Below are 144179 nucleotides of genomic sequence, written 5' to 3'. Positions count from 1 at the left end.
TAGACTGAATTTGAATCTACTAAAAATTGACAAAATACTCCAAGCTCTAGAGCAGTGGTTCTCAACTCCAGTCCTCAGGACCCACTAACAGGCCAGATTTTTAGTATTACCTTGGGGAGATGCCGACTAGAGTACTGCAATCATTGAGCAGCAAATTATATCACCTGTGATGTATTTCAATTATCTTGCAAACCTGGCCTGTTAGTGGGTCCTGAGGAATGGAGTTGAGAACCATTGCTCTAGATGGTCCTGCAGGCTAGAACGTTACCTAGCAGCAGTGTCCCTACGTAGCTATCAGCAGGATATAACTTGAGGAAATGCATGCCATAAAGATTGATAGTACCCTCAAGAGGGATCTGGGGCGCATGCCTACTAAAAAACATAGCGTGACCTAGGCCAAGTCATCGTCTACTAGAAAGTGCTGGCGAAACTAGACTATACTGTAGGAATATGTAGACTAGCGTCTGCTAAGTCCAGAAAAGGCAACCAGCGTCCCCTCCTCACCCACCGCCCCCCCCCCCCCCCACCCGATCAGGTCTATTCAGAGTGACCAACTGACGAAAATATATTCCGTCCTGGTCTCATCTCCATGCATCACTCTCATTTTTCTTTTATCTTTTTTTAAAAAAAAAAAAAATCTTCAGTGCTTTTGAGGCTTGCGGCAGCTTTAGATAAAAATACCCCAAGCTTCAACACAGGCAAATTAGACAAGGATGTGCATGTACTCACAGTGAGGGCAGCAGAGACCCATTTTACACACAGTGTAGTGGCCGCAGAGGGAAAAGGTAAAAGGGTCCCGACAGCTCCATAGTGATCACAGGAAGCCCGGCCGGCACCCTCCACCGACCGCTCCCTGCCCCCACGCTGGAGCATGCAAAACCACCATCTCTAGCGGACTACAAGAGTCAGCAAGCCGGTTAGAGGGAAAAATATAGCAAAAAAATCGCCAGCCAGCTTTATTATCGTCATTTATACTGTAACAATAACCAGGAAAGAACCTCCACTGGAATATGGCATCTGTGGCAATGTTTAACTGTCAAGTAATGGTTACAGTATGAAATGCAGCAATTTATACTGCAATGTAACTTACCCCAGCACCAAGGGGAACCCACCATCGAGGAAGATTTACAGCCTACAAGAGGGGGTCTTCTTGCCCAGGAGAGGCTTAACCTGGAAAGGCCAAAAGGAAAGGTAAACTTTTTTTTTTTTTTTTTAAAAGGTGTCTGGAGCGAGGACAAAAAAAGAACAGTTTCCTATGGGAGACAGACGCACTTTAAAGGCTAGTTAGAGGTTGTCCTAGAGGGGCGGAGCTGACCCATAGTGAGCTGACATGAGGAGGTCCAAGAAAAATGATTTACAATCAAACACCACAGTATATAGCCTATTTACATTCATGTTTTGACCCCATTCACACAGAACAAATATACAAGCGTTTTCACGGGGCAAATGTCTATGCAAGTTTTTTATAAATGAACTCCTAAGGCTGGCCATACATGTTCAATTCTCTTGTACAATTTTTCTTTAGATTTACCAAAAACCATATATGAGGTCAAACAAACTAAAAAACTTTCAATTGTATCCAATTAGGCAGGCCCGTGCACTACATAGTTTAAGGTAAATCTATAGAAAAGTTGTACACGAAAATTGAACATGTATGGCCAGCCTAAGTAGGAGACTACAAATTATTTCAATATCTGTTTCAAGTGCTTAAATTATCAATTGTAGATATCGTAATATCTGCAATAATCGTATAGAATTAACATTTATATGTATTTTATCTTTCTATTAGGTTAATATAATCTGTACATTTAATATTTTAGTTTGCAGCTCTGTTGATATGGTCGGACCTCTATGCACCAAAAAGCTGTTTCGGGTTACAAACTGCATCAAGCACGCACTGACTGCAGTTCACCCATGGACACGTTACTACGCAGGCTGGGATGCCAAATTCATACTAGTGCCTCTCTCGTACCTCCCCACAGCAGTTTTGGATTTTCTACTAATCATGGGACAGCCTAAACCAGCCCAGGGGATCTGATCTTACATTTACAGTAAGATTACGTAGATAATTCCAGCTATCTTAAACCAGTCTAAATAAAAAAGGAAGAGGATATCAGAATTATATTTAACATGGGCCAACTAAAAATAGACATACTTTTTATGGACTGGCAGCATATTTCACACTGTGCCACCAAGAACTGGGCAATACACTTTCTACAGAATCATGGACTTCTAAGATATTGGGCTACTTTCCAGTATGTTTTACAAAACACACCCCAGTATTCCTGGTATATTTCATGTGATTACTTATTGGATCTATTAAATAATTATTTGGAAACTTTCACTGAACATAAGTCTAATTGTAGAGTACACTGTTTTCATTAAACATTAATTTTGCAATGTGTTTGTGTGTTCTTTGTTTGTACTTATTGAACTTTGCTTTATTTCGGTTGTGCAATTAAAAACTGAACTGGCTATCAGCAAAGAAACATTGCCAAAAAGAGTTAAATGTGAGTGAATACAGATTATACACTAAGAAATAATTGCTGGGCCTGAAGAGTGTGCAAATGAGGTCATGGGCACCAACAATTTCAGCTACACCCACTGATGCAAGAGCTGCAATTTCTCAGTAAATGGAGAGCCACAGCCTATCATATTGTATATAATTGTGAACGTTTTATTAGCAGATAATTACTATGTAATATCAAGTCTCAAACAGATTGAGGTGATGTGTGTGTCTGCTGGAGGGAGGAGGTGGGTAGGGGCAAGAGAGATGAAACAATAGGGCTATATGCTATCTTTTATTTTCAACCCCTGGTTTATGAATATTTATTAGACTGCAGCCAATGCCTGGGAGCAGGCATCCAAAAGGTGGTTGGGGAGGTGATAAGTGGATAGGCCTGAGCAGAGTGTTCTTCCTCTGCTAGGAAGTATCCAGTTCTTCTGGGGCTGCTGCCCCTGGGAAGCAGCTAGGGAGAGAAAAGAGTTGCATTCTAGGCCCAAGCAGGTGCTGGGCTGATGGCCTGGAGAAGATTGCGAAAGGATTTTTGGCTGGAGGGCACTGTTCTAAAGTCCTGGTCTGGAAAAAGATCTTTTATCTCCCTCACTAAGGAACTGCCTGTAGGAGCTGGGTGGCAGTCGGCTCCTGGGACATTGTGAGTATGACTTAGGCCTTATGTACACTGGACATTTGAAAACCTCTTCTGGACGCTGTAACCCGACAGCTAGTGAACTAACTTAAAAAATGTCTGTTTGACCTCTTTTACATGCCACGTTTAGAGGAGTTCATCGGCGTTTTCGTTTAGAATTCCAAATCAATCTCTCTCCCTTTCCCTCTCTCGTTTTTCCCTAAACGCCTAAAAAAATTTCTACTGCGTTTAGACATGTTTGCAAGCTGTTAGAGGCATTTATCATTTCAAATGACTATAAACTTCCATGCTGAACGCATTTTTTTTGCTTTCAAGAAAATGCCTCTAAAAGACTATAAAAAACTCAGTGAACATGGACAGATAAGAAAACAGAGGAGAGTTCAGGGGCTGCTGAAAAAAAACGCCCAACTGCTCCTAAACGTCCGTTTATCAGCAGCAGTATACATGAGGCCTTACTGTGGGACATTAACCACTTGCCGACTGCCCGCCGGCTTTTTACAGTGGCAGGGAGGCTCGGTTGCGCCCAGTCACATAGTACTACACACTGTCCCCTTTAACACTACACCCCCCTTCCTGTATACACTGCTCCACTTCCTGCACACACTGCCTACCTTTTTCCCCTGCACAATTCCCCCCCCATAACACTTCACCTCCCCTTCCTATATGCAGTGCCCCACTTCCTGCACAGACTGCCTACCTATTTCCCCTGCACATACTGCCCCTCTAACGCTATATCCCCCTTCCTGTACACACTGCCATTCTTTAACGCTACACCCCCTTCCTGCACATACTGTGCCCGTTAACCCTACAGACCCTTTCCTGTACAGGAAGGGGGCAGGAGAAGAAAAGCAGTGCCGCCTCAGTGTAGATTAAAAGGTTATTTATTACATAAAAACAATGTAGTAACTCACACAGAGGAAATAGTTGATCAGCAAATAGGGATGGTTCATCTGCAACACTGTGGGGATGTTAGGGAAGTACACTGTGGTGGCCGTGGTCCTGGCTGTGCCGGTGGAGTCCGACACTTCCTGTGTTTCTGGCAGCGTTCAGTATCCAGGCTTGCATCCAATAGTCGCAGGGGGTGCTCGCGTTTGGAACATGCGTGCTCCTTCTTCAGACAATGTTTATATGTACCTTTCCTGTACACACTGCCCCCATTTAATGCTACACCCTGTTGCTGCACACACTGCCCCCCTTTATCGCTGCACCCCCTTCCTGCACACACTGTACCCTTTAACTGTACACTTCTCTTCCTATAAACACTGACCCCTTTAACCCTACACCTCCTTCCTGCATACACTGCAGCCCTTCCTGCACACACTGTGTCCTTTAACCCTACACTCCCCTTCCTATACACACTGCCGCCCTTTAACGCTACACCCCCCTCCGCCCTTCCTGTGTACACTGTCCTAATTCCTGCACACACTGCCTACCTATTTCCCCTGCACATACTGCCCCCTATAATGCTAAACCCCCTTTCCTGTATACACTGCCCCACTTCCTGCACTGACTGCCTATCTATTTCACCTGCACATACTGCCCCCTTAAATGCTACACCCCCTTCCTGCACACACTGTATTCTTTAACCCTACAACCCCCTTCCTGCACACACTACCTCCCTTTAATTCCACAGGCCCTTCCTGCACACACTGCCCCTCCTTAACTCTACACCCCTTTCCTGCACACACTGCCCCCCTTTAATGCTACACCCCCTTCCTGCACACACTGCCCCTCTTCCTGCACACACTGTTCCCTGTAACTCTACACCCCTCTTCCTGTACACACTGCCCCCATTTCTGCACACACTGTGCCCTTGAACTGTACATCTCCCTTCCTGTACACACTGACCCCTTTAACCCTACACCCCCCTTGCTATATATACTGCGCCCTTTAACCCTACACCCCCTTCCTTTACACACTGCCCCCTTCCTGCACACACTGCACCCCTTTAACCAGTTGCAGACCATTCGCCGCAGTTTTAGTGCGGCAAGGTGGCTCGGCTGTGCAAATCGATGTATCTGTACATCGGTCGTGCAGGGGTAGGGGGCGCGCCAGCTGTCCCTGCGGTGATCAAATTCACTTCAGAACTGATCAGTCATCAGGTCCAGGCCAATGATTTATGACCTGGACCTGGTGATCGGTTATGACCAATGTCAGAACCTCCTGTGCCTGTGTAATGTAAACAAAGGCACAGGAAATTATGCAATCTCCTCTCCTGGAGCCCTTTTTCGTTCCAATGTGAGAGGAGAGAGCATCAACTGTGAGTACACAAGCACTACACTGACACCAGTACACATAGGCACATATTTAACCCCCTGATCACCCCCCCCCCCCCAGTTAACCCTTTCAATCCCTGTCACAGAGTCACTATATACAGGTAATTTACTGATCACTGTTTTAGTATCACTGGTGACACCAGTTACTGTGAGCAGCAGTTAGTGGTTAGGGATGATCGAACGGTTCGGGTCGACCATCGGTTCGACCCGAACATTGGCTGTTCGAGGTTCTGCCGAATTTAGAACTTTTTGCTGAAAAGTTCGGAATTCGGCAACCAGAACCGACCAAAATGCAATGGTTCAGGAAATGGGCTTTAAAAGCCCGTGATTGGACCAGAACCATTAGTAAAAGCCAATTGAGGTGGCAGGAGAATGCTAGGAATGTGATTGGAGTGACTAGGGGGACCATAGGCCAATCATTAGTGAATACGCCCCCCAGTATATAAGATAGCCCCCGCCAAATTCCTAGCATTGTTATACAGGGACATGGAAGAGAGTGGAAGCAGTTCTGTGACTTTTGCTACAAAGTGTCATTTAGCAATTTTTAGTGTGAGGAAAGGGATATCTAGTGTATTTAGGGTGCTATTTTCCACTATAGTTAGATTTAATTATTCAGTTTCTGTAGGGAAAGTGTTAAGTGTAAGGGGACCGTAGTGTAGTGTAGGGTTAACTGACTGTGACTGCTATGGCAGGGTGACAAAACCCTTCCATAGCAGGGTGACCGCTATAGAGAAAAGATCGTTTCTCTTGTGTCACATTCAGTGCACTAATATGGCTTCGCTCCTGTCAGCATTCTTTTTGCTGCAGGCGTTGATAGTGCTTTTTTGAGGACATGTTTGGAGTCAGGCATGACATCTGAACTTGTGTATAGGGGTATATATACACACACATGTATGTATATATACACCTGCACATATATAGGTGTTAAAGGAGCAGAACACTATACTTTCGCTAATGAAATAATTAACACTAATATGGCTCCGCTCCTAACACACCTACAGTCCGGTCCATAAATATTGGGACATCAACACAATTCTAATACTTTTGGCTGTATACACCACCACAATGGATTTAAAATGAAACAAACAAAGTGTGCTCTAACTGCATATTTTCAGCTTTAATTTGAGGGTATTTACATCCAAATCAGGTGAAAGGTGTAGGAATTACAACAGTTTGTATATGTGCCTCACACTTTTAAGGGACCAAAAGTAATGGGACAGTTGGCTGCTCAGCTGTTCCATGGTCAGGTGTGTGTTATTCCCTCATTACCCCATTTACAAGGATCAGATAAAAGGTTCAGAGTTAATTTCAAGTGTGCTATTTGCATTTGGAATCTGTTGCTGTCAACTCTCAATATGAGATCCAAAGAGCTGTCACTATCAGTGAAGCAAGCAATCATTAGGCTGAAAAAAACAAAACAAACCCATCAGACAGATAGCAAAAACATTAGGTGTGGCCAAATCAACTGTTTGGAAGATCCTTAAAAAGAAAGAACGCACCAATGAGCTCAGCAACACCAAAAGACCCGGAAAACCACGGAAAACAACTGTGGTGGATGACTGAAGAATTCTTTCCCTGGTAAAGAAAACTCCCTTCACAACAGTTGGCCAGATCAAGAACACTCTCCAGGAGGTAGGTGTATGTGTGTCAAAGTCAACAATCAAGAGAAGACTTCACCAGAGTGAATACAGAGGGTTCACCACAAGATGTAAACCATTGGTGAGCCTTAAAAACAGGAAGACCAGATTAGAGTTTGCCAAACAACATCTAAAAAAGCCTTCACAGTTCTGGAACAACATCCTATGGACAGATGAGACCAAGATCAACTTGTACCAGAGTGATGGGAAGAGAAGAGTATGGAGAAGGAAAGGAACTGCTCATGATCGAAAGCATACCACCTCATCAGTGAAGCATGGTGTTGGTAGTGTCATGCGTGGGCATGCATGGCTGCCAATGCAACTGGTTCTCTTGTATTTGTTGATGATGTGAGTGCTGACAAAAGCAGCAGGATGAATTCTGAAGTGTTTCGGGGAATATTATCTGCTCATATTCAGCCAAATGCTTCAAAAACTCATTGGACGGCGCTTCACAGTGCAGATGGACAATGACCCGAAGCATACTGCGAAAGCAACCAAAGAGATTTTTAAGGGAAAGAAGTGGAATGTTATGAAATGGCTAAGTCAATCACCTGACCTGAATCCGATTGAGCATGCATTTCACTTGCTGAAGACAAAACTGAAGGGAAAATGCCCCAAGAACAAGCAGGAACTGAAGACAGTTGCAGTAGTGGCCTGGCACCAGGGATGAAACCCAGTGTCTGGTGATGTCTATGCGTTCCAGACTTCAGGCTGTAATTGACTGCAAAGGTTTTGCAACCAAGTATTAAAAAGTGAAAGTTTGATTTATGATTGTTAATTTGTTCCATTACTTTTGGTCCCTTAAAAAGTGGGAGGCACATATACAAACTGTTGTAATTCCTACACCGTTCACCTGATTTGGATGTAAATACCCTCAAATTAAAGCTGAAAGTCTGCAGTTAAAGCACATCTTGTTTGTTCCATTTCAAATCCATTGTGGTGGTGTATAGAGCCAAAAAGATTAGAACTGTGTCGATGTCCCAATATTTATGGACCCGACTGTATATATGTGGAAGTGTAAAATACATATAAGTGTGTGTGTATATATATATATACCCCTATACAGAAGTTCAGATGTTTTGCCTGCCTCCAAAGAACCCAAAAAAATGCCTGCAAGAACAAACCTGGGCATTTTTTTTTTTTTTGGCGCTGGCATTTTTTTGGGTTCTTTGGAGGCAGGCAAAACATCTGAACTTCTGTATAGGGGTATATATATATATACACTCACACTTATATGTATTTTACACTTACACATATATAGGTTAAGAGCGGAGCCATATTAGTGTTAATTATTTAATTAGCGCAAGTATAGTGTTCTTTCACACCTATATATGTGTATAGGTATATATACATATAAGTGTGTGTGTATATATACCCCTATACAGAAGTTCAGATGTTTTGCCTGCCTCCAAAGAACCCAAAAAATTGCCAAAAAAATGCCAGCGCCAAAAAAAAAATGCCCAGGTTTGTTCTTGCAAGCGTTTTTTTGGGCATTTTTTTTGGGTTCTTTGGAGGCAGGCATGACATCTGAACTTCTGTATAGGGGTATATATACACACCTGCACATATATAGGTGTGAAAGGAGCAGAACACTATACTTGCGCTAATGAAATAATTAACACTAATATGGCTCCGCTCCTAACACACCTATATATGTGTAAGTGTAAAATACATATAAGTGTGTGTGTATATATATACCCCTATACAGAAGTTCAGATGTTTTGCCTCCCTCCAAAGAACCCAAAAAAATGCCAAAAAAAAATGCCAACGCCAAAAAAAAATGCCCAGGTTTGTTCTTGCAGGCATTTGTTTGGGCATTTTTTTGGATTCTTTGAAGGCAGGCAAAACATCTGAACTTCTGTATAGGGGTATATATATATATATATATATATATATATATATATATATATACACACACACTTACACATATATAGGTGTAATAGGAGCGGAGCCATATTGGTGCAAATTATTTCATTAGCAAAAGTATAGTGTTCTGCTACTTTCACACCTATATATGTTTATGGGTATATACATATAAGTATGTGTGTATATATACCCCTACACAGAAGTTCTGATGTTTTGCCTGCCTCCAATAACCCCCAAAAAATGCCCAAAAAAATGCTTGATACTAAACCGGCAAGGTGTGAAAAGAGCGGAGCCATATCCCTGTTCTATAAGTGACAAAATACAAACAATCTTTTTTTTTATGGTTCTGGACATGCTACAGAGCTGAAACTTCACAGGTACACTTTTTAGACCCCCCAGACACTAAATCCAAATCGAATTCTTTATTTTTTTTTTAATTTTTTCAGTAATTGGCTCTCTATCAAAAATTACAATTTTTAAGAACTTTTTTTTGTGTGATTCATAGTCCCTGGGGCATGACCCAGAACCTAGGCACTTTTTAGGGGCATTTATTGGGTTTTAGGGCTTCAAAATTGTGGTTTTTGATTACCGAAGTTTGGGTCCCATTGATTTCAATGGGGTTCTGAAATCCGGGCCGAACTTTATGGAAGTTCGGATGTTCTGGCCGAACCGAACTTTTGAAAAGTTCGATCATCCCTATATAGTGGTAGTTAGTGTCTGTCCCAGATAGGTTTAGGGTACCCGCCATATATGCCCTAATAAAGATTTAACCCCCTGATCACCCCTAGTTCACCCCTTTCACTGCTTTGTTACAGTGTCACTATTATAGTGTACACATCTTTTTTTTCTAATCACTGTATTAGTGTCACAGGTGACGTCAGTTAGCGTTAACGTTAGTTAGCATCAATCCAGGATAGCGTCAGATTGCCCGGCACGTATTTTAGTGTGTAAGTGATACACGCACACACACTAAACACCTCCATTACTAGTATACTGTAGTTTTTGATCAAGTCCGAACTATACTAATGTCCCCAATATTATAGTATAGTGTTCCCAAAGCGGCGTTAGCAGGATCAGCCCTGATACCTGCCAGCACCTGCATTTAGCCCCTCCGCCCAGCCCCCCAGAAGTGCAGTATCATCAGATTACTGTCACTTCCAATACACAGCACACAAAACCGCGGCGTTCACAGAGTCAGGCCTGATCTCTGCTAGCGCTAGCAGTTACATTTTTTGGTAGCAGTTCTAACAGTTCTTGACAACCATGTGCCTTTTTTACCTGTGAGTCACCCTAGGTATCTATAAATTTATTGGCCAAAATGTCCAAACAGAGGTACACTAGTGAAGAGGCCTACACGATGCTGAACATGACAGATGAGAGCGATGGGGAAGCCCCACTGTCAGAATCAGGCTCAATATTCGAACCTTTAGAGAGCAGCGGCACCCGACAGGTAGCTCTGATGATGGAGTAGTGGTCCCTGTTAAGGTCAGGCGTACCCCAACCCCATTCTTCTGTTGCTGAGGTGCAACAACCGCATGGTTCTCGTATGCAGCAAAGTGTCCCCACTAGTGCCAATCAACCTTCTGGTGAACTGGCAAGCATCATCGGCCTAGTAAATCCTGGTCGTAGACAAACCAGCACTGCAGTAACATGTGACAGGGTGGGTCCCATAAGTGCAGTTCAAGCTGGTGCGGTGGCAATTGTAATTAGTGTCCCACAGCCACCAAGAATTCAAAGACAGGCCTGTAGAGCTCATAGTGTCCTTTCTGATACACTTGCAAATCCTGATTGGGAACCCAACACTTCTGCAACGGCCATACTTCCCCCATTTACTAGCCAACCTGGAATTCAGGTGGGAACAGCCGAGTTTGCTCCCCTTGGTTTTTATGAGCTGCTTTTCATGGAAGATCTGTATAGCTCTATTGTGGACCTTTCTGGGCCTATCCCTCATCATGGGCATTACTAATAAGGGTGAATTGTGGTCATATTAATCCACTGACCCAATTTATCATATGCCCGTGTTCTCTGCTGTCATGGCCAGGACTAGATACACGCAAATCTTGCAACTCATGCATTTCAATGACAATGAACTCCGTCATCCTTGGGGTGATCCTGGATATGACCAGCTTCACAAAATTCGGGCCCTCCTAAATCACTTTAACCAAAAATTTGCAGCCTTGTATATGCCCTAACCAGCTGTCTGAAAACAAGGCAGCCAGAAAATGTAATCAGGGACTCCTCCATGCAAACAGTTTCTCCCCAGCAAGCATGCCAGATATGGGGTCAAGATGTAGAAGCTCTGTGACAGGGCAACAGGCTATACATGCAGTTTCCGGATTTACGAGGGAAAAGATAGCAATGTGGAGCCCCCCCAGACTGCCCAGACTACATAGGGAGCAGCAGCAAGATCGTTTGGGACTTGGTGTCACCCTTATTCGGAAAGGGGTACCATTTATATGTGGACAATTATTACATTGGCGCATTTGGCACCATGTGACCTAATCTCTGGGTCTTCCCCCAACGGCTTGTAGATTCCCAACTTAGACAGGGGGAGAGAGCCTGCTTGAAGTGTAACAAAGTGCTTGCAGTGAAGTGGAGAGAAACACGGAATGTTTTCGTTCTGTCTTCCATTCACAAAGATAGGATGGTCCAAATTATAATAGGGACTGGTGTTGTTGAGAAAATCCTCTGTGTCCACGAATGGGATGGACTTCAACCACCAGATGATGTATATAGGGTATATGGTTCCTGCGCTATCGTGGATTCTCTCCCAACCACCCTAATGCTGCATCACAGAGACTGATACTATGAAACAGTTACAGATATTGATTTTAGGGGGGGGGGGGGGGGGGTTGTGATGCGCTTCAGGGTGTTTTGAATATATAAAGTGCTTATGTGTGATATTCACCTAATAATCAATTATCTACATAAATTAATTTCTATAATCCTTTTGCATATGTTTCATTCCGACATTCATAAATACATCCTTGGTTGATATAAATATAAATATAAAATGCTTGTATAAATATCTTATTCAAATAGTATAGTGCTTCTTATAAGTGCTTCTTGTAAAAATTGCTCTGTGCATCCAGTGCTAATATAAATAAAATATAAATATAAATCTAAACTTCAACGGTAAAAAACCTATATATCACATATGTGCAAACAGCAAATACACGTAGCAATTAGTGTCCAATCCAAATAGTGCACCAAAACAGTTCTCAATATTAACTGGCTTCACCAGATAGCTTGATATACAGAAAAGGTAATAAATAACGGTGATTGGATCGTGCAATTTCTATTCCTCCACCTTGTGCCGTGATTCCACTTCTAGGTGTGCTATATTCTCACCTCAAAACAGAGGATAATACGCCTGTATTATTTAGCCTGGGTAGATGGTTGTTCCTCTTCCTCCTTTATTCCAGCGTGGTGTCTGGAAGCCGCAATCTCCTCCCAGGGATCCGTTTGTTCCTTCCCAATCTTGTAATGACTATGGGGACCTTTTAGTGCCTTCCCTTGAGTGCGATCTCTTAGATGTATGTCACCTCCTTAGGGCTCATTAAAGTGATGGGGCCATTATTGTGCAGTATTCCAATATTTTATTAAATAAAAAATAGCAGACTTACATTTAAACTTGCTCATGCCGGTATCCGATAACCGCTGTGGGAGCTCTGTCCCGTACCGCACATCACTTCCGGGTTTGTACGCGTTACATCACGGAGTCACGTGACTTCCTCAGAGATTCCCTATATATATATACATATATATATATATATATATATATATATATATATATATTTTTTTTTTTTTTTTTTTTTTCATTTTTCAAACACCTGTGAAAAAAAAAAATGAAATATTCAATGGGCTCAACATGCCTCTCAGGAAATTCCTTGGGGTGTCTTCTTTCTTAAAAGGGGACATTTGGGGGGGGGGGGTTGTACTGCCCTGCCATTTTAGCATTTCAAGGACTGGGATAAGCAATTAGAAAGTAAAAGCTGCGTAAATTCCAGCATATACACCAAAGTTTGAAGACGCTATAACATTTGCGCAAACCAATAAATGTACACTTATTGAGCTTTTTTTTCATCAAAGACATATAGCTAAATACATTTTGGCCTAAATGTATGACAAAAATTTAGTTTATTGGATATCTTTTATAAGAAAAAATAGAAAATCTAATTTTTTTTTCAAAATTTTCGGTCTTTTAGAGTTCATATCGCAAAAAATAAAAACCGCAAAGGTGATCAAATAGCTCCAAAAGAAAGCTCTATTTGTAAGGAAAAAAAAGGACATAATTTTATTTGGGTACAGCATTGCATGACTGCGCATTTACCAGTTAAAGTCACGCAGTGCCACATTGCTAAAAATGGCACGGTCATTAAGGGGGTAAAATCTTCCGGTCGTTAAGTGGGTAGCGCTACACCCCTTTCCTGCACACACTGCCTCCCTTTAATGCTATACCCCCTTCCTGCACACACTATGGCCTTTAACCCTACACCCTTCTTACTGTACATACTGCCCCCCTTCCTCTGGTTCTTGCAATGCAGGATGGTGATGGATTGGCATAGGGGCCCCAGCTGGTGCAGCATGTCCAAAAGACCTAAAAAAGGAGGTCAGACAGCAATTCGTGTTAAGAACTTCATGGCAGGATATGCTCTCTGAAGCACCATCAGTAATGTCTGCAACCAAAGGTAAACAGACAAAGAAAGTAAAAACTAATGATATAATATTATTGCCAGAAAACTTTCAAAGAAGAGAGTTCCAACAAACCAATGCAGTAAGAGGAGAGCCCTCCAGTCAAAACTGAATGTGACGTTGCTATAAAAAAAAAAAAAAAACTATACTTCCACCTGTAAACAATATGCACTTGCCAGATCAAAAGACATCAAGGAGGAAAAGGTCATTTAGGGGTCTAAGTATAAGACGTTTGGTGTGTGGATGTGACAAGCATCTGCACATTTAGAACGAAAATCACCCTAATTTCTCTAATATATGTAGTTCCTATATCATTAGTACCAACTAGTGGTCAGGTCATAGCACAATTACCACACACTGCACACCAGAGGCGGATCTCTAATTAGGCAAATTAGGCGGTCGCCGAAGGCCTCGCACTCACAGGGGCCTCGCGGCCGCCTAATATGCCGAGTTACAGAGCCGCCTCTGAGGCTGGCAGCAGGGATCTCCCTGCCATCAGTACAGTCCCGTGACTCCGAGTCCCGGCCAGTCTGTAAGCAGGAGAATCTGCTACGATTCAGGGCTGTGATCAGGAGCAGCTCACCGCGGAATGGGAGCTCACTGACATCTCCTGATCACAGCCAAATACTGGAGCCGCAGTGCTGACACTTCTCCCTCACAGTCCACAGACGGGGGAGGAAAGAGAGCTGCTTCTGCTCCTCCTCCCGACCTCTCCACCTGTGCTTGCCCCGCCCACACTCCCCGACAGTTTTCATCTCAGAAGATGAGGTATGGGCGGGAAGAATTTGCAGACCAGGAACAAGAAGAGGAAAGATGGTGCCTGCATCCTGATCCCTCCATCCCTCCATCCCTTCCAGTGAGTACTCTGATCTAAGGGGCACCCTTCCTCCATCTCTTTCCATTCCTTTCTTTCTCCCTCCCCTCCTTTCTTTCTTTTCTGTCTGTCCCCCTGTCTGTCCATCCGTCTGTCTGTCCATCTGTCCCCCTGTCTGTCCATCTGTCCCCCTGTCTGTCTGTCTGTCCACCTGTCCCCCTGTCTGTTTGTCCACCTGTCCCCCTGTCTTTTTGTCCACCTGTCCCCCTGTCTGTCTGTCCATCTGTCCCCCTGTCTGTCCATCTGTCCCCCTGTCTGTCCATCTGTCCCCCTGTCTGTCCACCTGTCCCCCTGTCTGTCCATCCGTCTGTCCATCTGTCCCCCTGTCTGTCCTTCTGTCCCCCTGTCCGTCCCCCTGTCTGTCTGTCCCCCCGTCTGTCCGTCTGTCTGTCCCCCCGTCTGTCCATCCGTCTGTCCGTCCCCCTGTCTGTCCATCTGTCCCCCTGTCTGTCTGTCCCCCCGTCTGTCCGTCCGTCTGTCCCCCTGACTGTCCATCCGTCTGTCCATCCATCTGTCCCCCTGACTGTCCCCCCGTCTGTCCGTCCCCCTGACTGTCCGTCCGTCTGTCCCCCTGACTGTCCGTCCGTCTGTCCCCCTGACTGTCCGTCCGTCTGTCCCCCTGTCTGTCCGTCCGTCTGTCCCCCTGTCTGTCTGTCCCCGTCTGTCCCCCTGTCTGCCCGTCCGTCCCCCTGTCTGTCCCCCTGTCTGTCCGTCCGTCTGTCCGTCCGTCTGTCCGTCCGTCTGTCCCCCTGTCTGTCCGTCCGTCAGTCCCCCTGTATGTCCCCCCGTCTTGTCCCCCTGTCCGTCCCCCCGTCTTGTCCCCCTGTCCGTCCCCCCGTCTTGTCCCACTGTCCGTCCCCCCGTCTTGTCCCACTGTCCGTCCCCCCGTCCGTCTGTCCCCCCGTCCGTCTGTCCCCCCATCCGTCTGTCTGTCCCTCTGTCCGTCTGTCCCCCTGTCCGTCCGTCCCCCTGTCTGTCTGTCCCCGTCTGTCCCCCTGACTGTCCGTCTGTCCCCCTGACTGTCCGTGTTTCCCCCTTACTGTCCGTCCGTCTGTCCCCCCTGTCTGTCCGTCTGTCCCCCCTGTCTGCCCGTCCGTCTGTCCCCCCTGTCTGTCCGTCCATCTGTCCCCCCTGTCTGTCCGTCCATCTGTCCCCCCTGTCTGTCCGTCCGTCTGTCCCCCCTGTCTGTCCGTCCGTCTGTCCTCCCGTCCGTCCGTCTGTCTGTCCCCCTGTCTGTCCGTCCGTCCGTCTGTCCCCCCCCCCCTGTCCATCCGTCCGTCTGTCTGTCCCCCTGTCTGTCCGTCCGTCTGTCCCCCTGTCCGTCCGTCCGTCTGTCTCCCTGTCGGTCCATCCCCCTGTCCGTCCGTCCGTCTGTCCCCCTGTCCGTCCGTCCGTCTGTCCCCCTGTCCGTCCGTCCGTCTGTCCCCCTGACTGTCCGTCCGTCTGTCCCCCTGTCCGTCCGTCCGTCCCCCTGTCCGTCCCCCATCCGTCCGTCTGTCTGTCCCCCTGACCGTCCGTCCGTCTGTCCCCCTGACCGTCCGTCCGTCTGTCCCCCTGACCGTCCGTCCGTCTGTCCCCCTGACCGTCCGTCCGTCTGTCCCCCTGTCTGTCCGTCCGTCTGTCCCCCTGTCTGTCCGTCCGTCTGTCCCCCTGTCCGTCCGTCTGTCCCCCTGTCCGTCCGTCTGTCCCCCCTGTCTGTCCGTCCGTCTGTCCCCCTGTCTGTCCGTCCCCCTGTCTGTCTGTCCCCGTCTGTCCCCCTGTCTGCCCGTCCGTTCCCCTGTCTGTCTGTCTTTCCCCCTCATGCAAGCACAAATCCTTCTTCTTTTTTTTTATTACTATACAGACCAGGATCCCTCAATTTCACTCCAGTTCTCCTCTACCCATCCCTCATCATCTACCCACTCCCCCCTTTTACCCCCTCCTCCTTCTCCCCTACCCCATGGTTCCCAGTCCCATCCCTCTCCTATTCATCCCATGTGATTTCCACAGTACACATCCCACCCACACAAGCAGCAGTAATTAGATGCTCGGCCTTGGGGTTCTTCCTTAACCTCTGCGAAGGGGGTGAGTGGGGCCTCATGTCTAAATTCTGCCTAAGGCCTCACAAAGCCTAGAGCCGCCTCTGCTGCACACAGAAGGCAGAGACACTCAATCCTATTCAAATTCTCAATAATAAATCTTAATCAAGTTATGTGTAGTGAATAAGAGATTAAAAAATGTATGAACTCATAATTAGGGATGATCGAACGGTTCGGTTCGACCCGAACATTGGCTGTTCAAGGTTCGGCCGAATTCCAAACTTTTTGCTGAAAAAGTTGGGAATTCGGCAACCAGAACCGACCAAAATGCAATGGGACAGGAAATGGGCTTTAAAAGCCCCTGATTGGACCATAACCATCAGTAAAAGCCAATTGAGGGGGCAGGAGAATGCTAGGAATGTGATTGGAGTGACTAGGGGGTCCAGAGGCCAATTATTAGTGAATACACCCCCCAGTATATAAGATAGCCCCCGCCAAATTCCTAGCATTGCAATACAGGGACGTGGAAGAGAGTGGAAGCAGTTCTGTTACTTCTGCTACAAAGTGTCATTTAGCAATTTTTAGTGTGAGGAAAGGGATATCTAGTGTAGTTAGGGTACTATTTTCCACTATAGTTAGATTTAATAATCTAGTTTCTGTAGGGAAAGTGTTAAGTGTAAGGGGACCGTAGTGTAGGGTTAACTGACTGACTGCTATGGCAGGGTGACCAAACCCTTCCATGTCAGGGTGACCGCTATAGAGAAAAGATTGTTTCTCTTAGGGCACTTATAGAACAGCGATATGGCTTCTCGCCTGTCACCCTGCTTTTTGCTGCAGGCGTTTATAGGGCTTTTTTGAGGACATGTTTGGAGTCAGGCATGACATCTGAACTTCTGTGTAGGGGTATATATACATACACCCATGTATGTATATATATACACATACACATATATAGGTGTGAAAGTAGCAGAAACCTATGCTTGCGCTAATGAAATAATTAACACCCATATGGCTTCTCTGCTATCACACCTATATGTGTGTATGTGTATAAATACATACAAGTGTGTGTGTGTATATACCCCTACACAGAAGTTCAGATGTTTTGCCTACCTCCAAAGACCCCAAAAAAATGCCCAAAAAAATGCCTGCTGCAAAAACACACCTGGGCGTTTTTGTAGCTGGCGTATTTTTTGGGCATTTTTTGGGCATCTTTGGAGGCAGGCATAACATCTGTACTTCTGTGTAGGGGTATATATACACACACACACACATGTATGTATATATACACATATATAGGTGGGAAAGTAGCAGAAACCTATGCTTGCGCTAATTAAATAATTAACACCCATATGGCTTCTCTGCTATAACACCTATATATGTGTATGTGTATAAATACATATAAGTGTGTGTGTATATATACCCATATACAGAAGTTCAGATGTTTTGCCTGCCTCCAAAGACCCACAAAAAATGCCCAAAAAAATGCCTGCGCCAAAAAAAATGCCCAGTTGTGTTGTTGCAGGCGTTTTTTTTGGGCATTTTTTGTGGGTCTTTGGAGGCAGGCAAAACATCTGAACTTCTGTATAGGGGTATATATACACACACACTTATATGTATTTATACACATACACACATATAGGTGTGATAGGAGAGAAGCCGTATGGGTGTTAATTATTTCATTAGCGCAAGCATAGGTTTCTGCTATTTTCACACCTATATATGTGTATGTGTATATATACATACATACATACATACATACATGTGTATGTACGGCTTCTCTCCTATCACACCTATATGTGTGTATGTGTATAAATACATATAAGTGTGTGTGTATATATACCCCTACACAGAAGTTCTGATGTTATGCCTGCCTCCAAAGTCCCCCAAAAAATGCCCAAAAAAATGCTTGCTACAAAACCAGCAAGGTGTGAAAATAGCGGAGCCATATCCCTGTTCTATATTAATTCTAATACAAACAAACTTTTTTTTCTGGTTCTCGATATGCTACAGAGCTGAAACTTCACAGGTACACTTTTTAAACCCCTAGACACTAAATCCAAAGAAATCTAATTTTTTCAATAATTTTTTCAATAATTGTCTCTCTATCAAAAATGACAATTTTTAAGAACTTTTTTTTGTGTGATTAACAGTCCCTGGGGCATGACCCAGAACCCTAGGCTCCTTTTAGGGGCATTTATTGGGTTTTAGGGCTTCAAAATTGTGTTTTTTGATTACCGAAGTTCGGGTCCCATTGATTTCAATGGGGTTCTGAAATCCGGGCCGAACTTCGGGAAATTCGGGTGTTCTGGTCGAACCGAACTTTTGAAAAGTTCGATCATCCCTACTCATAATTATCACTGCTGCCACCTTAAATGTAAAGTATAACTAAACCATCTCTATTTGTCCTGTATACCTTTATCATGGAAATGTAAAGTAAAAGAAAATCCTAAATTTTGCGTTGTCTCCAGAAAAGTAATGGAGGGGAAATGTTCCAATGGGGACACTAGTTATGGTGACCTGGGGGTCCCCAATGAATTCCCTTAATTTGCAGGGCTTTTCTCTCACTTCCTTTTTAGCTATGGGACAAGAAGTGCAGGTAAATCTCCACAAATGGGACACAGATGGCGAAAAAAAATCTAATAGGGGTTATAACCCTCCCTTGCGCTATCCACAATGCAAAAAAAAAAATAGAAAATGTACTATCAACTACTTGCCATAATTTTCCTTTCCTGATGGACTCCATTGCAGCATATGTTTGGGTAGCCCCGCCCTCACTCCTACCCCATAGGACCCCACTCCCATAAATTTTCAGGCTGAGCCAGAGGCCATGTTCCGTAACTGGCCTACTCAGGAGGGAACTCCAGCTGCCATGGAGTCCATCAGGAAAGTAAAATTACGGTAAGTATTGGATAGTAAGTTTTTAGTTTCCTGACATACTTCCATGGCAGCATACGGTTGAGAACTAACTAAGATTTTATGAAGTGTTCCAATAGTAAGATACAACAGCGTCAGCGTGCCGAGTATGTGTGTGACTGGTGCCACGTCACTTCCGTGCCCATCGGGTGAGACATCCTTTACTAGTCATGCTGACTCTGTTCTATCTTACTATTGGAACACTTCATTCAATCTTAGATGGCCTGTTTTTTACTCTATCTTAAGTGTCATTTTTTATGGGGAGTGGAAAAAATAGTTTTCTGGTAACAGTATTACACTATTAGTTTTCTTTTCTCTTCATTGGAACTGCCTGGGTAACCCCTTAAAGGGGGAACAGCCGAGATACAGAGACTGGATGATAAATCGTGGAAACCTAAAAGCGCTATTGCTTATCAGTAATAGGATTGGCATGAGGATTCAATGAGTGCAAAGAAGTGCTGGGTAATGGTCACTTGGCACGTGGTAAAGTGGCATGAAATATTTGGAAGAGTTTTGAGTACATTTTTGGATTGAAATAATTGGGACTTTCGGACACCTTATCACTGTTGGAGAGAACTGTTTACACATTAATTTGCACTTTATGTTTATTGGGTTTTTTGGACTTATATGGAATGTATATATATTTATAAGACAAGAAGGTAATCTTTCACAGCGCTACCTCATATCGTAGCAGTGATTACAGAGCTCGGTGTTTTGTATGGTATTCACTTAAAGTAGAACTATAGGCAAAAAACGTTTTTCCTGACAGACTTCCATTAAAGTATACGTTTGGGTAGCCACGCCCTCGCTCCTACCCCATAGAACCCCACTCCCATAAATTTTCAGGCTGAGCCAGAGGCCGCGTTCCATAATTTGCCTACTCATGACTCTGGGAGGGAACTCCTGCTGCCATGGAGTCCATCAGGAAAGGAAGATTACGGCAAGTATTTGATAGTAAATTGTCAGTCTCCTGACAGACTTCCATGGCAGCATATGTTTGGGAACTAACTAGCTCAAAAGACAAGGGTGGGATGTCAGAAAAGTAGGGTTTCAATCATAGCCAACAGAAACCTTATGGATAGATATTAACAGCATATGGAAGTTAGCTACACCCCACTATGAGCCAGAACAGCTTTAATGGAAGACATTTCATCCTCCCACAATTATTCCTGGCGCCCATTCACAAAAAACCCACAAAGCCTACACACTCCTGGATGAGTGTGGTGACTGCTTCTGTAGGCTCTGTAGGCCTAATGGCTTGCTGGAATGACCCATCCAGCAAAAATTCTGGATGACATCTCCACCCCACTGATTCTGCTAGAGAGAGTGACAAATATGTCCTAAAACTCTGAGCAAAGTTGTAGAGAGAGCTCTTGAGAGCATGCTTGAAGTATCCCAATATCCATGGCATGGAACCAGTTATTCTTGGTGGTCCTGCATATGGGAGGAACAAATGCCAAACCCACCTCAGATTGCCACCCAGTATGGATATAAACACTACCTGTACTGGGCAAAAAGCCACAAGGGTCCCTCTCGGCACAAGGCCCAGATCTCCTGACTGAGGAAAAAGAACCCATAGAAAGGGTGCCTTCATGACAGACTTCATTCAAAACTGGACTGAAAGAGATTCCATCTGCAGCAGCAAGCTGTCAAGGGGCCTTAAAGGCCCTGATTCTGGCCAAGCTTCCTTCTGAGGATGTAGCCCTTGAGAGATTGACATCATGGCTCAATCCTTACTCCAACTGGACTGGAGGGGATCCCACCTGGAGCTGTAAGAAACCAAAGGATCCTTCCTAGCCTAAAGCTTTGATCTTGGGAAACTTCTTGGTTGAAGAGATAGCCCTTAGAGTGCATGTCTTCATACCCGAGTCTTTACTCATTCCAGACTGCAAAAAGATCTCATCTGGAGCCGGCAGGGAAGTCCAGAGAACATAGTAAACCCCACCTAGAGAGTCTTGGCTGTACTTCAAATCTCAGATACAGCCCCTATCAAAGTATTGGATGAATAAGGGATAGTCTACCCATGAGACATTGGATATGACAGGGGCTGCAGAGATCTCCCTCTAAAAGAGCTTTAGGATCTTGAAGATCTGACCGGGCTGTGTGGCTGTGAGTGTTGTGCGTCTGACCGGGCTGTGCGGCTGTGGGTGTTGTGCGACTGACCGGGCTGTGCGGCTGTGAGTGTTGTGCGACTGACCGGGCTGTGAGATTGTGAGTGTTGTGCAACTGAGTGTCAAGTGAGTGGAGCGGAATACCAGAGGGTGAGAAGGTAGCGTTAGGAAGCCAGGAAATAGCCACATAGGATAGACTTAAATCGCTGAATCCCCATTAGATTAGATTAGTAGGTACAATGCCCGGCGGGTGTGGAGATGCGACTCGGTGTACATCTTGTGATATGTATGCGTTCCTCAGACATGTGATCGAGGGCGAATACAAATGCGCAAAATGTAAGCACGTTGCTTCCCTGGAAGCTCAGGTCCTGAATCTAGGGAAGCAGCTGGCAACACTGAGACGAATGTCCATACCGGAGGAGAGCCAGGATCGTACCAGTCAGGTGCAGACAGGGGTCTGCACAGAGGTGGGCGGAGTATTGGAGGTGCAGGCATCAGAGCAGAGTAGAGGGGTGACAGTTAGGAGGGGTAGAAGGGGACAAGGCAAGGAGGCTGATCCTGGGCTGGAGCACCCCAATAGATACGCCCCGTTGTGTGATGTTGGGGAAACTGGTCAGGGACCAGCATTGCTGGAACAGAGGGACGCCCCTAGCTGCCAGGGGAAGAACTCCTCCAGTGAGGCCGGGAGAAAGGGAAAAGAAAGACAGGTGCTGGTGGTAGGGGACTCAATTATTAGAAGGACAGATAGTGTAATCTGTGACAAAGACCGTGTGCACCGAACAGTCTGTTGTTTGCCGGGCGCTCGGGTTCGGCACATCGCGGATCGGGTGAACAGATTATTGGGTGGGGCTGGGGAAGACCCAGCTGTCATGGTACACGTGGGTACCAATGACATAGGCAGAGGAAGATGGAGAGTCCTAAACAATTTCAGGGACTTAGGCGCTAAGTTGAGGACTAGGACCTCCAAGGTAGTATTTTCCGAAATACTACCTGTACCTCGAGCCACACCAGAGAGGCAGCGGGAGATTAGGGAAGTTAACGAGTGGCTGAGGAGCTGGTGTAGTAAGGAGGGTATCGGGTTCCTGGAGAACTGGGCCGACTTCTCAGTCAGTCACCGACTCTTTGGTAGGGACGGATTGCACCTAAATGGGGTGGGTGCAGCCATACTGGGTGAGAGGATGGCCAAAAAGTTAGAGGGGCTTTTAAACTAGGGAATGGGGGGGAGGGTACAGATGTAGAATTAGCCAGTGGAAAGCAAGTTTCAGAGGGCAGAAATGGGGGCATTAGCGGTAGGGTGTTCGGAGCTCCTAAACCCAGGGTGGGTACGGGGAAAAATCAAGAGAGCAGCCTAAAAACATCAAATGAGGATAAATGTAACCGATCAAAATTACGAGGCTTGTATACCAATGCCAGAAGCCTGGCCAACAAGATAGGGGAGCTGGAGCTGGACCAACTGAGACTTGGTTTGACAGCTCTCATGACTGGATGGCGACCATTCAGGGGTATTCCCTTTATCGCAGGGATAGAGAGGGTAAAAAAGGGGGAGGGGTATGTCTGTATATTAAGAACAGTATACAGGTAAATATGAGGGATGATATTAATAATGGAGCTATGGACGAGGCAGAATCCCTATGGGTAGAGCTTCAAAGGGGAGGCACGGTGGGGAAGGTAATATTGGGCGTATGCTATAGGCCCCCCAACCAGAGGGAGGAGGGTGAGGCAGACCTCATGTTACAGATAGGATTGGCAGCAAGGATGGGAAATGTCATTATAACGGGGGACTTTAATTATCCGGATGTAGACTGGGCAGAAGGAACCGCGCACTCAGCCAAGGCTCGGCAGTTCTTAAATGTTTTGCAGGACAATTTCATGGGTCAGATGGTGAATGCACCGACAAGAAAAAAATGCGGTACTTGACCTACTGATTACCAACAATACAGACCTGCTCACGGATATAGAAATACGGGACAACTTAGGGAACAGTGACCATAGGTCAATTGGTTTCAGTATTAATTACAGTAATAGGAAACACAAGGGTAATATAAGGACACTGAATTTCAAAAGAGCCAATTTCCCTAAACTGCGCTCGTCGCTAGAAAATATCAAATGGGATAGAACCCTGGGAACAAAGAACACGGAGGAAAAATGGGAGTGCTTCAAGAGCATACTTAACAAGGGGGTGGGCCAGTGCATTCCACAGGGAAATAAATTTAAAAGAGCAAAACTAAACCCTGGGTGGCTAAACTCCAACATAAAAATGTATATTAGAGCTAAAGAAAAGGCCTTCAAAAAATACAAGACTGAGGGGTCATTGGCAGCATTTAAGCACTACAAAGAGTGTAATAAGAAATGTAAAGACGAAATCAGGGCGGCTAAAATAGAACACGAGAGACATATAGCGGAGGAGAGTAAAAAGAACCCCAAGAAGTTCTTTAAGTATATAAACAGTAGGAAAGCAAGGCCAGAGCACATTGGCCCCATAAAAGATGATAAAGGAAAAATGGCCACTGAGGACAGAGAAAAGGCGGAAGTGTTAAATAATTTATTTTCTTCAGTCTTCACAAAGGAATCGGGGGGCTACACGAACCTTGCTTGTAAGGCCGAACTAAATAATACACCTCAGGAAGTGCCGCCATGGCTAACAGAGGATAGACTTAGAGCTAAACTAGAGAAACTTAACATAAATAAATCCCCGGGACCGGATGGCTTGCACCCGAGGGTTCTTAATGAGCTCAGCCAGGTGATTGCCAGACCATTATTCTTGATCTTTAAGGATAGTTTACAGACGGGTATGGTGCCAGCTGATTGGAAAAAAGCCAACGTGGTACCAATATTTAAAAAGGGGCCGAGATATATCACGGGTAACTATAGGCCAGTCAGCCTAACATCAGTAGTCTGCAAAATTTTGGAGGGGATGTTAAGGGACCACATACAAGACTTTAGTAATGAAAACAGTATTATAAAGTAGTAATCAGCATGGATTCATGAAAAATCGTTCGTGCCAAACCAATCTATTAACCTTCTACGATGAAGTGAGCTGCCACCTAGATAAAGGAAAGCCTGTGGATGTGGTGTATCTGGACTTTGCAAAGGCCTTTGACACTGTTCCCCACAAATGCTTACTGTAAAAAACTAAGGAAGGTAGGTATGGACCATAAGGTGAGTACCTGGATAGAGAACTGGCTCCAGGGGAGAGTACAGAGGGTGGTGATTAATGGGGAGTACTCGGATTGGGCGGGTGTGGAAAGTGGGGTCCCCCAGGGTTCTGTCCTGGGACCAATCCTGTTTAATTTATTCATAAATGATCTGGAGGAGGGGATATCGAGTACAATCCCAGTATTTGCAGATGATACTAAATTAGGCATGCCAATATCTTCTATGCAGGATGTGGAAACCTTGCAAGCGGACCTGAACAAAATAACGGGGTGGGCAACTACATGGCAGATGAGATTTGATGTTGAAAAATGTAAAGTAATGCACTTGGGGGCCAGAAACCAGAAAGCAAGCTACTCACTAGGGGGGGAACCTCTGGGTGAGTCTAGGATGGAAAAGGAATTGGGGGTACTGGTAGACAACAGGCTTGGCAGTGGCATGCAATGCCAGGCCGCCGCAAGCAAAGCCAACAGAATACTGGGTTGTATAAAAAAGGGGATTCACTCCAGAAATAAAGAGATTATTCTCCTGCTCTACAAGACTCTGGTCCGGTCACATCTGGAGTATGCTGTCCAGTTCTGGGCACCGGTCCTCAGGAAGGATGTGCTGGAACTGGAGAAAGTCCAGAGAAGGGCAACAAAAATAATTAGGGGAATGGAGGACATCAGCTATGAGGAAAGACTACAAGCACTGAACCTATTCTCTCTGGAGAAGAGACGATTGAGGGGGGATATGATATCAATGTACAAATACTGTACTGGCGACCCGAGCATAAGGAACAAACTATTTAGAGAAAGGAGATACAATAAGACACGTGGCCACTCACTAAAACTTGAGGAAAGGCGGTTTAACCTTAAAGTGCCTAAGGGGTTCTTCACTGTAAGAGCGGTAAGAATGTGGAATTCTCTTCCACAAGCAGTCATATCAGCAGGGAGCATTGATAGTTTCAAAAAACGATTAGATGGACACCTTAAAGACCACAACATACAGGGGTATACAATGTACGGTTAAAAGCAAACACACACACACACATCATAGGTTGAACTGGATGGACTGATGTCTTTTTTTCAACCTCACTAACTATGTAACTATGTAACTATGAAGTCCAGAATGCACCTGACCAGAGGACTGAAGCAAAGAAAACAAAGCAGTCCAAATTGAACAAGCTCCATTTAAATTATTTTATAGCATTTATAGATATTATCTTAGAGAAAAAAAAGCCAAGCCTGATCAGTCTTTTCTTGCCAGGATGAGAAACTGGAACAGATGAACAAGGGTGGAATAATGCTCTCTACGACATCAAAGGCAGGAACCAAGGCCTGTTTGGCCAACAGGGATTTACTGCAAAAATTGCCAGGGTCTTTAGCAACAAACCCCCCAAAAAAAACTGTATATGGATCCAACTGGAAGCATATGGCTTGTGAGACCTTTCCTGTTCTGACACAGTATCTTCACCCAGAGCTTGGCCCAGGCCCCTAGGGAAAAGCTTTACATCTTGTAACAGTAAGGAAATGCTACCAGATCTAACTCTGAAATCTTGTCCAGAGATAAAATCCACTTAGAGGGACCTGGAAGTAAGAACCACCTATTTCCCAATTGGGCCACTGAGTATGGATTATTTTTAGAAATTCTAAGTAGACTCAAAAGAGAATATAAGAAAGATTCTACTTTACCCAGATCATAGTCATCTCTTCTCAGTGGACTGACTGTGCAGCTTCTGACCTGCCCCCTGATGTAGGACACCACTGTAATGTTGTTCAGCCTCAATGGAGACTAAAAAGCCTGTTGTCAGGTGACAAAAGTCGAAGGGAACATAAAAGAGCCGGCCATTAAACCAGAATGTTCAAACTAACTTCCCAAACTAAGTTCCCAAGTTCTGCTGGCAAAACAACTTCCAGGGGAGTTCCACTGGCAATAACTCAGCAGCACAAAAGATTTATTACTGTGCCAGAACCCAAGGCTTCATCTGTCTGTTTGTAAGACATGAATCACTGGGATTTTTGCATGATCAACATTGAAGAAAAAAACCCTTTCAGGACAGAAGGCCATTTCCAGTGAGCACACCTCAATATAGGGATGGGAAAGACCATGGTCCTGATCATCAGGTATTGAGACGCTGACAGTTGAAGTGAGAAAAGCCAGGATTACCCAGCATCCTACCACTAGTAGCAAAAACTATGTATCCTGAACTGTGATTGATTAAGCTCTCAGATACACAAGGATTTGCGTAGGAGTCACATGGCCCTTTTTGAAAGACTAACCAGCCAATCTCTTGTAGGGATTTGAGAACTTCCTCTGTATACTTGACAGGAATCCCTGTTTAGAGGAGGAGTGAATCGAGAACCCAACCAGCAGACATGTATGCTGCATGACATCTTAAGACATGTAGAAACAGAGGTATGTCAGAAGACAGCTTTGGGAGTTTGAAATAGGCATCCCTCTGAGCAACAATAGTACTCCTCCTCAAATCCCATCTGCTGGAATTGGAATTGCCATCTCTAGAGATGGTAAGAACCACATTGGCTAGCAGAACTTGCTTATTGTTAGTGGAGCAAAGGATTCCTCTTGGCACAGTCAGAGGCTTGACTGATTGACCCACATGGCTGGAAGTGCTTGACCTGAGGGTCCAACTGTCTGAGACCAAAGCTGTATCTTCTTGTCAGAAGAAGAGAAACCAGGTACCCATTGGATATGTATGGGTGGTACAAATATGGAAAAGACCAGTAAGCAACCTCTCCCCCAGAAGTGGAGCTCTTGCTGACTACGTGGTTGAGGATTCTTTCTCTCTTCAATTCCTTCTGGACTCCAGGTCAGAACTGCAGGAGCAAACCCCTTGGAGTTAAACACTGATTCTTGAATCGCTGTCCTCTTTCATTCAGCAGACATGTACCCTGAAGCAGGAGTCCAGACTAAACACAGCTCTTAGCTGTCAAATGATGCTAGCCCTTGAAGGGGACTGTTTAGACTCTCACAATGCAGACAAGATTGTCTCACTTGTAGAATTATTCCCAGCTATTTTGCTATCACATAAAGCTAGTCCTTTAAGAGGACTTCTAAAATCTCGCAATGCAGACAAGATTGTCCCACTTGTAGAAATTTCCCCAGCTATTTGCTGTAAAATGAAGCTAGCCCTTTAAGGGGACTGTTTAGACTCTTGCAATGCAGACAAGATTGTTCTACTTGTAGAATCATCTCCAGCTATTTGCTGTCAAAATAAAGCTAGCCCTTGAAGGGGACAGTTTAAACTCTTGCAATGCGGACCAGATTGTCCCACTTGTCATAATTATTCTATAGGATAGAATATTCTTCATCCCACCTTCCATTGCATTGCAACAGAGGCAATGGGTAAGGCAGGCTGCTAGGCCGCACCTGCAGACAGATATTTCCCTTAGGGACAAGTCCAACACATAGCTACCACCAGGAGACGCTACACCCCCCAAGGACACACCCAGTCATCATGATTGAGTATACCCCTGAAGGACACAGCATCCTCCAATGACAACTGCATGTATACGGCTAAGCTTTTGAAGGCCACATCAACCAAACAGGTGACTCCTTATGCTTGAAAACCTCTTCCTCATGAGTGCCTTAATCTGACATCCTGCAGTGCAGGTAGAAGTGTCCTGGTTGGGGTTTAAACTTGAGCAACCCAGTACTGCAAGTTGACCACTAAGACATTCTGCTGCTCTGTCCTTCTGTTTAATTTGCACACCTCTTCAAGAATGAGCTTCTAGCTTAAACATCATAGGAAAAAAGGCAATGCACTCCCTTGGAAATGCTAGAATATTTGGATTGCAGGCATCTATGCCATTTTAGGCATCCTAGCAGCCTTGCAAAAGGAGGTACAAAAACCTGCACAAAGATCTTCCTCATCCGAATATTCCTTTTAGGAATGGTTTGAAGAGGAGTAAATTGGCCAATTGACCGGTCCTGCAAGAAAAAGCTTGACATTGTCAGAGTAGAGAATCCTTGCACAGGGAGAGTTGTAACAGACTCCTTTAGAGTGTCTTGACTACCCGTGGTAACCTGTTGATTGTTGTCATTTTGCTCCCTGGATGCCTGAACAAGGCAGGAAATTCATACAGGGTTTTACCAGCCTGTGCATGAGCAGCAAAGGCCCAGTTTATGGTGTGCATAATACATGTAGATCTGGAGACAGTTTATAGCAAGTGTCCATTAGTCAGCTTTCCATACACCAGCTTTATGAGGCCTGCAGAAGGGCTGACAATCCAGAAACAGTATCCGTAAGGAAGACACTGCCCCCCTCCAGCTATAACCTTCATAGAGCAGTCAAGGCATAGGGGTATTGGGCTGCAGAGGCATAAGGACTTGTTGCAGAAATAAACAAATCTCAGTAAGTTTAAAGGAGAACTCCACATTGTTAGGAAAATAAATATTATAACATGTACAATTGCTACTCAAGCCATGCAGTCATTTTTTTAAATAACCTTCCCAATTCAAACTGCAGCTGCTGGATTTTCCTAAGCTGTCCAGAGAGACAAAGTAACAGTTGTTTGTTTGATAGGTGAGAGAAAACCTCTAAAGGTCCATTCACACAAGCAGTCTGCTCAGCAGGCAGATGACAGGTCCTTCTCCGCTCACTGTACAGAGCAGAGACAGACAGAGTCCTGTTCTCCCCTATAGGAAAATCGGGTGAAAACGGACTGCATGTCCGTTTTCACCTGATCTTATCCGATCCTCCAGACGGATGGAAAATAGGGTAAATTTCCATCTGCATTTGGCGGATGTCCACGGACATGTCACTGCTGACATCCGCCACTCCATAGGGGTGAATGGAGGGTCAAATATACAGTATATTGTATATATGATTATAGTCTCTGGAACAAAAAGTGTGGGATGTGGGAAATTTAAATTAAAGGCTGGATAAATGGTTTAGTGGAAAACAGCACTTTCGGCAATTAAATATATTTTCTGAATGTAAAGAAATTCATGTTCAGTCCTTTTCAAACTCCTATGTTCCCACTGACCTGTTGCATTACACAAATAGGATGTCTGTAATGTAATATTTATTAAAGCCAGTCTGCACATGCCCTGATAAAAAGTCAAGTGCGATCCAAACACATTTTGGCATGCTTTCACCTTCCCTTTTTCACACAGTTCTATGCTGCAGTGACACTAACACCAAGGGTAACCTGCTAACCCAGGAAACCAGTATAACCAGGTAGGTTGCTACTACATTATGGAGCATAGGGCATGTAAAGAATTTTGTTCTAGCCTATTTGTGACATTACACAGTAAAAGGTGTTATGTTGGTAATATTATTTCACATGGTTTGAGACACTTGCACTTTTATAAAAGAAAGTAGACAGTTTTTCTATGTGCTTTAACTTCGGTTATTTACAGGAACATGGCCACTTTAATTGTACCAGGAAAATCATTGTATAATTTAACACATTCTATGCTCAGTTTTAGGGGTTTTAGGCTATTTGCACAGATGATAAAAACAGTGTATTAAAATAAGTCACAGCCAAAGTTCAATCAACTTAGTATGCTATGTATGCAGAAAAAAAGTTGATATTCCAATTTACCATGTTATTAAGAGTATAACATTCAAATTCTATGCACATAGAATATTTTCTGCTGGACATGTGTCCACAATATCAATACACATGGATACATTATCATAATTTAGGATAAGGTATTTTTTTAATGATCTTATTGTAAAATAATTGACATGGACAAATAGTTTACTTGTAACCCGATTCACAGGGTTTCACTTTTTAAAGTTTGTGCACACGGGTCTCTAAGCCCTTGCAATGAAATCCCCAGCATTTTCTGCCTCCTTGCCCAGGCAGCCCTGGTTCTGCATATAGCCACCCATAGACATGAATGGCTGTGCATGGCTGTACTCCAGGTACGTGTGTAAACACGAGATAAAGCTATTTTTTTAAATGCTCATACCCTATATGTCCCGGCCCCATTCAGCTATCGCTTAGCAAATTTACTGTCAGTGACTGAAAGTATAAGCCACAGCTATAACACATTGACAATGTAAAATTATACAGTATCTCACAAAAGTGAGTACACCCCTCACATTTTTGTAAATATTTTATTATATATTTTCATGTGACAACACTGAAGAAATGTCACTTTGCTACAATGTAAAGTAGTGAGTGTACAGCTTTTATAACTGTGTCAATTTGCTGTCCCCTCAAAATAACTCAACACACAGTCATTAATGTCTAAACCGCTGGCAACAACAGTGAGTACACCCCTAAGTTAAAATGTCCAAATTGGGCCCAAAGTGTCAATATTTTGCATGGCCACCATTATTTTCCAGCACTACCTTAGCCCTCTTGGGCATGGCGTTCACCAGAGCTTCACAGGTTGCCACTGGAGTGCTCTTCCACTCCTCCATGACGACATCACCGAGCTGGTGTATGTTAGCTTGCACTCCTCCGCCTTCCATTTGAGGATGCCCCATAGATGCTCAATGGGGTTTAGGTCTGGAGACATGCTTGGCCAGTCCATCACCTTTTACCCTCAGCTTTTTTAGCAAGACAGTGGTCGTCTTTGAGGTCTGTTTCGGGAAGTTATCACGTTGGAATACTGCCCTGGGCCCAGTCTCTGAAAGGAGGGTATCATGCTCTGCTTCAGTAAGTCACAGTACATGTTGGCATTCATGGTTCCCTCAATGAACTGTAGCTTCCCAGTTCCAGCAGCACTCATGCAGCCCCAGACCATGATACTTCCACCATAATGCTTGACTGTAGGCAAGACACACCTGGCTTTGTACTCCTCACCTGGTTGCCGCAACACAGGCTTAACACCATCTGAACCAAATAAGTTTATCTTGGTCTCATCAGACCACGGTACATGGTTCCAGTATTCCATGTCCTTAGTCAGCTTGTCTTTAGCAAACTGTTTTCGGGCTTTCTTGTGCATTATCTTTAGAAGAGGCTACCTTCTGGGACGACAGTCATGCAGACCAATTTTATGCAGTGTGCGGCGTTTGGTCTGAGCACTGACAAGCTGACCCCCCATCCCTTTTAACCTCTGCAGCAATGCTGGCAGCACTCATACATCTATTTCCCTAAGACAACTTCTGGATATGACGCTGAGCATATGCACTTAACTTCTTTGGTCAACCATGGCGAGGCCTGTTCTGAGTGGAACCTGTCCTGTTAAACTGCTGTATGGCCTTGGCCACTGTGCTGCAGCTCAGTTTCAGGGTCTTGGCAATCTTCTTGTAGCTTAGGCCATCTTTATGTAGAGCAACCATTCTTTTTTCAGATTCTCAAAGAGTTCTTTGCCATGAGGTGCCATGTTGAGCTTCCAGTATGAGAGAGTGAGAGCAATAACACCAAATTTAACACACCTGCTCCTCATTCACACCTGAGACCTTGTAACACTAATGAGTCACATGACACCAAGGTGGGTAAATGGCCAATTGGGCCCAATTTGGACATTTTTACTTAGGGGTGTACTCACGTTTGTTGCCAGCAGTTTAGACATTAATGGCTGTGTGCTGCGTTATTTTGAGGGGACAGCAGATTTACACTGTTATAAAGGCTGTACACTCACTACTTTACATTGTAGCAAAGTTTGATTTCTTCAGTGTCGTCACATTAAAAGATATAATAAAAATATTCACAAAAATGTGAGGGATGTACTTACTTTGTGAGATACTGTATACATCCCTTCAATATCTACCAGCACATCTATTTCACGAAATACCAGGGAGCGATGTATCAGTACACCTACCCCACTGGAAATGGAGGAGTGATAGGACCAGCCCACCCAGGCATTTTTATGGGACATTATGGGACGAGTGCCCCATAATGCACTGCATGATCACAGTGCATTAAGAGGTTGTGATTGGCCAAAGCATGCACCTGACCTGTATGCTTTGGCCAATCACAGCACAATGTCCTGTCAGAGCCATGATTGGCCAAAGGCAGGGTGCGAAGAGCCCCTGCGCTCCAGCTTGCATTCCACCACTGCAAGCCTGTGGACTTCCGGTTCCGGTTTATACTCGGATGCCAGCCGGCTAACCGCGAATCTGCTAAGGGACCTAGGTTTGTGATACACGGGATGACACTACTCTGCCGTGCCATTTATGGGACATATACAGGAGTTTACGATATGTGGAAAATGGGACTGGAGTAAGACGAGGTCTGGGATTTCCCGGCAGAGGTAATAGAAGGGTCGAGTGCGGAAGAAGGGTAAAATATCCCAAGACACCCTAGCCTGAAAACTCTGATACCTTGAGCTGCCTGTATATTTATCCACTTATATCGTACTGTGGCGAGCAATTACAGTGTTTATATGCCTGGTATCACTATCTGACCATCAGGATCATTATACTTACCATTTAAGGAGTCCGGCCCCCTGTTAGACAGCCAGGGAACTCTGTAAGTGAAGAAAGTGTCAGCGCTGCTTAAATGTGCATTTGTGTATCCATATACTAATAAATTAAGTCAATAAACCTTGTGCAATAAATATGATACAATTAAATCAATAATTCATCAATGATAAATAAATTACAAAAAATATTAAATAAATAATTAGTCCATCAATAAATTATGAATATAATGTGCTCAGTGCTTCTTCCTTTTCAAGAAAAAGTGCTTGGTACTTTGTGCTCATAATCTTCATCACAAAAAAGTGCCAAAAAGTGCTTGCAATCCGTGCTCCCCTCGGTTCCCCACTCACCAGAAATGGTATATACAGCGCATGTAACCACACTTGAAAAGACCAAGGGAGACTGCAAATCCTCTTGCTGCACACACTGCAACTACCAATTGTAGGGAAAGGTGGCTCTCGTTATCTTAGATGCCCTTATGGATACTCCCAGCCATGTGAGAAATTAAATCTCCATAGTGAAGTACCATTAAAACGTATATTTTATTTGAAATAACATTGAAATCACAAAAAAGTGGCAAAAAGTGCTTGCAATCCGTGCTCCCCTTTTGGTTCATCACTCACCAGAAATGGTATATAAAGCGCCTGTAACCACACTTGAAAAGTCCAAGGGAGACTGCAAATCCTCTTGCTGCACACACTGCAACTACCAATTGTAGGGAAAGGTGGCTCTCGTTCTCTTAGATGACCTTATGGATATTCCCCAGCCATGTGAGAAAAGAAATCTCCATAGTGAAGTACCATTAAAACTTATATTTTATTTGAAATAACATTACACTTACAAACAGATGGATAACAAATCGCCTTGTATTAGTATTCCATGGAGGTGGGCGCCGCTTCCGTGTCCTGCGTTCCAACCACCGGAAGTGACGTGCGTCGTACGTGCGGGCAACGGCTTGACGTTTCGATCCACCAATCGGATCTTTTTCAAAAGCTGGAAGGGAAGAAAACTCTGTGCCTAATGGCCTATTAAGATTTGATTACCAATTGACTGGTTAACTTACATCCTTATGCCTCGTACACATGCATCGATAGTTGGCCGTGAATTTTCGGCCAACGTCCGGTCGGCCGATTTTTGGCTTGTTAGTATGATGCTTTCGACAAACGACTCCGACTTTTCGGCCGAATAAAATCTGGTGTGCAGGCTATAAAATTTTTGTTGGCCGTCACCACAACGGCCGATTTTCCGTCAGTCAGTACAGATTTCTGCAGACAAAAATCTGATGAGCAAGACTGGGCATGCTCAGAGATGAAAAAACACACGGAAAGTAAACCATCACATGAGATCACTTCTGAAGTCGATTTTTGTTGGCCGAGAAAATTCGTGTGCAGTCTAGAGCACATTTCAACCAACACAACAACACTGGACAAAAGTCGGCCGATAATCGTTGCGTGTGTACGAGGCATTACTTTAGCCACATTCAACAGGTGGAATTCAGTCTCTTAGGAAAATAACAGTACTGACATCAATTAGACTGTGCCCAGGCTATCAGATTCAGTAATTATGATGACACCTTTCTGCACATGGTTTCTGTTTGTGACTCTCATTTTGTGGAGCTTTTCTTGAAAGAGGGGGTTACCCCTGAGCTGAAATACACCGGAAGCTTCTTAACTGATCTACTTATTTTGTGATTGCAAGGTGCATTAGTGGAGTGCAAGAGAGTGTGAGTGGGGCCCTTTTTATGTGCTCACCTAGACAATGTTGTCTGTGTGGTTTCCACTGGGTGTCTGGGTGGTATTTTTCACATCAATTTTGTAATTTATACCTTTTATTAGTACTTCAATAAATTCTTTGCATTTTACACCATTGATGGTTCTCCTTTACAAATATTCTTCCTGATTTCCTCCTCAGCGGGGGATCTCATGGACTATTTTTCTGTGTGGTTCCTGCCTTTGAGCCTAGTTGTGGAGGTACCCAGTCCAGTGGGACGAAGCAGTGATATTCTTTATTAGTACCCCCATTCCCCTTGTGAATAAGGGTATGAATGGGTAGAGGACTCCTTGTAGTTTTATCCTCCATTCTTTCATGCCTTTAGCCAATCATGGCTTAGGGGCTAAGTCCACGCCCCACACTATATAAGGCTGCTGCTTACACCGCAGCCATGTACAGTGTGTGACAATAGAGATTAGGCAGGTAGTTAGTGGATAGTGTGTTCAGTTAGATAAGTGCAGTCAGTGTAGTGTACAGGCATACTCCACTTTTAAAATGTATGGATATGTTGTAGTCCTTGGTCCCCTCTCTGTGCTCCCCAAGTTTGGAGTCCCTGTCACTTATGGTTCGGGAGCAGTGCTGTCAAGCTGACCAATATTTCCAATGGATGCCAATGAGCACTGAAAGCTGAAAATTGGTCTGGGCAGGAAGGGGGTAAAAGTGCCCTATATTTAAGTGGTTAAGGGGAACCCTATGACAAAATTAAAAAAAATGGCATATAAAATAGAAAAAGAAAACCATACCAGATCCTTATCCGAGCATGCAGCCTGGCAGGCCAGGAAAGAGGGGGGGGGGACGAGCGAGCACCCCCCCCCCCGGACAATACCATACCACATTAGGGAGGGTACTTTGATGTTGATGTGGACAAGGGCCTCTTCCCGACAACCCTGGGCTGTGGTTGTGGGGGTCTGCGGGTGTGGGGCTTATCGGACCCCCAGATCCCTCCCCCTATGTGAATGGGTATCGGGTACATCGTACCTGTACCCATTCACCAAAAAAAGTGTAAAAAAGTAAAAACCACAGAACACAGTTTTTGACAAGTCCTTTATTAACCACTTCCGGACCACCTGCCGCATATATACTGAGTCATTTTGTGCATAAAATTTCAGGGGCACGTGTGCCGCCGGAGCACTGCTCTCGCTGTGATTGGACACAGCGGGAGCCAATCAGCTGGACCGGCTGCTGGGATGGCCACCAGGAATGACAGAACAAGGCAGACTGCGGTTCTGTCGGGGAGGAAATGAGAGATCTTGTGTTTCAGCTAAGTTAAAAAACTTTTTTGCAATAACACATGTCCCCCAGGGCAATACCCAGGTCCCCATCAGGGTCAGACTGGCCTACTGGGAAACTGGGAAATTTCCCAGTAGGCTGACAAGTCCCCCTGCCCTGGGGCTGGTGGAAAATCAATGGCACCTGTAAAAAAAATGACTGCGGCCGGACCGACATGTACACTGTGCATGCGCCGCGGCCGCTCGGGAGAGCCCGTACACGCTCGGCTATTCTCGGGCAGACGGCGCATGTGAGGTGACGTGATGGTGCCGGGCGGTGCCATTTTTAAATGTAAGGCACCTCACCAAAGGGTAAATGAGACCCCTCTGCAGCACTTGCATCTCCTCAGGAGATGAAGTGCTAGGGGCATGGTACAGGAGCACTGCATCCTCTCTACTATGCCTGCAGCACTGCCTCCCCTGTACTATGCCCGCAGCACTGCCTCTCCTGTACCATGCCCGCAGCACTGCCTCTCCTGGACCATGCCCACAGCCCTGCATCTCCTGTACCATGTCCACAGCCCTGCATCAGCTGTTCCATGCCCGCAACACTGCATCTCCTGTACTATGCCCGCAGCACTGCCTATCCTGTACCATGCCCGCAGCCCCGCCTCTCCTGTACCATGCCTGCAGCCCTGCACCTTCTGTACCATACCTGCAGCCCTGCACCTCCTGTACCATGCCCGCAGCCCTGCATCTCCTGAACACTATATTAATCATCCTGTGTGATTTTTTTTTTTTTTTTTAAAACCTTTATATGATTTGACTAATACATTTGGAAATATATATTTTTTTTTAAACCCATGTTTTGAATTTATATTCCTGAGTGTCATTCTAAAAAAGCCCTCCCCACCCCCCCCCCTCGCCCAAAAAAACGAAGAAGAAAAGAAAGATTAAATAAAAAAAAAAAACGATTTTTCGCCCACTAGGGGCGCCGGGCTTAGTGATTTGTATGGGGGGGGTTTGCCTCCCACGTGAGGCAGACAGAGGCGCCGATTGGCGGCCTTCTGGGGGTCATCGGGGCGCAGAGCAATGCGCCCGACACTCCCCACTTTCCTGGACTCCTGGCTGTGATTGGTCCAGACTCCAGCCTGGACCAATCACAGGAGGACATCCTGTGAACGTGATGCGTGGGGGCGGTGCACCGCCCCGGCATCATGTCGTAATCACCTTCCGTTCCCGGAACTTCCCGCCCGACTGAGAGAGAGGAGAGCGCGTGATGACTCGACTACTGAGGCGAACTCCGTGGAAGAAAAGCTGCAGTCCGCACTCCGCAGGCAGAAGAAGAAGTTTACAGTACAGCCGGAGTGACCACCTGACCTGACAGACAGTGGAGTGACACTCGGAGTCCGACGCTGCTGTGAGAGAAGAACGCAGAGCCAGCCTAGAGACGCTACTCCCGCAGGCAGCAGCAGTGAGACTGAGCCGGTAAGTGATGCCTCGGGGGGGGGGGAACGGGCCGGCCTGCATACTGTCACAGTCTGGTGCTTTGAAGGGGGCACGCACGCACGCTGGTCTCTCTCTGCATTGATGGGGGGGGGGGGGGGGCCGCCGTGTTACATGCCTGTGACATGCCTGTACCTGTGTACTATACCATCTGTGCCATGCCTATTCCATCACCTGTGCCATGCCTGTACATCTGTGCCATGCCTATTCCATCACCTGTACCATGACCTTACCATCACCTGTGCCATGCCTATTCCATCACCTGTGCCATGCCTGCGCCATCTGTGCCATGCCTATTCCATCACCTGTGCCATGCCAGTACCATCTGTGCCATGCCTATTCCATCACCTGTGCCATGCCTATACCATCATCTGTACCATGCCTATTCCATCACCTGTGTCATGCCTGTACCATCTGTGCCATGCCTATTTCATCACCTGTGCCATGACCTTACCATCACCTGTGCCATGCCTATTCCATCACCTGTGCCATGCCTGTACCATCTGTGCCATGCCTATTCCATCACCTGTGCCATGCCTGTACCATCTGTGCCATGCCTATTTCATCACCTGTGCCATGACCTTACAATCACCTGTGCCATGCCTATTCCATCACCTGTGCCATGCCTATTCCATCACCTGTGCCATGCCTGTACCATCTGTGCCATGCCTATTCCATCACCTGTGCCATGCCTATTCCCTCACCTGTGCCATGCCTGTACCATCTGTGCCATGCCTATTCCATTACCTGTGCCATGCCTATACCATCATTTGTGCCATGCCTATTCCATCACCTGTGCCATGCCTGTACCATCTGTGCCATGCCTATTCCATCACCTGTGCCATGACCTTACCATCACCTGTGCCATGCCTATTCCATCACCTGTGCCATGCCTGTACCATCTGTGCCATGCCTATTCCATCACCTGTGCCATGACCTTACCATCACCTGTGCCATGCCTATTCCATCACCTGTGCCATGCCTATTCCATCACCTGTGCCATGCCTGTACCATCTGTGCCATGCCTATTCCATCACCTGTGCTATGCCTGTACCATCTGTGCCATGCCTATTCCATCACCTGTGCCATGACCTTACCATCACCTGTGCCATGCCTATACCATCATCTGTGCCATGCCTATTCCATCACCTGTGCCATGCCTATTCCATCACCTGTGCCATGCCTATTCCATCACCTGTGCCCTGCCTGTACCATCACCTGTGCCATGCCTGTACCATCACCTGTGCCATGCCTATACCATCTGTGCCATGCCTATTTCATCACCTGTGCCATGACCTTACCATCACCTGTGCCATGCCTATTCCATCACCTGTGCCATGCCTGTACCATCCGTGCCATGCCTATTCCATCACCTGTGCCATGCCTATACCATCTGTGCCATGCCTATTCCATCACCTGTGCCATGCCTGTACCATCTGTGCCATGCCTATTCCATCACCTGTGCCATGCCTATTCCATCACATGTGCCATGCCTGTACCATCTGTGCCATGACTATTCCATCACCTGTGCCATGCCTATTCCATCACCTGTGCCATGCCTATACCATCACCTGTGCCATACCTATTCCATCACCTGTGCCATGCCTATACCATCATCTGTGCCATGCCTGTACCATCACCTGTGCATGCCTATACTATCTGTGCCATGCCTGTACCATGACCTCAAAGTCACGCAATTTTTTACCGTGTTTTTTGCCGCGAAGCAATACCTATTACATTTTTCATTTTGACTTTCACCCCCTTCCTGCCCAGGCCAATTTTCAGCTTTTAGCGCTGTTGCATTTCGAATGACAATTGCGCGGTCATGCAACACTGTAACTAAACTAAATTTATGTCATTTTTTTCCCCACAAATAGAGCTTTCTTTTGGTGGTATTTTATCACCGCAAGGCAGAAAAGTTAAAAAAAAAAAAAACGTTTTTTTGTTTATGTTATAAAATTTTGTAAATAGAGACATTTTTTCCTGCACTGATGAGGCCGCACTGATGAGGAGGCACTGATGGGGTGGCACTGATAGGGTGGCACTAATATGCAGCATTGATAGGCAGGACTGATATGCAGCACTGATGGGCACTGATATGTGGCATTGATAGGTAGCACTGATATGCAGCATTGGTGAGCACTGATAGGCGGCACTGATGGGCACTGATAGGCGGCACTGATGGGCACTGATAGGCAAGCACTGATGGGCACTGATAGGTGGCATTGATGGGCACTGATAGATTGCAATGAAGAACACTGGTGGACAGCACTGATAGATGCAATCATGAGCAGCTCTGATGGTTAGGGCACTGAAAGGGTCCCTGGTGGCCATGGGTGGGCATCCCTGGTGGTCAGGGGTGGGCATCCCTGGAGGCCATGGGTGGGCAATCCCTGGTGGCTCTATTGGCACCCCCCAAGGGTCTGCACTGGTAATCAATGCTCTGATTACCAGCACAGACCCCCCCCTGTCAGGAGAGCCGCAGATCGGCTCTCCTCTACTCGCGCCTGTCAGGCACGAAATGAGGAAAGCTGATCAAAGGCACTTCCTATTTACTATGTGACCAGCTGTTATTGGACACAGCTGCTCACATGGTAAAGAGCCTACGTCATTAGGCTCTTTACCGAGATCGGAGATGCAATGAGTCATAGTGGCACACCACAGCACCGATTGCCGTTCTGATAGTACAACCACTTTTCCGCCATCAATCTGCTCCTCCCCAACTGAAGTGGTCTTTTTTCTGTTGGTAATGCTCCAGGTCACCTGTTGATTGCAGTTGGTAAGTACTTTGGTTGCTGCATGTACGTATATCCCCCCTACCGCACCGCCCTTCCAAGTTCTGCGTCTCCAGGAGTAGGAAGACCCAAAATGTTGGATGTAAACCTTTCTGAAACTGAGCCATGGACAATGCTGCTTAAACAGCATGAATATTCTACAGGCATGTGTAGCACAATTCCCAGCCGTTTTGCTGGATATGGGTCCGCCTGGGTTACCGCTAGCAACAACAGCACATTTAAGCATGTTTCTCCAAGTGTGAGCACTGAGACAATGACCAGTTCAGTATCTTTGGGTTTTTGCATTTATTTTGTAACTTGGATAGGAGAAGAGATGAGTGAGATACTCCTTGTACTGAACTATGCACAATTTGGCGGGGACACTTGGAAAACGCTAGGAAGGATGTGCTGGAATTGGAAAGAGTGCAGAGAAGGGCAACAAAAATAATTAGGGGAATGGAGGACATCAGCTATGAGGAAAGACTACAAGCACTGAACCTATTCTCTCTGGAGAAGAGACGATTGAGGGAGGATATGATATCAATGTACAAATACTGTACTGGCGACACTAGCATAAGGAACAAACTATTCAGAGAAAGGAGATACAATAAGACACGTGGCCACTCACTAAAACTAGAGGAAAGGCGGTTTAACCTTAAAATGCTTAAGGGGTTCTTCACTGTAAGAGCGGTAAGGATGTGGAACTCTCTTCCACAAGCAGTCGTATCAGCAGGGAGCATTGATAGTTTCAAAAAACTATTAGATGGGCACCTTAGAGACCACAACATACAGGAGTATACAATGTACGGTTAAAAGCAAACACACACTCACATCATGGGTTGAACTGGATGGACTGATATCTTTTTTCAACCTCACTAACTATGTAACTATGTAGCTATTTGGCGCTGACTTGACGCTGGCTGAATGCCCATCAACGATGACTCAACGCTGGTTAACGCTGGCTGGATGCCTGTTAACGCTGAACTGACTTGTGACTGCTTTCTGACTAAAAAAGTAATCTTTGAGCGCCCTTAAGCACTCTTGCTGAGGTAGCTACTTGTATACTGCTGCACTGCTGAACATTTCAGGGTCCACACCGGCACCCCCTTTCTCTCTATTATCTTCAGGGCTTAGACACTGGCACCCCCTTTCCTAAGCCTCCTCCACTGGTTAGCTGGCTCCCGGATCCCTTTGACCTTCTAGAGTGGCACCCTTTCCTAGGCAGACCCCTGGGCAGTTTCGAGTACTCACGACACTTTTTTTCCTGGAAACTTCTGCCCAGCAGCTCCACTCGGTCAGCAACAATCTGGATCCCTTTCTGCAGCCCAGCTCAACCTCCGGTCCTCTAGGCCGACTGCACAGGACACCCTCACTTGCTCTGACAGGAGGAGAGACAGCCGTCAGCCTCCTCCTGGGACTCTGCTTCCCGCCAAAGACCCCCTGTCACATGCTCCCCTCAGGCTTATATCCAATCCCAGGGTGCATTGCGGCAAACTCCGCCCACTGAGACAGCTATAAGCCCTGGTGCGCTATTGGCCAGGTTTCCTCCACTGTCTAATAAGAGCCCTCATTGGATACAGTGGGGAGACTCCCCAAACTCAACAGACCACACCTGGAAACATATGACAGCCTAACTGAATGATCAGGCCCCCCTGATAAGCAGACAGGGCCAATATATACTTTTCCTAGCACCTACCTAGAAGGGTGCTACACATGGTATTAGTGAGTGCTGCAATGTCACCATTTGCCTCTACCTTGGGGTTTTTCCTGTCTTGTATAGGCAGCTGCTCTCCTGGCTTTGTTCTCAGTCTGAGAGCGGCGGTGGATGATGTCACAGAGGGCAGGGAGATAGGGCTGCGTGGGATAGTGACTGCCAGTCACCAAGCAACAGCATTAGCAGTCTTAGAGTCGGCAGAGGTACTGGCTTCTCTCCCTCTTTCTGCAGTCCTGACAATTTTTCTCTTGTGAGGTAAAGACTTGTTGCTGTTTGCTCCCCTGCTGTGCTGTGTTCCTGGGGGGATTGATAGTCTGAATGTTTTTTTTTCTCAGATTCTGTGTGTCCTGTCTGCCTCTGGAAGAGCTGCCTGACCTCACCTACTACTGCTTGTAAAGTAAGTGGATCAAAGCAGATGGGTCTTAAAAGGGACAGTGAAGAATGGGAGAGATCTGATTAGAAGATCAATTTACAGTAAAAGTTTTCTATGCTTTATCCAATGAAGCTGGCTAATGCATGTTTAAGCAACGCACTTCCAGGAGTGGATGGGACCCTCCAGTGTTTGGTATGCAAATGTCTTTGCCTGTCAATACCTTTAGGGATCCTATAGATTGAAAAGTGGACCAAGAGCAGCCATCTTTTTGCTCAAGTCAGTCAAATTTCAGAAGGGAAGGGTTCAGGAGGCCAAATCATATAGGCCAGGCTGCAAATTTACCAGATCACAGTGAAAGGGGCTTAAAGTTCCTTTTTACATGGAATCAAATTCAGAGCAGGCTGCTAAACATCTGGTAAGTCTTTTGAACATGTGCCCAACCAGACTCTTCCAGTGGGAGCCAGGATAACCTCCATTTGGAGGGTTTGGGTGACAAACATTAAAGACAGGTGGGAGTGCAATAGGGAATTGGACTACTGAATCCTTTAATTCAAGATCAACAGATCTCAGGAAGAAAAAAATGATTGAAAGATAACGTATAAGTATTTTATTGCAACAAGTCCATAGTGCTGGTGCCACCAGAAGAACAGAATCTGGGGGTTTCTCTCATTCTTTCTTGTACCCAAGGCATCAGGAGCTTCCCTTCTGTCTGGGTTTGAAGAAATCGAATGGATACATACACACCAAAAGTTTCAAGATGTAGTCCGTGCAGACAGTCATGACGGTAGTTCAGCATGAAGACCAGTTAGTGTCAATCTACCTGGCTAACTTATACTTCCATGTACCGATCAGTGCATAACACCAGAGACATCTGAGATTTTCAGTGACCTGATGTCACTTCTTGTTTCTTGCTCAGGTGTTTGCCTTTTTGAGAATCGGCACTGCACCAAGAATCTGTTCGAACATTTTGTTGGCAGTGGTGGCGGTAATTCGTCTTTGGAAATAAGGCTCTACCACTTGTTTGATGACGTTTTGATTGTCACACATGTAAGTCAGGAGCTGGTAAAGCATCATAACCTTGTCCTAGAAGTCCTTTTCAAAGTTCAGTCCACTAGTGAACAAACAAGGAAAGCAGTTAACCCCTTCTCAATCTATAACAGATCTTGGAGTAGTATTTCATGCCCGAACAAGTCAAGTGGTTTTTCAAAACTGAAAAATTTCTGAAATGAAAATCTGCATATAGAGAGTCATGGAGACAGCATTTATGTTAGCAAGGGATTGCATTGTCCACATTGGGACCTTTTACAGCAGCCATTCTAGTTGTGCATTGGGCCAGGTGGCACAAGCGGGCATTTTATTTGCCTTCCTCAGTCAACGGGATGAGCTGTCTATGGATCAGAAAGTTTTTGTGTCTGCATGAATTAGCAAGAACTGGAGTTTTGGACATCACCAGTGTGCCTCTTTTGGGGTGTGCCTTTCAGTCCAGGAGATGGAATAATTCTAGTGTCGGATTCCAGTCTGTCTCCATTCTGAGGAGACAGGTGCAAGGCCATTGGAACCTGTTGGAAAGCAGTTTTTTTTCTAGCATTGCAAGCCTTTCAGGATATTTCTCCAAGGGGCCCAAGTGAAGTTGATGATTGACAACAAAACAGCAGTAGCCTACATTGCCCATCAAGGGGACACCAAGAGTCTTTCCCTGTTACCTTTCGCAACAGAAGCTTTTTGCTGGGCGGAGAGCAGCTTACAGGCAGTTAATGGCAGTCTACTTGCCGGGAAAGCAGGATCCACTAAAGGCCGAGGAGGCCTTGGTTTTCATTGCTCCTTCAGATGTCATCACTACCAATCCCATTTCCAGTCAAACAAATCTTTTATGCCAACGTCAACATCTATTGAATTGGCTGAACTAGAGGTGCAAGGATTCTCATTCGAGGTGGTTCAGACCTTGGTCAAGATCATGAACGCTACATACTGTATCAGAGAATATAAAGGAAGTTTGTTCTGTTTGCTTAGCAGAGGTTTTCTCTCCTGTGTCCCCAGCTCTAGCCAATATTCTGGACATTTTTACGAATAGCACTAGAGGTTGGTCTGGCATACAATTCCATTAAAGTACAGATCTCTGCCTTTATCCTCTTTGTCAGGCTGCAGATGGGTGGAAGAGCCATTGACCAGATGCTTCATGCAGGCAGTAATCAAAATACAACCACCAAGGAAATCCTTCTTCCCTTCATGGGACTTTAGGATTGGTTCTGAAAGCACGAGTACAGTCATCCTTTGCTCCAACAGCTTAATTTCTGATGCGGTTCCTAGTGGTAGAACTGCAGTACTTTCTCTGACAGCAGTTGCCTCAGACAGAAGGATGTTGGAGATTGCAGCACTTTCCTGTAAAGATCCATTTTGTGACTTTTTACCAGAAATAGTGATACTACATCCATCTCCAAAGCTCGATTCTAAAGTTGTATCCAGTTTCCAGGAAAACAGGTAGCAGTCCCTCTGAGTATTCGTACGAGAGTACACAGCAGGAAGACTTACTTACATATGGACAAGTTGCTAACAGTGTACATGCAAAGTTCAAAAGACATGAGGAAAGTGGACAATCTTTTCATTTTGCCATCAGGTTCTCATGAGTCATCTTCTATTAGTTTATCAGAGTTATTAGAATGGCATGCAGGAAGTAGGCCTTTCTACTCAGAAACAGGTGCAAGCTCCTTTGATCTGAGGGGCAGTGATGGGAATAATGGCGTTATAATTAAATAGCGTTACCTACCTTGCACCCCGTACAACGCATTCCTGAACCTTGCACCCTGTACAATGCATTCCTGAACCTTGCACCCCATACAACGATTTCCTGAACCTTGCACCCCATACAACGCATTCCTGAACCTTGCACCCCGTACAGCGAATTCCTGAACCTTGCACCCCGTAAAACGCATTACTGAACCTTGCACCCTGTACAACACATTCCTAAACCTTGCACTCTGCACAACACATTCCTAACGCAATAGTTACTTTCCCTGGTAATTAGTTTCTTTTTTAATGATATAACTAACTCAGTTACTTTTTGTGAGAAGTAACTAGTAACTATAACTAATTACTTTTTTTAAGAGACATGCCCAACACTGCTGAGGGGTGGCAGGCTTTGGGGCAGTTAAGCCAGGATTTCGGTGGAAGATATATGTGAGACAGCTAGCTCTTCATTTGACTTTACAAGCTGCAAGGTTTTAGACAAGACATCATTTTGTTTTTGTCTTTAGCAGCTTTTCTTTGATTGTCAATGTTTCTTTTCATGTGTTCTCTCCCACCCATTATTCAGCTAGTTATATCCCATTGTGTGCTGAGTGACATGAGGTAGGGCCAGGAAAAAAACTGAAAATTGTTATCGGATAATTGTCATAATTTTCCTTCCCTGGCCTATTCTCACATCAGCACAGGCCTCCCTCCCTAGTGGCCTGTCGCATGCTAGGTTATTGAAAACTTCAGTTGGGGAGGGGCTGTCTTTTATTAAGCTAGGAAGAGGTGGTCCTGTGGGTTCCAGACGAGGCGTTAACCCATTGTGTGCTGACGTGAGGATAGGCAAGGAACGGAAAATGACGGTAAGTATCTGATCATTTTCCGTTATATTCATCAGTTTAACAAACCCTTTTTGCTTTTACTTACAATTACAGGTTTTCCACCTTCCAGGTGAGTGATGCACTGGTGATGTAGCCCTGGCCTCACAGCTGAATCCTGGGAAGGCTACATCCCCAGTACTTTCCTAGGAAACCTTGCCTTTGAGCAGCGGGATCTTAGGGGAAAAGGAATTTTTCCTCCCTCAGAAGAAGCCTGCAATTATCCATAAGTATCTGTTTTGTAAATTGCCATGACCAAACATTTCTAAATTGTCTTTGATGTCATTTGTTAGATAAGGGTAATGTCCCGCTTTAACTTAAAATTCACTCTATCTACCATCTTAGAGAAAATGTGGCTTCCTCTGCTGGTGGTGCTGGGCCTGCTCCTCCTTTATAGATGGTACAGACAGAGCCAGATACTGGAGAATATTACAGACAAATATGTCTTCATCACTGGATGTGATTCAGGATTTGGGAACAAGCTGGCCAAACAGCTGGATAATCGCGGAATGAAGGTTCTGGCTGCTTGTCTGACGAACACAGGAGCTAGTGAGTTAAAGAAAGAATGCTCCAGCAGATTAAAAACTGTAATTTTGGATGTTTCAGACAGCCAAAGTGTTAGTTCTGCTGCAACATGGGTCAATGGCATTGTTGCAGATAAGGGTAAGAATTTACCATATATATTTTGATTTAATTAAGTATTTTTGTTTTGATTTTTTTAACATACAAAATAAAATAAGCAGAGTAATTTTATAAAGGTAAAGAACATCTAGACATTGAACAATACATACTGTATAATGAGATAAACAATTGAAGTCAGGTTTTTACTTTTGTATACCATAGAGCTAACAAAAAAAATCAGTTTTAAAGGATAGGCTCACTTTTGGAGAATATTACACATTACACGAGTATTTACAGTAAGCTGAAAAAAACAAGCACGCGGTACTTTTTTAATCGCAGCGGAGTGCGAGGGAATCCACTGCCTCGCACTATACAGCAGGCAATTGAACTTTATGAGATGTCTAAGTGACATCTCAAAGTTTATTAATAAAAAATAAAAAAATAAAAAAAGTAGTGGTGTTATGCACCAAAATCAGCATATCATTAATGCGCAGATCCTGGCTGGACCACACTGCACACAAGCCGTTGTGTTGCCCTTAAATAATATATCAAAATTATACTGGCTTTTTATTTGATTTTAGGGCTTCTGGAGTTGTTAATGAAAGCTGATTTACGAAATTAAATAACTGTATTTTTTCAGAAAGTATTTTTTTTTTTTTTGCGTTGTGCAGATAAGCACAGCGCTGGATCTAATGCAGGCTCAGCTAAGTAAAAAAAGGAGGGGGGGGGCAATACTTATGCCTAAGCATTTTATTTTATACCTTAATGCAAGGAATGAATTAGGGTCAACAATTGTTTAGGCTTTAGAACCTTTTAAAAGAAAAGCTAAAATTGCTCCAAGTAGTTACCGTATATACTCGAGTATAAGCCGAGTTTTTCAGCACATTTTTTTGTGCTGAAAACGTCCCCCTTGGCTTATACTCGAGTCAACAAAAAAAAAAAAGTCCCCAGCCACTCCGACGTGTTTAAGATTTAAAAATGGCGCCGCCCGGCGTATACATGTCACAGCGCATGCGCCGCCACCGCTCGGGACAGGCTTTCCCGAGCGGCGGTGGCGCGTGCGCAATGACGTGTCGGTGCCGGGCGGCGCCATTTTTAAAATGAAGGCGCCTCTGGAACAGGTAAGTGAAACACAGCCGCGCTAGTATGCCCGCAACCCCGCATCCTCTTGTACCATGCTTGCCACCCTAAATTCTCCTGTACATGCCAGCCACACTGCATTCTCCTGTACCATGCCAGCCACACTGCATTCCCCTGTACCAGTCCAGCCACACTGCATTCTCCTGTACCATGCCAGCCACACTGCATTCTCCTGTACCATGCCTGCCACCCTGCATTCTCCTGTACCGTGCCAGCCACCCTGCATTCTCCTGTACCATGCCTGCCACACTGCATTCTCCTGTACCATGCCTGCCACACTGCATTCTCCTGTACCATACCTGTCACCCTGCATTCTCTTGTACCATGCCAGCTACCCTGCATTCTCCTGTACCATGCCCACCACCCTGCATTCTCACCCTAGGCTTCTACTCGAGTCAATCATTTTTCCCATCTTTTTGTGGTAAAAGTAGGGGCCTCGGCTTATACTCGGGTCGGCTTATACTCGAGTATATACGGTAAAATAAAAAGCAGCTATAAAAGTAGAAATGGTAAAGAGAGAGAAAAAGGAGATTGGAAATGTGGAGGTGGGTTTTAACTTTTTCTAAATATACCTGAAGGGTGCATTTTTTTTATATAGTTGTTTTAAGACTAACTTCACACTTGTGTCCTGCTGCATTTTACACATTTTGCATTGTTTTGAGGTATTTTGCTATCCTATCACAAGCGATCATTGATATCTACTATAAATGCAGCCAGCTATACAAATTGATTATGGTGCATCTGTTAAGCACATCTCAGATGCTTCATGCAACAACTGGTTGGTAAATGGATCAAACCAACGTGCGCAGATGATAAAAAATGTTTCTCAATGTATTGCAACTTGTCCCCTGCTAATATGCAGATAATAAACCCCCTTCACTTTACTCAATGGAAGAAAATAGGTTTGCCGCAGTTAATTTGTATGCTAATGTATAACTGCACTTTCATGAAAAAATGTACACATTCGTACTTGTCCCTATACCCTCAGGACAATATGATGCATTACCTATACCATATCTCTCAACTTTCTGAAATGATAAAAAGGCACACAGAATTTAGGAAAAACACACGTCACTGCCATGGGCCTAGTTACAAGGACCACAAATATCTAATATGCAGAAAATGATTGGCTAAACTACACAAGTGTTTTTTGTTTTTTTTTTAACCTCTATTTTTCTGTTATTTTGGCTTTTCAAAATAACAAATACAGTAATATAGAGGTTGGATAAAAGGTTTAGTGCAGCATACCACTTTTAGTAGTAAACTAGTACATTTTGTATAAAGATGTACACATCTGGCCCCACTGACACCTGGAACACACACAGAAATATGAATTTCCACGCACATTCCCAGAACACTGAAAAACACAGATTTCTTCTTTGTCCCTCCAAATGAAGGAGAGGTGGAAGTTATACTGAAAAGAGATCCTATCTCTGGTAATACTGTCTACATCCCTGGTGCCCACAGGGTGTTGGGCACCATGCACAAAGAAGAGTGACAGCGAGATGCAAGGCATTGGAATGCTCACTGTGTTTCAGCCCAGGCACTGAAAAAATGAGACTGTACTCTAGGCAGACTTATTTAAAAGGAGTGTTTTACTAACGTTATATTCTTTGTGTCATTTATTTACATGTATTCATAAACTAAGGACAACTTTAAAAAAAAAAAAAAGATTATTTTCAAGATTATATTTACAGCATAAAGTACTATAAAAGAATGTATGCACACGGAGTACCTGACAACTTTATGAACCCATTTGAAATGTAAATCAATAGGGCTTGACCCCCCCCCCCCCCCTCATAATTATTTTATATTTTCTTTAATCCAATTTAAGATTAGAGTTTGGAGGAGTCTGTAGAAAGGTGTAGAAAAGAAAGGTATTAAAAATTGACACATTTTTTAACCACTTGCCGACTGCCTAACGCCGATCTACGTCGGTAGTCAGCCCCTCACAGGCAAAGTGACGTAGGGCTACGTCACTAGCTTGTGAGGGTCTAGGGAGCGAGCGTGCGCCCCCGCTCCCGCGTGGTCACGGACCCCCCCGCGCGTGTGACCGGCGGACCCGATGTCCGCCGGTCACTCGGCGATCGGCGGGGGAGAGGGAGAATGTCAGGCAGCCTGTGTAAACAAGCTGCCTGTCATTCTCCTTGCTGTTAGGATACTGATCACTCGGATCTAGTATGTAGATCCGTTGATCAGTGTCCATACAGCTCAAGCCCCAGCCAATCACAGTAGAAAGCACGCCCCTAGGGATACACACAGCCCCTCCCTCCCAAATAAAGTTAACCCCTTCACTACCAGTGTATTTTTACAGTAACAGTGCATATATATGGCACTGATTACTGTAGAAATGTCACTGGTAACCCCAAAAGTGTCAAAAATGTCAGTCAAGGGTCCGATCTGTCCGCCCCAATGTCCCAGTACCGCAAAAAAAAATCGCAGATCGCCGCCATTACACGTTAAAAAAAAAAACAACAAAAATGACAGAAATCTTTCCCTTTGTTAGTAAACGCGATAACTTTTGCGCAAACCAATCAAAATACGCTTTTTTTTTTTCTTTTTACCAAACATAGGTAGCATAAAACAAATTGGCCGAAAAAGTAAAAAAATTTTGATTTTTAAATTTTTTTTTTGGGGAATTTCATATAAAAAAATGTGAAAAATATTGCTATTTTTGCAAAATTGACGCTCTTTTTTTGTTTATAGCGCGTGATCAAAAAATCGCACAGGTGATCAAATACCACCAAAAGAAAGCTCTGTTTGTGGGAAAAAAAGGACGCCAAATTCGTTTAGGTACAGCGTCGCACGACCGCGCAATTGTCCGTTAAAGTCACGCAGTGCCGAATCGCAAAATACCCCCTGGTCGGAATGGGGGTAAAATCTTCCGGGGCTTAAGTGGTTAAAAGAGAAGCAGTAAGGCTACTCTGATCTTTCTAAGAATGCAATTTTCAAATTACATTATATTCTTGTCTTTCCTCTTGGCAGGTCTTTGGGGGCTAGTGAACAATGCTGGAATTTTAATTCCTGTGGCCCCCAATGAATGGTTGACTAGGGAAGATTTTCGCAAGGTACTGGAAGTCAATCTCTTGGGGATGGTAGATGTTACAATCAACTTGCTTCCTCTAATCAGAAAATCCCAAGGACGCATTGTCAATGTATCTAGTATTGCAGGAAGGGTAACACTGTGTGGAGGTGCTTACTGCTTATCTAAGTATGGAGTAGAAGCTTTTTCTGACAGCCTAAGGTAATTTATTAAACTTTAAGGACATGGTGAACCCACAACAGTGTAAGCAACTGACAGCTTTCCCAAATGCTATATTAAAATGTAATATCTGTAGGATCAGTGATGCTAAATAAGCTGCTAGTACTTAGCACTAACAATCTTTACCAAGGAAAATGAAATGTGTATGCAACATGTATGCAATATGTATATGTATGAAGAGAAAAGGTTAAAGTGTTACTAAACCTACAACAATAAAATCAGTCTGTATATGCAGTAAAGCATGCTTGTTATACTCAGTGTGGAAAAAAGGGGTTAATCCTCTGCATTGTGTATAAAGGCTGTGTGATCCTGCCTCTCTGATCCTCCTCTTCTTTAACTGACTCCACCCCATCTCATGATAGAACAGAACAAAAGGAGTCAGGCTGCACATGCTCAGTTTGGTGTGTATTGCTAGAGAGTTTTTCTTTTTTCTTGGGAGAGTGCATGTGATCAGCACAGGGCCAAACAGCACTGTCCAGACAGAGGATCAGGGGAAAATGAAAATTCCTCCTACAAACTTTACTAGGAACTGATAGAAGTCACAAGGCTGCTAAATACTGCTTATGAGAAAGGGTATTTCTCAGTTTATATTTTATCTAAAATAATTGCATTTCCATGTTCTGTGTACTGTGGGAGACTAGATATAGTGCATGCAGGTTCTGGGTTTTGTAACACTTTAAACTAAAAATCAAGTGAATGGTAGTGATTTTTCCTTTTCTTTGGATTTATTGTACAAGTGGTATAGGGAAGCCCATTGGATGTACAAACACTGAGTGGAAGAGATAATAAAATATGTGTGGCTCACTATTTGGTTCCAGAAATCTAGATCCACTTTCTCTTTCAGGGGGTTTTGAGAAATGTTCTCTCTTGCAAAAACAAACACATGCAGCCTCCTGTCTTACTCTTGCACTGCTTCTCTGGCATTAAACTCCAGGTCTTTCTCTGTCTCCTACATACCATCCTCTCTCAAAATTTTGGACAATACACTTAGCAGCCCCTTGCTGCTCTGGCTCCGAACTCTCTTCTAGATGGAGCCCTCCTGACTCCTGGGCAAAGACCTTCTCTGTCTGCTGGCGTGGAGCCTAGAACTATAGTCGACTCACTACTAAAAGCCCACCACACACCTGACCAATTAGTGTGCTGGCTGTTTACAAAACCTGGACCCAGGATTGGGGATTTTATACCACCTGGATCACCAGGCTCCAGGTGCCAAAACAGACTTTACAAAACAATGAGGAAACTGAAAAGTAAGTGTCCTCTGCATTAAGCAAACCCTCTGGAGCCCCTAAACCTGCCTGTTGAGAATCCTGGGTTATAACCTGGCAGGGTACCACGCTGCCACTATAATAAATATATATTGCACCCCACGTAGAAGCCAATGGTGAATTTGTATCCCCACCCTGCACAACCAGGCACACCAATTTTCCACATTTGAGTCAGGAAATCAGTCCAGCAACTTTGTTATGTTTGTGTGTTAGGGGTATTGAACTTGGATTGGGGTGGGATTATAATGGGATGCCCACTTGACTGGAACAAAAGTCTCTTAAGGGACACTTGAACTATATACACTCCTCTTCCTTCAGCACATCAATTGCAAGCATCACAGATCCAGGTGCAGAGTTGTATAAAGTACTCGAAACCCATACTTGAGTAAAAGTACAAGTGCTCGATCAAAAAGGGACTTGAGTAGAAGTGGAAGTGCTCGATCAAAAAGTGACTTGAGTAGAAGTACTCAACAGAAGTATTCAACATTTTTTGCAAGTATTGCAAGTAGTTTTTTTTTAAATTTTGCTACTCAAGTACTGAAAGTAAAAGTACCAGTAGTTTTGAGAAAAAAAATTGCTACTCAAGTACTGAAAGTAAAAGTACAAGTACTGTGTTATGTAGTTATTAAAGAAAGAAGTCAAAAGTTTGAACATCATATTGTTTTTTATTATTTCAAATGCAGCTTTTATTTATACATACAGTAGCATTTATTTTCGTATGCGCTGATAATACACATGTTTTGAGCTTCATGAAACCTTCCATCTGCTGTTCTGGCAGTGGTAATTTTTATAATAGTAACGAGTAATTATGCAGCACAAAAAAAAATATTGGAGTAGAAGTATTGAAATCATCGAAAAAATGTAGTGAAGTAAAAGTGGAAGTAGGAGAAAAAAATTATACTCTAGGAAAGTACAGATACCGCCTTTCGGTACTTAAGTACAGTAGTGAAGTAGTTCTACTTAGTTACTATACATCTCTGTCCAGGTGGCACGCTGTTAGTTGCTCTGACAAAGGCAACAGTCAGATAATGCAAAGGCCCCTTTGGTGTGTAGAAAAAGTCCCAGTGTCCCGCTACATTCCTGTGGCTACTGATCCCAGCACCACCTCTTCAGGCACTGCCAGTAGGGATGATCGAACGGTTCGGGTCGACCATCGGTTCGACCCGAACATTGGGTGTTCGAGGTTCAGCCGATTTTAGAACTTTTTGCTGAAAAAGTTCGGAATTCGGCAACCAGAACCGACCAAAATGCAATGGGCCAGGAAATGGGCTTTAAAAGCCTGTGATTGGACCAGAACCCTTAGTAAAAGCCAATTGAGGGGGCAGGAGAATGCTAGGAATGTGATTGGAGTGACTAGGGGGTCCCTAGGCCAATCATTAGTGAATACGCCCCCCAGTATATAAGATAGCCCCCGCCAAATTCCTAGCATTGTAATACAGGGACATGGAAGAGAGTGGAAGCAGTTCTGTTAATTTTACTTTAAAAGTGTCATTTAGCATTTATTAGTGTGAGGAAAGGGATATCTAGTGTAGTTAGGGTGCTCTTTTACACTTTAGTTAGATGCAAAAATTTAGTTTCTGTAGGGAAAGTGTTAAGTGCCAGGGTGACCGTAATGTAGTGTAGGGTGAACTGACACTGACTGCTATGGCAGGGTGACCAAACCCTTCCATATCAGGGTGACCGCTATAGAGAAAAGATAGTTTCTCTTAAGTCACATTCGGTGCACTAATATGGCTTCTCGCCGGTCAGTCTGCTTTTTGGCTGCAGGCGTTTATAGGGATTTTTGGAGGACATGTTTGGAGTCAGGCATGACATCTGAACATGTGTATAGGGGGTATATATACACACCCATGTATGTATATATACACCTGCACATATATAGGTGTGAAAGGAGCAGAAAACACTACTTGCGCTAATGAAATAATTAACACCAATATAGTTACGCTCCTATCACACCTATATATGTGTATGTGTAAAATACATATAAGTATGTGTGTATATATACCCGTATACACAAGTTCAGATGTTTTGCCTGCCTCCAAAGAACCCAAAAAAATGCCCAAAAAAACGCTAGCGCCAAAAAAAAAAAACGCCCAGGTGTGTTGTTGCAGGCATTTTTGGGGGGTTTTTGGAGGCAGGCAAAACATCTGAACTTGTGTATATTGGTATATATACACACATACTTATATGTATTTTACACTTACACATATATAGGTGTTATAGGAGCGGAGCCATATTAGTGTAAATTATTTAATTAGTGCAAGCATATATTTCTGCTACTATCACACCTATATACAGTGCCTTGCAAAAGTATTCGGCCCCCTTGAACTTTGCGACCTTTTGCCACATTTCAGGCTTTAAACATAAAGATATAAAACTGTAATTTTTTGTGAAGAATCAACAACAAGTGGGACACAATCATGAAGTGGAATGAAATTTATTGGATATTTCAAACTTTTTTAACAAATAAAAAACTGAAAAATTGGGCATGCAAAATTATTCAGCCCCCTTAAGTTAATGCTGTAAGTCGCTTGGGGTATGTCTCTATCAGTTTTGCACATCGAGAGACTGAAATTTTTGCCCATTCCTCCTTGCAAAACAGCTCAAGCTCAGTGAGGTTGGATGGAGAGCGTTTGTGAACAGCAGTTTTCAGTTCTTTCCACAGATTCTTGATTGGATTCAGGTCTGGACTTTGACTAGGCCATTCTAACACCTGGATATGTTTATTTGTGAACCATTCCATTGTAGATTTTGCTTTATGTTTTGGATCATTGTCTTGTTGGAAGACAAATCTCCGTCCCTGTCTCAGGTCTTTTGCAGACTCCATCAGGTTTTCTTCCAGAATGGTTCTGTATTTGGCTCCATCCATCTTCCCATCAATTTTAACCATCTTCCATGTCCCTGCTGAAGAAAAGCAGGCCCAAACCATGATGCTGCCACCACCATGTTTGACAGTGGGGATGGTGTGTTCAGGGTGATGAGCTGTGTTGCTTTAACGCCAAACATAACGTTTTGCATTGTTGCCAAAAAGTTCGATTTTGGTTTCATCTGACCAGAGCACCTTCTTCCACATGTTTGGTGTGTCTCCCAGGTGGCTTGTGGCAAACTTTAAACAACACTTTTTATGGATATCTTTAAGAAATGGCTTTCTTCTTGCCACACTTCCATAAAGGCCAGATTTGTGCAGTATACGACTGATTGTTGTCCTATGGATAGAGTCTCCCACCTCAGCTGTAGATCTCTGCAGTTCATCCAGAGTGATCATGGGCCTCTTGGCTGCATCTCTGATCAGTCTTCTCCTTGTATGAGCTAAAAGTTTAGAGGGACAGCCAGGTCTTCGTAGATTTGCAGTGGTCTGATACTCCTTCCATTTCAATATTATCGCTTGCACAGTGCTCCTTGGGATGTTTAAAGCTTGGGAAATCTTTTTGTATCCAAATCCGGCTTTAAACTTCTCCACAACAGTATCTCGGACCTGCCTGGTGTGTTCCTTGTTCTTCATGATGCTCTCTGCGCTTTAAAGGACCTCTGAGACTATCACAGGGCAGTTGTATTTATACGGAAACTTGATTACACACAGGTGGATTCTATTTATCATCATTAGTCATTTAGGTCAACATTGGATCATTCAGAGATCCTCAATGAACTTCTTGAGAGAGTTTGATGCACTGAAAGTAAAGGGGCTGAATAATTTTTCAGTTTTTTATTTGTTAACAAAGTTTGAAATATCCAATAAATTTAGTTCCACTTCATGATTGTGCCCCACTTGTTGTTGATTCTTCACAAAAAATTACAGTTTTATATCTTTATGTTTGAAGCCTGAAATGTGGCAAAAGGTCGCAAAGTTCAAGGGGGCCGAATACTTTCGCAAGGCACTGTATGTCTAGGTGTATATATACATATAAGTATGTGTGTGTAACGCTCCTGCGTTTCATGTATGGTGTGGATTTTCAGCTGCAGAAATATTCCACTTCAGTAGTCATGTAAGAGAGATGCTGAGATACCATTCCCAACCTCAATGACTCATCATGTGTGGAAGGTCTTAATTCAGCTAGTAAATACACACACTCAACAAGCTGGTTCCTAGAGTGACTTTATGTATGTAGTAACACAGTGATGAAGATTTAAGAGACAGGTTGAGTGGAGGTGGTAGGTGAAAGACACTTGAAGGTAAGACAGTAGCAGATGGATGCAGGTAGGTTTAGCAATCATGTATGGTAGCAGATGACAGAGTAGCAGGTGGACATACAAGAGAGATCAACCCAGTGCAGGAATAAGTAGCAGTAGTCTTAAGAGCTAGCAATCTAGATATGCAGATGTGATAAATAGTCTTTACTATGCAGAGCTAGATAGTGTAAGCTTAGTATAAGTTTATAGAGGGTTCCCCTGCGGGGTACTTAGCACTAATAGCAATACAGCCGAAGGTTGGTTCAGGAGGAGCGGATGATCCGGAAGCGGGATGCAGGGATCAGCGCAGCGAGGTTCCGTCAGCGAGGTATGCTTGCAAGCACGAAAGCTTCAAGCCAAGTTAGCATCCAGGTAAGGGTGTTTGAACGAACACATGTGAGTGAGAACCGGCGATTTAAATAGCCATCTAGTCCGGCGCTGAGTGATGACAGCTTCAGTCTTAAAGGTGTATGCGCACCTTTCCAAAAGAGAATGGTGGGGCGCATACACTTGTGAAAAGAGTAATTTAGGGTACCAAAGGTACCGGAACATTACAATACCCCCCCCTTAAGGCCGGCTCCTGAAGGCCTCTGGAGCTGGTTTGTCTGGGTATCTCGCATTAAATTGCGGATTAATCTAGGGGCATGTATTTCAGAGGTGTTTAGCCAGGTGTTGTCTTGGGGCCCATAGTTCTTCCATCTAACCAAGTACTGAAGTCTTCTTCTGTAGATACGAGAATCCAGAATCTCTTTTATCTCGTATTCTTCTCCACCTTCAACTTGTACAGGAGGCGGAGGTGGAATATTAGGCCTTATTCCTTGGTCCGGAACATGGGGCTTCAGTAGCGACACATGGAAAATGGGATGGATTTTTAGGTCTAATGGCAATGTAAGCTGTACTGCAGCTTTTCCAATAAGTTTTTTGATTGGGAAAGGTCCCAAGAACAGAGGTCCAAGCTTTTTGCTAGGGATCTTCAGTCTTAAATTTTTTGTTGAGAGCCAAACGAGGTCCCCGATAGTGTACTGTGGAGAAGGTCTTCTGCGAAGATCATAGTACTTCTTTTGTTGACTGTGAGCGTGTGCAATGGTAGTATTTAATAAACCCAGAGAATCCTTTATTTGGGTAAGATAGTCTGAGGCTACTGGGTTGTTTGAAGGAAGGATGCGTGGTGGAAGAATAGAGGGATGAAACCCATAGTTCAAGTAGAACGGACTCTGCTTGGTTGTACTGTGGGTTGCGTTGTTGTAGGCAAATTCTGCCAGAGGGAGAAGATCCACCCAATCATCCTGTTGGTAAGAAGTGTAACAACGTAAATACTGCTCGATGCATTGGTTGACTCTTTCAGTCTGTCCGTTGGTCTGCGGATGGTAAGGAGAAGTGAGCTTCCGCTCGATCCGTAGTATGTGACATAGTTCTTGCCAGAACTTAGAAATAAATTGGGATCCACGGTCAGACAGAAGAGTTTTTGGGATACCATGTAATCTAAAGACATGTTTCATCAGGAGTTCTGCCGTTTGTTTGGACAAAGGTAGTCTGCGAATAGCAATGAAATGTGCCATCTTTGTCAGATGGTCCACTGACACCAAGATGGTATTAAATCCTTTGGAAAGAGGCAATTCTACGATGAAGTCCAAGGACAAAACTTCCCATGGAGTTTGGGGTATTGGTAGACTGCATAGTAGACCGGATGGTCTCGTAGTGTCAATTTTGGACCTGGCACAGACATTGCATGAAGAGACGAATTTTTGTATAGATGTTTTCATGTCAGGCCACCAGAATTTCCGGGAAATCAAATTAAGAGTCTTTGTCATACCCATATGTCCTGCCATAGGCACATCATGAGATAATTCCAAGATCTTGGTGCGTAGGGTAGGTGGTATGTAAAGTTTGTCGTTGTAGTAGAGGAAGCCTTCTGCATCAGTATTTAGTTGTGGTGGGGGTGAATCCAAACTTATACCATGCAAAACCTCTTCCTTCAAGGAACGGACAACTCCAATAATGCGTTTGTGAGGTATTATAGGAACGGAAGGGATTTCAAAGTAGTTTTCTTCAGTTAGTCGTGATAGTGCATCCGCCTTTTTGTTGTTATCTGCAGGTGTGTAAGTCACTAGGAAGTTAAACCTTAGAAAGAATAGTGACCATCGTACCTGTCGGTGCGAGAGAGTTTTGCTAGTCTGAAGATATTGGAGGTTTTTATGGTCCGTGTATATAATTGTTGGTAATTGGGTGCCTTCGAGTAAATGTCGCCAATTCTCCAGAGCCAATTTTATAGCAAGCAGTTCCTTTTCACCCACGGGGTAATTTATCTCGGGACTGCTTAGGGATTTAGAAAAAAAGGCGACTGGATGAAGTGGTGAAGTGTGGGTTGGTCGTTGGGAGAGTATTGCTCCTACTGCCATGTTTGACGCATCTACCTCCAGAATGTATTGGAGGGATGGGTCTGGATGGCGTAATATGGGAGCGGAAGTAAACCTTGTCTTTAACAAGTGAAAAGCTTTATTGGCTTCTTCTGACCATTTGAATGGTTTTTTTATGCTAGTGAGCTGTGTGAGGGGTCTCACAATAGCAGAAAAGTTTTTAATGAACTTCCTGTAGAAATTTGAAAATCCCAGGAATCGCTGTAGCGCCTTGCGTGTGGTTGGTGTAGGCCAATCCTGAATGCAGGATATTTTACTCATGTCCATCTCGATTCCTGTTTTGGATATGATGTAGCCTAGAAAGAGTACCTCGTCTTTATGAAACAAGCATTTCTTCAGTTTCACATAAAGGTTATGTGCAAGCAATCTCGATAGTACAAGTCTTACATGTCTTATGTGTTCAGACAGGGATCGTGAATATATAAGTATATCGTCCAGATATACCACAACACAGACATCTAGTAAGTCTTTAAAAATATCGTTTATAAATCGTTGGAAAACTGCAGGGGCGTTGCATAGCCCGAATGGCATCACAAGATATTCGAACAATCCGTATCTGGTTCTGAATGCAGTCTTCCACTCGTGTCCATCACGGATTCGAATGAGATTGTATGCTCCTTTCAGGTCCAATTTTGAAAAATAGGTAGCTCCACGCACCTGCTCAATGAGCTCAGGGATAAGCGGTAGAGGATAGCGATCTTTTATTGTGATAGCATTCAATTTCCTGTAGTCGATGATAGGTCTGAGACTTGAGTCCTTATTGCGAACAAAAAAGAGTCCTGCTGCTGTGGAAGAAGTGGAAGGTCTAATAAAACCTTTTTCCAAATTCTCATCCAAATAGGTTTTGAGATGGGAAAGTTCATCCTGTGAAAGAGGATAAACATGACCGAACGGCAATTTGCTATTTGGGAGTAGATCAATGCTACAATCATAGTCTCGATGAGGAGGTAATGCTTGAGCATTTTTCTCAAGAAAAACCTCAGAAAGATCCTGATAACATAGTGGTGCAATCTCATCTGTCACCATAGACAGAATCTTCCCGGAAGACGGGAGGTTACACGTATCCTCGCAATAGCAAGAGAGGAAGGCCAAGGACCGTTCCTTCCAATCTATGGTTGGTTGGTGTGTGTGTAACCAGGGAAGTCCCAACACAATGGGAAAGTGGGGTGAAGGTATTAAATCGAAGGTAGTAGTCTCCCTATGAGACTCGTTAATAGTGACTAGAAGTGCTTGTGTCTGATCGGTGATCGGACCAGAGGATAACGGAACACCGGTAATAAGACTTACTGAGACAGGTTTAAGTTTAGAAATAATAGGAATTTTATTTGAAGCAGCAAAACATATATCAATATAATTTCCACAAGATCCTGTGTCAATCATGGCCTTAGTAGTAATCCTGTTCTGGTCCCACTGTAATGTCAAACAAACAAAAATGTAAGGGTTAGTGAATGAAGTTGTCAATCCCCCTAGGAGGACATGTGAACACTCACCCTTCTTTTTGTTGACTAGGGGACAGACATTTATCTTGTGATCCGGGGATGCACAGTACAAGCAGAGATTTTCATATCGTCTTTTGGCTTTTTCCATAGTTGATAGCGGTGGGCGTATGGTTCCTACCTCCATAGGAACGGGGTTAACGGCCAGAATCCGAGAGGAAACGGATAATGGCATTCCCATTTTCTCAGCCTTTCTTTCTCGTAGTCTTCTATCTATGGTAATACGGAGTTGTATTAATGCATCCAGGGTTTTTGGTAGATCCGCTCGGGCGAGCTCGTCCTTAACGGCTTCTGATAGGCCAAGCCTAAATTGGGTTTTCAGAGATTCATCATTCCATTCTGAATCAAGGGTCCATCTCTTGAATTCCGCGACAAAGTCTTCTACAGGCCTCCTTCCTTGTTTCAAGGATCTTAATTGAAGATCGGCAGTACTCTGCCTATTGGGGTCATCATATAGGCTAGTGAGTTCTGCTAGGAACAAGGCATAGGAGTTGAGAAGCTGGTCGTTTTTCTCAAAAAGAGAGTCTGCCCAGGCTCGAGGATCGCCTGTTAGGTAAGAAATAATAGTACAAACCTTAATGTGATCAGTAAGGTAGGTACGAGGTTTTAGCAAAAAAAGTAACTCACATGCGTTTTTAAATTTGCGAAATTTTTTGCGATCGCCTGTAAATACCAAAGGGGGATTTATCTTGGGTTCAGGGGACTGAGCAGAGGTAAGTTGTGTCAGTCTAATTACCTGCTGCGACAGAGCCTGATTGTCTTCTTTTAATTCAGCAAGTGCGTGTATTAACGCAGTTACTTGCTGTTTTAATTGTGTCACCTGAGTGGTTATTTCTGCTGAATCCATTTGTGGGTTCGTTCAATCTGTAACGCTCCTGCGTTTCATGTATGGTGTGGATTTTCAGCTGCAGAAATATTCCACTTCAGTAGTCATGTAAGAGAGATGCTGAGATACCATTCCCAACCTCAATGACTCATCATGTGTGGAAGGTCTTAATTCAGCTAGTAAATACACACACTCAACAAGCTGGTTCCTAGAGTGACTTTATGTATGTAGTAACACAGTGATGAAGATTTAAGAGACAGGTTGAGTGGAGGTGGTAGGTGACAGACACTTGAAGGTAAGACAGTAGCAGATGGATGCAGGTAGGTTTAGCAATCATGTATGGTAGCAGATGACAGAGTAGCAGGTGGACATACAAGAGAGATCAACCCAGTGCAGGAATAAGTAGCAGTAGTCTTAAGAGCTAGCAATCTAGATATGCAGATGTGATAAATAGTCTTTACTATGCAGAGCTAGATAGTGTAAGCTTAGTATAAGTTTATAGAGGGTTCCCCTGCGGGGTACTTAGCACTAATAGCAATACAGCCGAAGGTTGGTTCAGGAGGAGCGGATGATCCGGAAGCGGGATGCAGGGATCAGCGCAGCGAGGTTCCGTCAGCGAGGTATGCTTGCAAGCACGAAAGCTTCAAGCCAAGTTAGCATCCAGGTAAGGGTGTTTGAACGAACACATGTGAGTGAGAACCGGCGATTTAAATAGCCATCTAGTCCGGCGCTGAGTGATGACAGCTTCAGTCTTAAAGGTGTATGCGCACCTTTCCAAAAGAGAATGGTGGGGCGCATACACTTGTGAAAAGAGTAATTTAGGGTACCAAAGGTACCGGAACATTACAGTGTGTATATATACCCGTATACACAAGTTCAGATGTTTTGCCTGCCTCCAAAGAACCCAAAAAAACGCTAGCGCCAAAAAAAAAAAAGTGCCCAGGTGTGTTGTTGCATGCATTTTTTTGGGGTTTTTGGAGGCAGGCAAAACATCTGAACTTGTGTATAGTGGTATATATACACACATACTTATATGTATTTTACACTTACACATATATAGGTGTTATAGGAGCGGAGCCATATTAGTGTAAATTATTTCATTAGCGCAAGCATATATTTCTGCTACTATCACACCTATATATGTCTAGGTGTATATATACATATAAGTATGTGTGTATATATACCCGTATACACAAGTTCAGATGTTTTGCCTGCCTCCAAAGAACCCAAAAAAATGCCCAAAAAAACGCTAGCGCCAAAAAAAAACGCCCAGGTGTGTTGTTGCAGGCATTTTTTGGAGGTTTTTGGAGGCAGGCAAAACATCTGAACTTGTGTATAGTGGTATATATACACACATACTTATATGTATTTTACACTTACACATATATAGGTGTTATAGGAGCGGAGCCATATTAGTGTAAATTATTTCATTAGCGCAAGCATATATTTCTGCTACTATCACACCTATATATGTCTAGGTGTATATATACATATAAGTATGTGTGTATATATACCCGTATACACAAGTTCAGATGTTTTGCCTGCCTCCAAAGAACCCAAAAAAATGCCCAAAAAAACGCTAGCGCCAAAAAAAAACGCCCAGGTGTGTTGTTGCAGGCATTTTTTGGAGGTTTTTGGAGGCAGGCAAAACATCTGAACTTGTGTATAGTGGTATATATACACACATACTTATATGTATTTTACACTTACACATATATAGGTGTTATAGGAGCGGAGCCATATTAGTGTAAATTATTTCATTAGCGCAAGCATACATTTCTGCTACTATCACACCTATATATGTCTAGGTGTATATATACATATAAGTATGTGTGTGTATATATACCCATATACACAAGTTCAGATGTTTTGCCTGCCTCCAAAGAACCCCAAAAAATGCCCAAAAAACGCTAGCGCCCAAAAAAAAACGCCTAGGTGTGTTGTTGCAGGCATTTTTTGGGGGTTTTTGGAGGCAGGCAAAACATCTGAACTTGTGTATAGTGGTATATATACACACATACTTATATGTATTTTACACTTACACATATATAGGTGTTATAGGAGCGGAGCCAAATTAGTGTAAATTATTTCATTAGCGCAAGCATATATTTCTGCTACTATCACACCTATATATGTCTAGGTGAATATATACATATAAGTATGTGTGTATATATACCCATATACACAAGTTCAGATGTTTTGCCTGCCTCAAAAGACCCCAAAAAATGCCCAAAAAAACGCCTGCTACTAAACCGGCAAGGTGTGAAAATAGTGACATAATACAAATGATCTTTTTTTTTATGGTTCTGGACATGCTACAGAGCTGAAACATCAAAGGTACACTTTTTAGACCCCCCCCCCCCCCCCCCCCAGATACTAAATCCAAAGAATTTTTTTTTTTTTCAATTTTTTTTTTAATTTTTTCAATAATTGGCTCTCTATCAAAAAATGACAATTTTTAAGAACTTTTTTTTTGTGTGATTAATAGTCCCTGGGGTATGACCCAGAACCCTAGGCACTTTTTAGGAGCATTTATTGGGTTTTAGGGCTTCAAAATGGTGTTTTTTGATTACCGAAGTTCGGGTCCCATTGATTTCAATGGGGTTCTGAAATCCGGGCTGAACTTTCGGGAAGTTCGGATGTTCTGGCCGAACCGAACTTTTGAAAAGTTCGATCATCCCTAACTGCCAGCCCACCTGGCAGTTGCCCATTTCACTAGCCCTCCTAGCTACTTCGCACAGTCCTCTTAGACTGCCACACTCACCAGCAACCCGGCTGTCTTCTCCCTGGAGATCTCCTGGACTTGCTTGCTGACTCCTGCTGTCCTCATTCTTGCTCCTGTGCCTCTGGACAGGAATCCTCCTTGTGTTTATAGAGGATTCCTCCAGCACTGAGCCCCATGCCCGAGGTAACCCCCCCCCCCCACTTAGATTAGGGGTTACCCTCAAGGGCCTCCGACAGCCTCCTTAGCACTCCATATCCAGCTTTTACCCAAACTCCACACTGCCCCTGCGTATTTAACCCCTTCTGGACCGGAATATTTTCCCCCTTAAAGAGGTTGTAAACCTCCAAAATTTTTTTAAAAAAAACAAACGCCTGAAAGAAAAACACATAATGAGCTAGTATGCATCGCATACTAGCTCATTATGAAATACTTACCTAAGAACGAAGCCCCGCAGTGCCAACCGCTTACCTGTCTCATGGGCGACATGTTCTGTCGCCCTTCTTCCGGGTTTGCGGCATCCGGCCATCTGATTGGCTGGAGCCGCAATGACGTCACTCCCGTGCATGCGGGCGGGAGTCGACGGTAACGGCACGGGGCTCTGAAGGAATAGGCACGAGCGGCCGTTCCTTCAGAGCGCATGCGCCAGCGATGTCACTGGCTGCATGCAAGGTAAATATCTCCTAAACAGTGCAGGTTTAGGAGATATTTACAGTACCTATAGGTAAGTCTTAATATAGGCTTACCTATAGGTACAAGTTGCAGAAGAGGGTTTACTTCCTCTTTAAAGACCAGGCCATTTTTTGCGATTCAGCGATTCAGCAGTTATTTTAACTCATGCGACGCTGTACCCAAATAGAATTTATGTCCTTTTTTTCCCACAAATAGAACTTTCTTTTGGTGGTATTTGATCACCTCAGCGATTTTTATTTTTTACGCTAAAAGAAAAAAAGAGCGACAATTCTGAAAAAAACAATATTTTCCACTTTTTGCTATATAACATTTTCAATAAAAAAAATTAAAAATCACATTTTTTTTCATCATTTTAGGCAAATTTTTGGTTAAAAAATCCAAATAAGCGTATTTTGATTGGTTTGCGCAAAAGTTATCGCGTCTAAAACCTAGGGGAAAGATTTATGTCATTTTTTATTTTTTTGTATTTTTTTTAATAGTAATGGCAGCGAGCAGTGATTTTTAGTGGGACTGGGACATTGCGGCGGATAGATTGGACACCTAACTGAAATTTTTTACACTTTTGGGGGGACCAGTGACATTACTTCAGTAATCAGTGCTAAAAATATGCACTGTTACTATACTAATGACACTGGCAAGGAAGGGGTTAGCACCAGGGGCGATGTAGGGTAAAGGGTTAAATGTATGCCTAGGGGGTGTTTTCTAACTGTGGGGGATGGGCTTATGGAATTAACCTGTGTTTGTAAATAGGAGGAGCACAGGAGCCCTGTGTTGATTGCTGACAGAACAACAGTCTGCTGTGTTTACAACAGCAGACCGCTGTTCTGTCTCCACAGGGAGCGATCACAAGTGCCCAGCAGCAATTGTGGCCGCTGGCCCCACAGATCAGCTTCCCTGCTGGCGAATGGCCCCCATGATTGCTCCCACAAAGCGAAGTACGGATACGGAGTTTCGGGGGAACCTGCCACCGTATATCTGCAGCGGCTGGTTGGCAAGAGTTTAAGAGGTGCCAGTCCACTTGGCCGGGGATTGTTTGGGACCGTCATCAATACTCAAGGCAGCTCCTCCTAACCTCACTCCCAATCTTCTGGAAGCTTCTCCAATGTTTCATAAGTAGAGGGAGGTGCCAGATGTGCTACCCGATGCATCCTTGAGTCACTCACCCTGACCCAAATTCAAAACACAGGCTTGGCTGCCAGCCAAGCCTTAATTTACCTACACCAAAAAAAAAAGTATGTACATCCTAATCTAGCACTCTACACTATAGGGAGATAGACAGACAGACTGTATATATAAATATACACAATTTTTTTTTTTTTGAGAGGAATATAAAGGCTGCCACAAGTGAGTTCCTTATAAAATGCTAGTTTTCTGTTAATCCCTCAGATCTACTGTAGATCAGGCGTTAAACGTGCTTATGCTGGGTTAGTGATTAAGTTAGTACTAAAGGCAGAGATGGCCAAGTAACAAACATTATCAAGAGAAGCAGCAATGACAGTCTCCATATCCTCCGTATCATCTAGATATATACACTATATTACCAAAAGTATTGGAACGCCTGCCTTTACATGCACATGGACCTTGCTGTGTGCACTGGTGCGCAGTCATGTTGGAAAAGAAGGGGGCAATCCAAAACTGTTCTCACAAAGTTGGGAGCATGAAATTGTCCAAAATGTCTTGGTATGCTGACGCCTTAAGAGTTCCCTTCACTGGAACTAAGAGGCCCAAGCAGTGGTGTAGCGTGGGGGGTGCTGGGGGGGCCAGCCGCACCGGGCGCAAAATCTGGAGGGGCGCATCCCACGGCCGTGCTAGTGTCACTGTCACTTAAGCTTTAGTACAAGTATTAAAAAAAAAATGTCCCCGGCTGGCCCGATGTGCTCCTGCGGCGCCTTAGATTTAAAAATGGCGCCGCCCGGTGCCAACATGTGCCCGCTCATGCACAGCCGCCGCTCGGGAAAGGCCGTACACGTTCGGCTATTCCTGGGAATAGCCGAACGTATACGAGCTTTCCCGAGCGGCAGCGGCGCATGCGCAATGACGTGTTGGCGCCGGGCGGTGCCATTTTTAAATCTTTGGTGCCTCACGAACAGGTAAGTGAGACTCCTCCACAGTAGGACAAAGGATGATGTAGGGGGAGTCAGTGTAGGGGGAGTCAGTGTAGGGGGTGTCAGTGTGGGGGGGGTCAGTGTAGGTGTCAGTGTGGGGGGGGTCAGTGTAGGTGTCAGTGTGAGGGGGTCAGTGTAAGGGGGTCAGTGTAGGTGTCAGTGTGGGGGGGGTTAGTGCAGGGGGGGGTCAGTGTAGCTGTCAGTGTAGGAGGGTCAGTATAGCTGTCAGTGTAGGGGGGTCAGTGTAGGTGTCAGTGTAGGGGGGTCAGTGTAGGAGGGGTCAGTGTAGGGGGGTCAGTGTAGGTGTCATTGAAGGGGTCAGTGTAGGGGGGGTCAGTGTAGGGGGGTCAGTGTGGGGGTCAGTGTAGGAGGGGTCAGTGTAGGGGGGACAGTGTAGGGGGGTAAGTGTAGGTGGGGTCAGTGTAGGAGGGGTCAGTGTAGGAGGGGGTCAGTGTAGGAGGGGTCAGTGAAGGGGTCAGTGTAGGTGTCAATGAAGGGGGGTCAGTGTAGGTGTCAGTGAAGGGGTCAGTGTAGGTGTCAGTGTAGGGGGGTCAGTGTAGGTGTCAGTGTAGGGGGGACAGTTTAGGAGGGGTCAGTGTAGGGGGGGGTCAGTGTAGGGGGTGGTCAGTGTAGGGGGGGTCAGTGTAAGGGGGTCAGTGTAGGGGTGTCAGTGTAGGAGGTGTCAGTGTAGGAGGGGTCAGTGTAGGGGGGGTCAGTGTAGTTACATAGTTACATAGTAGGTGAGGTTGAATAAAGACAATAGTCCATCCAGTTCAACCTGTGTAGGTGTGTGTGGCTGTAATCATCTCACATAGCCCTTAATGTCATGATCCTTGAGATGTAAGTCTAAGAGTCTTTTGAAAGCCACCATACTACCCGCAGAAACCACCTCTTGTGGTAGACAATTCCACAATCTTGTAGCCCTAACAGTAAAGAACCCTCCTCATTGCCTGAGGTTAAAATGCTTCTCCTCTAATCGCATTGTATGTCCTCGAGTCCTCATGCAATTCCTTCGAATGAACAGCTTTTTTTCTAAGCTGAGATCCCCATTAAGATATTTATAAATTGCTATCATGTCCCCCCTCAGACGACTCTTCTCCAGGGAGAATAAATCGAGCGATTGCAGACGCTCTTCATAGTTAAGGTTCTCCAACCCCCTAATCAGTTTAGTTGCCCTTCTCTGGACTCTCTCCAGCTCCAACACGTCCCTCCTGAGGACTGGCGACCAGAACTGGACAGAATACTCCAGATGCGGTCGGACCAGAGTTTTATAAAGTGGAAGGATTATAGTCTTATCTCTGGAATACATCCCTTTCTTTATGCATGCTAATAATCTGCTGGCTTTGGCAGCTGCCGCTTGACATTGCATGCTGTTGCCTAATCTATCATCAACCAAGACTCCCAGATCTTTCTCCATTTTTGATTCCCCCAAGGGTTCCCCTCCTAATGTGTATTGTGTTTTTATGTTTTTAGTCCCCAAGTGCAAAACCTTACACTTCTCCACGTTAAACCTCATTTGCCATGTCATTGCCCACTCCGTTATTTTGTCCAGGTCATTCTGTAGGATATCTGCTTCATGCTGTGCATTTATTGCCCTGGCCAATTTTGTGTCATCTGCAAAAACGGATAACGAACTACTGATCCCGTCCTTAATTCTGTTTATGAATAAATTGAACGAGGTTGGTCCCAGGACTGAGCCCTGGGGCACCCCGCTTACTACCTCAGACCAGTCTGAGTATGTGCTGTTTATTACCACCCTTTGGACACGGCCTTTTAGCCAGTGCAGTATCCAAGAGCAAACTGTCGATACCTGCAGACCTTATTTTATAAATTAAGTGCTTGTGGGGAACTGTATGAAACGCCTTAGCGAAATCCAAGTACACCACATCCACTGGTCTGCCCCTATCTATGTAGGTGTCAGTGTAGGTGTCAATGAAGGGGGGTCAGTGTAAGGGTTCAGTGAAGGGGGGTCAGTGTAGGTGTCAGTGTAGGGGGTTCAATGTGGGGGGGGGTCTGTGTAGGTGTCAGTGAAGGGGTCAATGTAGGGGGGTCAGTGTAGGGGGGTCATTGCAGGGAGGGGCAGTGTAGGGGGGTCAGTGTAGGGGGGGGTCAGTGTAGAGGGGTCAGTGTAAGTGTCAGTTTAGGGGGAGTCAGTGTAGGGGGGTCAGTGTAGGGGGGCAGTCTAGGGGGTCAGTGTAGAGGTCAGTGAAGGTGTCGGTGTAGGTGTCAGTGTAGGTGTCAGTGAAGGGGGGTCAGTGAAGGAGGGGCAGGGCAGAAGGGTCACTGTAGGGGGACCAGTGTATGTGTCACTGTAAGGGGGCCAGTATAGGTGTCAGTGAAGGGGTCAGGGTAGGGGGGGTCAGTGTAGGTGTCAGTGAATGGGGCTCAGTCTAGGGGGGTCCGTTGAAGGGGGGTCCGTTGAAGGGGGGTCAGTGAAGGAGGGGCAGGGATAAAGGGTCAGTGAAGGGGGGCGAGTGTAGGTGTCACTGTAGGAGGGTCCGTGTAGGTGTCAGTGAAGGGGTCAGTGTAGGTGTCAGTGAAGGGGTCAGTGTAGGTGTCAGTGAAGGGGCCAGTGTAGGGGGGGTCAGTGAAGGTGTCAGGTAGGTCCGTGTAGGAATCAGGAATGTCAGTGTAGGGGTCAGTGTAGTAATAAGGTAGGTCAGTGTAGTGATAAGGTTGGTTAGTGCAGGAATCAGGTAGGTCAGTGTAGTGGTCAGGTAGGTCTGTGTAGTGGTGAAGTAGGTATCAGTATAGTAATCAGGTAGGTTAGTGCAGGAAACAGGTAGGTCTGTGTAGTGGTCAATGTAATTGTCAGGTAGGTTTGTGTAGTGGTCAGGTAGGTCTGTGTAGTGGTCAGGTAGGTCAGTGTAGGTGTCAGTATAGAAATTAGGTAGGTCAGTGTGGTGATCAGGTTGGTTAGTGCAGGAATAAGGTAGGTCAGTGTAGGAATAAGATAGATCAGTGTAGGTGTCTGTGTAGTGGTCAGGTAGGTTTGTGTAGTAGTCAGTTAGATCTGTGTAGTGGTCAGGTAGGTCTGTGTAGGTGTCAGTATAGTAATCAGGTAGGTCAGTGTAGGAATAAGGTAGGTCTGTGTGTTTTGGATCGGGACCAAAACAGTCCGAGATTATATCTGCCCCTGGCCTAATTTCAGATTCGGTGTGTGCACACAGGGAATAAATCATAAGCCGACACACTTGTTAGAATAATTAATGTAGGTGTCAGTGTAGTGGTCTAGTAGATTTGGGCAAAACATTTTTGTATAGATATAAAAAACATTATAAATACCTTTTTCCCTTTTTTATAAGTAATCACATTCCCTCTGTTCTTAGCTGCATAAGAGCTGGGGGGAAGTGAAGCAGCAGTACACTGATTTTCAAAGTGACAGGCTGTGCAAGGAGGGTGTGCCAAGGCAAGTCTAATCATTGGAGGAAAGCACGCTGAGTTCCCAGCATAGCTAAAGAACTGACCACAGTTTGTTCTCCTGTTTAGTGTGGTCAGTAGGAAAGCAGAGGGACTGGCAGGAACCCCAGGGATTTCACACAAACGAAGCAATGCAAAGAGAACAGGATAATTTTTAATACAAGAATATGGTACAGCAGGCACATATCAGTAAAAAGGGTGGGTAAAAATCGATGATTTTTTATTTATTTTTTTAAACTTATTTTTTTTTTGTTTTATTTACATTTTGTTTTATCAAATTTATTTTAATAAAATGCTTTTGAAGTAAAAATATATCTAAAGATAGTTTTCTATTTAGGATACATTAATAGTTAACTACGCTCCATTTCATGCTGAAATAAATTATGTAGCATGAGGCAGTATATTCTGCAATATTTACATTTTTGGTAAACTCATTCAATGAGCTCTGCAAGCTGAGATAACATTCACACAATTTCACACAAGCTACCAGCAAGAATGAGTCTTTACATTTAAAGAACACCTGTCATTTCAGATACATTATTGCAGCGCCTGATAGCAGGCATCCATTCACCTGCTGCTGCAGCCGTTCCAATAAAGTGAATGGGAATATCGGTGAGTCAACAGCGGGTCAAAGAAGAGGCCACTGCGGGACAGAGATGACAGTTCCTCTTTAAAAATTACAATTTAAATTGAGTTGATTTAAATCAATCCTTTTTACTGGTGATTTAAATCATGATTTAAATAGTGATTAATAGTATTAAATTGACTTGATTTAAATCAAATCCACCCTGATCAGGATTATGAAATGTTGGGGTAACAAACACTTTATTTGCCATTATTGAATAATATGAGTATCTTTCATAGAATTACTTGTATGAGTATCTCAAATTGTGATTTCTTACAGATGCAGTATGCCTAGCTTAATAAGGCAAAATGGGGTATAATGGCCCAAAGCAGATCGCCAGTTTACTCAAGCAGTCCTTGATGGGCTGGGGGATGGGGGGGGTTTGTTAAAAGTTCCAGTAAAAGTTCTTGCCCACTGAGATGGCTGCTGGCGGTGGAGAGAGAAGCAGCTCTGTTGTAGAAATACAAGGGGAGAACCACAAGCGCCAATCTAAGTGTAGCATTAAAAAACTTTAATCTGCATTAAAGCATTATTACTCACAAGAGTAAAGTGAATGTAGGCATCAAAACAAGGTAAGATAGGTTGATCTTGTGCATCTGGTGTCCAGGGGGTCCCTCTCGGTCCGAATGGAGCTGGTGCAGGGGAGAGGGGGTCTCCTGTGAGGCAGGGGACTGTCCTGGTCCGTGGGCTGCTTTCACGTCGCTCTTCCGCACGGTGTCACGGCCCCCTCTACGTGCGGAAGAGCGAAGGGAAAGCAACATCACGGCCCCTCTACGTGTGGAAGAGCGAAGGGAAAGCAGCCCTCAGACCAGCACAGTCCCCTGCCTTCCACAGGAGACCCCCGCTCCCCTGCACCCCTGCACCAGCTCCGTTCGGACCGAGAGGGACCCCCTGCACACCAGATGCACAAGACCACCATATCTCACCTTGTTTTGATGCCTAAATTCACTTTACTCTTGTGAAGTAATATTGCTTTTATTGCCGATTAATGTTTTTTCATGCTACTGCTTAGATTGGCGCTTGTGGTTCTCACCTTGTATTTCTAGTTTAATAAAGAGTTAGGGTGGCCATACATTATACAATTTTCGTACAATTTACCTTCAACCATATAGTGCAAAGGCCTGCCTAATTGGATACAAGTGAAAGTGTTGTTAAGCTTTGACCTCATATTAGATGGATTGTGGTAAATCTAACAGAAAATTGTACAAGAAAATTGAACATGCATGGCCAGCCTTAGTGAATGATTCCACCATACAAAATTTCCCTTCAACAGATATGTTTTATTTTTATCAGTTTTAAGATTTTTCCATGACAAAAATATAGTATTGTTTTTAATTATTGTTTTTCTACTAATTGTATAATTTTAATTTTTAATCAGAAGGGGAAATAGGAATTAAAGCATTATGGGTTTTCTCTGGATGAAGTCTTATACTTAAACCAAAACCAAATGTAAAAATATTTTATGGACCGAGGCCTAGCAGAACACAGTAGGGACATTTTTAAACTACCCATCCACATTAGGTAAATATATATTCAAAGGGTAAAGAAGGACATCTTTGGAGATCACATAAGCAGGTTTAAAAAAACCAAATGTGTTTTAAATCGTTAATTGAGAACGTTATGTAGTCTTGTGACAAAGACCCCCATTCTCCTATTCAATCTCTTTCTATTCTTTTTTAATTAGTGAATTATAGGTCCCAGAGGACATGAAGGTTTGTGTTATATAAAGCTGTATTTTACTTCATGAACTTAATTTAATGTAATTATTTTAGAGACCACCTTAATAAAGAAATTATGAAATAATTTAATTAAATAATGAAATAATGAAAGCAGATCAGACAGAATTTGGACAAACATAATCTATTCAATATATGTCCTGCATTTCAGTGTTTTTTTTATTCATGATTTCTAGGAGGGAGCTCAAGCCTTTTGGAGTGAAAGTCTCCATCATTAATCCTGATTTCTTTAGAACATCAATTCTAATTTCAGAAGTAATAAATGACCGTGTTACAGACATTTGGAAAAAACTGCCTCTGAACCTGAAAAATGCATATGGGCAAAAATATCATCAACAATGTAGGTGAAAAAGATTTATAAAATCTAAAATCTCATTGTATGGGAGCTGTATAACATTAATTAATATTTACTTCTGTATGAATGATCGTAATATACAGTAGAAGAATATGCAAAACACTGCTGGAAAGTAAAATGGCCTTCACAAGCAGAAAACCTTTGTCTTGTATGTATGATTTGCCAGGTATGGATGACATCCAAAGGTAACAAAAAAAATTAAAACACACAGCGTTGGGACACAAACATTGAAGGAAAATATTATTATTATTATTATTATTATACAGGATTTATATAGCGCCAATAGTTTGCGCAGCGCTTATGATAGAATGTACAGATGATGCCCACAAAAATTAATCTATCTATAGTCATGTCTGAATTTAGAGTACAGCATGGATAGAGCTAAATCTTACAAAAGTAATAGCGTAGATGCAAGTGAAGAGTTAACCCAGATAGCAAGGATAACTTGCCACAAATTTGTGGCAGAGTTGAATTGTAAGTCTGTTAACTTGCACATTTTTACTGGCAAGTTGTATGCTTACAGAGCACTCGAAGAACCAGTTCTAGTTGACACTTTTCCAGTTTGTAGCAAATTTGAGTGGCAAGTCTCTAGGAAGAGCAAAGTTGCAGTGGTGAGTCTACAGCAAGAGCTCTGAAAGTCTACAGCATGAAATTCAGCCACAGTGACCCCTGTGGTGGGATGACTATTGCACAACGCAACCAAACCAGAACTTGAAGCAGACTTGCAGAATGTTTACGAAGAAAGTTGATCTGGAGACATGCAATGCAGACTTGCTGCAATTGTAAAACAAACTTGTGAAGCCTGGCAAGTCTAGCAATAGCTTAGCAAGTCAATTTAAACTTGCAGCACAACTGTTTGCTATATGGGGAGTTGCAAGCCAGGTCCATATTTGACAAAGCAATCACCTCTCAGGGGAGGCTAGGTGGAGATACTTCACTATTCAGACATCTAAAGCAAGACCCGCAGTCAGTGACAAATTCTGTGCATTATATAGCTACCTCTTTTAGGCCTATGATTACAGCATCTCACAAAGGGAAGTCTTTGGCAACCAACTTCTTTTGTGTCCCTGGGATGTCATGTGAATTAATCCTGAGAACTGCAAATGATGCTGACGCTGAAAGATGTGAAAAGGTGTCACAAACCACCATACCCTTTAGGCACACCCACCTACGACAGTACCTACCAATCAATCAGGTACTATGTCATGCTTTGCATGGTACACTTTAATAACCAACAACAATTTGTATGTGCTTAATTCTTAGGCCAAAGACCATCCCTGTCCTCTATATAAATAGTGCATTCCACTGATATGATGTGATATGAAGGGCCTCAAAATAAGACTAAGAATATAAATACTATTAAAAATGAATTTACACTTTTACTCAGTGGTTTATGCATAAGATTTTAAAGAGAGGGATATGCAGAAGAAAAAGACAAAGGGAAATATGGTTCAAAGTTATGCCAAACGTACGTAATGTGGCACCCCCCCCCCCCCCCCAACCAAAAACACTTTTCACTGATAAGAACAGAAAACATAGGTCCTCAGTTCCCAGATAGTAACATTTATAATGCTGTTGTGTCCACATATTAAAAGGATTTTGAAGCATATTATTACCCATCCTTCTCAACAACCCACACAGAAACCTATCTGTGCTTCACAGGCCATCCTGGAACTGTTGTCCTCAAAAAAATCCTCATTCTAAACTGCTTTTGCTTGAAAGAGTTTTTGTCTGGAATGGACTACTTCTCAGTGGCAAAAACTCAAATTAACAAAAAAAGCATTTCAGCTCACAGTGGCCACATCAGAACATCTTGGTAAACACTTCCTAGTAATGACCATTGTTGTTGTTAGCAAGTCACTCATACAAGCCTCTTATGTCTGGTCTATATAAGATATTTTGACAGGTTTTCCGGATACTCTTGACTCACTCTATTTAATCTAAGTGTTTATTTTATTTACAGATCGTGAATTTATTAATAAAATATGTTCCATGACCAACCCAAAAATCACAGTTGTTACAGATTGTATGGAGCATGCCCTAACTGCAGTGCACCCATGGACACGTTATTCTGCTGGCTGGTATGCCAAACTGATCTATATACCCTTGTCATATCTTCCCACGTGTGTGGCAGATTCTTTTCTGGGCTCCTCCCCAGAATTGTCTAAATGAGAAACCATGAAGCATGAAGAAAAGCTCATCCAGCCTTCTAAAGCAATGGTTTATTTTTGAAGATATTTTTTTCTTTAATCAATCACATATTTCTATTGATGCCATATCAATCTATATATGCATTGCACCCTACATGCATTACATTGTAATACATACCATTTCCACATGTATATCTTAAGATCTATAACATTTATGAATAAAATAAACTTGAATCATCTCAGTGCCTCCTCATGGGTATTTCCTTGCAATACAGATTCAGTGTTGCTGTATCCATAAGGATATTTAGCAGTGGCCTTCAGTATCCATCTGAGACTGTAAGAGTAGATATGCACAGATGCAAATTATCAATGGTTGGGAAATCCCAATACACAGGACTTATCGGTGACATAACTGACTAATGAACAAATGTATTGTATATGTTTCAGCTTTCTATGATGAAATTATGTAGGTAAAAGACCCTGCCACACCCTTAGTTATATAGAGGATGAGGAATAGCCAGTCAAACTCGCTAATATGTTTTTCACCACTGCTTGTAATATCATGCTGTTACAAAATACTGCTGCCTCCCTGTCCTGTACCCGGTTGCTCCTCCGTACTGTGCTCTCCTGCACCCCATTTTGTGCCATGCTGCCCCCTGTACTGTGCCCTTCTGCCCCTTTGTACTGTGCCCTCGTGAACCCTTGTGCTATGCTCTGCTAACCCCCTGTACACTGCTCTGCTGAACTCCAGTACTCTGTCCTGCTGACACTCTGTGCTCTGCCCTGCTGACCCCTTGTACACTGTCCTGCTGACCCCCTGTACTCTGCCCTGCTAAACCCCTGTGCTCTGCCCTGCTAAACCCCTGTGCTCTGTCCTGCTAACCCCCTGTGCTCTGTCCTGCTAACCCCCTGTGCTCTGTCCTGCTAACCCCCTGTGCTCTGTCCTGCTAACCCCCTGTACTCTGTCCTGCTAAACCCCTGTACTCTGTCCTGCTAAACCCCTGTACTCTGTCCTGCTAAACCCCTGTACTCTGTCCTGCTAAACCCCTGTACTCTGTCCTGCTAAACCCCTGTACTCTGTCCTGCTAAACCCCTGTTCTCTGCCCTGCTATACCCCTGTGTTCTGCCCTGCTGACCCCCTGTACACTGTCCTGCTGACATCCTCAGCTCTGTCCTGCTGACTCCCTGTGTTCTGCCCTGCTAAACCCCTGTGCTCTGCCCTGCTGAGCCATGTACTTTGCCCTGCTGTCCCCCTGTTTACTGCTTATCTGTTTAAGTTCAATCCAGAAATGAGCATCTGTGCAGAAAAAAAAGCATGCACAAATTTCACAATAAAGCAGTATTAAAGTCTAAATTTGACACTGACAGGCAGGGTTTTTATAACCAAAGAGACCATAATGATCTTTTCTGCCATAAATGCCTCTCCTGGCCTGTCAATGGCAACTTAATCTGAGTTGCACATGCAAAGCTGAGACCATAATCACTGCACTTGCTTATGGCACCTGGAAGTACAAACCCAAAAGAAGGATCCGGTGAAGATGGAAGTGCCCAAGACCACCTGGAGCACTGACAGCGCAACACTAGAGGGCTGGTTTGACAGATAAGTTTGCCATTATGTGCTAATATGCAATGCATACTAGCACATTATGGCATAAACCACTCAGGGGCCCATAAAAAAAAAAGAAAAGCGGAGTTAAACACCACTTTAATGAGGTACGTTTTAATATTCAATTATTTTATGCTCTAAGAATAACTGTTATATCAACAGTTTGCAGATCACACCAATGTTACATGAGCTGTATGAATGAAGGTTATATGATTCCTATATTGGCAGTTTCTTTGGTTGTCCTTTTTAGAAGACTTTTTTCAAAAATGTGTGAGAACAGTAAGTATAGAAACTTAAGAAAACATTATAGGAAAACAATGACAGGGGCCATACAACATATAGAGGTTGCACATTCATTTTCCTGGGACCCACAGCTGCTGCTTACAGCCATAGGCGGCTCTCTAGTTAGGCAAATTAGGTGTTCGCCTAAGGCCTTGCACCTACAGGGGCCTCGTGGCCAGTGGTGGAGCGACAACATTTAGAAGGGCGCAGTCAGGGAAATCTCCCAAGTAAAAGATTGTTTTAAATCCTCAGATATAAAAGTTGCAGCAGTGTGCTGCAGTCCCTTCACTGCGGCTGCCAGGTGTCTGTTGTCCGCTGACACTTACCCCGCCTTCTCTGCCTGGGGATTGGCCGTCTGATCATGTAATCCTAAGATGTGGAGGAATCGGTGGGCGTGTACCTGCATCAGTAGGAAGTGATTGCCCGGTCAGCTCACTCTGCTATCATCAGTTGTTGCTCTGGGAGGAGAACTCTGCCCTGGCCCAGGAACATACAGGTAGCCAGGCCCCAACTTGTCACTCTGCAGGCTACTACGTCTACTACGCAAAGGGGATGAGTAGTCCCAGGGAAGTTGGAAGAGTCCAAAAATGGTTGGGGAGGAGGAGGAGAAGAAGAAGGCCCTGGGTGGCAGTGGGAGGAGAGGGTGGCTGGAAGAGGAGGAGAGGGTCCCTGGGTGGCTAGGGGAAAAAAGAGAGGGTCCCTGGGAGGTTAGGGGAAAAGGAGAGGGTCCATGGGTGGCTAGGGGAAAAGGAGAAGGCCCCTGGGTGGCTAGGGGAAAAGGAGAGGGCCCCTGGGTGGCTAGGGGAAAAGGAGAGGGCCCCTGGGTGGGTAGGGGAAAGGGAGAGGGCCCCTGGGTGGCTAGGGAAAAAGGAGAGGGCCCCTGGGTGGTTAGGGGAAAGGGAGAGGGCCCTGGGTGGCTAGGGAAAAAGGAGAGGGTCCCTGGGTGGCTAGGGGAAAAGGAGAGGGCCCCTGGGTGGCTAGGGGAAAATTAGAGGGCCCCTGGGTGGCTAGGGGAAGAGGAGAGGGCACCTGGGTGGCTAAAGGAGAAGGAGAGGGCACCTGGGTGGCTAAGGGAGGATAGGGCCCCTGGGTGGCTAAGGAAGGAGCGGGCCCCTGGGTGGTTGAGGGAGAAGGAGAGGGCCCCTGGGTGGCTGGGGGAGAAGGAGAGGGCCCATGGGTGGCTGGGGAAGAAGGAGAGGGCCCATGGGTGGCTGGGGAAGAAGGAGAGGGCCCCTGGAGAGCTGGGGTAGAAAGAGGGGGCCCCTGGGTGGCTGGAGGAGAAGAAGAGGGACCCTGGGTGGCTGGAGGATAAGGAGCAGAGAGCCCTTGGGTGACTAGGGGAAAAGGAGAGGGCCCCTGGGTGGCTAGGGGAAAAGGTGAGGGTCCATTGGTGACTAGGGGAAAAGGAGAGGGGCCCTGGGTGACTGAGGGAGAAAGAGAGGGCCCCTGGGTGGTTGGGGGAGAAGGAGAGGGCCCCTTGTTGGCTAGGGGAAAATGAGAGGGCCCCTAGGTGGCTGGGGGAAAAGGAGAGGGCCCCTGGGTGGCTGGGGGAGAAGGAGAGGGCTCCTGAGTGGCTGGGGGAGAAGAAAAGGGCCACTTGGTGGCTAGGGGAAAAGGAGAGGGCCCCTGGGTGGCTGAGGGAGAAGGAGAGGGCCCCTGGGTGGCTGGGGGAGAAGGAGAGGGACCCTGGGTGGCTGGGGGAGAAGGAGAGGGCCACTGGTTGGCTGGGGTAGAAGGAGAGGGCCCCTGGGTGTCTGGAGGAAAAGGAGAGGGGCTCCTGGGTGGCTGGGGGATAAGGAGAGGGCCCCTGGGTGGCTGGGGGAGGAAGAGAGGCCTCCCATTACGCCAGAGTCAGTTGCCAGGGAAGAGAGTGGAGCTGAGCCAGTCCTGCATATCTGACATCAAAACCAAACATGGTGGAGCTGGAGCCCTTTGCCCTACACAATGACAGCACCCAAGGTGGAAGGTGAGGGGTAGCGGGGCTTTGACATTATATAGCATATGGACTCTGTACATTATTGGTAGTTTTGGTTGGATTTGTCCTTTAGGGTCCTTTCACACAGACGTTCCGTATGTCCGTTTTTCACCGCATCCGTTTGCGGATGAAAAACGGACATAATGCATGTCAATGGGCTAACGGACGTTAGCGGATGTACATCCGCTGACATCCGTTTTTTGTCCGTTCCGTTAATGTCCGTTTTTTCGGATGGAGGAGAACCCTATTTTTTCATCAGTTTAATAAACGGAACTGATGAAAAACGGATGTCAGCGGATGACATCCGCTCCGCTCAGATCTGTTTTTTTTTTTTTTTTTCCACAAAAAATACAGTATTTACATGTACCCTTTGACCCAGGTAGTGGTCTATTTGTCCAGGAAGTGACATCCACACCACACCCCAGTTCTTTTAGCAAGTACAGTCTTTAATCTCAACTTGTGTCATCCACCACTGAGATGGCTCGAGACGTCTCCCACGTCTCCCTAATCCAGCTGGTTCATGCCAGGCCAGGGCTATGGGATAAAAACTGTGCAGAGTACAGTGACCGAATTATGAAAAGTCGACTATGGGATGAAATATTCATTGAAGTCACACCAAACTGGTCAAGAATGAATTCCAAGCAACGTCGCCTACGTGGTAAGTATAGCTGTTGGGGGGATGTGGGGGTGGGTTTGTCATGCTGAGACTTGTAGTCCACCCATATGTCACAATTCGGTGGACTACAAGTCTCAGTATGCAAACAGAGACAGATAGGTGAAGTGTGAAGTTGGAGTACCTTATCGTCCACTATTAGCATGCTGAGACTTGTAGTCCACCTATATGTCACAATTTGGTGGACTACAAGTCTCAGTATGCAAATAGAGACAGATAGGTGAAGTGTGAAGTTGGAGTACCTTTTCTTCCACTATTAGCATGCTGAGACTTGTAGTCCACCTATATGTCACAATCCGGTGGACTACAAGTCTCAGTATGCAAATAGAGACAGATAGGTGAAGTGTGAAGTTGGAGTACCTTATCGTCCACTATTAGCATGCTGAGACTTGTAGTCCACCTATATGTCACAATCCGGTGGACTACAAGTCTCAGTATGCAAATAGAGACAGATAGGTGAAGTGGGAAGTTGGAGTACCTTATCGTCCACTATTAGCATGCTGAGACTTGTAGTCCACCTATATGTCACAATCCGGTGGACTACAAGTCTCAGTATGCAAATAGAGACAGATAGGTAAAGTGTGAAGTTGGAGTATCTTATCGTCCACTATTAGCATGCTGAGACTTGTAGTCCACCTATATGTCACAATTTGGTGGACTACAAGTCTCAGTATGCAAATAGAGACAGATAGGTGAAGTGTGAAGTTGGAGTACCTTTTCTTCCACTATTAGCATGCTGAGACTTGTAGTCCACCTATATGTCACAATTTGGTGGACTACAAGTCTCAGTATGCAAATAGAGACAGATAGGTGAAGTTGGAGTACCTTATCTTCCACTATTAGCATGCTGAGACTTGTAGTCCACTTTTCAGTCACGTCAGTCATTTTATTATGTTCATTGTATGATCTTTTCCTAGGTAAAAAATTATAACAAGATGGAGGTCACAGAGAGACCGGTATAGACGGGAGCTCAACGAGGAGGCTGAGGAGAGCAGGAGTGGGGAAGGGGCCAGTCATAGGAAACTGAGCCCCTTCTTTGAGATGTTGGGATTTCTCCGAAACGTAATGGACTTAAGACCGTGAGTACTAAGCTGCATTGATCTTCCCAAAATTAAAGTAATATATCAGAGACTCAAACATTATCCCACATTTATCAATGTATTGTCTAAATAAATTTACAACATTTATTACAGCACCAGCTCCAACCTTACAGACACAGAAGAGGAGGAGGAAGAAGTGACTGATGCCGAAATAGCTGATCAAGCAAGTGATCATGAGAGCCAACAAGCTCCATCGGCACCATCGTCCTCGCAAGCTCTGAGTACGGAGCCAAGACAGCATGTGCCCGTAAGTTTAACAAACCAAAAGCCCCATTGTGAAATGTTGTTAAAGACAAATGTTCTCAAAAAATTTCTCTACTGTGCAGGTACGCCCTATTCGAGCACCAAACTCTAGAGGGGCCCAAAGAAGAAGGCAGGCCCCAACAGAAATGGACACATGATGGGATTCATGCAGGACATGAGAACTATGAGGAGGAGTGACGTCATGGATCCCTTTAATGACCCTACCAACTATGATGCCAGTTTCCTAAGAAGCCTTTACCATCACCTATCACAGACCCCAAGTAACCTCAAAATGGAGGTACAAATGATAATCACCAATGTCACCATTTCGTGTGTAAGGTCTGCACTAGCTGGGGAACCCCTGCCTGACTTTAATATACCACCCAGGCCGTACCACCAAACATCTAACCCATCTTCCCATCATGGGTATGGATATCAGGCATACCCCCATGCTAATCCAATGCAGCCGTATTATAGACCCACAACCCCTAACCTCCCAACATTTGGGACCCCCGAGTCACCTACCATCTTTTAGCCAGCCAAACCCCTCCAGCAGCCAGCAAAACCCCTCCAGTTGCCAGCCAAACCCCTCCAGCAGCCAGTCAAACACCTCCAGCAGCCAGCCAAACCCCCCAAGCTCAATTGACTCTTTCAGTTCCCAGGCCCATTCATTTAGTTCATCCCAAGCTTCCACTCAATTCGGTTCCCCTAGTCCCTACTATCATGACCTGTAATGTGTCAACCTATTATAATATGTCTGTGTCTCTTAACATGTTAATGTTGTGTTGCTAGACACCTTGCACTCAAATTTTGTCTGTTCGAAATACATGTTTGCACTTATGGTGTTGTTTTTGCACTTATGGTGTTTTTGCACTTATGGTGTTGTTTTTGATGTTAAATAAAAATAATTTTACAGAGAGGAAAAAGTGTTTTTATGCTTTTATTGAACAAAAGGAAAAGTAATTAACAATTGACAATCTTGACACTGATTAAATATGGGCATACTGCCATGGAACCTCTCCTTCAGGGCACATAAAATGTAATTACTATCACAGATAGCCATCAACACTAATGAGAAATATTTTTTATAATTAAAATATCTTGATCCTGAACCAGGAGGCATTTTAATACGTATATGTTTTCCGTCAAGAGCTCCAAGGCAGTTGGGGAATTGGATCTTCATCAAAAAACCGTCGGCTATTTCCAACCACACATGTTCATCAGGGACAGGCATCGCAAGTGGACTTAGCTCCTCCCATATGGCCTTGCAGGTGTCATGAACAATAGTTGATATTGTGGAGATCCCCAATAAAAAGTAATGGTTTAAAGACGTAAATGACTGTCCTGATGCAAGAAACCTAGTCAGAAGGAAAATAGACAAGAATTAATGGAAAAGTAAAATTTCAAGTGCAATTACATGTTTATTTTTGGATTAGTGTCTGGGGGGGGGGCTTAAAAGTGTCCCTGTGAAGTTTCATCTCTGTAGCATGTCCAGAACCCCCAAAAAATTATCATTTTTCTTATAATTTTTATTCTAACATGAATACGGCTTCTCTCCACCTTACTGTTTTTCTTGCAGGCATTTATCGGTCATTTTTTGAGGCAGGCATGACATTTTTTGGATTTAGTGTCTAGGGGGTCTAACAAGTGTCCCTGTGAAGTTTCATCTCTGTAGCATGTCCAGAACCCCCAAAAAATTCTCATTTACATGAATACAGCTTCACTCCACCTTGCTGTTTTTCTTGCAGGCATTTATCGGTCATTTTTTGAGGCAGGCATGATATTTTTTGGATTTAGTGTCTAGGGGGTCTAACAAGTGTCCCTGTGAAGTTTCATCTCTGTAGCATGTCCAGAACCCCCAAAAAATTATCATTTACATGAATATGGCTTCTCTCCCCCTTGCTGTTTTTCTTGCAGGCATTTATCGGTCATTTTTTGAGGCAGGCATGACAATTTTTGGATTTAGTGTCTAGGGGGTCTAACAAGTGTACCTGTGAAGTTTCATCTCTGTTGCATGTCCAGAACCCCCAAAAAATTATCATTTTTCTTATAATTTTTATTTTAACACGAATACGGCTTCTCTCCACCTTACTGTTTTTCTTGCAGGCATTTATCGGTCATTTTTTGAGGCAGGCATGACATTTTTTGGATTTAGTGTGTGGGGGGTCAAAAATCCAAACAAAATCATGCTTGCCACAAAAAATACCCGATAAATGCCAGTTGGAGAGAAGCCGTATTAATGTTCTAATACAAATTATAAGAAAAATTATAATTTTTGGGGGTTTTGGACATGCTACAGAGCTGAAACTTCACAGAGACACTTTTTAGACCCCCCCCCCCCCCCAGACACTAATCCCAAAAAAGTCATGCCTGCCTCAAAAAATTACCGATAAATGCCTGCAAGAAAAACAGCAAGGTGGAGAGAAGAAATATTCATGTTTTAATAAAAAAAAATTATAAAATGCTCCTTGTTCAATATTCAAATTATTCAATATTACTCGCAGAAAATAAAAAAATTTTTTTTTTTTTTCCTTTTTTTAAGACATAAAAAAAGCAGAGATGATTAAATACCACCAAAAGAAAGCTCTATTTGACCGTGCAATTGTCATTCAAAGTGTGAGAGCGCTGAAAGTTGAAAATTGGGCTGGGCAGGAAGGGGGGTAAAGTGCACGGTAGGGAAGTGGTTAAAATTATAGCAACAGGTGAGTTGGGGGACTCTTTACATTAGCATGACAACAGCAGCTGACTTACCTGAGCGTGACTAGAAGACGCTCCGCTGGAGGCACACAGCGTCTCATATTCGTGTCCATTCGCTGAAGACGTGTTAACAATTTATCCAGGAGGAAATCAAAGGTGGTTACAGACATCCTAGTGAAATTAAAAAATTTAACTGGATAACGTCTCAAATCGGCGAAGTGTAGAGAAAAAAAATCCCTCAGAGGGCCTCTTCAGCATCATGGGATGCAACCAATAGATGCAACGTTTTCTCAGAAATGTCTTCCTCCTCCGGCTCTCCACTCTCCTCACGTAACACATGAGCATGGAGCATGTCACCTCATCCCAAAATCTGGAAGGGGCCATTGCTTGTTTTGCTAGGAAAGACGCAAGAACACACAGGAAAAACACTGTGTCTTTCACTGTGACCACAAAGCAGCATGGGAAACCCAATGCATGCTGGGGAAGTGCAAAGGGACTTGGGAAATAATAAAAAAGGATGAAAAAAAAAAAAAAGGATGAAAAACGGAAGAAAAACGGATGGAAAATGTATAGCAATGAGAAAAAAAGGATATCAGCGGACGAAAAACGGACATCGGCGGACAAAAAACGGACGTCGGCGGACGCAAAACGGACATCGGCGGATGCAAAACGGACGTCGGCGGATGCAAAAACGGACGTCGGCGGATGCAAAAACGGACGTCGGCGGATACAAGAATTGACATCCGTGTCCGTTTTTACAGTGACTGAACTGAAGAAGAAAACTGAACGTCCGTGTGAAAGGACCCTTAGATGTTTAACTCTGTTGTTTCCCCCCCCCCCCCCCAGCTGTGAGGGACTGAGGAATGACAGCCCACTATGCTGGGACTTATAGTGCCCTAGAATGTGGAGGACAGAGGAATCCTCAGTCCCTCACAGAGGGCACTACAAGTTCCAGAATAGCAGACTGCCATGCCTTAGTCCCCACAGAGGGCACTACAAGTCTTAGCATAGCAGGCAGTAGTTCCTCAGTCCCCTACAGAGAGCAGTACAAGTCCAAGCATAGCAGGCTTCCATTCCTCAGGGAGGAATGGCAGTGCACTATACTGGAATTTACAGTGCCCTCTGTGGGGGACTGAGGATTCCTCAGTGTAAGGGGGTTTCTGGAAACTCTGATGCAAGGGGGAGCTTTGGTGACCACAGAGTTCCCTTTTACATCAGAGTCCCCAGCTTTCCCCCTCAAATCAGGGTTCCCAGAATTCTCCTTACTTCAGAGTCCCCAACATTCCCCCTAAATCAGGGTTCCCAGAAATCCTCTTATATCAGGGTCTTCAGAGTTCCCTCTTACAGTGTAAGGGGGAAACTCTGGAGACTCTGATGTAAAGGGGGCTCTGTGAAATTTGATTTAAGAGGGGGACTCTAATGTAAAGAGGAAGTCTGTGGACTCTGATGTAAGGAGGAGATGCTGGGGGGAATCTAGGAATCTAATTTAAAGGACACTTAAACTCTTACGTAAAGGGGGACACTGAACTCTGATGTAAGGAGGGACTCAGGGAATCATGACCTATAGGGAAATGCTGGGGACTGTGATGTAAGAGCAGACATGTATATATATATATATATATATATATATATATATATATATATATATTGTGGGAGATTAGCTCACAGGGATCACCTTTTCCAGCAAAATAAGGTCAGCATGCAGGTAGTTTCTTAAAAGCCTGGTGGGTTGCCAGCTTTATTCAGCAGAGGTTTGCCAATATGAAACAAACAACAAAACAGTAAAATAAATCCTTGCCGTCCGGCGCTAAACTATACAGGGATTTTACTCACTATACAGTGTGGGGCTGGTCCCCATCACCGACAAAACATATTGCAAAGCAAACCTTTTAAAGTCCAAACAGAGCTCCTCTCTCAGATCCCCTTCTGAGTCTCAGGCCAGAGCATTTCTGTGCTCTTTTCCTGTTAATTTAAAGTCCACCTGAGCATGGACTCAGGTAACTTACAATCTCTGGACCGGAACCAAGCCTTTCACAGAGGCTGGAAAAACCCGGGCCGGATTCCGGTTCAGTCTCTCACCACAGAACGTATGCGAGGTGAAATATAGCGATTATCTACTAACTCACCTCGCATACCGTCACATATCCTCCCCCTCTGCTCAAGCGCCGGCAATTGAGCAATCGACCCAATCATACAGTGCATGCGGGAGAGGGCATCCGCATTGTTTTGGAGCTTGCCCGGCCTATGCTCTACTGTAAATTTGAACGGCTGTAGAGCCAGGAACCATCTTGTCATGCGGCCATTTTTCTCCCTGTTGTCACACATCCACTTTAGGGGAGCATGGTCAGTGACCAACTTAAACGACCTCCCCAACAAGTAATACTTCAGGGAGTCCAAAGCCCACTTAACAGCAAGACATTCCTTCTCAACAATAGCATAGTTTTTTTCATGCTTGTTTAGCTTTCGGCTCAGGTATACAACCGGGTGCTCCTCACCATCTCTGTTCTGGGATAGTACAGCACCTAGGCCCACCTCGGAGGCATCACTCTGTACCACAAACTTCTTTGTGAAGTCCGGAGTCACCAGCACCGGCAGTACACAAAGGGCCTGCTTTAACCTCTGAAACGCCTCCTCTGCTTCAGGATTCCATTTGACCATGACCGACCCTCTACCCTTCGTTAGGTCAGTCAGAGGGGCGGCAATGGTGGCAAAGTTAGGTATAAACCGCCGGTAATACCCCGTAATGCCTAGGAAGGCCGAACTTGTTTTTTGTTTACCGGTTGGGGCCACTTTTGAATTGCCTCAATCTTATTGGTCTGAGGCTTGACCAGTCCCCGACCAATAACATACCCAAGGTATTTGGCCTCCTCCAGGCCTATGGCACACTTTTTTGGGTTGGCCGTGAGACCTGCTTCCCTAAGGGAATTTACCACTGCTTGTACTTGTAACGCTCCTGCGTTTTTATAGTAAGCTGGATTTGCAGCTGCAGAATCTCCACTCAGTAGTCATGTAGAGATGTGTTGAATTACCAGATCCAACTCTCCAGACTCATCACTGTGGACCCGCCTGCTTCAGCATACAGATATACACACACTCAATAAGATGTTCCTGGAGTGATAGGATGTATATGACAGTATAGAGGTGATGTGCTGAAGGGACAGGTGTGAGCAGTGATAGCAATGATAAGCACTTGATAGTAATGTTCAGGAGAGTAGTGGACGGTAATAGGTAGGATGCAGATAGGTTAGTAATCATGTATGGTAATAGGTAGTAAGGACAGCAGATGATATACAGGAGAGACTAACCCAGTGCAAGGATAGATGTGTAACGCTCCTGCGTTTTTATATGGTGTGGATTTTCAGCTGCAGAAATAGTTCCACGTCAGTAGCCATGTAAGAGATATGCTGAGATACCATTCCCAACCTCAATGACTCATCACGTGTGGAAGGTCTTATTTCAGCCAGTAAATACACACAATTAGCAAGCTGGTTCTTAGAGTGACTTTATGCATGTGGTAACACAATGATGAAGGTTGAGGGATAGGTTGAGTGGAGGTGGTAGGTGATAGACACTTGAAGGTGAGACAGTAGCAGATGGATGCAGGAAGGTTTAGCAATGTTGTATGATAGCAGATGATAGAATAGCAGGTGGACATACAAAAGAGATCGACCCAGTGCAGAAAAGTAGCAGTAGTCTCAAGAGCTAGCAATCTAGTTTATGCAGATGTGATAAACAGTCTCCACTATGCAGAGCTAGATAGTGTAAGCTTAGTATAAGTTTATAGAGAATTCCCCTGCGGGGTACTTAGCACTATTAGCGATACAGCCGAAGGGTGGTTCAGGAGAGGCGGATGATCCAGTAGCGGGATACAGGGATCAGCGCAGCGAGGTTCCGTCACCGAAGTAAGCTTGCAAGCATGGAAGCTTCAAGCAAGGTTAGGATCCAGATAAGGGTGTTTGAACGAACACATGTGAGTGAGAACCGACGCCTTAAATAGCCATCTAGTCCGGCGCTGAGTGATGACAGCTCCAGTCTTAAAGGTGTATGCGCACCTTTCCAAAAGTAAATGGTAGGGCGCATACACTTGTGGAAAGTGTAATTTAGGGTACCAAAGGTACCGGAACATTACAAGATGGTAGTAGACTCAAGAGCTAGCAATCTATGTAACAGTGCAGATGATAGTATTAGTAATGCATAGATAGTAACAGTCCTTAATGTGCAGAAGTAGATAGTGTAAGTTAGTTATGGAGGAATCCGCTGTGGGGTACTTATCACTAGTAAGGTTAGTAAGTAGAGGGGTCCGGTAGTGAGGGAGTGATCCGGTAGCGAGATACGGGATCAGTATCGAGGTTCCGGTCTGTTCCAGGTAAAGAGAATAGCTGGAGGCTCCGGCAGCATAAGACAAGGCTTGTAAGCATGCGGTTTGAACGAACAACCTGAGAGAGAAAGCCGGCGATTGAAATAGCCGCTCAGAGCGGCGCTCAGTGATGATGTCATACGGCTTAAAGGTATATGCGTTCCACCTAACTAAAAAGGTGGGACGCAATATGAAAAGGAAAATAGGCAATAAGGGTACCAAAGGTACCAGAATCTTACAGTACCCTCCCCTTAAGGCCGGCTCCGGAAGGCCTATAGCACTGGTTTCTCCAGGTATTTAGAGTGAAACCTTCGTATAAGCCTAGGTGCGTGAACATCAGAAGTATCCAACCAGGTGTCGTCTTGGGGTCCATAGTTCTTCCATCTTATGAGATATTGGAGTCTTCCTCTGTGGATACGAGAATCCAAAATCTCCCTAATCTCAAATTCTTCTCCGCCTTCAACTTGTATTGGAGGTGGAGGCAAAATGGTAGGCCTTATTCCTTGGTTAGGAACATGTGGTTTCAGTAGCGACACATGAAAGATGGGATGTATTCTGAGATCTGCCGGTAAAGTGAGTTGTACTGCAGCTTTTCCAATGAGTTTCTTAATTGGGAAGGGTCCCAGAAATAAAGGTCCAAGCTTTTTGCTAGGGATCTTTAACCTTAAATTTTTCGTCGATAGCCAAACGAGGTCCCCAATAGCATATTGAGGAGAAGGTCTTCTACGAAGGTCGTAGTACCTTTTTTGTTGACTGTGAGCATGTGAGATGGTGGTATTAAGTAAACCCAGAGAGTCTTTTATTTGGGTAAGATAATCCGAGGCTACTGGGTTACTTGATGGTAGGATGCGTGGTGGAAGAAGTGTGGGATGAAACCCATAGTTTAAGTAGAACGGACTTTGCTTAGTAGTACTGTGGGTTGCGTTGTTATAAGCAAATTCCGCCAGAGGGAGGAGATCCACCCAATCATCCTGTAGGTATGAGGTGTAGCAACGTAGATATTGTTCAATGCACTGGTTGACTCTTTCAGTCTGTCTGTTGGTCTGAGGGTGGTAAGGAGAAGTGAGCTTTCGCTCAATCCGTAGTATGTGACATAGAGCTTGCCAAAACTTGGAGATGAACTGTGAACCACGGTCGGATAAAAGAGTCTTTGGAATTCCATGTAACTTAAACACATGTTTCATTAGTAATTCCGCTGTTTGCTTAGATGAAGGTAGTCTGCGAATAGAAATGAAGTGTGCCATCTTTGTCAGATGGTCCACTGACACTAGAATGGTATTAAATCCTTTGGAAGGTGGTAGTTCTACTATAAAGTCTAAGGACACAACTTCCCATGGAACCTGGGGTATTGGTAGACTGCAGAGTAGACCAGATGGTTTTGTAGTGTCAATTTTGGACCTTGCACAGATGTCACATGAAGAAACAAATTTTTGTACAGACGTCTTCATATCAGGCCACCAAAACTGCCTGGTAAGCAAATTAAGGGTCTTAGTCATACCCATATGTCCTGCCATAGGCACATCATGTGACAATTCCAAGATCTTGGTGCGCATAGTAGGGGGTATGTAGAGTTTGTCGTTGTAGTAGAGGAAGCCTTCTGCATCAGTAGTTAGTTGTGGTGGAGGTGAATCCAATCCTATACTGTGCAAAATCTCTTCCTTCAGGGAACGAACAACACCAATAATACGTTCATAGGGTATTATAGGAATAGAAGGAACTTCAGCGCAGTTATCTTCGGTTAATCGTGATAGCGCATCCGCTTTTTTGTTTTTGTCTGCAGGTGTGTAGGTCACTAGGAAGTTGAATCTTAGGAAGAATAATGACCATCGTACCTGCCGGTGGGAAAGAGTTTTGTTATTTTGAAGGTATTGAAGATTTTTATGATCTGTATATATGAGTATTGGTAATCGGGTACCTTCAAATAAATGTCGCCAATTCTCTAGTGCCAGTTTTATGGCAAGCAACTCTTTTTCACCCACTGGGTAATTCACCTCTGGGCTGCTTAGTGATTTAGAGAAAAAAGCAACTGGGTGGAGTGGTGAAGTATTTGTTGGTCGTTGGGAGAGAACTGCTCCTACTGCCATGTTTGACGCATCTACCTCCAGTATATATTGGAGGGATGGGTCCCGATGGCGTAGTATGGGAGCAGAAGTAAAGCTTGATTTTAACAAGCGGAAAGCTCCATTTGCTTCTTCTGACCATTTGAATGGTTTCTTTATACTTGTAAGTTGTGTGAGAGGTCTCACAATAGCAGAGAAGTTCTTGATGAACTTGCTATAGAAGTTTGAAAATCCGAGGAATCGCTGTAATGCCTTACGAGTTGTTGGTATAGGCCAATCCAGAATACACGATATCTTGCTCATATCCATCTTGATTCCGGTTTTAGATATGATGTATCCTAGGAATAGTATTTCTTCTTTATGAAATAGGCATTTTTTTAATTTCACGTATAGGTTGTGTGCGAGTAATCTGGATAACACAAGTCTTACATGTTTTATATGTTCAGACAAAGATCGAGAATAGATAAGTATATCGTCCAGATATACCACAACACAGACATCAAGTAAGTCTCTGAAGATGTCATTTATGAATCTTTGAAAAGCTGCGGGAGCATTACACAACCCGAAAGGCATCACAAGATATTCGAATAATCCGTATCTGGTTCTGAATGCTGTCTTCCAGTCATCTCCGTCACGGATTCGGATTAGGTTGTATGCCCCTTTTAGGTCCAATTTAGAAAAGTAAGTAGCCCCACGCACTTGTTCAATGAGTTCAGGAATGAGCGGTAAAGGATAACGATCCTTTATCGTAATGGTATTTAGTTGCCTATAGTCAATAATAGGCCTAATACTTGAATCCTTATTGCGGACAAAGAAAAGTCCTGCAGCTGTGGAAGAAGTAGAGGGTCTGATGAACCCTTTCGCCAAATTCTCATCCAAGTATTCCTTGAGATGAGAAAGTTCATCCTGTGAAAGAGGATAAACATGGCTGAAAGGCAATTTGCTATTACGGAGTAGATCGATAGAACAATCATAGTCCCTAAGAGGCAACACTTGAGCATTTTTCTCAAGGAAGACTTCGGACAGATCCTGATAGCATAGTGGTGTAATCTCATCTGACACCACAGACAGGATGTTTCCATAAGATGGGAGGTTACACGTGATCTCGCAATAGTGAGAAGGGAAGGTTAGAGTCCGTATTTTCCAATCTATGGTTGGTTGATGTATGTGTAACCAGGGAAGTCCCAAAATAATGGGAAAATGTGGTGAAGGTAGTACATCAAAAGTGGTGGTCTCCATATGAGACTCGTTAGCAGTGACAAGGAGTGCTTGTGTCTGATTGGTGATTGGACCAGAAGATAACGGAATACCGTTAATGAAACTAACAGAGACAGGTTTAGGTTTTGAAATAATAGGTATTTTATTTAAAGTAACAAAACGTGTATCGATATAGTTCCCACAAGATCCTGTGTCGATCATAGCCTTGGTGGTGATCCTAGTCTGGTCCCACTGCAATGTCAAATGAACAAAGAGGTAGGGATTAGAAAAGGAAGTCGTTAATCCCCCTAGTAAGACATGTGAACACTCACCCTCTTTTTTGCGGACAAGGGGACAGACGCTTATCAAATGATCCGGGGATGCGCAGTACATGCAGAGATTTCTGGATCTTCTCCTGGCTCGTTCAGTGGTCGATAAAGGTGGGCGTATGGTTCCTACCTCCATAGGAGTAGGGTCAACGGCCGAAATCCGAGAAGGATTGGACAATGGCATTCCCATTTTCTCAGCCTTTCTTTCTCGCAGTCGCCTGTCAATGTTGATACTAAGTTGTATTAAGGCATCTAAAGTGCCAGGTAAATCCGCTCGGGCGAGCTCGTCTTTAACGGCTTCTGACAACCCGAGAATGAACTGAGATCGCAGAGATGTATCATTCCACCCTGAATCAAGGGACCATCTTTTGAACTCTGCTACAAAGTCTTCTACAGGTCTCCTTCCTTGTTTTAAAGCCCTCAATTGGGTATCAGCAGTACTCTGCCTATTGGGGTCTTCATATAAGCTAGCGAGTTCCGCTAGAAATAAGGGATAGGAGTTGAGAAGAGGATCATCTTTCTCAAAGAGAGAGTCTGCCCAGGCCCATGGATCACCCGTTAAATATGAGATAGTGGTACAGACTTTAATTTGATCAGTAGGGTAAGTACGAGGTTTTAGCAAAAAAAGCAATTGACATGCGTTTTTGAATTCACTAAATTTTTTCCGATCACCTGTAAACACTAGAGGAGGGTTTATTTTAGGTTCAGGGGGCTGAGCAGCAGTAAGCTGTGAAAGACGGGTTATCTGCTGTCTCAGAGTCTGATTTTCATCTTTTACTTCAGTAAGAGCAAGTATTAATGCATTTACTTTTTGTGTTAATTGTATCACTTGAGTGGGTAATTCTGCTGAATCCATTTTTTAGGTTCGTTCAATCTGTAACGCTCCTGCGTTTTTATAGTAAGCTGGATTTGCAGCTGCAGAATGTCCACTCAGTAGTCATGTAGAGATGTGTTGAATTACCAGATCCAACTCTCCAGACTCATCACTGTGGACCCGCCTGCTTCAGCATACAGATATACACACACTCAATAAGATGTTCCTGGAGTGATAGGATGTATATGACAGTATAGAGGTGATGTGCTGAAGGGACAGGTGTGAGCAGTGATAGCAATGATAAGCACTTGATAGTAATGTTCAGGAGAGTAGTAGACGCAGATAGGTTAGTAATCATGTATGGTAATAGGTAGTAAGGACAGCAGATGATATACAGGAGAGACTAACCCAGTGCAAGGATAGATGGTAGTAGACTCAAGAGCTAGCAATCTATGTAACAGTGCAGATGATAGTATTAGTAATGCATAGATAGTAACAGTCCTTAATGTGCAGAAGTAGATAGTGTAAGTTAGTTATGGAGGAATCCCCTGTAGGGTACTTATCACTAGTAAGGTTAGTAAGTAGAGGGGTCCGGTAGTGAGGGAGTGATCCGGTAGCGAGATACGGGATCAGTATCGAGGTTCCGGTCTGTTCCAGGTAAAGAGAATAGCTGGAGGCTCCGGCAGCATAAGACAAGGCTTGTAAGCATGCGGTTTGAACGAACAACCTGAGAGAGAAAGCCGGCGATTGAAATAGCCGCTCAGAGCGGCGCTCAGTGATGATGTCATACGGCTTAAAGGTATATGCGTTCCACCTAACTAAAAAGGTGGGACGCAATATGAAAAGGAAAATGGGCAATAAGGGTACCAAAGGTACCAGAATCTTACAGTACTCGGGGCAGATGTGAGTCCCAATCAAGGCTATGGATGACCACATCGTCCAAATAAGCAGCTGCGTATGAGCGATGTGGTCTCAAAGTTTTGTCCATCATTCTCTGGAAGGATGCAGGGGCCCCATGCAGACCGAAAGGGATCCGCTTGTATTGAAACGAGCCCTCAGGAGTGGAAAAGGCAGTCTTCTCTTTGACTGATTCAGTTAGGGGTATTTGCCAATAGCCTTTTGTTAGATCTAGGGTTGTTATGTAGCGGGCCTGTCCCAACCTGTCCACGAGTTCGTCAACCCAAGGCATCGGGTATGCATCGAACTTGGATACATTGTTGAGTTTCCTAAAATCGTTACAAAATCTGATAGTGCCATCAGGTTTTGGGACCAATACTATGGGGCTCGACCACTCACTGTGGGACTCTTCTATTACATCCAACTCTAACATATTTTTTATTTCCTTTGCCACTGCCGCTCGTCTGGCCTCTGGGATTCTATATGGCTTTAAATTTACGCGAACCCCTGGTTCCGTCACTATATCATGTTGGATCACATTGGTCAGTCCAGGTAAGGGGGAGAAAAAGTCTCTATTTTTGTACACAAACCCCCTAACATCATTTTGTTGTGCCACCGACAGGGAATCTGTTATGGGGACGTCAGGTGTCACCGACACCTGGTCTGCTGGGGCCGGAAATGCAGCCAATAAAGTCTCTCTGTCCTTCCAGGGCTTTAAGAGATTCACATGATAAATTTGTTGTGGTTTCCTTTTCCCTGGTTCGTAGACTTTATAGTTGACCTCTCCTATCCTCTCGATAATTTCAAAGGGACCCTGCCACTTGGCTAGAAACTTACTTTCAACCATGGGAACCAGTACCAACACTCTGTCCCCGGGGCTGAAAGTACGGACTCTGGCACCCCGATCATAGACCCTCCTCTGGGCCTCCTGCACTCGCTCCATATGTTCTCGTACCAGTGGCAGGACAGCAGCGATTCTATCTTGCATCAGGGAGATATGCTCTATGACGCTTCTATATGGGGTGGCCTCACCTTCCCGTGTTTCTTTGGCAACATCCAGCAGCCCCCTGTGATGTCTACCATACAAGAGCTCAAAGGGAAAATAGCCTGTGGATGCTTGCGGAACCTCTCGTATGGAAAACATAAGATATGGGAGCAAAAAATCCCAATTTCTCCCACCTTTGTCAACCACCTTTTTTAGCATACTTTTCAAGGTTTTATTAAATCTTTCGAACCAAACCATCTGTTTGGGGGTGGTAGACAGAGGTACGGAGATGGGAGATTTTATATAATCTACACAGTTCCTTGGTAACCCTGGACATAAATGGGGTGCCCTGATCGGTTAAGATCTCTTTTGGGATTCCCACTCGACTAAACACCTGGACTAACTCCTTGGCGATAGCCTTAGCGGAAGTGTTACGCAAGGGTATGGCCTCAGGATAGCGTGTCGCATAGTCTAGGATTACCAGAATATGCTGGTGACCCCGGGCAGACTTCACTACCGGCCCCACCAGGTCCATGCCAATCCTCTCAAAAGGAACCTTGATGATTGGTAGAGGGACCAGGGGACTGCGAAAATGGGGCGATGATGCCGACATTTGGCACTCAGGGCATAATTCACAGTACCCCCTGACATCTGCATGCAACCCGGGCCAGAAAAATCTCTGGGTGATTCTCTCCCTGGTCTTTTCAATACCGAGATGTCCCCCCATTACATGACCATGGGCCAGGTCTAGGACCAACGTGTGGAAGGGTTTGGGAACCAGCAGCTGTTCAACCTCATCCTCTCCACGTTTTATCACCTGATACAGTAAATTGTTTTTAATGGCCATGTAGGGAAAAGACACCCCCCAGTGAGGATCTACTGGTTCCCCATCCACCATCTTAGCGTTTTCTCTGGCTCTAAGGAGGGTGACATCTCGTAATTGCTCGGTACAGAAATCCTCTCTCCTGACTTGTAAGTCGGGTACTACATTCTGGTTATTCTCATTGTCAGGTCCAGAAATGTCCTCCTGTTCATTACCCTCTGGCTGGAAGCTAGCTTCCAGGTCCTCCGGCTCCCCAGCCATGACAGGGAAAGGAAGAGGATCTCCAGCTCCCTCGATTCCCCCAACAGGGTTTCCTTCATTTTTCCCAAAAAGGGTCTGGTGAGAGTTCCTGTGCTTCCGGAGCAGGGGGAGCTCTCTCCACCAGCCTCCCCTTGTTCCCCCACAACCTCCAAAAATGGGGGAAATCCCTCCCCACTAAAGCTTCATGAAGTAGCGAAGGCACCACCCCCACTGAATGGGTCACACTGCCCCAAGGGGTATCAACCTCAACCACTGCTGTCTGGTAGTCCCGAGTGTCCCCATGGATGCAAATGACCCCGATAGTGCTGGGGTGTAATTTTGTGGGATTTACACAATCTCTTCTGACTAGGGTCACTACACTTCCAGAGTCTAGCAGGGCTGTGAGCAGCTTTCCATCCACTGCAATAACACACATTTGCTTTTCAATGCGACTCTGACATAAAGCAGTATATGCGACCTGTGCAAACAAAGATATGAGTCTTTTCCTATAAGCAAAATCGCATTGCATAGGTTCATCATTTATAGGACAGTTTGCAGCAATATGCCCAAATGCATGGCAGCAGAAACACTGTATGTGCTCTATCCCCAGTCCTCTTAGCGGTCCCAAAGACCTTCCTGGCTTTTTTGGCCAGTCTCCAGGCCTAGGACCAACAGTCTCATTAGCTGTAATAACAGTCTTATCTAGTTTCCCCATGCACTTGAACCCTGGAACAGTCTTACCAGAACCGCTGGGCGATCTTGCACCCCTAGACACACTGAAGTGGGGCGTAGACGGGTTCACCAAGTCCTCAGTAGCACTGTACCTCTCCACTAGGTCCACCAATTGGGTTGCAGTTTTGGGGTCCCCCTGTCAGACCCACTTCCTCAGAGCAGCAGGGAGCGCAAGCAGGTACTGGTCCATTACCACACGCTCCACGATCTGGGGACCCGTCAAGGTCTCTGGTTGCAACCACTTTTTGGTGAGGTGGACCAGGTGTAACAATCGTACAGGCTCACCTGAGTCAGAGGACTGCTGGCCGGAGGTAGGAGTGGAGCCCAGTGGCAAAGACCGCAGGCAGGTAGTAGGTGCTGGATACCGGATGGACACCGCGTAGTACTCTGATGAGGACACGGGTTCACCTGAGGTGCGGAAACTAAGTGCTAGCTGGTTTTCACTAGAGCCCCAGATGGTGGGGATAGACTGCGCTGCAAGCTAACACCAGGACGTGGTCCTCAGGATCACCCAGCCAGGCAGAGTGCAGGTTCGGTCCGAAGGCAGAGGAGCAGACAAGGGATAACCAGAGAGAAGTCAGTTGAGCCAAAGGTCGGGGCGGGCAGCAGTAAGCGTGGTCAGACAATCCGGATCGGCAACAGAGGTAGCAGTTCAGTAGGTAGGGACAAAGCAGAAGAGTAGTCTGTAGTCAATTCCTGGTCAGCGTTGGATTTGTGGTAGTAGATAAGAGCAGCCGGTGAGGAGTAGCTTGATCAAGGCTCAGGAGCTCAATAATCAGCAAGCTGGAGTACAAGGGGCTGGACTTATATAGGGAAGTACCGGGTGTGGGGAATCAAGGGTGATGAGCAAGGCTTGGCAAGACTAAGGAAATAATAGGCTTCAGGGAGGAATGTCCAGAGAGGACGGTAGCCTAGTAAGCAGGGCTACCGCCTGGGATGTGGCTGGTCACAGGTTCAAATCCTGACACCAGGTCAAACATTTGAGAACGGGACAGCTTGCTGCTGGAATAGGTCCACTGATGCACACGCTGGGCCCGGACTGTCATGGTGACACCCAAGCGCGCGAGTATCTCCATTTTCAGAGTCTCATAGTCCTGGGCCTTATCTGGGTCCAGGTCAAAATACGCTTTTTTCGGTTCTCCTGTCAGAAATGGGGCTAACAGACCCGCCCACTGTTCGTTTGGCTAACCTTCACGGACAACGACCCTCTCAAAAGTCGCCAGGTATGCTTCCACATCATCGGCCGGTGTCATCTTTTGCAGGTGGTACGAGGCACGTACCAATTTTGGTTCAGCTGGCACAGGAGATGCAAATTCTTTCTTTAACTCCAGCAGAGCCTCTGCAAACTGCCAGTTCATCTCCTGCTGGGCTGCCTGTTGTGCTGCAGCAACCTCCTGTTGTGCTGCCTGTTGTGCTGCAGCAACCTCCTGTTGTGCTGCCTGTTGTGCTGCAGCAACCTCCTGTTGTGCTGCCAGTTGTGCTGCAGTAGCCTCCTGTTGTGCTGCCAGTTGTGCTACAGTAGCCTCCTGTTGTGCTCTAGTGGCCTCTGCGATTTGGCGGTTTGTTTCTCGCTGAGCTGCATTGGCCTGTAGCAGGGCCTTTAACATTTCCTCCATCTTTAGAAATGGCCCGCTGAGTCCACCACGTGTGGGAGATTAGCTCACAGGGATCAGCTTTTCCAGCAAAATAAGGTCAGCATACAGGTAGTTTCTTAAAAGTCTGATGGGTTGCCAGCTTTATTCAGCAGAGGTTTGCCAATATGAAACAAACAACAAAACAGTAAAATAAATCCTTGCCGCCTGGCGCTAAACTATACAGGAATTTTCCTCACTATACAGTGTGGGGCTGGTCCCCATCACCGACAAAACATATTGCGAAGCAAACCTTTTAAAGTCCAAACAGAGCTCCTCTCTTAGATCCCCTTCTGAGTCTCAGGCCAGAGCATTTCTGTGCTCTTTTCCTGTTAATTTAAAGTCCACCTGAGCATGGACTCAGGTAACTTACGATGTCTGGACCGACACCTAGCCTGTCACAGAGGCTGGAAAAACCCAGGCCGGATTCCGGTTCAGTCTCTCACCACAGAACGTATGCGAGGTGAAATATAGCGATTATCTACTATCTCACCTCGCATACCGTCACAATATATATATATATATATATATATATATATATATACATACATACATACATACCCAATGTTTAATGAGCTTTGAGTAAAGAAGAATTGGTTAGAGAAAATTCTAGAAACTGTGAATTCATAGTACAAAGGTTAAGGATCTTAATATATGCAATTTTTTATAGTTAATTTTTATCGCTTGAATTATTTTTCCCATTATGGGCGTGAGTGGGGCCTCATATCCAAGTTTTGCCTTAGGCCTCACAAAGCCTAAAGCCGCCTCTGCTTACAGCCATGCATTGACATGAATTAGAAGATTTGCTATATATAGTTGTGCGCCGGGAGTTGCAAAAAGCACTCGCATGAGCATGGACATACAGTAAAATTTTCCTCTAGCAGAGGTCCGAATAGCATGTCGGTACTGTCACGCATTTTCACGTGGGCCAAACAGCATGTTGCTGCAGAACCATGCGGCTTGGTACAGCGCAATTTTGAAAAAGAGGGTCAAGGACTTCTTTCTCTGTGTTTTTTGCGTGTGCACCTAATGCACATAAACAGATCTTAACACATTCTTACATCAGCATCCTTAGCTCCCCCTTTAAATCATCTCCCTCCACCACTTTGACAGTAGTGTTCTCACACATCCTTGACATCAACCCCCATTAACATGAATGTCCTCTGCCCCTATTTACATCATCCCCTCCACATTACTGTCCTCAGCTCCCCCTCCACATTCCAGTTCTCAGCCCCCCCCCCCACATTCCGGTCCTCAGCTCCCCTCAAATTCTAGTTCTCAGCTCCCCCAACATTCTGGTTCTCAGCTCCCCTCACATTCAAGTTCTCAGTTTCCCACATTCCAGTCCTCAGCTACCCCCCCCCCCACATCCCAGTCCTCAGCTCCCCACATTCCAGTCCTCAGCTCCCCCACATTCCAGTCCTCAACTCTCCCCACATTCCAGTCCTCAGCTTCCCCCACATTCCAGCCCCCTGCTCCCCCACATTTCAGTCCTCAGCTCCCCCACATTCCAGTCCTCAGCTCCCCCACATTCCAGTCCTCAGTCCCCCCCCCCCCCCGCCCCCACATTCCAGTCCTCAGTCCGCCCAAATTCCAGTCCTCAGCTCCCCCATATTCCAGCCCTCAGCTCCCCCCACATACCAGCCCTCAACTTCCCCACATTCCAGCCCTCAGCTCCCCCACATTCTAGCCCTCAGCTCCCCCACATTCCAGTCCTCTGTTCCCCCCACATTCCAGTCCTCTGTTCCCCCCACACTCCAGTCCTCAGCTTCCCCACCTTCCAGTCCTAAGCTCCCCCACATCCTAGCCCTCTGCTCCCCCCACATTCCAGCCCTTAGCTTCCCCACATTCCAGTCCTCAGCTCCCCTTAACATTCCAGCCCTCTGTTTACCCACATTCCAGCCCTCCGCTTCCCTACATTCCAGCCCTTTGCTTCCCCACATTCCAGCCCTCTGCTTCCCCACATTCCAATCCTCTGCTCCCCCACATTCCAGCCCTTTAGCTTCCCCACATTCCAGCCCTCAGCTTTCCCACATTCCAATCCTCAGCTGCCCCACATTCCAGTCCTCAGCTCCTCCACACTTCAGTCCTCAGCCCCCCCCCCCCAGATTCCAGTCCTCAGCCCCCCACATATTCCAGGCCTCAGCTCCCCCACATTCCAGCCCTCTGCTCCCCTCATTCCAGTCCTCAGCTCCCCCACAGTCCAGTCCTCTGTTTCCCCCCATATTCCAGTCCTCAGCTCCCCCACATTCCAGTCCTCCGGTCCCCCACAATTCAGTCTTCAGCTTCCTCACATTCCAGCTCTCTGCTCCCCCACATTCCAGCTCTCTGCTCCCCCACATTCCAGCCCTCAGCTTCCCCACATTCCAGCCCTCTGCTCCCCCACATTCCAGCCCTCAGCTTCCCCACATTCCAATCCTCTGCTCCCCCCACATTCCAGCCCTCAGCTCGCCCACATTCTAGTTCTCAGCTCCCCTTAACATTCCAGCCCTCCGCTTCCCCACATTCCAGTCCTCTGCTTCCCCACATTCCAGCCCTCAGCTTCCCCACATTCCAGCCAGCCCTCAGCTGCCCCACATTACAGTCCTTTGCTCCCCCCACATTCCAGCCCTCAGCTTCCCCACATTCCAGCCCTCTGCTCTCCCCACATTCCAGTTCTCAGCTCCCTCCACTTTGATGTCCTCAGACCACCCCCCCATCCCCCCATCACTGTAATCCTTGACATACCCCCCCCCCCCCCACATTCAGTCCCCAGCCCTGTTTAATTTCACCCCCTCACTGTCCTACCTTACACAGACAGATCAGAGGGAGACATGTTCTGCTGTCTGGATGGAGGGGAGAGTTGCAAGATAGTGACTGGCTGCTAGGATTGCCCTTCATCCCAGCAGCCAATCACCTGCTTGTTAATCTCAGGCAGCTCTGCCCTCTATCCAGAACTGTCCTGCCTCCCACTGTAGGCTCTGTGAGGATAACAGAGCGAGGGTGTTCCGTCAGATTAGGTAACGGAAGTGACGTTACATTAGCTGCGCATGCGTCCACTGCTATGAGGTTTGCTAATCTGACAGAACACCTGCAGTCAGAATAAGGTCTTGAATTTAACAGTAAGGCCTCTAGCACACGATATTCCTGTTTGGGCATCTACTTTTTTTGTATGTACTGCTCTCTCCCTTCGTGGAGCCCTTTTCGGTTCCAGCTTGAGAGGAGAGAGCATCTAAATGTGAGTACACCAATCACTACACATACACCATCTCAGATAGGCACATTTAGCCCCCTGATCACCCCCCAGTTAACCCTTTCACTCCCTGTCACAGTGCACACTATATGCAGTATATACTGTTTTGCTGATTTATGTAATAGTGTGCCTTGTGACTTCATTTAGCATTAGCCATCCCCAGCCATCCCCTCCAATAAAGATTTAACCCCTTGATCACCCCCAGTTAACTCCTTCATTGCCCTGTCACAGTGTCACTTTTATAGTGTACAGATCTTTTTTCTGATCACTATATTAGTGTCACAGGTGACATCAGTTAGTGTTAACGCTAGTTAGCGTCAATCTAGGACAGTGTCAGATCCCCGCCGCATATTTAGAAATATAATTTAACCCTTTGATTGCTAGTGACACACACATACACCTCCATCACTAGTATAGTGTCTGAACGGATTAATATCTTTGATCTGATCAGAACTATACTAGCATCTCCAATAGGTTCCCAAAACACAGCATTACCAGGATCGGCCACGACACCTGCCAGCATCTGCGTTTAGCCTCTCCACCCAGCCCACCCCACCCAAGCAAGTGCAAAAGTTTACTGTCATTTCCAAAAACACAACACACAAAACTGCAGCGTTAGCAGAGTCAGGCCTGATCTCTGCTAGCACTAGCAGTTTTTTTTTTTTTCGTAGCGATTCAAACAGTCCTCGACAACCAGGTGCTTTTTTACCTGTGAGTCACACTAGGTACCTGCAAATTTATAGGCCAAAATGTCCAAACGGAGGTTCACTAGTGAGGAGGCCTACAGGATACTGACCATATCAGATGAGAGCGATGGGGAACCGTTACTGGCAGAATCAGGGTCAGTATACGAACCTGTAGACAGCAGCGGCACCCTGACAGATAGCTCTGACGACGGAGTGGTCCCTGCTAAGGTCAGGCATACCCGACCCTGTTCTAGAGTTGCTAAGGTGCAACAATCGCAGGGTTCTTGTATGGACCGGAGTGTCGGTACTAGTGCCACTCAACCTTCTGGTGAACTGGCAAGCTACAGTACATCCTGGTCATAGACAAACCAGCACTGCAGTATCACTTGGTGACGGGGTCCCATAAATTCCATAAGTGAAGTTCAAGCTGGTGCGGTGGCTAGCACAAGTAGTGGCCCGCAGCCCCTGAGAATTCGAAGACAGGCCTGTAGAGCCCATAGTGTCCTCCCTGATGCGCTGGCAAATCCTGATTGGCCGCACACAGATTTTGCAGCGCCCGTACTTCCCCCATTCACGGGCCAACCCGGAAGTTAGGTGTAAACAGCCAATTTTACTTCCCTTGATTTTTACAAGCTGTTTTTCACGGAAGATCTGTGCAGATCAATTGTGGACCAAAGCAATTTATATGCTAATCAATTAATCACCACAAACCCAAATTTGTCCCTTGCCAGAGATATCGGATGGAAACCTATAACTGTTTCTGAGTTTAAGACCTTTCTGGGCCTATCCCTCAACATGGGCGTTACTAAAGAGAGTGAGTTGTGGTCATATTGGTCCACTGACCTAATTCACCATATGCGCGTGTTCTCCTGCGGTTCATGCACTTTAGTGACAATGAACTCTGTCGTCCTCGGGGTGACCCTGGATATGACCGGCTCCACAAAATTCGGCCCCTCATAAACCATTTCAATCAAAGATTTGCAGCCTTGTTTATCCCCCAACAAGTTGTCTGCATTATTGAGTCCCTGATTAACTTTTTGTGGCCACCTTGCTTTCAAGCCATTAATCCCCAGCAAGCGTGCCAGATAAGGGGTCAAGATGTACAAGCTCTGTGACAGGGCCACAGGCTCTGCATGCAGTTTCCATGTTTACGAGGGAAAGGATTGCAATGTGGAGCCCCCCAACTGCCCAGACTACATAGGGAGCAGCGGCAAGGTTGTTTGGGACTTGGTGTCATCCTTATTCGGAAAGCGGTACCATTTATACGTGGACAACTTTTACACAAGCATGCCACTTTTTAGTCACCTGCTTGAATTTCAAATTGGCGCATGTGGCACAGTGCAACCTAATCGCCGGGGCTTTCCCCAATGGCTTGTAGATACCCAACTTAGACGGGGGGAGAGAGCCTGCTTGAAAACAAACAGATTGCTTGCAGTGAAGTGGAGGGATACACTGAATGTTTTCGTTCTGTCCTCCATTCATGCAGACACGGCAGTCCAAATTTCTACAGCAACTAGTGTTTTGGAGAAGCCCCTCTGTGTCCACGACTACAACCTTAATATGGGAGGGGTGGACCTCAACGACCAGATGATGGTGCCGTACTTAGTTGCCCGTAAGGCCAGACGCTGGTACAAAAATTTTCCAAAATAAATGAGAGCTGCAAAATATTCCCTATGCATCTTAGCAAATACCTTGGGGTGTCTACTGTTCGAAAAGGGGTCTTTTTCGGGGTTTTGTGCTATCTTGGCATTTCATGGCCTCCAAAACTGTGATAGGTAGTGAGGAGTAAAATCAACAATTTACGCCCTTAGAAAGCCTGAAGGTGGTGATTGGTCCTGTACGCGGCTAGACTGCCAAAAAGTCTCACACATGTGGTATCTCCGTACTCGGAAGAAGCAGCAGAATGTATTTTGGGGTGTGGATGAAGAAATCTCTGCCAGAAAATTTGTGGTATACCCATCATTAGACCGCCCAACATCCAACCATTTATTTTTTTTTTCAAATTGATCTTTATTGATATTTAGGTTTACAAAACAGGGTAAACTTATAGAGCGACTGTTAGGCTCCGTTCACATGTCAGCGTATGGATCGCGGGCAGAACCACCACGGTTTATTGCAAATCGCGGGACTCCTGTGCGTTGCCCGTTGATTTGCAATAGCCCCCCAAACGCTGAGCGATGTTGCCACGATTTCCGCCTGCCGAATCGCGGTAACATCGCGCAAAAAAAATCGCAGGACGCGTTACGCCCAAAAAAGTACAAAAGCTTCTTTGGAGCATATTGCGTCCCGCGATTTTTTTGCGCGATGTTACCGCGATTTGGCAGGCGGAAATCGCGGCAACATCGCTCAGCGTTTGGGGGGCTATTGCAAATCAACGGGCAACGCACAGGCGTCAAGCGATTTGCAATAATCTCCAGATCGCGGGCGGAACCGCTGCGGTTCTGCCCGCGATCCATAGGCTGACATGTGAACGGAGCCTTAACAGTATGTATGAACATTACATCCGAAACTGTGATAAGTAGTGGGAAATGAAATCAACCCTTGGAAAGCCTGAAGTCGGTGATTGGTTTTTGGGGTCCTGTACGCGGCTAGACTGCCAAAAAGTCTCACGCATGGGGTATCCCCATACTCGGCAGAAGCAGCAGAATGTATTTTGGGGTGTCATTTCACATATACCCATGGCATGTGTAAGCAATATATCATTTAGTGACAACTTTGTGTAAAAAAAAAAAGAAAAAAATAATAATTTTCCTAAATCTTGTGGCAAAATATAAAATATTCCATGGACTCAACATGCCTCTCAGCAAATAGCTTGGAGTGTCTACTTTGCAAAATGGGGTCATTTGGGGGGGTTTTGTGCTATCTTGAAATTTCAGGGCCTTCCGAAACTGTGATAGGCAGTGAGGAAGTAAAATGTGCAATTTACTCCCTTAGAAAGCTTGAAGGCGGTGATTGGTTTTTGGGGTCCCGTGCACAGCTAGGCTCCCTAAAAGTCTCAAACATGTGGTATCTCTGTACTCAGGAGAACAGCAGAATGTATTTTGGGGTGTCATTTCAAATATATCCATGGCATGTGTGAGCAATTTATCTTTTAGTGACAACTTTGTGTTAAAAAAAAAAGTGTAATTTTCCCAAAACTTGTGGCAAAATATAAAATATTCCATGGACTCAACATGTCTCTCAGCAAATAGCTTGGGGTGTCTACTTTCCAAAATGGGGTCATTGGGGGGGGATCTAAGGGCGTAAATTGTTGATGCTATCTTGACATTTTAGGGCCTCCAAAACCGTCATAGGTAGTGAGAAAGTGAAATGAGCAATTTACGCCCTTTGAAATTCTGAAGGTGATTATTGGTTTTCGGGGTCCCGTACACAGCTAGGCTCCCAAAAAGTCTCACAAATGTGGTATCTCTGTACTCAGGAGAAGCAGCAGAATGTATTTTGGGGTGTAATTACACATATACCCACGGCATGCGTGAGCAGTATATCATTTAAATGACAACTTTGTGTAAAAAATACATTTTTGTCAATTTTCAAACACCTGTGACAAAAATATTAAATATTCAATGGGCTCAACATGCCTCTCAGGAAACTCCTTAGGATGTCTACTTTCCAAAAAGGGGTAATTGGGGGGGGGGGGTTATACTGCCCTGCCCTTTTAGCACTTCAAGAAATAAGATAGGCAGTCAGAAAGTAAAAGTTGCGTAAATTCCAGTATATACACCATAGTTTGTAGACGCTATAACTTTTGTGCAAACCAATAAAAATAAGCTTATTTAGATTTTCTTTTTGTCGAAGGCATGTAGCTAAATACATGCTGGCCTAAATATATGACAAACATTTAGTATATTGGATATTTTTTATAAGAAAAAGTAGAAATGTAATTTTTTCTCAAAATTTTTCGCTATTTTTTTATTAATATCGCAAAAAAAAAAAAAAAAAAAAGAGCAGAGGTGATCAAATACCACCAAAAGAAAGCTCTATTTGTAGGGAAAAAAAGGATGTAAAATTTGTTTGGGTACAGCATTGCATGACCACGCAATTTTCAGTTAAAGTCATGCAGTGACAAATTGTAAAAAGTGGCCTGGTCATTAAGGGGGCAAATCCTTCCGGTCCAGAAGTGGTTAAATGGCAGGACCGCAGTGGTCTGAATGGGAGAGAGGCGCAGTCTGCATTTGGCTCACTGTCGGCCATTAAGTGATGCCTGTTCTAGACCTCTAAAAGCTTGGAAGCATTTCTTAACTGAAAAAAATGGTGAAATTACAGGAATCGAATTGCATGGTGTGCAACACATTTTTGCATCCAAACACAATGATAGCACTGGGGTGTTTTGGATATTTAATTTTAAGACTAGGGCCCCTTCTAGTTTGATCTACGTATAAATGAAACATATTTGTTTGTATATAGCAAGGTTATGTTTTTTTTTGTTTTAGATGTAGCTGTTGATGTGACTAGTAAAATGCTGCCACCTAGTGTTCATATTAGGTTGTAGCGTAATTGCTGCTATTTAGTTACCAGTAATACACTGCCTGACAAAAAAAAGGTGCCACCTGGAATGACCTAAACAACCAACTAAATTAAGCATGCAGTAACTCTCCTATTGGAGAGTTACGGCATATTCCCAAATAATAAGGTCAGCTGACTACCTGAATATACTGAATGACCAGGTAATTCCATCCATTGACTTTTTCTTCCCTGATGGCAGGGGCATATTCCAAGATGACAATGCCAGGATTAATCAGGCTCAGATTGTGAAAGAGTGGTTCAGGGAGCATGAGACATCATTTTCACACATGGATTGGCCACCACAGAGTCCAGAACCTAACCCCATTGAGAATCTTTTGGATTTGCTGGAGAAGGCTTTGAGCAATGGTCCAACTCTCCCATCATCAATACAATATCTTGGTGAAAAATGACTGCAACACTGGATAGAAATAAGTCTTGTGACATTGCAGAATCTTATCGAAACAATGCCACAGTGAATGCGTGCCATAATCAAAGCCAACAAAATATTAGAGTGTGTGACCTTTTTTTGGTGGCGACTTTTTTTTTTTTGGCCGGGCAGTGTATCTTTTTTATTATTAGCTTCTAGTTTAATAATCCCATTAACCTTGTAACTATTTTATATTGGTGCATTGATTCAAAAGATGTTTGTTATTTTTTTATTAAGCAGAACCCTATCCAAAAATAACAAGATAAAAGTGAATAGCCTATGTAGCACCCTCCTAGGTAGGTAGGTGCTAGGCAAAAGCATCTATTGCTCCTTCTGCTTATCAGGGGAGCCTAATCTATTAGGCCTGTCACATGTTTCCAGGTGTGATTCACTGGGCCTGAGGGAGTGTCCCCACTGTATCCAATAAGGGAGCTTGTTGGACAGTGAAGGAAACCCAGCCAGTGGTACATTGGCTTTTGTGGAAATCCCATTGGGAGGGCATTCTTGCAATGCATCCTGGGATTGCTCATAAAAGGGGGGGACATGTGAAAGAGTGTCTGTGCGTGGAAGCAGAGTCCCAGGAGGAGGCAGGCGGCTGTCTCTCCTCCTGTTGTGTATAAGGAAGGTGGTCTTAGGCAGTCGGCCTAGTGAGCCAGGTGTGGAGCTGTGCTGCGGAGGATCCAGTGAAGCTGACGGTGGAGCTGCTGGTAGAGTCTCTCGGGAAAAACAGTGTCCGTGAGTACTAAGGGACTTGCCAAAGGGTCGGCCCAGGAAGGGGGACCACTCCAATGAAGTCAGGGGATCAAGGGGCCAGCTCACACAGAGAGTTACAGTAAAGGGGGTGCCGTGTAGAGAACCCTGAAGAATAGGGACAAAGGGGGTACCAGGAAGGACCCTGAAGAGTGTTCTAAAGTACAATGCAGCTTATCTAAATACTTCTTCACTGAATAGTTAAGGTGAAGCAGCGGCCTTGCTGCATTCAGCTATTCAGCAGTCCCAGCAAATTGTGCATAGTTATTCAAGTTGGAGTATCTCACTCATCCCTTCTCCTATCCAAGTTCTCAAATAAAACTACAACAAACCAAAACCCCTAGACTGTTTTCTGACTGAGCCAAGCACTTTGAACATGCTAAACTGTGAAGTTGTTGCTAAGGGTAACCCAGGGGAATCCGTAACCAGCAGCTCCCAAGGGAGAAGTGCTGCATTTGGGAGCTCGTCCGGGATGACGCCCTGGGTTACCGGCCCGGTTGCTAATGGCAACGGCCAAAGAAAATTTTCAAAAACACAATTTTTGCTTCAGAGACTGTGTTCTAATGCTCAAGACAAGTGTGAGGCCTGCTCTTCAGGAGATAGGGAGAGTGGGATGTACCTACAAATGCCGGAAAGCTTCTGTCTGAATTTTTAAATGTACACTCCTGTGAAGTACTGGGTGGCAAGAGAAATGCCTCGTTTTGTGAATATGAACTGTGTCTGCTTAACAGTGAAAGGTGCAAGTGTAGACGGAGAAAATGGCAGCCAGGGGCACCTGAAACGGTGTGCCGGGGGCCGTGTGTGTGCCAAGACTATATGGAAAAGTGTTGACTGTGCATACGACAGCGGGACATTCTTTCTGTAAAGTGGAAGTGTGGATACTGTGAAGAAATTTGTCAGCCATGCAGTTAATGACAGTGGGACATTTTTCGGAGACAGTATGGTGATGGGCCTTGCTTGTACATGTGCTGGGAAGAGTACTGTTGACCGTGCATTCGACAGCGGAACAATTCTCTGGACTGGAAAAGAGGGTTAGCTGGCTCAAGGTGATGGAGGCGCAGCTAGAGCCCTGCTACAAGCAAGAAGAGTGGATGTGTGTCTACTGAGGGGCACGGTCCGCTTAGCAGTGACTTCCATGTCAGCTGAGTTGAGAGAGAGCAGCATTGGAGGGGAAAGCATACGCTGAAGGGTTCTGCCTAGCAAGAGGAGCTACCGCTAGAAAGAAGATGTGGGTGGAGACGTCGCTCGCGCACAGCCAATCAGGAGTGAAGGGAAGTCCATAAATTACTTCTGCCTTCAGGTGTGGCTGAGAGGGAGACACGTGTGCGGAGAAGCAAGATAGAGAGTGCTGGAGCAAGTCAGAGCGCATCAGCGATTTAGCCACCTGTTGTCAGAGAACCTGCTGGGCAGACCAGGGAGCAGAACGGAGAGATGAAGACATCCATCCCGTGGGATACAGGAGTATGGATGGTGCCCGATGGAAGACTGGCGTTATGCACCGAAGGAGGCGTGGAGCACTTAGGCCTGGTACATCCCCAGTGTTTGAGTGTGACTATGCGGGTGCAGGTGTGGAGCCAGTGTGGGCATTGCGGCCATCTGCTGCTGTGAGTGGAGAGGAGTGAAGGTCGGCACAGGCGGTTGTGTGAGTCATGGGAGACCGGAGTCACTTGGGCCTTGTCGGCTCTGGAATCGGGGCCTCTCGGGTCACGGGAGAGGAGTGCTGACAGTAATGATGCAGCTGGAGGCCATACATGCATGGTCCAGTATGCTCATGGAAGGAAACCCGAATGTCAGAGCCAGGGAGCATGCACGTAGTGCGGGCCGGGGAGTGGCCACCTGATGCACTGAAAACTGCAGCAGTAGAAGTTAAGTCTACTCCCACTAAACTTGAGGAGAAAAGATGGCCAGTGGTGACCAGGGCTGCTAAAGTGAGTACAAGCAGTGAGGAAGAACCCGGGGTCATCGATGTGGGGTCTCCTAGATTCCAGAATCATTTTAGGTCCTTAGAAGAAGAAATTGATGTCTGGAAATCCGAAGATGAAACTGAGTGGGACTGGGGATCTGAAGAGCGTAGCAGCCCACTTTGTCCTGATGTTTTAGAAATGCCAGATGAAGAGACTAGGGACTCTGTGGTGCGAGGAGAGCGTGCCAAGAGTCTGGGGTTCTGTGAGGCCTATGCCAGTCGGGTCCCAGATTTAACCCTACCCAGGAACTATGCCCGGGCCTGGGATCAAAATGAGGCCTATGACTCTTTTAATCAGGCGGGAAGAGACCCCATTTTCTCCAGCCGGGAGAGGGAACCGAAAAACCCTTCCCAGATTCTCAAGGATGCAGCGGTGGCTGCAAAGGAAAGTTGCTATGGAATACGGGTATGATTACCCTTATGCTCCACGGGAGGTCATGTTGGAGATCGAAACAAAAAGAGAGTCCGGGTGTGATGAAGCCATATGGGACTTCCTGTTTGTCCCCATGCTCCATAGAAATTCCTCCAGGATGGATCTCTGGAAGAACTTTCTGTCGGTCAAGAATCAATGGAACTATGGGCGGTCCATCTACCTGGACCGAGTGGAGGTCCGCCGCCTAGATGGATCGGGCCAAGCCTGGTCGATCTGCTTTAAAGATGAAAACGGGAAGATAGTAAGGATTCCCCATCCTGACTACTACGTATATCTAAAGAGAACATTCTAGTTAAGAATATTTAAAAATGTTTGGAACTAGACGAAGTGAGTCAAATCCGAAGTTCTGATACTGTTGGGGCGTATGTCCCCTTTCCACTACCCACTCCCCTTCAACCTTTGCAGAAGAGGTTAGGAAACACAGAGTCACCATCAATGGACTCAAATTAGAGGGCCGTCCCTCTCCAGAGTTTTTCTGGGAACAGATCCCTTTTGCTGTTCCAGAGACTCTTTGGGCCATCGGGCTGGGGTCGTGGATTACAAAAAAAAAAAAAAAAAATGACAAGTTCTTAGGATTCTACCTTAGGTTTCGGATGAACTACCTAGGCCAATGGGCCAGACCTGGGACTGTTTCACAGGCTGCCTAGGAAGAGACAGACAGCGCACCAAGAGTTTGGTGGGGGGGGGGGGGTCCCTGGTGTCGTCAGGGGCCCCTGATGAGACTGTTTTTTCTCTTCCATGGAATGGTTGGATTGCTCAGGCTCCAGCAACTGACCTCCTATGGTGAAAACAGAAATGGACTATTGTAGGTAGTCAGTGGCAGGGCTCAGGACCACCTTGGAGGAGTGGACTGATCAGCGTGTCAAGACTGCAAGGAGAACTGACCAAGAAGTTAGGGACCTAGGATGAGAAGGTTGCCCCCGAGGGGAGGGTCTTCTCATCATTCCAAAAGTTCAGATAGCAATGACAATTGTGTACTATTGTAGTGCCTAACCTTTTTTTTCTTTCTTTGCAGGTGACATAGAACTTAGAGATAGCCAGTTAGGTTGATATAATTACTCACCAGAGCAGGCTTTGCTTGGTGGGGGGTGCATTGCCACAAATGCACCTGTTATGCATTATATTGTATAGAGAGATACCTATATTTATTCACTTTAACTTATTGACTATACATTTGTTCATTTCCCTTTTCTCCCTTTCCAGGTTTGTGGGATACTCCTAAAGTTTTTTTTTTAGGATTTTTGTAGGGGGCGGCTGCCCCAGAGCTAATGGGACGTGGCTCATTTTGTGGTGGAGGGTGGATGTAGCACCCTCCTAGGTAGGTAGGTGCTAGGCAAAAGCATCTATTGCTCCTTCTGATTATCAGGGGAGCCTGATCTATTAGGTTGCCTGTCACATGTTTCCAGGTGTGATTCACTGGGTCTGAGGGAGTGTCCTCACTGTATCCAATGAGGGAGCTTGTTGGACAGTGGAGGAAACCCAACCAGTGACACATTGGCTAATGTGGAAATCCCAGTGGGAGGGCATTCTTGCAATGCATCCTGGGATTGCTCATAAAAGCCAGGGGGACATGTGACAGGGTGTCTTTGTCAGGAAGCAGAGTCCCAGGAGGGGGCAGACGGCTGTCTCTCCTCCTGTTGTGTATGAGGAAGGTAGTCTTAGGCAGTCGGCCTAGTGAACCAGGTGTGGAGCTGTGCTGCAGAGGATCCAGTGAAGCTGACGGTGGAGCTGCTGGCAGAGTCTCTCAGAAAAAACAGTGTCAATGAGTACTAAGGGACTTGCCAAAGGGTCGGCCCAGGAAGAGGGCCACTCCAACGAAGTCAGGGGATCAAGGGGCCAGCTCACACAGAGAGTTACAGTAAAGGGGGTGGTGTGTAGAGAACCCTGAAGAATAGGTACAAAGGGGGTACCAGGAAGGGCCCTGAAGAGTGTTCTACAGTACAATGCAGCTTATCTAAATACTTCTTCAATGAATAGTCAAGGTGAAGCAGCAGCCTTGCCGCATTCAGTTATTCAGCAGTCCCAGCAAATTGTGCATATTTATTCAAGTTGGAGTATCCCACTCATCCCTTCTCCTATCCAAGTTCTCAAATAAAACTACAAAAAAACAAAACCCCTAGACTGTTTTCTGACTGAGCCAAATACTTTGAACATGCTTTATTGTCAAGTTGTTGCTAAGGGTAACCCAGGGGAATCCATAACCAGCAGCTTCCAAGGGAGTAGTGCTACACCCATTTTAAATAAAATACCAAAACAAGCTTATGCTGCAAAATTCAGCATCAATTCAGAGATTTCCACCACAGTACTTTTTTCTGCCCCTAGATGTCCTCAGTCTGATGGCCAGCATCATTCAACCAACCTCATTTGAGCCCAGGTGGTCTAGACCCACCCCAGTCTGTGACTGGACAGTGTAAGGATAGTGTCAGGAACATGCACTTTCGTCCTGCTATCTAACCAAACCCCATTATTTTTCCACCCGCCATTCAGACTGACTCTGTGGACTGTCTGCCTGCTGCTCAATTTGACCCCAGGGTTCATGTTGTACAATCACCAGCTGCCTGGTCTGTGTTTACTAAGCCCCCATTTATTCTAAGGTTTGCCTGTCTTGATTAATTTGCCTTGCCTGAGATCTTGCCAGTAATTTCTAAGTCCCCCTTACTTTCCTAAATCCTCATTTTTTTCTGATGTGCCTGTTGATCCAATTTTTATGACAAAACTCCTGCTTGCATGAAACATGTTTGGTTGAGCTCTCCTCTTTTTATGTGCAACAGTTTTTGGGAATCAAAAAAGAAGTCACTTTGGAATTTGTCAGTATGCCCCTATCCATTTTTCCCTAATAAGTGATTGCCAGTAATAAGCTTTCTGGGCACCTGACTGTAGCAGGCAAGCATAGACTGACCTGGAATAAAAAAATTATGTTGACTGGTGGTCTAAACTTGTGCTGCACAATCAGTTTTCAATGTTACTACTAGCTATAGTTGTAGTAGCCTTATGAGGAATATGTGTTCCACTGAGCTTCTCTGCTCCTTACATGGATGAACTGTGCCTGAGTGCACTTTAGGACCCATGTAGGGTAAACTGTTGTCAAGGTCTTACCTTGCCTTCCTGTTGGCAGCCATCTTGGACATGTGCAGACTGCTGTCTCCTATAAACTCTGTTTGCATAATCACTTGCCTGCTGCCTGGGCATCGCTCAGTGATGATGTTGCACACCTGACTATATATATCACCTGATAGCTTGCAGTCCTTGACCTTGTGTTTGTGTTCCATGGTGCATCACTGCTAGCAGTCTTCTGTTCTCCTCCATGTATGACCTGGCTTGGCTGATGACTTTCCTGGCTCTCGACCCCACATTAGCAGACGACCCCACATCGGCAGACGATCAGGCATTTGCAGACTACCCGCTTCTGGACTCGACCCAGGCTTGGATGACTACCCGCTTCTAGACTCGATCCAGGCTTGGATGACTACCCACTTTGGAACTTGACCCCGGCTGTTCCTAATTTCGCTCCTCACTTTTGCTGTGCATTTATTGTTGTTGCCCTAATAAACTGCTTTATTTTACTTGCGTCTACGTGTGGTCTGGTTTCCTGGCACCCTGATACCTGTGTCCTAAGAAGGCCTAGGTGTCTGACAGCCAGCAGAACAGGTCCTGGTGATAGAACTTTGAACTGTGTAATATACCCCAGTATAGAAGGCTCATGTATTTTGAAGTACCCTTGCATCAGTGTTTTTAAGCCCCCTAAAGACCCCATTGCAATGTTATATCCTAGTGTTAGTGTATCTGTTGTTTGGACAGAGTCTGGAAGTGCTTTTTTTTCGCCAACTTGGGAGGAGCAACTGGCTTGTTATCAGATCCTGGTGGTGGGGTAATCACTTAGTCTGCAGACCCTGGTTGAAGGACACCCCACCTACTATTAGACGCTAGCGGCAGGGCACCTGGTCAGTTTCCAGACTCCAGTAGCAGGACTTTCAACCTGTCACCAGATCCCAGCAATAGGGGAAATGGTTCTGTTAGTAGCTTTGGCTTTAAGGACTCTTCACAAAGCAGTGTACTACACCAAAAAAAATCAGGTGATTTATGGACTTGGACTTCCTTTTCTCTTATAAATTGTGTATATAGTCACCAAGATATAACAAAGGTTTTCTCGGTTACTAATCAGAGCCTATTGGAGCATCCTAAAGCTGCTCCTTAGAGCCTAGCTACACGGTTACTGTGACGTTAAATAGTTCACTTGGGCCAAGCTGGTCGAAATAAACAATTCCCTTTACTAACAGATGTGTCCGATGGGTGTGCTGTAGAAACTGTTTATAGCATCAGCTATATACATAGTAAAAAAAGAGGAATATGATCCGAAGCAAACACAGTGACGTGTCTCCATCCCTATAGGTTGATGCAAACAGAAAACAGAGGTCGTGGGGCTTTGAATGAGGCAGGTCACAAACAAGATATACAAAATAAGCTTATAAACATAACAATTTATTGTACATACAGACATTGATACAAATGTTGACATCAGTAACAAATATGATGCAGACATGTATACAGAAAATTTCAGATGTCAGGTACACACCAGAAGTTCCATGTGGCACAAAGAAGAGAGGAGACATCACTGGAAGTGGCAGCAGAGGAGAGGACGATACAAACCCTGCTGAACCCTGTCAGCTGACCGCATTGATTTGTCTGGAAAGAGGCAGTTGGATTATCCCCATGATTTCGCAGAGTCCTGTTTATATACCGTTCTGGTAAGAGGCCATCTAGGTTATTGCATGCACGGTGAAGAGCACTATTTCTTTTGTGTGGTCACAAGAAATCGGTTTTTGAAACATGTCATAATTTGCACGTACTTCATATCCGTCCGGTAAGGAGGAATTTCACTTAGGTGGAGGGATTTCAAAATCACCATTTGAATCTATCACCATTTGTCATCTTTATTTCGCATCACCAGGATATATAATTGAAAGAGTTTCATCACTTTGAATTTGGGACTTTATCATTATAATTATTTTGGTCACATTGATTTATGTACATTGATTTGTTCATATTTATTTGGATATAGCGCACCACTTACATTTACACAATCCATTCATAATTTTTCTGATAGCAGCTTTATCACGGACCAGCGCATTTTTCTTTTTTACATATGTATACAGAAAAGGCTGACACAAAAAAAAAATGCATATAGCAAAAACATTGTTATAATAGTAAGATATATTCAGTAAAAAAGTACATGGTCATCGCTAAATGTTGCATCTATGCATCTGAAGTAGCTCTATGCATTTTGTGGAACCCTGTCCACTCATCAGGAGCTTAAAGCCAAAGGATTACCAGTAAATGTATAATATGTAGGTTTGTATAGAAATACACAAAATCTCTCTCTCTCAAAAAAAAAGAAGAAATAAAAAATGTGTACTGCCTCATCACTTACACATGTCGGCATCAAAAATATACCCAGCATCTGGGGGGGGGGGGGGGCGAAATGAATGCACCAGGGTATATTTTTGATGCCGACATGTGTAAGTGATGAGGCATTACACATTTTTTATTCTTTTTTTTTTTTTTTGGAGATTTTGGATATTTCTATACAAACCTACCTATTATACATTTACAGGTAACCCTTTGGCTTTAAGCTCCTGATGAATGGACAGGGTTCCACGAAATGCGTAGAGCTTCTTAAGACACATAGATGCAACTGTAGCAGGTTTTCCAGGCCTGTGGCCTGATGTGGGTCTGCCATCGGTACCGGTTACCCCTCCAGCCCTTGTGAGCTGCGGCCCTGGGTGTGAGCACTGAGACATTGACAACTCCAGCATCTTTGTTTTGTGTTTTATTGTATTTAAGGGGATGGGAGAAGGGAATGAGTGGGATACTCCTTTAGGCTCAACTAAATACAATTGTGGGACTTTTCTGGCAAAAATGACTGTTAGCGCTGTCTTGACGCCAACCGACGCTAGCCAACGCTTCCTGAAGCTTGAACACTGTGTAATCACTGAAACTGTGCTGGATCCTCAACTTTAGTCCAGAAGATGCAAGGCTTGTAGAACTGCTTGACTTGTAACACTGCAATAGCTCAGAGTCACTGAATGGCTCCCTCCAGCACTGCACTGGCTGAGAAAGCTCCTTGTAAGTTCCTGTATTGCTGCAACTCTCAACTGGCACACTTCACACTGTGCACTAGCACTTCAGGGCCCAAAACACAGGCGCCCCCTTTACACTTTATGCTCTTCAGGGTCCACTGACTATATACGCCCTCTGTCACTTCAGGGTCCTCAACCTAGGTACCCCCTTTCACCACTAACTGGCACTGTATCCCCGAACCTCTTCCGGAGAGGTCCCCTCTAACTTCAGCCAGACCCCCCAGGGGCAATCCTCAGTACTCACGACCTGTGTAGGCTTTCCTGGGACTGGACCTCTCTGACTCTCCACAGGTTCTCGGCACACCGGATCCCCTCAGCTTAGCTTAGCACTCTCTGGATCTTCAGGCAGCACCCCGAGATCCTCCGCCTCAGACAGGAGGGGCGACAGCCGTTCTCTCCCTCCTGGGACTCTGCTCCCACCAAAGACATCATGTCATGCGCCACCCTCAAACTTATACCCACTCCCAGAATCCTTTGCAGCACAATCTGCCTTCTGGGGTAGTTACAAGCCTGGATGTGTCCCCTGATTAGGTTTCCTCCAACGCCCTATGAGAAGCCTCTCACAGGAGCCAGTGGGGAGACTCCCCCTTCAGCAGGCACACCTGGAAACCATGACACCCTGACTAATAAATCACAGCCCTGCTGTTAGGCAGACAGGGCCTAACAGCAGGGCTGTGACTTGTATATTGTGTATCTGTTTAAACCTACTGGTCCCCTGCCATCCTACTACATTGCCTGACCTCACTTCGCCTTTCTTCCCCTTGACTGTTCCCTTGCAATTCTTTTTAAATAGTTATTTAACTCACTGTTGGGTATTTGTTTCACTTGCACAAGTTACACTGTTTGGTTACTGGTTTTGATATATGTATACAGAAAAAATATTATATAGCAGCCCTACCTGATTATTTTCCCCTTTTTTTCCTGAGCACTTTTATATTAATCACTGTAAAAAAAAAATCTCACTGCAAGGACTGAATATGTACTAAATAACTTGTGAAAATTGAACACAAAGAGATTTTATATACTTCATGTATTTGATGTAACCTTTTTGCATGGTATCGTTCATATATTACTTGCGTTAGGTGAGCTTTGTACTACTTGTGAACAGCAGCTAGCAGAAGTAATTGGAGGGATTGATAATGGGAGGGATGATCCCACAATAAAGGACCTCATTGTGTATGTTCCCTCTATCATGTTCAAAAGAGCCAATACCATTAGGTACCAATTCATTCAAACAAGTAAGAAAATCACAAAGACACGTGTAAAATTAAAGTAACCTTCCCTTGCGAAAATTGTTCCCACTGTCGATTTTTGCATAAACAAAAGGACTTTAGATTACCCAATGGGGAATGGATTAGATAAAAACATTTTGTTAACTGCAACATAAGGAGGGTTGTTGATCTCCTTCGCTAAGCATATTATGTAGGGATAGGGAAGACCCGCCAAGAATTATGGAGGAGGATATATAAGCACATATACAGCATGCAAATTGGCAACTTCTACCTCCATGTTGGAAGGCACATTGCCAAGGTCCATAAATAAGAAGTGGGAACTGGAACAAAAGTCTCTTTCAACGTGAATTGTTGTGGATTCATGTCCTGGGGGCAACAACTCCCCGACAATTAAATGAAACAGAGTTTTAGATAATTCTTGGAGGCTTTTATTTCTACTAAAAAGGATTGAGGTTATTTTTGTTGAGGATATTACCTGCCGCTTACTCATAGTAAGTTAACCTGGTACAATTTTTTTTTGTATAAATGTTTTTCCCGGCCCTACTTCACATCAGCACACAATGGGGTTAACGCCTCCTCTGGAACCCACAGGACCACCTTCCTAGCTAAATAAAAGACAGCCCCACCTGTTGTTTTCAGTTTGTAAGTGCTTTGATTGCTGCCAGTATTTCCCACCTATTGCACTACCCCTCCAGGTTCAGCCTCTCCTGGAATTGGAAGACCCAGAATATTGGATGTAAACCTTCCTGAAACTGGGTGCCCTGTGTGCCGGCCGCAGACAATGTTGCTTAAAACAGCACAAATATTCTACAGGTGTGGTATTACTAAACTCTGCATTGTAACCATTTGCATCTTGTGACAGACCCAACCAGGATAGGGGCTTTTGGAGAGGGCTAGGGGCAAGCCTCCTACCCACTGATTATAGCCCATGGAGAGAGCAGATCATTCTTTAATGATGGACAACAACCTAATAGATGCTGAGAACAAGGCTTGGATTCTTTCTCTGAATAAGGACAATAAAGCTTCCCCCTTCTGGAGTGGACAGAAAGGTGTAATATTTATCCTGTACAGGTTAATAGTCAGAGGAAAGAAGGTGTCCCTCTACCTTGTTATTTAAACCATTCTGTGATGTCTTAGGTAAATATTTAGTTTTATTGTTCATGTGGTGACTGACCTACTTTTGAAGTATATAAAAACCTGTATTTCAATCCCAACCTCTTGTCTGTGTATGATCCTTGGTTTAAAAATGGCTGGCATTACCTCTCGATCTGCTTGGAACAGTTTGAAGGGAAGGAGGCACTGTTTGGCGGAAGGAAGCACCCAAGCAGGGTGCCAAAGCGGCTCTGTCACATTTGGTGGCAACGGTGGGATGCTTCCTGCAGTCTAGGACATCCAAATCACCACTGGGATCCAAGGTCTGGATAGCAGAAGAGGAGAGGTACAGATACCAGCCGCCAAGGAAGAGGAATTCAGAAAGAGGCTGCGAGAGATGAGGATACAGTACAGGGGCCCATTGTCAGTGCAGGTCCTGCTGGGATGGTATGACTCTGTCCACCGCAACTCTGGAAGAAAGAGCTAGCCCATGAGCAGCGCCACCAGAAAACAATTCTCTCCTCCATTCAGGAAAGGTACTGGTCACAGTACGAAGTGTGAATGCGGTTATTGTGGAAAAAAACGTACAACGATTGGACAACTGAGTGAAGCAGGCTGTTCCAAGCAGAGATGAGTGTTGGACAAGAGCTACAGAGCTCTCCGCTGGTATGTTGCCCAAGTGCCTCTGGAAAGTGGATAACAGCCCGACAGAGTGCTTTGACTAAGACCTGGGGCTGTTGTATTTGAGGCTGTCCAAGGACTCTGACTTTGGGAGCGATCTGGAGTGGCTTTTGAGGAAATCATGGCGTACAGAGACCGGAGGCTGAATGTATCAGAAGTGCTCTGGGCACAGGAAGATTTGAAGTTTCTAGCCATTCAGAAATGGGAGCTGGATATTGCCTACCGACAGGCTCCTTTTGCCTGGGGCTATAAGGAAGTACCAGCTGACAGCTCTGAAATCCTGGCTGAAGTGTCAGCAATGGGGCAGAGTAGCAGTGTGCTTTAAAAAATGTGTGCTGTCCCTTTAAATAAGCTTACATATGATCATAGCATATATAAAACAAAAAACACTGTGCAAATGAACAATGTGCAAAATATGCAAACTATATAGACCTTGAATATCTCTTAATGGTAAAGTAAAAACAAAAATGATGTGCAAATTAACAATGTGCAACTAAACAGTGATGTGGTACTTGAATGTCCTCTAAACATACTTATGAGCAAAATTAAAAAAGTGTTTAAAAGGTGCTCCTTTGAAGAAGATAGCCGATTACCACAGAGGGGATCCCGAATTACAGGGATCAAATAGACGTTATCCATCCAGCAATCAGTGACACCCATAACAGATTTGCATCCAGGAAGTTACTCCACGTATATCCGAGTCACATAGGATCAGCTCTTAAATCATCCTTTGAACGCTCATCATCAAATCATGTATAGAATGCAAGCAGGGAGAGGTTCATAGTGTAATACAGCAAGTGATGTTTAATGAAAATTTATAATATCCATTCAAATTTAAGCATTAAACAGCAGTCTCCACAATAAAACACGCAGGCCGCGTTATCTCACAACCCACCAGCATGCGGTAACGTCACACACACTCTCCTTCCTTCCATTCTGTGTGGTAAGCGGCCATATTCTTTAAAGGAGCACGTTTGAGCACTTCAGCACTTTGGAATTACTTTGCACATTGAGCACCTTCACCTAAATGGACTATTATTTGATGTTTTAATATTTGTTCAATTTTGCTCATAAGTGTGTATAGAGGACATTCAAGGTCCACATCACTGTTCATTTGCACGTTGTTCATAATTTTTGTTTGCACTTTATCATTAGGAGATATTCAAGGTCTATATAATTTGCCTTATGTTGCACATTGTTTATTTGCATAGTTTGTTTTGTTTTATATATGCATTGATCATATGTAAGTTTATTTAAAGGAACAGCGCACATATTTTTTGATAATTTGTTTATTTGCCCAGTGTCCGGAATATATAAGTCAATGCAGTTCCATCTGGTTAGGTCATTTAAACCTTAATTTTGGTGCACCAAGTGCAAGATTTTTTTCTATATTAATAATAGTGTGCTTTGCCCACCTCCAGCTATGGAAGCTGAACTCCTCTGGCAGTTGCAGCAAGTGCTGACTCACCTTGACAAACCTGTTTCTGCACAGGGCGAGCTTAGATGGAAAAATGCATCTGTCCGGCAGCTGGATAAGGGTACAGGAGATGGAGCAGCCGGCTCATCTCCCCAGCTGCAGTTTAAGGACTCAGGAGAAAAGGAAGCCATCCACACACCCCAGCCACGGGCCCTAGAAAGCATGGATTTACCTGACTTTTCATTGGAGGATGTAACATTTACTGAGATTTCAACTGAAGTGCTGACAACAGGGCAGAGCTCTGCTAGCCTCTGCTCAGCACTGGAAACATTGTCTGGGTTTCAGGGACAGGGGACAGTGAGACTATCTTCAGCCACCAGTTCCAGAGCCTGGGGATTTAATAAACTTTTCTGCTGAGTAGTGACAACCCAGTAAGCATCCAGCTGAAGTACTGGCAACCGGACAGAGGGTCCAAGACCTCTGTCCCACACCCATGGCAGTTCGGGAGGCCTAGGGTGAGAAGGTGGCAGCCCCTCCCAACAGCAGATCAGAAACCAGGGGGAGAAGGGAAAGGAGGTGGTTGTCCTTCCTCCCCAACAGCAGTGTAGGGACTCAGGAGCAAAGAAAGTCATCCTCTGCCCAGCACCAGCAACAATTGTGGAGATCCAGGAAGCCGGGCAGTTGGCTGCTCTACATCATCAACAAGCTGATGTAGTGAAGCTCCTAGTCCCAGCTGAAGCCTTGGCAACAGGGCAGAGTGCCGCTGGCCTCTGTCTAGCACTTATAGTGTCTCCACGGTTTCAGTGAGCCGGGGCAGTTGGCCCCTCTCCCCAGCAGGAGACAGAGCCCCAGAATGGTAAAGACCATTTAGCTGAAGCGCTAGCAACAGGGCAGAACGTGGCTGGTCTTTGCCTAGCACCTGTGTCTTCATGGCTCCAGGGAGCTGGGGCAGTCGGCCCCTCTTCCTAGTAGCAGATCGCGCCCCAGAATGGTAAAGATCACCCAGCTGAAGTGCTCACAGCTGGGCGGAGAAGACCCAACAACCTCTCTCCCACACCTACTGATGACAACTGTTCCCTGTGGACCACCTATGTGGGTTTACTCTGCCCGACAAATGCAGGCCCAGACCAGGTGATAGGTCTGAGACCTTGTTAGTCCACTTTGGATGGGAGAGAAATGTGACAGATCAAATCAGGACTGGGGCTTTTGGAGAGGACTAGGGGCAAGCCTCCTACCCACTGAAAATGGCCCATGGAGAGAGAAGATCATTCTATATCGATGAACAACCTAATGCATGCTGAGAGCGAGGCTTGGATTCCTTCTCTGAATAAGGACAATAAAGCTTCCCTTCTGGAGTGGATGGAAAGGTGTAATATTAATCCTATTCAGATTAACGGTCAGAGAAAATATAGTGTCCCTCCTGAAGACTGGGTTGGAGAGGCTCCTTCACCTGGGACAGAAATATTTATAAACAATATCCCTTAGGAAATCTATGAAGATTAAATTAATTCCACCTTTTCAGAATGCTGAAATATTGTAGTTTGTCTCATAGACTGTTGTAGACTTTTGCTGGATAGTCTGAGGTGGGGTGGGGTTTGTTATGTGTTTATTGTTAAGAAGGTCTCTCTCCCATTGTGTGCATTCCCATTGGTAATTAAGTGAATCAAGTCACCTCTTGTTGATGGCTGTTGGCTAACTTGGCTAACTCTTAGAGGTATCTATGATGGGATTCGCCTTGTGTCAGCTCGACATCGTTTTCTAAGAGCCGGGTCACACTATTGCGATGCGGGAAGGCTGCGAATTCGCAGCCTTTTCCCGCATCGCACACGCACCCCCGGCAGTTCACACTGCCATATGCGATCCGCTGGGGGTGTCAATGTAATCTTAACGACACCCCCAGTTTGATCGCATATCGCAGTGCGATCGTGCAGTTCGCACAGGATGGGATCGCACAAGTGTGAACCGCTGTGCGATCCGATCCTGATGCGGCTGCAAAAATGCCTCCTGTGCGTGTTTGCACCGGGTGCGATGCGAATTTAGCCATACAAACTGTATGGCTAAACTCGCACCGCACAGCTGATCGCATGTAATGTCGGAGCAGTGCGCTCCGACATTACATGCGAACCCGGCACTCGCATCAGTGTGAACCGGGTCTAAATCATTGTGTGATGTTTTGGGTAAATATTTGGTTTTATTGTTCATGTGGCGATTTACCTACTTTTGAAGTACTGTATATCAAAAACAATTTTTCTGTTCAATATACAGTCATTCATTTGGTTCTATCCCTACTTCTTGTCTGTGTATGACGCTTGGAGAAAAAAGGGCTGGAATAAACTTTCGGTCTACTTGGAGCGGTTTGGAGGGCAGGAGGCACCGTTGGACAGAAGGAAGCACCCAAGCAGGGTGCCAAAGCGGTTCAGTTGCACCTCTCCCTTGGGATGTTATTCTGTCTTACATAGGCAGCATGCCGCGCCATTCTCCTGGTTTTGTTTTCAGTCTGTGAGCGGCGGTGGATGATGTCACAGAGGGCAGGGAGATGGAACAATGTGGGATAGTGAGCCCTGGTCACCAAGCAACATCATTAACAGTCTTAGAAGCCAGCAGAGGAACTGTCTTCTCTAATTTTGCAGTCTTGACCGTTTTCTCTTATGAGATAAAGGCTTGTTTCTGTTTGCTCCCCTCCCGCCACTGGTCATCTCGTTAACCAGGACAATCTGCATTCCTCAGATTCCCACACAGGGTGGATTTCATGCTCCTCAAGCAGCTCATGTGGCAATGGCTCACATGCGTTTATATTAGAGCAATAATTTTATGCCTTGCCCGGCCCAGGGTGCATGTTGGACCTGCATGCAGTCTGCAGTGATGGGAAATTAATTTGCATGGATTGCGTCAAATGACAATAGATAAAGATGCGGATGCAAACATTTTAATGCCTAGATTTAGGAGGCTGTAGTGGAAAGTATGCGGCAAATGTCAATGCCATAGGCAAGACACAGGCCCAACCATTGCAAAAAGCATGCAGATATTTCCAAATGTGAAAAAGTGAGGGCCTGCTATTCCCACAATGACAGAGCGTTAAAGGCTCATTGATGAAGAATGGGAGAGATTTGATAAGAAGATCAATTTACAGTAAAAGTTTTCTAAGCTTTATCCAATGAAGCTGGCTGATGCATGTTTAAGAAATGCACTTCCAGGAGTGGATGAGGCCCTCCAGCGTCTGGTGCGCAAGTGTCTTTGTCTTTCAATACCTTTAGGGATCTTATGGATTGAGAAGTGGACTTAAGGCTGGTTTACACCAAGTGCAGCCCAATGCATTTTCATTCTGAGTCAAAAATGAATGAACAGTGTTTACCATGGATTCCAATGGCCTTCTTCACACCAGTGCAGTCCAGTACAGTCAACTAAAGTAGAACCTGCTGCATTTTTTCTGTATGGAACGCATCTGTAACATGGCAAAACGCATTGAAAAAGCACCAGAATACTTCAAGAACATGCATGCAGAAAGAGCTTTCCAACTCAGAAATTGTGGTGAACTGTCCCTCAGACTTGTAGAGAATTTATACTGTGGCAGGTTTTTGCCTGTTGACCAGCAACTGCGTTAACTTCGATGCTTAAAGCATTAATAAATGGCCTTTAATTTAAAGTGGAACCTGCAGGAGTGGCCATGGATCTGGAGGAGTTGAACCTGGCAGCTGACTTTTGGCTGAGGCTTGAATAGACCTAGTATGAGGGCTGGTGCATTCTGGCACAGCCATGACAGCTTTGTGGTTGCGCCACTTGAGAGTGGAGGAAGCTTCCACACAAGCCCTTTGTAACATACCCGATAATGGGGGGATGTTGTTTAGCAAAACGCTGGAAGAAACGAGTGACAGGAGAAATGACCAGACTGTGATCACACTCTAATAGGAGGAAGCAGCCGTCTTTTTGCTCAAGTCGGTCGAACTTCAGGAGGGTTCAGGAGGCCAAATCCTTTAGGCCAGTCTGCAAATTTATCAGATGATACATATAAGAATTTTTATATAAAGAGACACATGTAATGGATTACACAATTGAAAAAAAATATATATATATACTGATCCAACATATTACATTAAATCATAATTACAAACAAACGAGGCGTACCTCAACAAACTGGGTTGTGCCTTCTGTGAACAGAGGACTGCAGATGAAAAGCTTCTCAGATAAAGCAATCAAAAAGACCTCCCACCACGCAAGTGGTAAATCATAGAGTAAATCATAGATATAAAAACTCTGATATGTATCTTTTTCATTGTACACAGAATATCACGTGTAAAAGATGTCCATAAGTCTCCTGAAGAAGCCATGGTCTCATGGCGAAACATGTTGAGCTGACACCGTCAAGTGTTTTTCTTTTCCCTTCTTTTTTAATGTCTTTTAAATGTTTGTACTTTGATTAAATAAAATGTTATGCCTTTTATATAAACAAAGATTTTTTTTCTCCATTATTGGATTTAATGTAAATCTAGTTTGCACCTTTAACCACTTGCCGACCGCCGCAAGTACATGGCAAAGTGGCGTAGTACTACGTCGCTCGCCTGTGAGCCTCTAGGGGGCGAACGCACGCCGCCGGAGGCTCGCTCCCGCTCGTTCCCTGACATGTCCGCGCGTGTGACCGGCGGACCCGATGTTCGCCGGCCACTCATGATCTCCCTATGGAGAGGGAGAAATTGACCGGATGTGGGAGGGCGCATTTCCGCCCTATATTGGCGGTTTCACATGGCGTTGGTGCAGATTCTGCCTGCGCCTCGGGGCATTCGGCTGGGTTGTCAAAAGCTCTCCCTTCTATCACTTTGTCACAAGGGGATTCTTCTTTTCTCCTACAGGCACTTTTTTCTATGGTATGTTTTCAACCCTATTCTAGTTTAAGCACCTTGCTGATTTACCAGGTTCTACACTGGCTATCTAGTTTCCATATAGTCTCTTCTTTCTCCATTTTCTATTGTCACTCTTTATATGACTTGCCCAACACACATTTTCTGGTTGTCTCTCTTAGGATCAGTCTATCTGTCTTCAACGGCATTCTAATACATTGATAGTCCACTGGACCCACACTTACTATTATATTTGATTATATGTATACCCTTTTTCAGATTATCACTTATCCAAAGGCACCCCATTGGTACTATCTACACCAGACTTTGGAATTGCGTTATTTCTGCCTGGACTGTGGTTCCATCATCCTCGTTCGCGCTTGGCTTTCTCTGCACCTCAGCCCTGGGGGAGATCATGCCTCTGATGCCGTCACTTCCCCTCCTAAGCTGGGTTTCATTTCTCTTGTGCCCTATTGACCTTGAGATGATTAAGGTATAAGGTTTTGTACAGATCCCCAAAATGATATTTTCATTACATATGTTCTGGTGCAATAATGTCTAAATCCCTTTCCTCTTCTTCAGATACTTTATAAAATGGACGGAGGTCCAAGAAACGCGTCGAGATTACACAAAAACTCGGATGCAATAATTTATTCTAATATTTTATTTATTCTCTTATTCTAATTATTTATGAATTGATATATACAGTGTTTCCATATTGGAATTAATTTGTAAAGACCCTATGTGAGATCCTATTTTATTGTATTTATATTCCCATTATGAATTGTATACTGTTTAACATTAATCGTCTACCAGAATGTATGAACTGTATTACTGTATGTCTTATAGAATAAATATTCCTTTTCTTTATTTCATGCCTCATTCAAAGTCCCGTTACTCTGGTTCTTTCCTTTTTTGCATAGTAAACGCAATAACTTTTGCGCAAACCAATCAAAATACGCTTATTGCGATTTTTTTTACAAAACATATGTAGCAGAAAACAAATTGGCCTAAAATGTTAAAAAATTTAGATTTTTACATTTTTTGGGGGGAATTTCATATAAAAAAAACGCTCTTTTTTTGTTTATAGCGCAAAAAGTAAAAATCGCACAGGTGATCAAATACCACCAAAAGAAAGTTCTGTTTGTGGGAAAAAAAGGACGTCGATTTCATTTGGGTACAGCGTCGCACGACCGCGCAATTGTCCGTTAAAATCATGCAGTGCCGAATCGCAAAATAGGGCCTGGTCAGGAAGGGGGTAAAATCTTCTGGGACTGAAGTGGTTAAAGTCCCAAACATTCCCCTTGCTATTCTATATCTATTTTAAAAGGGATGTGGTGCATTGTATTTGCTCTCCGGCAAAAGAAAAATTAAAAATCATTAGCATAGACCACAACCTTCAAAAACGGCTCATCAGGAATGCCCACTGGCACCCGCACAACAGTCCATTCTCTAGCCTTCTGATTAAGGGTCGATCGCAAACACGTTCAGCAAAGGGCTCAGTGGACACCCCTGACGCACCCCAGAACCAACCCTGAAAGTCTGTCCAACCCAACCATTCACCAGCATAAAGCTTTCAGCCCCTTTATACAATATTTTAGGCCATTAAATAAACCCCCCATCCAGGCCATATTTGCCAAGGAGCAGCCAGAGGTACTCATGGTACACCCGATCAAAGGCCTTTGCCTGATCCAATGCCAGCAAGTACTTTCCCCAGCCCTCAGCCCTACACGGCTCCAGGACCTTCCGGACAGCTAACACCGCTGTTAAAGTGGGGGAGGGAGCGAACCCTCTTGCAGACAGCTGTTAAATAACTCCGCAAGAAAAGTGGCTAGGGTGGACATGAAACAATTGTAGAACTCAGCTGTCAGTCTATTTCGCCCAGGCATTTTCTTGATGGCCAGCTTATCAATAGCCATAGTCACCTCTTGTACTGTAATCTCTCCAGTCAAACTTGTTAAAGTAATGTTATTTTCCAGACCTGGAGTAGCATCCGGAAAGCTTGACATCCCTGCCCGATTGAGGTTCTTCTCCCCCAGATGATCTGCATAAAAGAGACCTTGAGACCCCCCCCAGATCCCTGACCTGGATTTCATCAGGGAAACCGTACTGTCTCCTAGCCCAGTGACTGTTTTAACTGCTACACCTTGTTTACAATTCTGGTAAGGGTCAGGCAAGTGGTATTTCCCATAATCCCTTTTCAGAACTAAAGAGGCATGCAGATCATATTGATACATCCTAAGGATAAGCTTAACCTCAGTGATTGCCCCAGAATCTCCGCCATTCGAGACAAGGCGATCCAGCTTCCTCCACAAACGCTGGTAGGCAATGTACTTACCAACTTGCTTCTATTTACCTACGGCCTTGAAAAACCAGATGATCCTTTTCTTTGTAAGCTCCCACCACTCTGACTTACTGCTGCAGAAATCCAGGATGGTTACCTGCACCTGAAAGAAATTCTCAAAAGATTGTCTTACCTTCTCATAGTCCAGCAGGGCCAAATTCAGCTTCCAGATATCTCTCCCTCTAGGTGGCGTACCTGAAGCATTTAGAGTCACAGATAGAATAAAGGGATCAGAGAACTCCACCGCCCGACACTCAGGTGCTGAAAGAACAGAGTCCCCCTTCAAAAAAAAACCTATCTATCCAACTCTGACAGCTGCCTCTCTGATAAGTGAAACCTGTGTCGTCTGGGCAATGCTTAACATGAGCATCTACCAGACCTGCTTCCCTGACGATCGAGCTGAGAAAAACGCCGCCATAGCCCCGCCTGCCAGTGGAGTCTTTCCTGTCTTTGGGCCTCATGACGGTGTTGAAATCACCTCCAAAGACAACCTGCTGGGCCATAAAAAGGAAAGGTTTAATCTTCCTGAAAAGGCATTTACTTTCCTATTTGGACTGCGGTCCATAAATATTAATTAGGCGCGGGTCCTGCCCCCTCAGGGAGACATCTAAGACCATACACCTTCCAACCTCAACCTCAAAAATCCGCCGGCAAGTTACCATATCGGTAAAAAGAACCGCAACTCCACTGTAAGGCTCAGCCGCAAGAGACCAGACGGAAGGACCATGTCTTCATTCCCTCTTTACTTGATGAACATCCACCAAACTGCAAAGCCTGGTCTCCTGCAAAAATAAAACATCAGCATTAATTTCACTGAGCAAAATAAGGCCATGTTACGAGCACTTACTGATTTTATACTAGCAACATTAATGGTTGCCACTCTTAGTGGAACGGGAACAGCCATCAAAATTATTTAGTTTTTCATTTCTTAGCCTAGCTATTCTCCCCTGAGGACTTAGCACGTTTAAGTCCTCCGGACACTAAGCGTTCTTCCAGGAAAACCAGGTCCTCACCTTCAGACTCCATCTCCCTATCAGAAACACTCCCAAACTCATTATCCCCCTTTGGGGGGACCACCTCAGAATCCGAGGAAGAAGGCAACACCACCCTAACTTTAGGCTGCTTCTTCGTCATCTTCTTTTTATGTTTCCTTGCCTCCAACCATTCTTCATCTTCCAGAGACATCCCATGGCTAGCCCCAACCCCCTGACCTCCCTCCTGGGCTACCCCACCACTTTCCACATCCCCCTCTGACCCTGCAGGCACCTCCCCTGGAACTCAGATGCAACGGGGGAAGAGGAACCGGTAATACCTGAACCTCTCCTGATCCTGCCCCTTTGCTGCTTCCCCTAACATATTTGAGACAGAGACATCAAAGCCAGAAACACTAGGTTTAGGACTTGACATATAGACAGACTTGGGTAATGCAGACACAGAGCCAGAACCAGGAACAGACACAGTGATCGACTCAGAAGACACTACCACAGTAGGGATTGACACACTAGGGACAAACCTAGACCCCTGAGCACATGGTTCCTCCCTATCCATTTGGAACAGCTCCTCAGTTACATCAGGCTGGTTATGCAGTGCTTCAGGACAAGCACTATATGGGTGCCCAAGCCTATTGCAAATGTTGCATCTTATCCTGTTACAATCCCTAGCCTGAGGACCCCACTCCTGACAGAGAGAACATATTTGAGCTGTGCATGAAGAAGCAAAGTGCCCCTTTTACCACATCTATTACACAATTTTGGCTGGCCAGGATAGAAGATTACCAAACTGTCTCTTCCCAAAAAGGCTGAAGAAGGAAGATGCTGAACAGCATTGCCAACCACTTTCAACGTCAGGGAGACAGACCAACCTCCTGTCCAAATACCAATGTCATCCAGCAACTTCTCCATCGACCTCCATCGAGTCCATACCTTTGGAGCCAAACAAGAAGGTCTGCCTGCGAGATTGCAAACCAATATGGTGACCCTTTTAACTGACGGCTGTCTTGACACCACCTTGGGAATAAGCCCCTCCCACTCTGACATTGTCTTGCAGGTATTCTCATACTTTTCCCAAAAGATGTAAAAGCTATCAGGACGCACAAAGGAAATATCATACTCTCGGGACCCCACTGGGCTAATGAGGGCAAAAATATCTTCCCCCCTAAAACCCATTCCCAGAATCCTTTCTGCAACTGATCTCCTACTTGGAGCAGGGAGATCACCCTCCTAGCGGAGCTGGACTACATTCCTCCTCCCAAAAAATGACAATACAGGGACCCCCCCCCCCCTTCCTGAGGTAGCTTGCACTGCACCAGGCCGCTACGCACCTGGCTGCCTTGCACCTTGCTGCCCTTGTACAGAAAGACCCCTACTTACATCACCTGAATAGCTCAGAGTTCTTATAGTCTCTTTTGGCTGGATTTCTCTAACTGAAGAAACCACAGTGACTTGATCCACTGCTGTCATGGTAAGTTCATTCACTGGTACATTCCCAATCACGGGGATAACAGGTTTAACACACCCATTCTTACAGATTGAGACATCCACATCCAGGACTTCAGCCTGTGCTCCGGACATCCCTGCAAAAGCAGTCTCTGATGCTTCACCTGAGCCATCCATCCTCTCCCATTTGATTCACAGACACAGTAGCTCCACACTGCCCTCTACTGAATCTTGCATGGAAATTGCAGGCTGCAGATCCATGGTACAACAAGCCCCAGTAATGCTTGCATCCTGACTTGCAGTGTCCACAATCAGCTTTACAGTGCTACAGGGTTGAACAGACTGCTGAACAGTGACACTGTCTCCATTTATCTCAGCTATTTCCATTTCCTGCAGATCTTCCTCCGGCTCTGCCGCCACTTCACACACTTCCAGACTCCACATACACTGGCTTTTCCCATACTCTGTCCTTTAGGACCTTTTTCACCTTGTCATCTCCCTCCTCATCAGAGGATTCTGCAGAGAATTTAAAAGACTTTTCTCGTAAAGGGGACTCCATCTCTCTCACAAATTGCAGCATGACAGACCTGCCATCTCTTACCTCCACCTAGGAAACTTGTTGTTTGTTGGCTTTGGGGGGATGGGAGGAGACACCTCTGCTGATGCATCCACTCCATCTGGGATTGAGGGGGACACATGGCTAGCAGCTGCTTGTGATCCATGTGTATTAAGGCCCTTTCTTGCCGCACGAAAGTGTTCTTCATTTGAAAACTTTTTTGATTTTTTTGAAAGCTCCACTGCTTTCAGAGCGCTCAGCAGATCCGCTTGTAAAGCCACTTTCTCCTCCAACTCATTCAGCTCTGGCTTCATTGTTTGCCATTTGCTGCTCCAAGCTTTCCCATAGAGAACCTTCTTTTTCCTTAACCTCCCTGGTGGTATAATTATGTCAGGAATTTTGAACGAAAAGCGGTACAATTTTTTGCATGGAAATTTGGTGTTATGTATTGTAGGCCTACATTTCTTAGTAATTACGTAATCCTAACCTGACCAAACAAGACTCTAGAAGACATCCCAGATGTGATAAAGTTTGAAACACAAAATCATGAATTATAATCTAATAAATAATATAATTTTATTCAGTAATGTAATAAAAAATAATGAATTTTGTCAAATAAAGAAAATTCAATAAACATCCTGAGTGTGATACATTTTGAAACATGGGACTGCACAAAGTCCGACGTCACAATCAGGACAATGGAACCTGGTTTCTTTTCGGACTTTCTTTCCATTGCCATCTCTCTTTGAGCAGCAAACTATGCACATCCTGGTAGGTGTTGCCTTTTTTTGCGGTTGGCGGGATGTAGTCCATAAAGTGACGACCAGTCAGGTGTTCTGGGTTGACAACGTCAACAGCACGACGTCCAGGTCTGTTCACAACTACTGATAGCGTCTGGTGGTTGACAAAAATCCGCTCAGCCACCTTCCAGATAAACTCAGAATGAACAAGAGGCTTGTGACTCTTTGCTCTGTGCAGGATATATGCATTCCAAAGGCATTGTTCCAGAAGATGTCTAAGGATCTTCTTATAATATTTTTTTTTGCTGTTTGTGCATAGCCGCATAGCCGGATAAAATGTCATTGCCTGATCGGCTCTGTCGAAACCCCCCCATGGTTTTATTATAGTCTATCACGACTTGCGGCTTCAGCACATCTTTCCCACCTTTTGTGTGGACAATGGCAGTGGAGGTATTGTGCATAGTACTCATGAGTCACACGTCCTTCTTGTCTCGCCATCGCATTGCCATCATCTTACCCTTCTGCCAGGCAACCATTTCTCCGGTTTTGAGTTTTTTCTTGGCAAACATAGATGGCATGTCTCATCGGTTAGGCCTGACAGTACCATATGCATCAGTCTTGTTTTGTAGCAAAACCTCATACAGTCCCTGGAGACGTCAAGAAATTTTCCGTGGTCACACAATATCCCTGGTTAAGCAATGGCTCCAGCAGTGTAAGCAGGGCCGCTGATAGAAATCATGGGGCCCCGTACAGCCTACCTGACGGGGCCCCCTTCAGTCCCACCCTCAACCCCGCCCCTGGCCCCTCCCAAGACCCCGCCTTGAAGAAAAGTGCAGGAACAGGCTGGATGAAGTACAAGTATGCAATCCAGCCTGCTGTGCTAACCTGCTGCAGTAAATTGACTGAGGGTGGGCGGCAAGCAGTTTGAGGGAAAAGGTTGGGGGGTGGGTCCACATGACAGGACTGATCAGATACGCCTGTCCGTTCTACAGGTGGACCTAATCTGACCCTCTATACTTGTGTCCATTTAAACCCACCTACCTCCAATCCGATCCGCTTAACAAAATGGAAAGGAATCTGTTCCCCTTCGTCTAGCCGCTAGCGGATCAAATTGGGGGGGCAGTCGGGTGTAAACGAACATCTGTTTTTTTACACCAGCAATCCTTAGAGCAGAATGGGCTGTGTCCATGTCCACTATACATAAGCTGAGTGGTCACAGACCTGTCATCTGCCCACTCCGATCAGTGGACAGATCCCCCTCTGAACAAACAGATTCCACTCTGTGTGAAAGCCTTGATAACAAACATCAACACAGGGAGCTAAGATCATCAGAATTTTAACACACAGGCAGCAGTCAGCAGGTGCTCTATCATGGCTGGCACTCTCAAAATTATATAAAGTTGGTATAGTCTCTCATATATACTACAGTGCACTGTACATTTCTATTCATTCTATCCATATTACCATCTACAACACACGGGCAGCAGTCAGCAGAGGTTCTCTGTCACAGTGTGTCACATAGCATGGCTGGCACTGTTGCAGTGTCACAGGACATGGCTGTTGGGTGCTGACCTTGTTAACTTATGACCAATGAGTTAACAAAATCAGCACCCAACAGCCATTCTATGTGACACACTGCAACAATGCCAGCCATGCTATGTGACACACTGTGACAGAGAACCTCTGCTGACTGCTGCCCATGTGTTGTAGATGGTAATATGGATGGTGACATTATAGAAATGTACAGTACACTGTAGTATATATGAGAGACTATGCCAACTTTATATAATTTTGAGAGTGCACAATACTCCTACCAAGCTCCATCATATGGGAGTTAATGCAGACCCTGTTTGTTATAGATGTCAAAGGGGCAGAGGTGACCTCATCCATCAACTCAAATCGCCACAACACACATCACACTAGTGTGAACCATGCCTAAGTGCTGGACAAATACCCTGCTAAAACAGCCTGGTAAAAAAATTTGTATCCTCTTCCTGCTGAAATTATATGCATCTTTAACAGGGGGAACTCTCATTTAGAAAACATTGCATGCTTACAGGCTGTGTGCACATAATGCTGGAGGTTTGCAGTGAGTTGGGACAGTAGACTTTGCTGAAAATAAAGTTCAGCGACAAGCAGATCTTGAAGCCCTCTAATCCCCCATAAGATCTATCTGCTCTTATCAGACATAAAGCTGACAATGTAAGGGTTCACATTGTCACACAATAGTAATGTTTTCCCCTCTGCAGACCCCATATCACTACAGCTTCCCCTTACAATTCTATGCAGCCACCCCCCATCCCCTTCACATTAGGCATCTTCACTACAAAACAGGAAAACAGACCTTGTAAACTTCAGTGCAAGCTCTGCATTCTCTTCTACACACAGGGAGGGGGCGTGGCTGAGCCGGGGACATGGACAGCAGACAGCCCACAAGATAAGGAACACAAAAGGACAGTACGTGAAATCAAAGGGCTGCTCCTCTGCACTCCAGCATCACTTGTCATTTATGGGCTGCAGATGGGGGTGGTAGGAGAAATTCTGGAGGTGTTGAAGCACCCACCTGGTGCTGCTCCTGCCTGCTCCCAATTGTCCCCCTTCAGGCATGCTGCCTGTCAGTGACTGTGTCACTTGCCTGTGCACCGCCACACCCACCTCTGGGATTGCCGATCTGCTCCCTCTCAGCCAACTCACAGAAGCTTCTCCCTCACTCCACGGCACCTGCTGACAGTGCTGAGGGAGCGGAGGTACAAAGAATCACTCCGCCAGGGAGGGCATAGCATAGGCAGTAGGCGGGCGGATGGCAGACCGGATCTATAATGTGCAGCAACTGCACTTCATGTACCTACGCCCGAAAATGAAAAAAAAGTGCCTGCTCTGCTCCAGCCTCCTGGGACCCTCATTTGACCTGATGGGGCCCAGGGAAACTTAATTTAACCCTGGGTAGTAAGTAGAAGCAGGAGTGTGAGCTATAGAAATCAATGTATTATTATAGGCAGGAATGAACCATAAAGCTGCCCGGGCCCCCCCTGTCTTGCTGATGAAGCCGGGCCCGGTACAACAGGGCTGGTTGTACTGCCCTATCAGCGGCCCTGAGTGTAAGGACAGATTATGTGGCCATCCCATTGCCGCTGTACCTGGGGTTGAACTTCGTGCCTTTACCGGTGTAAATGACCGAATTCCAGATGTACCCAGTGGATGACTCGTAGAGCATGTAGGATTTGATGCCAAACCTGCCAAACCATCTTTTGGATGCAATGTACTGGATCCAGCTTAGGCGTCCCTTGTAGGCCATCAAACTTTCATCCATGCTGACGTCCCTTTCTGGCACGTAGGTCCGCTGAAAATTGGCCACAATAATTTGCCATACCTGACAGATTTTTTCTAGTTTGGGCGCAGGATGCGTGGCCTCATCAAATTCTTCATTGTTCGTGAATTGGAAATACTTCATGATGAGGGAAAACCGGTATTCTGACATCACGGTGCCAAAAAACGGAGTGGCCAGTAACTTGTTGGTGGTCCAGTACCATTTCCAGAACGGTTTCCCCACCACCCCCTGAAGAATGATGAGTCCCAGAAACTGCCAGATGTCCTCTTTGGTCACCGGTTCCCACTTTCTGCTTCTGAAAAACCTGGCATGCAGCATAGCGTATTGCTGCTCTTGGTAGCGATATGTCTCCGTGACAATTTTTTCAATTACCTCCTCAGTGAGGAATAATTGCAGGTATGCCAGAAGGTTGTCACGCTCAACATCCACCTTCATCCCAGGTGATCCAGTGAACGGGAATCTTGGGGGCGCTACCTGGTCTGTATCGCAGTCAATAGAGCACCAAGTGCGCACATCGCTGAGGTCAGGTGCAGGATCATCGCTGTTGTCACTTGCCAGGTCAGTGTCAGACGACAAATCTCCCCACGACTATCGCTTAGTTCTGCGAGCACCTCCGTGATGCTGTCGCTGTCACTCAACTGGTCCTAAAGCGCTTTTGTAGTAAAGTGGCGCTTTTTTGATGCCATGTTATAAATATTTTATGGGCACAAATGACAGTAAAATGGCAGGCATGGGGCACTGTAAAGTTATCAAGTGTCAGATCTGAGGTAATACAGTGTAATCCTGTCAGATTACAATGTATCACCTTTTTTGTGTGTGTGTGTGTGTGTGTGTCATGTTTATATTTATACTTTTTTAATTTCCCGCTCAGTTCCACTCGCAGGGAACGGAACCAGGAAGTCAGATGACGGTCGCCGATCATAGCGAAGGACATCGTTGGATCGCCAGGAGAAGGTAAGGGGACTCCGCTGGCAGCTCTGCAATGTTACCCCGAGCATGACTCAGGGTTACCGCTCCTGGCAGTGAAAATGAACCCCGAGTCACGCTCGGGAATACTGCCAAGGAGGTTAAATCCACCCCCAAAGCCGCCAATCTCTCCTCCTCTTTTGCAACTTTCAGAAGGCGAAAAAGTAACTTTATTTCTGTATTCAGCCAGGCTTTCACCTTTCACAGAACCTCTGCTCAGATCTTCAAAGACCTGAATGCGAGGGCCAGGCTTTGACCCTCCAGAGGCACCTCCACCCGGATCCTCCCCAGGATGCTGTATCTTTTTTTGGGCTTGAAAGTCAGACACAGCCCCTGCTCTTCCTGGAACTCAGAGTTCTGCAGAAACGTGACAGCACCCAACGACTAAGTCGTTTGTGTGGCCCCCATGTGCTTGTATGCATGCCTGACAATGTTGGGGTATGCTCAGTGCTGTATTTTGGCCTAGGCCAACAAGGCCCAGGCCTAGGGCGGCACTTTGCAGTGGGGCAGCAAAATGGCTGCCCCCACCTCCACCTGAGAGTCTATTGGCCACTGTTTGCTAGAGCCGGCTGGCATCTAGCAACCAGTGAGGTCAGGGCCGTGACTCCCTGGCCCTGGCCATGATTCAAAGTGGAGGAGGATTTAACTTCCTCCTCCTTCGCACCTATTGCTTGTGAGGCCCAATGAGTCCCGCTGGTCTGGTCACAGTGGGGTGCAGGGCAACAAAGCAAAATCCGCCAATACACCGCCGACAGCAGCTGCTGCTGCTTAGCTGTGGCGTCTACACATCGAGCTGGCAGCCGGCCAGCCCTGGAAGCTGGCTAGAACTGAGAGCCTGTGAGGAAGAAGACCTCCACTGCGCCACCCTGTCCTAAGCAACAGTGGGTGCAACACCCCTGGCACGTGCCAGAGCCTGCACTCCTACTCATACCTCCTCTTCGCTCCCAGCTGGGACATCAACAGGCTGACTGAGGGCCCAAAAGACGAAGCCGGGCGGGAGATAGGTGCATCACACACACACCTACCCACAGACAGGGGGGAACAGGAGGGCTGGGGGGGGTCTCCCACCCCCCTCTCTCTCTCCCCCTCCCCCTCTCTCTCTCATGAGATCTTGCTGGGACTTGTAGTCCTTCAATTTTGAAGGGCGTTGCATCCGTTAAACAGGAAGGGGTGGGCAAATTTAAATAGGAGGGGGGGCGCCTAATTTTAGTCTTGCCTAGGGCAGCACAAAACCAAAATACACCACTGGGTATGCTCCTAATGAGACGACAGATGGTGTCCTGGGGTATTTTTATTCCAGATATGGACAAGGGCATCACTGAGCTCCTAAACAAACCGAGGTGCAACCTGGTGGCATCGGATGGACTGAAACATATTGTCCTAGAGGTGTTCTATTGGATTTAGGTCAGGCGAGTGTGGGGGCCATTTAATGGTATTAATTCCTTCATTCTCAAGGAACTGGCTGCATACTCTCACCACATAAGGCCGGACATTGTCATGCACCAGGAGGATTCCAGGACCCACTGCACCAGCGTAGGGTCTGACAATGGGTCCAAGGATTTCATCCCGATTCCTGATGGCAGTCAGGGTGCCATTATCTAGCCTGTAGAGGTCTGTGCGTTCCTCCATGAATATGCCTCCCCAGACCATCACTGACCCATCACCAAACCGGTCATGTTGAACGATGTTACAGGCAGCATAACATTCTCCACGGCTTCTCCAGACCGTTTCACGTCTGTCACTTGTGCTCAGGGTGAACCTGCTGTAATCTGTGAAAAGTACAGGGTGCCAGTGGCGGCCCTGCCAATTCTGGTGTTCAATGGAAAATGCCAATCGAGCTCCACGGTGACAGGCAGTGAGCACAGGGCCCACTAGAGGATGTCGGTCCCTCAGGCCACCCTCAAAAAGTCTGTTTCTAAATTTTTGGTCAGAGTCATTCACGCCAGTGGCCTGCTGGAGGTCATTTTGTAGGGCTCTGGCAGTGCTCATCCTGTTCCTCTGTGCACAAAGGAGCAGATACCAGTCCTGCTGATGGGTTAAGGGGCTTCTACAGCCCTGTCCAGCTCCTAGAGTAACTGCCTGTCTCCTGGAATCTCCTCCATGTTATTGAGACTGTGTTGGGGGACACAGCAAACTTTCTGGCTATGGCATGTATTGATGTGCCATTCTGGAGAAGTTGGACTGCCTGTGCAACCTCTATAGGGTCCAGATATCATGCTATCAGTAGTGAAACTGACCCTACCTAAATGCAAAACTAGTGAAAAACAGTCAGAAAAAAATGAGTAGGGAAAAAAATTTCAGTGGCCTTTACCTGTAAAACGATTCCTGTTTTGGGTGTTGTCTCATTGTTGCACATCTAGTGCACCTGTTGTTAATTTAATTAACACCAAAGCAGCTGAAACTGATTAACAACCCCCTTCACTGACCAGATCAATATTCCAGGAGTTTCTTTTTTTTGAGCAGTGTATTTTGTCTGTTGTATGTTCACTAATTGCAGACATCCCAACCTGCCAAAACTCATTTCAGGGAGGTGGCAAAGTCACTTCAGGGAGGTGCGCCCCCCCCCCACGCACGCCTGTGCCGCCGCCCCCCCCCCCCCCCCCCACGCACGCCTGCGCCGCACCCCCCCCCCTTTCCAATTTAACACAACCAGAGAATAATGAAATGAAATGTAATCAGTATACCTGGTCACTGATGCTGGTACTGTTCACTGGTGCTGGTACTGTACTGGTCTGGTAACTGGTGCTGGACACTGATGCTGGTACTGGACACTGATGCTTGTACTGGTCACTGGTGCTGGTCACTGGTGCGGGTACGTGTCACTGGTGCTGGTACCGGTCACTGGTGCTGGTACCGGTCACTGGTGCTGGTACTGGTGCTCATACTGGCCTGGTCACTGGTGCTGGTACTGGTCACTTGTGCTCATACTGGCCTGGTCACTGGTGCTGGTACTGGTCACTGGTGCTGGTACTGGTCACTGGTGCTGGTACTGGTGCTGGTACTGGTCACTGGTGCTGGTCAATGGTACTGATCACTGGTGCTGGTACTGGTCACTGGTGCTGGTCACTGGTGCTGGTACTGGTCACTGGTGCTGGTCACTGGTGCTGGTACTGGTCACTGGTGCTGGTACTGGTCACTGGTGCTGGTCACTGGTGCTGGTACCGGTCACTGGTGCTGGTACCGGTCACTGGTGCTGGTACCGGTCACTGGTGCTGGTACTGGTCACTGGTTCTGGTACTGGTCACTGGTGCTGGTACTGGTTACTGGTGTGGGTACGTGTCACTGGTGCTGGTACCGGTCACTGGTGTTGGTACTGGTGCTCATACTGGCCTGGTCACTGGTGCTGGTACTGGTCACTGGTGCTGGTCCCGGTCACTGGTGCTGGTACTGGTCACTGGTGCTCATACTGGCCTGGTCACTGGTGCTGGTACTGGTCACTGGTACTGGTGCTGGTACTGGTCATTGGTGCTGGTACTGGTGCTGGTACTGGTCACTGGTGCTGGTCACTGGTGCTGGTACTGGTACTGGCCTGGTCACTGGTGCTGGTACTGGTCACTGGTGCTGGTCACTGGTGCTGGTACTGGTCACTGGTGCTGGTACTGGTCACTGGTACTGGCCCGGTCACTGGTGCTGGTACTGGCCTGGTCACTGTGCTGGTCACTGTGCTGGTCACTGGTGCTGGTCCTGGTGCTGGTCACTGGTGCTGGTACTGGTCACTGGTGCTGGTCACTGGTGCTGGTACCAGTCACTGGTGCTGGTACCGGTCACTGGTGCTGGTACTGGTCACTGGTGCGGGTACGTGTCACTGGTGCTGGCACCGGTCACTGGTGCTGGTACCGGTCACTGGTGCTGGTACTGGTCACTGGGGCTGGTCCCGGTCACTGGTGCTGGTACTGGTCACTGGTGCTCATACTGGCCTGGTCACTGGTGCTGGTACTGGTACTGGTCACTGGTGCTGGCCTGGTCACTGGTGCTGGTACTGGTCACTGGTGCTGGTACTGGCCTAGTCACTGGTGCTGGTACTGGTCACTGGTGCTGGTCACTGGTGCTGGTACTGGTGCTGGTGCTGGTCACTGGTGCTGGTACTGGTGCTGGTCACTGGTGCTGGTACTGGCCCGGTCACTGGTGCTGGTACTGGCCTGGTCACTTGCTGGTACTGGTCACAGGTGTTGGTCACAAGTGCTGGTCATTTGCTGGTACTGGTCTCAGGTGCTGGCTCTCTGGTGCTGCTCTCAGGTTAGGTCACTGTGTCTGTCACAGAGTGGGGTGTCACAGTGATCGGTCCCGCGTGCCAAAATGCCTCCTGGAGTAGAAGATGTGGCTGTAGTAGAGAGCAAAGCCGCTGCTTGTTCTCTGCAGCTCCTCCCACAGGCGGAGTGCATGACTCATATCACTCCACCTGTGAGCCGGATCTACTTCGGCTCCGACATTTCTCTGTGCAGGCTCAGCTTGCTGACAGCTGACACACTCCTGCCTGCATCGATGAGTCATCTCATCTGACTCACACACACAGCCGGGATATTGCCCTGAGCTTGCGGGTGTCCGTGAGCTCAGGGCGGATAGCGGGAGTCTCCCGCGACTTGCGGGAGACTTGAGATGTCTGTAATTGTGTGTTACTTGCATCTAGTCCCACCAGATCACAGGTAACCTTCTACTAATCTTCAAAGAGAAAAGCAGCACAGTGAGGAACTCATTTCGATGTAACTCTGCTTTCTCCTCCTATCAGCATGCTTTCTAAAAACCAGGCCAAATTCAGTCACTTACACTGCTTGCTTTTCAAAAAATATATTTAATAATGTATTCATGATTACAGAGCTGCACTATTGTGTCTTCCACAATTCTTGCTTGTGGAACTACAAGACCCAGGACCAGCTAGCCCAGAAAGATGATCCAACAGAGATACAGAGCAATTGTCCTTTGCAAGCAAGGACTGCAGGCCCCTTTGGTAGTGTAGCAGAAAATAAGTCTTGGTGCTTAGCTGTCCTATTCCTGTGGTTACTGATCCCAGTACCACCTCTTCAGGCACTACCAGCCCACCTGGCTGCAGCTGCCCATTTCTCCTGCCCATTCCACAACAGTCCTCCTGACTAACACTGCATCCATCCCAGACCGCTCTCTCCCAGTCCTCCCAGGCATGCCTCTCAATCCTCCTGACTGTGTGCCTCTCAGCAGCCCACCTGACAATCTTCCTTCCTGGAGATTTGCCCAGCAGTGTTCTGCTGTCCTCTCCTTGCTCCCGTGCCTCCTGGTCAGGAACCCTCCGTTTGTCATGAGAAGGGCACCCTTCTGCACCTGAGCCTAGGCCTGAGTTCCAGGGCCGTCTTTTCCATTGGGCATGCCCGGCGGTTGCCCGTAGGCCCCACTTGCCAAGGGGCCCCGCAGCCCACACACATGGTGGCAAACTGTCAACAGGCCAGTCTGGCCAGAATCCTCCAGATTACTTAGTTTACCTGGTGGTCTAGGGCCCCCCCCCGTTGTCCGCCGGGCCCATCCGCCCACCCCCCCCCCCCCCGTTGTTGTCCGCCGGTGGCTCGAGTCCACCGGTTGCTAAGGCCAGGCCGATTGGCATTTAGCAACCAGTGACGTCACGTTCTGACTGAGAGCAGAGCAGACCCATGATGCACAGCTCCTCGTCGGTCGGCTCGTCCTCCTCAACGCGCCTAGAAGACTGGCTCCGCCTCCACCCAACTTCTCCCTTCATGTGCAGCCATTGTAAAAGGTAAGGCAGCCAGCCCAGCTGCCAGGCTGCTTGATTTTATTTTTTTTTTTCACTCTCTCTCTCCATCCAAGAGACAACTAGTACCTGGAGGATATACATTACTATATATTGGTCCCTGTAATATGTATATAGTAAGGTATATATCCTCCAGGTAGTAGTTGTACTCTCTTGTAGTATATAGTGTTCCCTGTAATGTGTATATAGTCTATATACATATTACAGGGAACACTATATACTACAAGAGAGTACAACTACTACCTGGAGTATATACCTTACTATATACAGTGGGTACGGAAAGTATTCAGACCCCCTTAAATTTTTCACTCTTTGTTATATTGCAACCATTTGCTAAAATCATTTAGGTTCATTCTTCTTCCTCATGAATGTACACATAGCACCCCATACTGACAGAAAAACACAGAATTGTTGACATTGTTGCAGATTTATTAAAAAAGAAAAACTGAAATATCACATGGTCCTAAGTATTCAGACCCTTTGCTGTGGCACTCATATATTTAACTCAGGTGCTTTCCATTTCTTCTGATTATCCTTGAGATGGTTCTACACCTTCATTTGAGTCCAGTTGTGTTTGATTATACTGATTGGACTTGATTAGGAAAGCCACACACCTGTCTATATAAGACCTTCCAGATCACAATGCATGTCAGAGCAAATGAGAATCATGAGGTCAAAGGAACTGCCTGAAGAGCTCAGAGACAGAATTGTGGCAAGGCACAGATCTGGCCAAGGTTACAAAAAGATTTCTGCTGCACTTAAGGTTCATACGAGCACAGTGACCTCCATAATCCTCAAATGGAAGACGTTTGGGACGACCAGAACCCTTCCTAGAGCTGGCCGTCCGGCCAAACTGAGCTATCGGGGGAGAAGAGCCTTGGTGAGAGAGGTAAAGAAGAACCCAAAGATCACTGTGGCTGAGCTCCAGAGATGCAGTCAGGAGATGGGAGAAAGTTGTAGAAAGTCAACCATCACTGCAGCCCTCCACCAGTCGGGGCTTTATGGCAGAGTGGCCCGACGGAAGCCTCTCCTCAGTGTAAGACACATGAAAGCCCGCATGGAGTTTGCTAAAAAACACCTGAAGGACTCCAAGATGGTGAGAAATAAGATTCTCTGGTCTGATGAGACTTAAAATAGAACTTTTTGGCCTTAATTCTAAGCGGTATGTGTGGAGAAAACCAGGCACTGCTCATCACCTGTCCAATACAGTCCCAACAGTGAAGCATGGTGGTGGCAGCATCATGCTGTGGGGGTGTTTTTCAGCTGCAGGGACAGGACGACTGGTTGCAATCGAGGGAAAGATGAATGCGGCCAAGTACAGGGATATCCTGGAAAAAAACCTTCTCCAGAGTGCTCTGGACCTCAGACTGGGCCGAAGGTTTACCTTCCAACAAGACAATGACCCTAAGCACACAGCTAAAATAACGAAGGAGTGGCTTCACAACAACTCCGTGACTGTTCTTGAATGGCCCAGCCAGAGCCCTGACTTAAACCCAATTGAGCATCTCTGGAGAGACCTAAAAATGGCTGTCCACCAACGTTTACCATCCAACCTGACAGAACTGGAGAGGATCTGCAAGGAGGAATGGCAGAGGATCCCCAAATCCAGGTGTGAAAGACTTGTTGCAACTTTCCCAAAAAGACTCCTGGCTGTATTAGATCAAAAGGGGGCTTCTACTAAATACTGAGCAAAGGGTCTGAATACTTAGGACCATGTGATATTTCAGTTTTTCTTTTTTAATAAATCTGCAACAATGTCAACAATTCTGTGTTTTTCTGTCAGTATGGGGTGCTATGTGTACATTCATGAGGAAGAAGAATGAATATAAATGATTTTAGCAAATGGCTGCAATATAACAAAGAGTGAAAAATTTAAGGGGGTCTGAATACTTTCCGTACCCACTGTACATATTACAGGGACCAATATATACTACAAGAGAGTACAACTACTTGGAGGATATACCTTACTATATACATATTACAGGGAACACTATATACTACAAGAGACTCTTGTAGTATATAGTGTTCCCTGTAATATGTATATAGTAAGGTATATACTCCAGCCTAGTTGTACTCTCTTGTAGTATATAGTGTTCCCTGTAATATGTATATAGTAAGATATATGCTCCAGGTAGTTGTACTCTCTTGTAGTATATATTGGTCCATGTAATATGTATATAGTAAGGTATATCCTCCAGGTATTTAGTTGTACTCTCTTGTAGTATATATTGGTCCCTGTAATATGTATATAGTAAGGTATATACTCCAGGTAGTTGTGCTCTCTTGCCATGATGAATGCATGTCCTCGCTCACCTCCTCCGGACTCCTCTCCGCCCTGCCCTCTTCCTCCAGGCGCCCCTCCCATTGGCCGCCGGGCTATCGCTGCTCCGCCCAGAGTAGGCAGGGGGCCCAAGTGCAATGCATTGCCCAGGGGCCTATGAGGCTCTTAAGATGGCACTGCTGAGTTCAACCCCCCCCCCCCCCTCCATCTCTCCAGCTTCCACCCCCGAACTCCGCTGCCCCAGCTGGGCTGACCCTGAGTATTTGAGGGTGACCACCAACCCTTCTGTTGGCCAGGACTTTCATGAATACTCCAGGCAGCTCCTCTTCACCTCTACTCCTATCCTTCTAGAACCGTCTGTATGTTTCTAGAAGTAGGCAAGTAGATGTGAAGGTGCATTGTTGGTTTATCTGACAAATAATTTTTATTTCTGTCCATTCAGCCCTGAAATATGCACAGACCTGTCTGCCAGGAGAGAGGACCTGGTTTTCTGTGCTGCAGTTAAAGTGACCCTGACACCAAAGGGTTAATTGTTCTCTGGCAGCCTGTGTGTTGAAATGTTGCCGCTTATACCCCAGCCACAGCAGTTTTTCCACACTTCCAGGTGTATAGATTGCATGCTCTCTCGCTGAACACTGTGATTCTACCCACTCCCACAGCATCTGATGGAGCAGCACTTATTCCGCTGACTCAAAGTGTCAGTGGAATATGTACTGCCCTATGATTCTCTCTGTGGAGAGGAGAAGTGAAGTGGTAGTGTTAAAACCCACAGGCACAATAGAGCCGGGTATTTTACTGGGT

The 144179-nt window shown here is 45.4% G+C and overlaps 2 protein-coding genes across 2 annotated transcripts in view; both read left to right on the top strand.

Moving 5' to 3' along the window:
• The window catches only part of LOC309548186 (uncharacterized protein), a 130148-nt gene extending 128064 nt beyond the window's left edge, over nucleotides 1-2084 (top strand). Inside the window, exon 8 of the mRNA XM_082248142.1 lies at nucleotides 1821-2084. Coding sequence (XP_082104268.1) covers nucleotides 1821-2038 — 218 coding nt within the window. The 3' untranslated portion in view covers nucleotides 2039-2084. The remainder of the gene's footprint in view (nucleotides 1-1820) is intronic.
• A 27663-nt stretch (nucleotides 2085-29747) lies between these two features.
• On the top strand, nucleotides 29748-75085 carry LOC309546088 (retinol dehydrogenase 16-like). The gene is made up of 5 exons (XM_082245601.1): nucleotides 29748-29874; nucleotides 46314-46631; nucleotides 50715-50973; nucleotides 72640-72803; nucleotides 74782-75085. The coding sequence occupies exons 2-5, from the start codon at nucleotides 46319-46321 to the stop codon at nucleotides 74988-74990; spliced, it is 945 nt and encodes a 314-aa protein (XP_082101727.1). The 5' UTR covers nucleotides 29748-29874; nucleotides 46314-46318; the 3' UTR covers nucleotides 74991-75085.
• The last annotated feature ends 69094 nt before the right edge of the window (nucleotides 75086-144179 follow it).

This window comes from Pelophylax lessonae (genome assembly GCF_965119305.1).
Source record: "Pelophylax lessonae genome assembly, chromosome: 2".
NCBI lineage: Eukaryota > Metazoa > Chordata > Amphibia > Anura > Ranidae > Pelophylax > Pelophylax lessonae.
The sequence above is the reverse complement of the archived record's forward strand: the minus strand, read 5'-3'. Positions and strand labels throughout refer to the sequence as shown.

Excerpts from the sequence above, each read along its gene's own strand:
- LOC309546088 (XM_082245601.1), top strand. The coding sequence starts at position 46,319 with ATGTGGCTTCCTCTGCTGGTGGTGCTGGGCCTGCTCCTCCTTTATAGA. Across the intron at positions 46,632-50,714 it reads TGGCATTGTTGCAGATAAGG|GTCTTTGGGGGCTAGTGAAC; the intron begins GTAAGAATTTAC and ends TCCTCTTGGCAG. Across the intron at positions 50,974-72,639 it reads GCTTTTTCTGACAGCCTAAG|GAGGGAGCTCAAGCCTTTTG; the intron begins GTAATTTATTAA and ends CATGATTTCTAG.